The 144,179-nt window shown below is 33.7% G+C and overlaps 5 protein-coding genes across 7 annotated transcripts in view; 3 read left to right on the top strand and 2 right to left on the bottom strand.

Annotated features, from left to right (window-relative positions):
- Positions 1 to 860, top strand: part of LOC147078180 (uncharacterized) — a 1,466-nt gene extending 606 nt beyond the window's left edge. The window contains exon 1 of the mRNA XM_085961299.1: positions 1 to 860. This exon is cut by the window's left edge and continues 606 nt beyond it. Within this exon, the coding sequence (XP_085817425.1) occupies positions 1 to 480 (480 nt within the window). The 3' untranslated portion in view covers positions 481 to 860.
- A 37,635-nt stretch (positions 861 to 38,495) lies between these two features.
- Positions 38,496 to 82,539, bottom strand: LOC147078179 (calpain-D-like). Its single transcript, XM_085961300.1, has 19 exons — positions 82,163 to 82,539; positions 80,522 to 80,694; positions 78,837 to 80,274; positions 76,293 to 76,492; positions 72,545 to 72,671; positions 65,081 to 65,211; positions 60,975 to 61,107; positions 60,033 to 60,244; positions 58,447 to 58,556; positions 56,284 to 56,473; positions 54,933 to 55,138; positions 46,041 to 46,137; positions 44,933 to 45,096; positions 44,171 to 44,421; positions 43,508 to 43,672; positions 42,545 to 42,656; positions 41,965 to 42,231; positions 40,436 to 40,578; positions 38,496 to 40,184 (listed from the first exon to the last, which is right to left on the bottom strand). The coding sequence occupies exons 1-19, from the start codon at positions 82,414 to 82,416 to the stop codon at positions 39,863 to 39,865; spliced, it is 4,695 nt and encodes a 1,564-aa protein (XP_085817426.1). The 5' UTR covers positions 82,417 to 82,539; the 3' UTR covers positions 38,496 to 39,862.
- A 301-nt stretch (positions 82,540 to 82,840) lies between these two features.
- On the top strand, positions 82,841 to 100,448 carry LOC147078178 (pyruvate dehydrogenase E1 component subunit alpha, mitochondrial-like). 2 transcript variants are annotated; one of them, XM_085961295.1, is made up of 9 exons: positions 82,841 to 82,997; positions 83,089 to 83,157; positions 84,418 to 84,586; positions 88,046 to 88,269; positions 89,480 to 89,651; positions 90,293 to 90,442; positions 91,383 to 91,558; positions 93,034 to 93,251; positions 99,504 to 100,448. In XM_085961295.1, exons 1-8 carry the CDS (start codon positions 82,938 to 82,940, stop codon positions 93,217 to 93,219), a joined length of 1,206 nt encoding a protein of 401 aa, XP_085817421.1. In that variant the 5' UTR covers positions 82,841 to 82,937; the 3' UTR covers positions 93,220 to 93,251; positions 99,504 to 100,448. The 2 variants fall into 2 exon arrangements, with proteins under 2 accessions (XP_085817421.1, XP_085817420.1); XM_085961294.1 differs by lacking the exon at positions 93,034 to 93,251.
- Positions 100,449 to 100,788: 340 nt separating this feature from the next.
- LOC147078177 (multidrug resistance protein homolog 49-like) lies at positions 100,789 to 129,315 on the bottom strand. Of its 2 annotated transcripts, XM_085961292.1 has the most exons (23): positions 129,092 to 129,315; positions 128,152 to 128,209; positions 127,228 to 127,421; positions 126,737 to 126,881; positions 126,118 to 126,218; positions 125,857 to 126,028; positions 125,286 to 125,410; positions 124,991 to 125,180; positions 124,663 to 124,887; positions 124,323 to 124,564; positions 123,942 to 124,029; positions 122,123 to 122,331; positions 121,073 to 121,224; positions 119,141 to 119,439; positions 115,650 to 115,801; positions 114,152 to 114,266; positions 112,390 to 112,639; positions 111,278 to 111,473; positions 110,464 to 110,626; positions 110,144 to 110,338; positions 109,451 to 109,660; positions 102,123 to 102,269; positions 100,789 to 101,032 (listed from the first exon to the last, which is right to left on the bottom strand). In XM_085961292.1, the coding sequence occupies exons 1-23, from the start codon at positions 129,262 to 129,264 to the stop codon at positions 100,829 to 100,831; spliced, it is 4,005 nt and encodes a 1,334-aa protein (XP_085817418.1). In that variant the 5' UTR covers positions 129,265 to 129,315; the 3' UTR covers positions 100,789 to 100,828. The 2 variants fall into 2 exon arrangements, with proteins under 2 accessions (XP_085817418.1, XP_085817419.1); XM_085961293.1 differs by lacking the exons at positions 128,152 to 128,209; positions 129,092 to 129,315 and adding an exon at positions 127,605 to 127,710.
- A 4,415-nt stretch (positions 129,316 to 133,730) lies between these two features.
- The window catches only part of LOC147078176 (NEDD8 ultimate buster 1), a 25,640-nt gene continuing 15,191 nt past the window's right edge, over positions 133,731 to 144,179 (top strand). The window contains exons 1-5 of the mRNA XM_085961290.1: positions 133,731 to 133,991; positions 135,400 to 135,659; positions 136,942 to 137,042; positions 141,496 to 141,605; positions 143,063 to 143,220. Of these exons, the coding sequence (XP_085817416.1) occupies positions 133,845 to 133,991; positions 135,400 to 135,659; positions 136,942 to 137,042; positions 141,496 to 141,605; positions 143,063 to 143,220 (776 nt within the window). The 5' untranslated portion in view covers positions 133,731 to 133,844. The remainder of the gene's footprint in view (positions 133,992 to 135,399; positions 135,660 to 136,941; positions 137,043 to 141,495; positions 141,606 to 143,062; positions 143,221 to 144,179) is intronic.

The following is a 144,179-nucleotide window of genomic DNA, read 5'->3' as shown; positions in this document are numbered from 1 at the left end:
GAATTCGGGTTAGGAAAAAAAGCTTCTTATGAATTTGGCTTAGGTAAAAGATTGCCATCGTATGAATTTGGTCTGGGGAAAAGGGCGCCAGCGTACGAATTCGGTTTAGGCAAACGAGCTCCGGCGTACGAATTTGGCTTAGGCAAAAGATCACCAGCATATGAATTTGGATTGGGCAAAAGAACGCCATCTTACGGATTTGGACTTGGAAAAAAGGCGGGGTACAATTTTGGATTAGGAAAAAGGGCATCTTATGAGTTTGGACTTGGGAAAAAATCTTCGAAACCCGGATTAGGAAAACGATTACAGAACCAAAGGTCTTTACAGTTTTATGACTTCGCTCTCGGGAGAAGACAGCGTGACCTCAACCGTTTCAACTTCGGCTTAGGGAAGAGGTCCATCAAAGACGATGATGAGATCTCAAACGTAAACTTGCAGGCTCTTGATTCGAACGACCTTCCTGATGATGAAACGTCTTAAGCTAACTAATTTATATATTCCAAAACAAAACGGGGACTGTTGTCATCATTCTATATAACATTGTATAATATGTCCTTTGTAATATTATTATCACATCTGAACTAAAAAAAAACTACGAGCTGATTTATGAAAACATCCCCCAAAAGTATAATATTATTATTAAAATATTTATAACAAAAGATGATGTATGATAATGAGTTAATAAACCTAGTCAATTTATAAAAAAAACAATTACTCGCAAATACGATCAATTGTAATGACATTAATATATATGTTTTAATTAAAATATTCTAATTTTCTATACCTATTGATTACTGTTTAATGGCGACTTTTTAAGTTAAAATAGTGCTATATTACTGTTGTTCTTAATATTCTTTAGTATCTTGAATTGAAACCTAAAAACTGATTTTTAATCTTCTAATATTCTTTAAAATACTATGTAACAAAAAAAACATTAAAACATCTCATGAAGTATAATTATTTCTATGAACTATTATAATCTTACAACATTAATACGATATAAATTTACAGATCAATGACAAAGCCAACAAGTTATGAATATAATACCATAAATCACAATTAATATTGGTCCATTTAATTTAGGTAAATCTTCAAATTAAGCCCCCCCAATTTGCTTAGACTTATTTCGTATATTTTAAAAAAATATAGAAAACATTAAACCCCCTTTTTTATTTTTTCAAACATATATCTTAATTTATCATATCTGATGTAAACAGAACCACGTGTGACTGCAACAGGTCGCATACAAACTACGTAACCGCTTGCAGCTACAACAGTCCAATAATAAAATTATTATTGTTCACAGCTTCCGTTACAAGTGAATAGCGCGGTAGGTATGTGTACGGTTGACAGTCCCAACTCAAGGATTACCGCAGAAAATCTCGCATGTTCAATGCAGGAAAGTAACATGTGTAACGTCCCTTATAAACAGTATTAGAAATTCAGTCTGCAGCGTGTGGCTGCCACAAGTAGTTGTATCTACATGAGAAATTGACAATTTTATAATATACGTTATGTGGTTGCTCACATGATAAATCTCCATTAAGTACCTACTTACTATAATTTAAAATATAAAATTAATTTATTATTTCCTTTTGTTTGACAATAATTCCTAACCTAGTCAATTATTGAGTTTTTGAAACACCCACGTAAATTTTTTTTATCATTTTTACATAAGAATTATCTTTTACATTCTTTTGTAATTTATTCCAAGACCTAACCAATATTAAATTACTTATTTTGTGTAGCTACCTATAAATATTAGCGCAATCTGTGCCCTCAATATTAATTATTTTCTATATTAATCATTGTGTATGTATAGTATAAATATTTAACAAGTTTAAAATGATCAGACTGAAAGATTTATAAATTATTTTTGTATTATTGTTTCACTATAAAATTAATTATTCAAATCTGTATTTATTTTACATTAGAATGCTAAGTAGTGTAGACGCCGTCTTAATAGATTAAACAATACACTTTTGACAGTTCGCTGTATTTAGGGAGTGTAATAACGGCGCCATCTTGCGGGATTTTTTGTATGATAATATCAATTTATTTTCAATATGTGGCAACATTTTCGGCTATATTGTGTTCGATTCATAGATCGCCCGCGGTATACACAAATAAAAATGCTATCCTATCCCATATTTCAAGCCTCTCACAGTAACCGATATGAGATTTTGTCAAACTATTTATTAATAACCTTATCTCCCTGAGGATATTCTTATATTTTTAACGCCCGGATATTACGGTGAACTCAATAAAGTTTTTTAGGCATTGATAGCTTTTACTGTACTATCACACTTTTAATAGCCGATATATTCTGTTATTATTATTTTTTATATAAATTCTGTCACCGAAAAATATATCATTATTACATTTGAACTTCGGCATTGTGAAATTTCAATCACTTACAAAATTATCCAGTGGAATCCTGCCCTAGAACTTCATACGATTAGCAGACCAAACTGTTTAAACACGCTATTGACACTCGTCACTCCAATTATTATAACTTGTAAGTGCGATTTATTGGCGTTGAATTAATTAAGCGTCAAATATAATTTGATACAAATTTTTGCCGAAAGTGAAAAAAAACATTACCTATATAACAATTTTTAGATCTTTTAACCTGTTACATATTGATGTAAAACACTGGATAAGTAAAATATAACTAATTTTGCTATTCCAATTACCAAATAAAAATAATGAAAAATAGTTCGTTAAAATCAGCATTTTATGTCAGTAATCGGTGTATTTGATTCAATTGTATTTGTTTATAATTACAGCATACGTGAATATTCAAACGTTATTTATTTTAAATGTACGTATGTAATTTTATCCGAACGAACAACATACATGCGATATTAGTACAAACAACAAAGGTACAAAAATAGCTGATGGAAATAGTTCACAAAAAGTATTTCTTTTACAACCAGAGTTAGATGTACACGTTAAAAATAAAATATATTATTGTATAATGAATATAAAATATTCTTTTTTTGAAATATAAAAGTAATATCCTATTACTATATATCCAAGGCATGTTCTAATACTGTTTGAAAAAAAAGTTTGACAAATTCTACGTTCGTTCAAAAGTCTACCAACGCTAATAGGATAAAGTTCTATTTAATTCTTTATAATACATGTACCGTATCAAAAGGTATAGCCAATAGAAAACCGCTTTATTTTATCTTTACCAATATCCAAAATCAAATCTCTTAATCTATTTCATAAATGTATACCGTAAGTAAAGTATGTTTAGAATACGAATATGTTTAGAATACAAAATTACAGAATTTATTGTATTTCACATATCACACTACGCAATTAACCGATAATCCCGGACTAATTAGACCGGCATCCCGGGATTACACTCCCTAACAACACGCCTGTCAATATTTCCAATATGTCAATTCAAATTTGCGTCAATTCCGTTATACTGACGTTACATTTTTCCTCATCCCTTGCTTTATTTTACAAATGATAAAGGAGACTTATAGGTTTTTCGACTTTGATGTTTTAAATGTTCTGAATACTTAATGATTTTTTCTCGGTACCTTCGAAATGAAAATGAATTTCCACTGTTTGATCATCAGCCCAGTAATAATAATATAATGTCCCTAATTTGCATCTGAGCTCTCTTTTTTCGTCGATGGGTTTAAATAATAAAAAAAAAACTAATTTAGAGGTTCTACGTAAATGCTAAAAATAACAAAGGTGTCCACTAAAATATTATCATTCGTTTTATTTAATGTAAAAAAAGGTTCCACTTTAAATTTGACACGTGCCAAAATGAATAATTGTAAAAGTATATCTGTTCTCTTGTCAAACTCGTAGGTACTGAAATATACTTTTTCATATTCAAGTAAAATTTTAATAATTAATCTCTATATGCCCGTATTCTTACTTGCCTGTATAAAAAAGAAACTACTATAAATAAATAATTTCTCTTCTGATTGGGTAGATGTCTTTACAGGGTGGTAGATTGTGTACTTCATAATTATATTATTATATGACAGTAATATCAAATTCAAGTGTCTTGCTGTTTTCTTTTCAAATTACATAAAAAATATATCTTGTAATCCTTTAATACAAACTTTTTATATTAACTGTGATTACTGCCAACAGAACAACAATATCTCATCAATAATAAATAATACTTATAGTTTTGTATGCATTATATCTGCAATATCCAGATTATAATTTTACTTACTTACATACTATTGTTTTATACCCAAAATGGATACAAAATATATGTATAATTCTATGAACCATGTATGTAATGCAAAAATACAGAGATTATAGGATTTTTTATCAATCTTATAAACACATAATATATATTATGTTACATTTAATTTGACATAATGTAGATACAAGAAATAATGTGACGATAAAATATTTTCAACTGTTGCACACAAATAAAAAAATATATTTTAAAAACCATCGTATCGTTGCATATTATGATAAATGTAATACAGCTCGTTTAAACCCTCATTTGAAACGTAACAGGAAGATTTTCCGCGCGAATAATAAAATTGCGCGAGTTTCTCCGCAAATTTCAAAAAAGTATTGCTGAATCACTATTCTATGACATTACAAATAATACTTATATGTTGACCATTTATCTCGGTTGCTTTATGCTCCGATGTTGGAGCGTAATAGGGTTGAAAAGTAGTAGTATGACATTATAAATCAATAATAAATGCATATTTTACTACCCTGTTCCATCATTAATAACAATGTATAATATAATACATATTGTAGTGTCTCCTTTAGAATTTTATATAAGTCGAGATTACCATCAATTTTATTTTATGTAAGTATGATTGTTTTTTTGTTTGTATCAATGTTCTTGAATAAATCTTTAATGAACTAAGCAAATAAATGGTAAAAAAACTTGGAATTAAAATATAAAAATGATATGATTTTTGGCTGCGGTCAGTTGTCCGTAATGGTTAATTTTCAATTTAAAACATCTACGATGTATTTTTCTTTTTATATAATATGTATTTATAGACTTTATAATAATCTTCGAATTATGTAATGTTATTATTTGCCTGCGGTCAATTGATTGTGGCTGTCAATTTTCCTCAATCCCATTCGAAACATCTGCAATGTATTTTTATTTTATTTATTTTCTGAATAATTTTGTGAACTAAAAAAAATAATTGTTAAAAATCATGAAATTAAAAGTTTTTCGTTGGCGGCCAATTTTCCGCGAACCGCTCGTATGACTGCTATCTACTTATTGACTAAAGAACAAGATATCCTTTACACTACGGTGTGGATACAGAAAAAAATTAAATGTAGCTAATTTTTTAACAGATTGATTAATTTAAAGTACTTACCGAAATTGATTGTTAAAATTATTATTGTCATTCATTACGCGCAAATCTTAAACAGAATTAGATTAATGTATTTACTGTCAAAATAATTTGTAATTAATGTAATGTCCTTATTTGATTGTAATAATACATAAATATTATATTATATTATATATTAAAAATGTTATTGTAAATCTTACTGTGTACAAAAAGATATCACTAAATCTAAATAAAATTCAGCATGAGAAAAAAATTCAACCAAGGTTTTAGTTCTCATGCTTTTTTCTGTATTTAAAATGTATTTTTATTTTGAAAAAACTCCGCACACTTTCAGGACTTTCCCAGAGAACTAAATAATTCATTCATAATATTAACACTATCGACCGAAGGTACTTGATGGAGCTTTAATTTTACTTCTTATGGATTTAAGTTTTGTACTATTCTATTTGAGTCGTTTTTTGCGACCCAGGTTTCGCCATTCGGTATCTTCACGCACTGTGTACTCTCACCAAAAAGCAAGTATACACTGCCAATGGATACTATTAACTCATATAATAAATCAATGCAACGACTCAAATGGAATAGTACAAAACTTAAGTCCATTCGAATTTAAATTCATTCATATGTTTCTATATTTCGCAAAACCCACAGATCGTAAAGCATAAAAATAATATAACACTATTTAAAAAATTAATTCAATAGTAAATCAATTATTACTAAACCAACCGAGTCCGCAAAATCGATGAGATAACCAACTAAGACGTACGAGGCCACGTAAGACTAAGTAAGGACCGAGAAAAGAGTAGACTCAGCAAGGAGAGATCTTCATCTAGTAGGTACCTAGTGAATCAAGAGTGGCATAGATCATTATGATGAATATAAAATTAACAGAAATAACAACCAATCATCTGTCTAATTAATGCGAGTGAGTTTTTGTATTTTTCCAGATGAATCAGTTTTAGCGACTAGGGTTTCGCATTTTGGCATCATCGGGCTCTATTGCCTACGTTAAATTTGTTTTTTTTTTTTATTTGAAATTTGCTCCGTATAATTATGGTGATAAACAACTCAATCCGTGTCAGCATATTGATCGGCGATATTAAATATATTACCGAAAATACAAATTCAATATCCATTTCCCGGAGTGTCCAATTATTGTAAACTCAGTAAATAGCTTACTGCAGATTGTTTCCGCAATATCCATTTTTCCACATAGTCAGCTATATCCGATAACGCAAACTACATTATAGTAGCTGACTCAATTATTACAATAATTATTTCCTAAATATTCTTTTCAATATATTATTTTGATTGTGAGTACGTCAATAAATAGCGGATCATAATTCATTGGAAATGTCACTCGAATATAAGTTCCCGGTCTGTTAGTATCTCAGTCTCGGAATCGCTCAACATCTCATTCTACTGAGATCGGACCTAGGAACAGTATCATAAGTATTATAACATAACTACTGTAACATACTCTTGTACCGACTGGTTACGTTGCAAATAAAACTCGCTCCTCCATCCATCGGAGCATCCACCAAATCTCGACTTCTCATCTCTCTTCTGACGATTTCTTCATCCACATCACACCATCACACACAGCGGTGACACCACATAATATACTAAATAAATCTATAACACTAGATTATCTAAATTTTCGAGTTTTCTAAGTCAAAGGGGCAATTCGTAAATTAATTGTATTAGTTCCCTCGTATGTTTTTCTTTAACTAATCTGCCAAAAAAATAATTGTTCTTCGTCACGGAGTAATTCTTGCTGACGCAAGTTTGGGACTTTAAACAATCGAACCCCAAAATGACAATTTTTTGCTGAAAATGTGTAGCTTAGCAACTCGTGTTTACACTAGATACTCTCGTACCAAATAACATACATAGCATAGATAACAGACGTATATATATATATATATATATATATCAGTGGCGAAGACTCCATAAATAAAATAATAGTAAATTAAATAATAAATGCCGCGACTTCTCGACGTAAATAAATTTCCGATTATGTTTGGAATAATTCTGATTTTTTTTTGTATGGACTTTACGTCTCGTAACCTCAGCAAGTCTGCTGATTTGTACGAAATGAGGCAAGCTCCTTTCGCAGAGCCTAAAACATTCGCGCATAATATTGTTGTCACGACTGCGCACTTTGTCCAAAATCATTAATAATTAGATAATTAAAAAAATAATTTCAACGGCGTTTAATCGAATATTAATAAATAAGTAAGTATAGATTGTTTTTAAAAATAAAAATAAATTTTATCTAATGATTTTTGATGGGTATACATGTTTTGAAAAATACGTAATTTAAACACATCGCTCATTTTTATGTCGTCAATGAGTTTTTGAAGTTTCATTGAATTAGTGTGTCGTTATCATTTATTAGTGTGTGCCTATTCATTAGTAGTAAATATCGTACTATTCTCGTAAGTATACCTGACAAGTGTGCTCTTTTTATCATATCTCCACAGCCTACCTCTTTCCAAAAGTCATCCTTCGCCACTGATATATATATACGTCTGTATCAAGTTATCATACATAGGTAGGTGAACGTTACGTAACATTCGTGTGCAAATTGAAATAAATCGAATTCCTTATTTGTGTTGTGATATTAATCGTAAACCATATTTTAAATTATTTCTCATTATTATGACGAAACCGTAAATTCAACAAGCTTACCAATCAAAATTTAATATTTCCACATTTAATTAATTTATTATAACGCCTACAATGGCATCAAAGATTATTAATTCACAAATGTCAATTCACAATTCATGGCTTTGTTAAAATGGTGTCATGCTTTTCCCCCCTGGAAGTATTTGTTTTAATATTAACTAATTAAAAAATGTAATTAGCCACCTATTCAGGCAATATTGAAATCATCGCATTGTTAGGTACCACACATTGTTTCCTCATTAATGCGGCATTTTTCGCAATAAATGCGTGTTCATGACGTAGTGCACTCACTACGTCACGAATTTCCGGATAATTATTACATTACGTATCCAGTCCCCTCACGCCCATTACTAATAGGTGAGCATTCTCAGTTGCTCAGCTGTTTCTTCAATGTATATGGAAATATGCCGGGCAGAAATAAATTAGTACTGATCCTGTATCTACATTTTTGAGATGCCACATTACATCAATTTGACCGGCTCATCCACTTTTTCTCATTAGGGCGAGAACACACGCCACTGCAAACTCCCTCGTTCTCACTGCGATGACACGGATACTAGTTTGATTTAGTAGCTATCTGTCTGCGCTACGTTGACAGATAAACAGTTCAGACAGCTGGAAACGTGGCAGTTTGCAGCGCCGTGTATTTTAGCGTTTAGTTTTAACACAAGCTATTGTATCTAAATATTGTTACGATCAACTAATAGGACAAATCACAGAATTATATATTATTGATGAATATAAGTTACAAAATAAATTACGTCTGGGCGCAACCATAAATCGTTAGAAAGAGCAGTTTAGAATGGTTCAGCATGATTAAAAGAACTGCGAGCGGGCTGTGCGGCGCGGATTGCTGGTGTATGAATTATTCCCATTTCCCAACCGTCCCTTAAATGTTCGCCTAGACTGCTACTCTCGGTAATATCTGGTTGCGCCTATCCGTGGTAATGGGCGGCAGACCTAATTGGCGATCCTAATAATAGACAAAAACAAAAAGCATTATTAAATCTAACAGTAGTTAATACAGGTATTGAGAATCACATACAATGTAGAGAGACACGAGTACAAAAAACAGTTGGTATAAGAAAGTAGGTTGCCAGAGAATGATAAACCGTAAGGAAACCACACTTGGGTCTACAGTTTAGTGGCTAGAGCACTCATCCAACAAGCTAATGACGTTTTTGTCCGAATCCCAATCAGTCAGATTTTTCTAGCATGCATGTTTCTGATGTTTTTTTAATATTATATATTTTCAATAAAGAATACTATGCATTAAAAAAATAATTAAAATAATAAATCAAATTGAAGCAAATACAAATTACCATTTAATATTCACAACCCACGAGTAAAATGTACCAAAAACACAGTTAAATAATAACTATATTTTGTAAGTCTCAAATCTTTGAATATTATTATATAACCTTAAGTCGACTGGAATAGCAATATTATGTGGTATTCACATACGATATAGTGTTATTCATATATTTCCTTGAATACACCATAAAGCTTCAATTAATATAAATAACTTATGTATCAAGGAAAACATCATGTTTCGTGAATAATTTTCCATTGCGAAAATACGATAACAATATCTCAGTCTGATACTCGTACGGATAATATTGTAACTATCAATGGCGAAAACTTTACTAAGCGAGTATTTAGTGGTTACCATAAAATGCCAGTGACGATAACTGGACAGCAAACGATTGTTTAACATTCAAAGTTTACATTGGCTTGTAAATAAATTATTTAATTACAAGAACTTATTAGCCACTAAACAGGGGTGTTAAACCAGCGCCTCAAGCCTCAGAATCTCAGTTTTATCATTTAATTTTAAAATCGTACTTTATTGAAGTTATGCGTTTGGTACAGAGTCAAATTGAGAGCTGCGCGCGCCCACTGTTACGAAAGTGCGCGACAGTATGAAGCTAGCTGCGAATCAGTCAGCTATATACAAACGCAAGTTTGATAGTAGAATTGTTCCGTTGCCTAAGCAACGAATTTATTATTATCGGCCATTTGCAATTCCTTACGTAAACGATTAAGCGTCAGAGTGACAGTTGTTACTTTAAAAGTAAAAACAACGAGAAATAATATAATTTAGTAATATAAGTTAAAGTGTATATAAATAAACCAAAGGCGCTCCAATAAGCGCCTCTTTTTCTTGAGTGTGTAAGTTAACAAGATAATTAAGTGCTAGTCGAAGAATCTAGGTTATCACAAGTTTTGTTTTTGATTTGTTACGCCAAAGAAGTATAACTTCTAACGCGCGTACATAAGTACACGCACCGCTCCGATTTTTTCATTAAAAGGGCTTTCTAAAGCTGATTCTGTACGGATTATTATTTAAATATTGGCCAGAAAACTTGTTTGTATTGAAGATTGTATTAGTTTTGAAATAACAACTCAACTAGGATTCTAGACAGTCTTTTAAAATTTGGGCGTATTTTGTTTTTAGCATGAATGGTTAAAAATACACCGTTGACGTTTTGTGGATGGAGTTTTAAATTTTGGACTGGAAAAAAATGGCAGAAAACCTAAAAAAATAGCAAAACGTGAAGTCATCCTTAATTCTCAAAAGTATTAGCTATGCAGATGATCTGGTAATGCTCAGGGAAAATAAGCACATAAGTACTTAAGAATGACAAAAGATAATAGATACCCAGGAAACATTTAGGTGGGTAATTCAACATTCGAAAGTACCTCAGTTTTTAAATAGGTACTTGAGATCTAACATCACTGGGATGAACTTCAAGATCACCTGCAGTATGAATGGTGGGAGGATAGCGTTCTTCACGCTGACGACGAAGAGTATGTTCAGGTCCAAACTGCTGTACGAGAAGACGAAATTCCGGATATACCTATCTATAACTTAACCGTCAAACCCATTCTGAATGAGTGTGGAACTAGTAGCATAACAAAGGAATAAATAGGAGACTGTCCAAGGATTCGAAAATAAAATTCTACTTAGAATGTTTGGATTGATTAAAGAACTCATATAATATTATGGTGCATCTATACCAGCGATACTCAACCTGCGGCCCTTTAAGCTTTTATGTGCGGCCCGAAACACATTTATTATCAGGAATTTCGTATATCCTGAGATTCCTTTCCACTTATCTGGTATAAGAGTGTTGCTATTACACACGATTAATTTTAAAAACACGCATAATTTTTAAAATCTCAAAAATGTTTGGGGGGGTTTCATGATTTTTTTCGTCACACTAGTAGTGATGCAGCCCGCGTTACTTTACAAATATATGTATTTGGCCCGAAGAAAAAAAAAGGTTGAGTATCATTGATCTATACGAACGATGATTGTTCGAAGAACCTAAGCCCAGTATAATTAACATCTTGCGGATGCGAAAGCTCAAACGAGCCGGTCACGTTGTTAGTTGCGGTGGATCTAAAGCTCTTTATAAAGTTTATGAAGGAACCCCAGTAGACACTCGGCCCCTGGGTCGCCCCGGGAGAAGATGTATATATAAAGTCAAGATGGATGCGGAGAGGCTGAGTGTGATCAACTGAAGAAGGATCTCCGTATAGATATTTATGGAGTAAGATTTTGCAGTTGACGATGGGCCTAAATGATCAAATACAATATTTATTTAAAATTAAACTAATATTCGACAAATAAGGCATTCTTAGGAATATAACAATAATAATCTCATTTCATATTTACTATTGTAAAATAAAATTATGTATCTATAACATTGTGTGGATTTGAAGAAAGATTGTGTACAATATTATTCGCATACTTCCCATCCAACCAACAAAAACTTTCAAAAGTATTAATTATTGCCAATTCTCGTCCAATAAAACATTCCAGACAAGGTAAAAATGGAACACCTATTAAGGTTCGGCGGAACACTAGTGTTCCGCGAAACATAGTTTGGGAAACCCTACTTTAGGCAATACGACACAATTGTGCACACTTTTTCATTCATTATTATTTGTTTTCGTTGAATTAAGAATATGCAGGACATATTACAAATATTGTGGGATCATTTTTTTAAATTCATTAAGCCCTGTCTAAGCCAAACTATAATAGATAAAGATATTATTCTATCTATAAAATATCTTATGTATGTATGATTTAATTTAATAAATATGATTTAATTGCATAATTTTAGATATTTTATAGATAGATGAGTATTTTTCGACTATTATCTATTATGGCTTGGTTTTCGCAGGGTTTAATTAATTTTTAAAAACTAACTAATACCATCTGTAAACAAGTAGTATTATTTCAATGTAAACAAATACTGACAAAGTTTAGTGTGCACTATTTATAGTGGATCTTAACAGCCTACCTCCACCCTTCGCCACTGTAATATAGAGAATAGTACAATACATTTTATTTCAAGCAGTATCTACCATGATATTTATACTACGTTTTTTTCGATTCCGTATAGATAACCTATTTCTCTGATAACAAATTTAGACTGGGACTTGTTTTATTTTATTTTTTTGTTGGAAAAGGATCTCTTTTCTTGTGTATTCGTCTCAAAAGGTCACGATCTTTATGCGGTATGCATCAATATCGATAAAGTAAACGAAGATAAGTTAGAAGCGTATTTGTTTGAGGTCGCTGTAAATCAAAAAAAATCTCCATACATTCCGGACGATCACTTTTTACAGACCCTATAATAAATGATTCGAACGCGAATGGGTTTACCAGCGACGTAGAGAGTGTTTTCTTTGTATCAAGATACTATTTTCCAAAATAGATTGAACAGTTAATTTATAAATAGAAGTAAATTACCATTTTCGCTTCTATACACGACATGATATGTTAATATTCAATAATAATTTACTGAATATAACATTTTGCGATAACATAGAATATTCATATTCTACGATGCTTCAATATCGAAAGATTTAAACAGTTAAAAGGAGTCACCTCATGTTATGCAAATTCAAATGTTTTCACTAATAAGTGTGCGTATTATCAAAACCTCAAAACTACAGCTCCTCAGCCATATTATCATCATCATCAGGGGCGCGACAACCCAGTGTGGGTTTTGGCCTCCTCCAACAGCTCCCTCCACCTGTCCTTATCCAGTGTGGTCGCTTTCCAATTTGGTACCGGATTGGATTGGATTGCCGGACATCACTCTCTTTGCCGGTTCATTGCCATTCATACGGTGCACGTGACCTATCCATTGCAGTCTCCCAATCATAATTGATTGAACTGCGATGCAATCTTCGTATAGCCTGTAGAGCTCAACATTATATCTTCTCCTCCAATTGGTGCCGTCCCTAATCAGTCCATATAAACGGCGGAGAATTTTTCTTTCAAAAATGTTCAGGGGTCGTTCATTTCGCCAAGTTAATGTCCAGGTTTCCGATGCGTAGGTGAGCACTGGCTTTACGAGTGTCTTGTAAAGAGTGCTTTTAGTTCGGCACCATGTTTAATGTTTTATTGTAATGAATAAAAAAGAAAATGACATCCTGGTGTTTACTCTTTATTTTTGTTAAATACATCATTATAATGAAAGTATGCGAATGAGAAGAATGGCGTATTCGACATTACCTAAAACTCCACATGCTATTCCAAGGAGAATGTATCTCCGTATTCTTTAAACTTAATAGACTACGATGGGCGGCCATGTAGCAATAATGGACAGTGCTGAACTTTAGAGCGAAAAGCTGGATACCAGACCGGACGTTTGGAGGTCGAATGGAAGGTCTAGAGATTTGACGGTGGTGACTTTAGGACTTTAGGAGCAACGAGGAGATAAGAGAACGCACCAAGCAGCCTCTCATCACGCTGAAAGTGAAGAGGCGACGTTGGACCTGGCTCGGCCACGTGCTGCGGATGCCAGAAGAGAACTTCAACCTGGCGTGCCTGTTCTTCAAGCCGACCGGATTCCGGCATCCTGGAAGGCCGCTAAATACAATCTACAGAGTGTATACGGCGGAGCTACGGGATGCTGGTTTGACCTGGAACGAAGCAAGAAGACTGGCGAGCGACAGGGATTCTTGGAGGCGCCGCGTGGTGTCCATATGCTCCAGTTAAGGGGCGGATATGGCAAAAGAAGAAGAACAAAAATGCTAGAGCGATCGGCGCAGAGATGGAAGAAGTTCTTGAATGAGGCTAAGGGCCCACCTTGGGTTGCTGAGGCACTTATAATGGTGATGAGATAATTTTACTTAATCATTCACTTAATGATAAAGACATGTTTAAACTGATTCCATTCGTGTCGGTCATGTGCATTAAGTTACTACTTATTTAACTACTTATCGATTCAGTGGCCTCTAGGTCTAAGTACCTATTGAACGTTTTCGATATCTTAGGTACACAGAAAAGATATTTCTGAGTTCCCTGCTTAGGTACCACTATAGTTGGGTTTCGGGAATTTCCCGACGAGAATTCTCGAGAATTTTTCGAGATTTTCAATCCCGAATCTCGAGAATTGAAATTTTTAGCATTTCGGGAAATCCCGGATCTCGAGAATTTTTTCTCGGGAATCTGGATTTCTCTATTATCAAATATTAATTGAAAAACGATATTTCTATTTGAAAAAAATAGACAGAAAACATAAAACGTTCACAGACTGTTCGGGGCATTTAACACGATTAAGCCAACTTCGATTCAAAATGAGCGCAATTTTTCAACGTCGGGGAATTTTGTGCCTCAAAAACTGAAATTGAAATTGAAACTTGAAATTCTATTTTAAGTAATGTTTTGAATTATTTTTTTTCCTACTTCTATTTGTTTGTCTTCTTATATAAATAAAAAAAATCATATTTTTTTGAAATTTGTCTGTTTTTACACTGATTTTAGGATTTTTTACAGGTTTTTTTTAAGTTTCCCGATATCTCGAGAATTCTCAAGAATTCTTTTCTGGAAATCCTGAATCTCGAGATTGAGATTTTCTCGGGAAATACTCAACTCTAGGTACCACTGACTAAATTTTTTCAACTATTTTCCCTTTTGCAATCATTGTATTTTGCCCATATTTATTCAAGGTTTTTTAACAATTGCGCATACCCGCATAATAATAATATATATTATATTACAACATATTACATTTATGTATGTTCAATAATTAGAATGTTACATTCTTAAATCTTAGAATATTCATTGAATAAAAAAGAGTAATTAATTTAAAATTATTAACAAGTTCAAGGAAGGTACAACACTAAAATATCTTAAAGTGATCCGTGACGTCGGTTAGTAATTAAAGTAATACTTACCTACTTTGATTTAAAATACAACAGCCGATAGCCAATAGTAGCTCATTTTAGAAAGCGCTTTAGAGAGTACTACAAGAGCCATTGGTTAAAATTTGTCGTAATTAAGTATGGTACCTTTAGCATAGTGTTCTATGTGCGTGAGCGCGAAACCCGAGAGATGCAGGTTCGATTCCTGCGGTCTTACTTTTTTCTAAAAGATTTTTTCTATTAGTTATAATGTATTTTCTCAGAAGTGTTTTCAAAATTATGTATGTTCAATAATAATTGAAATGTTACATTCTTAAATCTTGTGAATTATTCGGTGAATAAAAAAAGTAACCAATTAAATATTATGTTCTAAATCTAATTATTTCAATGCCACCTCTACTTCCATAGACAATATTGCGAGTCCACGGTTTCAGACACATTAAAAAATACACCTGACAACTTTCAAAATTCGCGAGTGACTTGCAAAAATATTTGGATAAGTTAATTATGTAAGTATGTACCTACCTATAATTCTGAAATCTGCACGTGTCATTGCTGGCCATCAACGACATAACATCCAAGAACAACGGAAGTAAACTACACATCGCGAACCCGACAAAAACATTACAGTCCTTTTAAACCTTTTATGTTAATTAATACATTTTGTTTCAAACCAGTGAGCTGAATTTTTCAATGGAAAAATATTTCCGTTATTGTATTATTTTATATACGTACCTATATATAATATGTACCTATCTATTTCTGTATACATCCTAATGATTCTTATCGATTTGCCGCCCTTCGAGTAACTGCCGCCCCCAAGCGACGCTCAATCTGCCTACCCCTACGGGACGTCACTCTTTTTTCTATTCTACGCTGTTGTATCAACTCATCATTTACTTCGAGTCTATATTTCACATAATTTAAAATAATATGTCATTTTGGAGATAATATTCAGGCGACCAAAAGCACTACAGACCAGTTTAATAAATTTAATCTACTTATGAAAATATCCTTCCTGCATGTTATTACGATAACTTGGTTATATTGGATTTTACTGGATAAATAGTAGGTACGCCACTGAAAATATATGGTTTTCTCTCGCGACTAAAAGCTACAAATATATGGCCACTTTATATTTCAGGACACCACTGAACCGAAGAACACAAAATATAATGTTTTCCATATTATACACCAACATGTATGCTAGTATTCTATGACACCATTGACGTTCCTCATCAACTGCCATTGCTTATAGGAATTCTCCTTTCTTGAGGCTAATCCGGGCAGACCAAAGATGTTGAAGATATCCTTTTTATATAGAGAAAGCTCCTAAATATGTGAAAGTGATGGTCAAAAAGGAACACTGGGACCACAAATGTTTATACAAATTCTGATAAAATACTGACTTTTTTACATACAAATTGACGCTTACGTCTTATATAGATCCAGTGAACTGGCGCGCACACAGAAAAATATTGTAGGGGTAATCCATGTCGAAAATATATCCATAATAATTAATTATTGATTTTTAAGATGAGATTCACAAAATCTAGCATGTGCAACTACTACCTACAGTCACTCGCCGCTTCAGCCGCGGATTATTCCGCGTAAATTCCCCATACCCTAACACTCCGTACTTTGAGTATAGCAAAGAAACCCTAGTCTGCACCTTTATTTATGTGTGATCACCTACAAATTATTGCTACCTGTTGCATCCATAAGTGGCTGTCGTATGCACGTGGTAAAGTGATTGTAATTATTAGGACCCGTTTGTCGTGTCTAAAAAGGCATACCGCATGAGAATATTAAAGTTAACATTGGATGCCTCAGATGATTACACCAATTCATAAGTTCCACGGGTATTCCACTTATACAGGCCTTGCGTGCCGTAGAATGCCGATGTTGAGAAGACTATTCGATAATCCAATCATCCGGGTCACAAATGTCAACCATGAGGTCCTGACGAAGAAGAAGCATATTACTTCCACCTAAATGACACCCACGATGACCGCGTGGATTAAGCGCCGGTCTATAGTGTCGACGGTCCCAGGTTCGAATCATGGGTCTGGAAAGTTCACATATTGTTTTTCAATTTGTGCATGAGCCAGAGTATGGTCCTAATAGGTTGAGCAAGTGGCTGACATCCATTTCTCGTAAAAATAAAATCTATTAATACAAACCTCCACTCTGTGGGGGCCCATAGGATCCTATTAGGATCGGACATGGTCAAAAGAAAAAGAAAATAAATTATCCAGACCCGAATCCCCCTCTTTATTGCGCGCCTGGTATATTAGCAAAGTCCGTTTTACATGAAACCATCGTACCTACCTATTTTTGTTTTAAAATATAATGTTAATGTATACAATTTTACATATTGATTTTTTCTACATGTTTTATAATTATTTACCATAGGCCCAAATAAACTATAACTATTGTCCGGAGCGCCCTAACTTACAGGAGCTTCAGGGTCTGAATAATGCATTTATTTTATTACCGTGGGGAGTCTCTTTTTTTGGCAAATAAAATCAATTAGGGGTCAAATTGTACCAAATCTTCTATCGATATCAAAAATGATATTATAATCTAAAATCTATTATAAGAAAGGCTGCTGTTATACATAGTTACGCCACTGATAATGGTATTATGGTATGGCATAATCTTTTGTCAGCACAAAACAAAACAATAATAAATGCTCGATTCACATTTTTATATTCTGCCAAATGTTTTTGATCCCCCTTCGCCGTTTACGTTTTAAAAAGCTGCCAAGATTTTTATTACTATAATATACGCGTTTTTTTTATATTTATTGATGAGTTTGATAACAGTTTTGTAAATATGTCTGTATTAAAAATCATTATTAAATTGAATATATATAATTTGAAAACATACACACTAGAAAAAATCATCTTGTAGAAGAAGAAGAAAACGACACCAGACGGGACTTGTACCTGTATCTGCTGGATTCGCGCCAGTGTGCCATTCCAATTAAGCTACGGGCATCTTATTAAATTACGACGATTTAAACTAGTAGTTATTACAACATGAAATGCTTATCGAATCGCGTTATAATGTTGGCTATCAGTTTTAGTATATTAAATTAAGGTAGGTACGAGTATCAACCAATTCCTTAATAATTACTAACCGACGTCATGGATTATTCCATTATTTAGTTTTTATAACGTACTTAGACTTGCTAATGATTTTTATAAAACATTTCTTTTTTTTACTACTAAGGAAGCAGGCAAGGGTTTTCTATGTGATAGAGTTCGTTAAAAACCTCAACTGGAGATGGGCTGGGCACATAGCTCGAAGAAGGGACAATCATTGGACCAATTTAGTCATCCAGTGGTATCCAAGAGGTACAAAACGTCCGCAAGGTAGACCTAGAGGCCTCTGGATAGATGAAATGATAAAGTTCTGCGGAAGTACGCGGCAACGCAACGCACAGGACCGAAAGAAGTGGAATCAGCTTAGAGAGGCCTTCAACTAGCAGTGGATAGATCCAGGCTGATGATGATGACTCAACGAATAAGAAACAAGATTTTAGAATGTAACAATATTGAATATACATCATTTTCAAAATTTGTGTCTTATTCGTTGAATAAAAAAAGAAATAGTTTATTAACATTATGAAATTAACAATAAATTATCAACACTAAATGGATTTGGATAAAATTAATAAAACAATTATGTGAATAGTATAAAATTTACGATGTTAACAACATAACGGTGATGTCCGCCTACACAACTCTCTTTTCACTGCCTAATGAATGTTAGAAAATCCCCTAGGATCAACACATAATTTGTATGTACTCGTAGATCGAACTTGTTAAAATCCTGGACCATCGTTGTTAGACATGATTAAATTATTATTAAACAGTGATGAATTTTGAATAACAAACTATTAACAATTACTCCAGAATAATTAATAATAATAAAACTTGAAGCGCTTTTAGCAGTGGTCTATAATTTGATGGTGATGCTGGTTGGTGGATTCCAGATCTAGGGAGGGGGTTTAACATGATGCCAGACACTGACCTTTTATGATGTTGATGATGGCTTCGTGGTCTGGTTGTACTATCGCTCGCGCTGTAATGTTTATTGATGTAACCCAATACGCGGGTACGCGGCACTTGACGGTACACTGTTGATAGATGATATATTATACGCAACTGGTGCGTTGCCCATCAGGTGGCCATTAGATATAATTAGCATGTTATTTAAATGAGTTAATTAAATATTAATTAAAAGGTCCGCAGTGAATGGGACGATGTGAGGATGATAGGTCGTATGAATGATGAGAGCCGGTATCACGGCTTGCCAGGTATTCAGAAGTATCGCTTGGACGACGGTCACACTATATCAAGGGGACCCGGGCGTGGCCCACTAACAACTTCTGAATCAGTCTGTATAATAATTGAATTAATCAATAAACTGTGGTTTAGCGGTAACAGGCATACGCACCAGTTGTCTTGAGCTAACTGAATGTTTTTCGCAATCACGGTCGTCTTATGACACATAACTAGTCGCCCTAGTCTTGCGACAATAATAAATAAGGATTCGAGGGTAGGTGGGAAGAAAGGATGAATGCGACCACATTTGGCCTAACCATACATCCTCACGACGAAGCTATCCGAATTGATGTGTACCTATTAGAAATTAGTCTATATCAGAGGGGGTACAGGATGGACAGTTGTACCGAGTTTTACGTTTTTTAGGGCCTACTCTGTTAGAAAAAATCGAAAACAAGTTTGCAGTGCATAAAGCGAATCAAAACCGATTAAAACACATTATGATATTTTTTTAATCTTTAGGAATTGTAGAAGAGAGATCATTTAATATACTAAAAACTTTCGACTATCAAAAATGAGTTAAGATTAGGAACAATGAAATATACTACATATATAGGTACTTTCGATTATTTTGAAATAATCACTTATTTTATTGCTGACGGAAAATCGTGAAAAGCTTTTGTATCTAAATAAATAATATTAAATGCAACTAGAATCTCATATTTTCTTCTTCATAACTTTGTCTAGTCATAATACTGAATCTCAATTCGATATAAATATAAAGGAGTTGAATTTATAAACATTTGTTATTTTCTTTAGAAATATCGTAATTTTTTTAAATTAAGAAATATAAAAAAACTTCAGAAATCTTTTTGTCGACTTCAACAAATTTTATTAAACTTAATTTTAATGATAAAAAATAACCATTAAATAAAATATGTAATAATACAAGGATAATGCACAGTTTATATCTGTTAAGAAAAATGTATCCTTGAATTTGAAATAATATATTTTTTATTGTTTTAATTGTAATAAATCTCAACTTTCGCATTCTATATGTCTCAAGATAATCAAAAGTAGCCTTTAGGTTCAAACTAATTGTGAGGCCTACATTTAAAAAAAAAACACTAATACGTAAATGTAGTACAAAAGCTCTGCCGCGTTGGCTGTGTGTTAATATTAAAATATATATTATTGTTTAATAAAAAAATAATTAATAGTAGTGTGGGCTGCTTTGTCAGGACTAGGGAATCCAATCCTGGGCCAAATTTTTGATCCCGGGATTTCGGGATTACAATTTGACGATCCCGGGATTGGTCTCGTGATTGGCATTTTTCGATAGTTAATATAAAATTTTCCATATATACAAAAAACATTGATAAAATCGGTCAAAAATAAATCTAGTATAATTAAATTAAAAGACATTTATTGTTAATATTGTATTTAGTGTTTACATATACCTATTATATTAGATTGCTATTTTTAGGTTAGCGAGATTTAAAATAAGTAAATCATGGTTTATGACCTTTCCGCTCCATAAATCTAATTAGTCAGCCAAATATGAAACTGTCGTAAAACGTACGAGATCATGGTGGAATCACTTTGTTAAACGTGCGAAGCATTATTTTTTTTACAATCTTTCTCATTTTTATTAATTTATGTAAAAACATAAAAAGAATTGGCAACACACGGGTAATAAATCAAACTTCATTCAAACTCAGTTTATTTCTAATGTAGTTAACTATATGTTATTTTTTCCGCTATATTTTCTTTTTTTTCTTTTCCATAAAAATTGATTAAAAAATCAATCCCGAAAGTTTCGGAATTATGTTCACCAATCCCGAGATTCATAGGTATCGAAAATAGTTCGGGATCCCGGGATTGGAAACCCTAGTCACGACTATTTTACTTTGTTAAGGCTAATTTGTAGTGCAATCAAATGATTAGTTTTCTTTACAATATTTGTAAGTTGATGGTTTTCATTGTGCAACGGTCAGAATCTGACGGGTAGGCTTTCGTACATTAGAGCCCAGAAAAATATTAGACTCAAAAAGAGGCCACATGCCAAAAGGGGAGAAACATTGGTCTAGCTAGACCTTGCAGAGTGTCTAATTAGACGTCCTGGATTACTCATATTATATGAGTATGTCAAATTGAGTATGCTTATGGGCCCTTTTAATTAATTTTGTAATTAAAGTGTTATTTGCATTTGAAAATCAATTAGCAAAAACACAATTTTGCGCGCCCCGCCCCGTAAACACGTATAATACACTCAATATAAACTAGGACAAACTTTTTTTTTTCGACCATTTCCGATCCTGATAGAATCATATGGGCCTCCACGGAGTGGAGATTTGTATTGACAGATTTTGTTTTTTACGAAAAATGGATGTCAGCCACTTGTTCAACCTATTAGGTCCATACCCTGACACACACAAATTGAAAAACAATAATATGTGTATTTGCCAGACCCAGGATTCGAACCTGGGACCCACGACTTTATAGTCCAACGCTTATGCCGCGCGGCCACCGTGGGCGGAACAAACTTAAGCAGAATATTGTTATATACGATCGTTTTCAAGAGCACGTGAAAATGTTAGAACCCCAAAGATATTGTGTTTCGGGTTATCGTAATGCTTAAATAATTTGACTCCAAAATAATTAGGGTTCTCGGAGTTCCGGGGTTCAGTTCCGGTTCTATAACGTGTTAGGCTGTCGATACATAATATATTTTGTATGTTATGAAATAATCAAGGCGGGATATTGTATGTCTTCTGGCTGGTAAGATGGTATTCTTGTGAGTGTACATTTTAAACAAGTCGAGCATATTAATTTTAATTAAACTTTATAGGTATCCTTGGATAAATATAGGTAAACAATATACTAAAGACGTAACATTGAAAATTATTTTGTGACAGACAAAAATAATAATTGTCGTTTCAAAAATAACATTATTAATTAACAAATAGAGGTCATCCCATTTCGGCATTGTTGTAAAACCATTAATGTATATTCTTTAGTAATTGCGGTGACACCTCTGTTGCCCGACGTACACCTACATATTACGATGGTAAATAATTTTCTTTCAGCAATTGTTATTTATTTGTCTAAGCTGAATGAAAATCTCATTATATTTAAGTTTTCTATCAATTAAAAACAATAGAAATTAACTTGTTATAAATGTTATATAATATACATAATAAATTCTTTCCAACTTAATTTTAAATATCATCGAGCTTCAATATTGGGACCATACCTAAATAAGATTTCATATAAATAAATAAAAAGGATTTCAATTATACACATTTATATTTTTACAAAAATCGATGTTTTTTAAAAAAAATATTAAAAATATTAAAACTATGAACTAGTCAAAAATCTCTTAGGTACAACATACAAAACTTAATAAATTAAATTTTAATAATAGATACGACTCTAAAATAATGTAATAATAAGATGGGGTCCTTTGACATGTTCACATTTGATAACATTTTTTTATAATAATTGTAAGTTTATCTTTTTCAGATAGGTGCATCATTAATTTAGTTGAAATTGTAAATTATCAAAAAATGTCTCAAATTGCAAACTTTGTATTTTCCCGTTAGGTGCCTCTGGTAGGTTAATGCCAGCGCTCCATTGGCGAGCCAAAAGTCCGACGACAATAAGTCTTCAGATTTTTCTACGTTCTGCTACTGGCCAACAGACGTTCAACGAAACGAGTATATAATTAATTTGACGAGTAAAACAGTCGACTTTGACAGCATAGATAATATACGTATATCTGACAGTTAAATCGTGATGGCGTTAAATGATACCGACGTTTTATGTTTTTTGGGTTATTGGGTGGCAGATAATGTAATAACGAAGCAAAGGGTACACAAATACTGGGTGAAACATTGGATAAGGAAACGAACGACATTATCCCACACAAATTTAATACGAGAATTGCGTTTGCAACCGAGCGATTTCCGCAATTATTTGCGAATGTCGGAGGATGTATACACAGAACTGTATAATTTGGTCTCCCCATTTATTAAAAAAAAAAATACTATGATGAGGGAAGCTATTTCTCCTCATGATAGATTATGTGCAACCCTGCGATTTTTGGCTGCCGGCGGAACATTCACTGACTTGCATTATAGAACTGCGATTGGAAGACAAACTCTGGGCAAGATAATTCCCGAAACTTGCCAAGTCATCATTGACGTTTTGAAAGGAGAATATTTCAAGGTGTGTATTATATTATACGTCATCTAATAAAGTTGGGCAAATTTACAAATATATCATTAACAAGTAGACATTGGTTGGTCTTATAAAGTGAACGTTTAGTGGATTGTTTAACCTATATAAATCATAGACGGCAACATCATAAGAATGGCAGACAAGATGCATTTGAGATAGGTATATATATAGTCACAAATAAGGCCATCGTTGACATGCTAAATATTCAATAGACCATTAGAATGCTGTACCTAGCCAGGACTCTCCATATAGGCTGTAAGCAAGCTGCTTAATTATTCCTGTTGAATGTATTGTAATACTAGTCATATTCTTCGAAAAGCAAGCATGGAATTTGATTTCTAAATGAGGCCACATAATAATATAGGTTTGCTAACATAGCTCAAATACTTACCATTTGTTGTATCGCTTAAGCTAAGGTTTATAGGCATAAAAACAAACAAAAAAACAAATATTTTTACAAGATATTTATTCATACAAAAAACATTAATTTATTATACCGGCTTTTGTACATTTTTGCTTAATATACGATAAACTGGTTGAGTATGAACAGTAGTTGCTGGCATTATTTTGTCACTTTTTCCCATAAAGGCAACTTCATGCATCAGCTTCTCGGCCAGCAATCTTTGTCCCTGTGACATCGATCGTAGTTTCATGGCCATCATTTTGCCAAAAACATCAAATTCATCTTCAGTCTTGCTTAGTTTGTCGGTGATTAATTCTAACACTTTGTTGGCGCTATCATTCGATTTTTTTCGTTTGAACGATGGGGGTTCTGGTGCTCTATTGAGATTCGACCTTGGAGTAGTCGACAACGTGGATGTTGAAGGCGAATATTCTATCTGTAAATAAAATGTTGATTATTTTTTGTTGCAGTTCCCTGATACGCACGAAGAAATGGAGACGATTGCAGAAGAATTTAATAGTAAATGGCAATTTCCAAATTGCCTGGGTGCAGTTGATGGGAAACACATTGCAATCGTGCCACCTGCAGGCGCCGGCTCCCACTTTTATAATTACAAACATTTCCACAGCATTGTTTTGATGGCGATTGCAAATGCTAATTATGAATTTATTTATGTTGATGTTGGAACAAATGGACGTATTTCTGATGGAGGCGTACTGAGAAAATCTGATTTTTTCAAACGTTTAGACGAAGGCAGATTAAAAATACCTGCACCAAAAAAATATTTTAATACTATCGGGGCTGTCACATGGCAAGAAAGTATGATAAGCAATAGATAAATTAAACCAATGTAACAATTTAGTTAAAATGTTTTACCTCAATACAATCTTCGTTGTTTAACGAGTTGGAGTAACTCTCATCAGGAGACATGTTTTCCAAATCGTCCACCATGCTGGATATTGAGCTCGATTCTGTAAAACAAAATGTAAATTGTTAAAATACAACATAATACTCAAACTTGTTTTTTATTATCTCTCCCCTAAGTACCCATTCCTTCATACGGTTAATATTGATATTGGTATAATTGGTGTAATCCAGTATATCGGGTATTTTCAAAATGTGTTTTCCGCTGTATTCCTCATAACCAAACTGTACCATTAATTTTGATTGATGATTGACGATTTATTGATTGTCTCTGAAGGAACCTAACTCGAGCGATTTTTGATTTTATGATCATTTCTTTTCTTCTTCTTTCGACCATGTTCGATCATAATATGGACCTCCACGGAGTGGAGGTTTGTATTGACAGATTTTGTTTTTACGAGAAATGGATGTCAGCCACTTGCTCAACATATTAGGTCCATACTCTGACTCATACACAAATTGAAATTCAATGTGTACTTGTCAGACCCAGGATTTGAACCTGGGACCCGACCACGACTCAATAAGCCGCGCTTCCACCGCCATGATCGTACCTATATATTATTATTTCTTACCTACCTCAGCAAAGAATAAATAATTTTATTGTGACTAGAAATGATTCATAGCTGTATGTTTTAATTGCTTAATAGTAGCTAATCTAATGCGATGTCACTTTCAGAGATACGACAATGTCATAGTCTGCACGTGTATAATAAATAGCTTTAAAGCATTCCCTCGTACCTATATATTATTATTATTTATTACCTACCTCGGCAAAGAATAAGAAATTTTATTGTGACTAGAAATGATTCATAGCTGTATGTTTTAATTGCTTAATAGTAGCTAATCTAATGCGATGTCACTTTCAGAGCTAGGTACGACAATTTCAAAATCTGCACGTGTATAATAAATAGCTTTAAAGCATTCCTACGTACCTTCCATTTGGTCGTTCAAGAACTCCAAATTTTTATAGTACCACAGTTTGGGTAGATAAACTGCGTCTGTGCCGGCTCCGCTTCGATATGATGTCCTTACTTTATTTCTCTCCTTTCTGTAACCCGACCTCAATGTCTGTATTTTCTTTTTAACATCGTCGACCCTTGCCTGCGGCTCCACCTTGATTAAAATCTCCAAAAGTTCCGCACACGCCAAGGACTTGGCATCACGATTCTTGTATAGTGGGCTGGTCGTCTTCCACAACGATGGGTTGTCTTTAAAACAACTAATAAAATCTTCCAAGAAACTTTTCGAATGCACTCGTAGATCTACCATTGTTGTTATCGATGTGAGATGTCCGAACACTTTGAATGACAGTTGATGGCGCTGTCGTCCGTCGGCATAGATATAAATAATGTGACGGTAAAGCGTGGTGAACGTACGAATTTCAGCGGCTCGGCGAGTAAAATATCAAACATGTTTGAAATCCAACGAGCCTGGTCTGCGGATTAAAAAGTCCGCAGACCTGGGGTGCTCCACGCGAAAAAAAAGTCCGAAGACTGTAAATCGTCTGACTTGCGTGCCAATGGAGCGCCGGCATAAGACATTGCCTTAAGGGGGGACATGCTCAGCGTACGTCAAAATGAAGATTTTATGCTATTTTCAGAGCATAACCCTGGACATTCCTTAAATGTTGTAGATAATCTATTTATATAATTTTGAAGCATTATTATCCTTCATATATATTTTAAACATTTGATGACTGCATAAAGTATTTTTATTACATAAAATAGTATTCTTTTAAACCTCTCGCTCTAATGTTTTATAGTCATATTTCAGGACGTTCATGTGAAGTGGTGTTAAGATTTTTTATATTTATTAATTTTTAAAAGCATTTATAAAACCATTAGTAAAATTTATGTCGACATTATTACAGTGAAATATTTACGAAAAAAATTTATATTGATAATCTCTATGATCCCAAATTTGACAAGAATTAGGCATTTTATTATTCAAAAAATGGGCAAGATTTACACATTTGAAAATAATTCTAAAGATACTGATTATAAGCCATGTCTTTGAACTTTCAAATGTGATAAACATTCTACGAATAATGTTTGCTTTATAATAATTATTGACCTAAGAATAAAGTAGTACTTTTTGAAATACGCCATTTCTATTGGCATTCCCCAGTGGTTGAGCTACGACATACGGCCGTAGCACATAAATTGACAAACGATAAATGAAGTAGGGAGTAAGATAATGTTAACGCGCGTGTTTGAACATGTACCTAACCGAAAAAAAATATTTTTTTGAAAACGGTACATGTTCAAACACGCGCGTTAACATGATCTTATTCCCTACTTCTAAAAGGCATTAATAAAATTAATACTATCGACCGAGGGTGGGCCCTGGTGGAGTTTGAATTTGAATAAGATTTTTGCCTTCTTTTTTTGAATAAATGTATTATAAATACTTAAGCGACAATTAATTTTATTCATTGTCAGTGTGCATTCACCTTTAATGAATACGAACATTGCCTGAAGATACCGAAAGACGAAACCCGGGTCACAAACGACTGAAATGTAGTATAAAGCTTAAATCAATTTAAAGGATAATTTAAAAAAAATTGTAAATGTGCTTTCATTAAACCAATGTAGCTTCGCTCTCCAATTTTTTTAAAGATTTTTGAATAATTCATATTTGCATTTTTTTTAATTCAAAACACTATTTTCTATTCCCGAAATGGCCAATTTTGCACCAACGACTCATCCAAGACCACAGTTTTCTATAAAAGATAAGATACAATTGGCAAGTTTTTCTGTCACTAACTGGGCAATACTTTCTCTACAGGTACAGCATACCTTAATATAGGGGATTCTTATACCAACAGAGGCACCTAGCGGAAAAATACGAAGCTTGCAATTTGAGACATTTTTTTAATTATTTACAATTTCAACTGTATTGATTAATAAATATGTATCAGCAAACATTAAAAAGATTTTTTTTTAAGTCAAAGATAAACTTACAATTGTAAAAAATGTAATAAAATGTGAATTTGTTGCAGGGTCCCGTCTTATTATTACATTATATTTTATGGTCATATTTATTATTAAAATTTAGTTTATTAAGTTTTCAATTTTTTAACGTTTAGGTTTAGGACTAATTCATCATTTTAATATTTTTTATATTTATTTTAAAAAACATTGATTTTTATAAAAATATAAATGTGTATAACTTGAAATCCTTTTTATTTACTTAGGTATATCAAATTTTATTTTAGGTATGGTCCCAATATTGAAGCTTGATTTGATATAAATGTTTTCAAATACATATTTATAAATTAATACAGTTGAAATTGTAAATTATCAAAAAAATGTCTCAAATTGCATGCTTCGTATTTTTCCGCTAGGTGCCTCTGCTGGCATTAGAAATCAACAGACTATACAGTAAACTAAGACAAATAATGAATCAACTTCTCCAATATCAAATTCATTCAAAATATTGAAAATGGTGTTGTTTTATTTTTGTCAAAACAAAATTAAAATCAGTACATTTTTTTGTCATTATCATGGGTGCTGTTTTCAGGATTCTAAGGTAGAAAATCCTTGTTCCTTACCAAAAGAAAGTCGTTTTGCAAAAGGCAGTTTTTGGGACTTTTCTACTCACATTTACCCCAGTTCCATGATCCCTGAAAATGTAAAGAATACTAATAATATTTATTATTAATTTCGTTTCTCATACTACTTGGAATATTAATAGTCTAGTCGAGATTGAACTTGTGGTCGTTATCTGTGTTCCACTATTGATCAAAAAAAATCCTACCAACCAGGGGTGGTTCTATCCCATTCTTTGGTTTACACATTCTTGTCTAGTCTGTAGATTTCCTACACAAACAATCAACATGTTGTGGGCCACATTCCTGCCTAATTTCAGCTTCCTATCTCGGACGACTATTTTCAATTGAACACATTCAGTGCAACCTCAACTAGGTTATATCATAAGCAGATATCATGAAACTTCCTTTTCAGCGCAGTCCATCTATTGTCTAAATACGCAATTGTCAGAGTAAGATCTCAGTGACTGCGTTTTGTAGTGCGGAGCACGTAGCGTACAAATTGTGGGCACTTGTTCAACATGCATGCCGCAAAACGCTGCCACTGAGGCCTTACAGTAAGTGAACAGCAGACATTTCATTTCATGACCTAGTTTAAGTAAATGAAACAACAAGTCACGTTTTTATTCATTTATTTATCCACATAAATCAGTATTACTTAGGAGTACGATTTACATGTGATTACACTAGCCATTATATTCATATATTTTCAAACACAGATGGTCGCTCACAACACTTTCGAAGTTAAAAACTTCAAAACTGTCGATAATAATAATTAATACCACATGAAACATTTCCATTTTAAATTGGCTTACAACTATTTCCTTGATTGTGATTTAAAACTCAGGGATTCAGAAATGAATGTTAAACATTGATCAAATCAGCTGTTAAGTAACAGCCATTATTAAGCTGAGGTTGCCATACTAATGCTGAAATATTTCCTAACTTCTTTTAATAATTTGATAGGGAATATTTTTTTAACTAAAACTCTTCGCATAAATCATTAGTGCTCAAACTCGTTTTTTTTCATGTTTGCCTAAATTTTTTTATCAGAATCAGATTTGAAACCTGTTTTAATATCTCCATACTGCAAATCAAGTGTCCCTATTAGAATCAGACAAAAAAAATTCTTCATTGCAATATAAATTTTTCAGATATTTATTACTCATCCTTTTTCAAAAATAGCGAATATATTATATTATAACAAACTGATTTCGCAATAAAATACAATTGAGTGAAAAATTTATCTTAAAGGCAGAGCATTATAATCAAGGACTGTCCTCTAAAATAAAGGACGAATGAGCAGTTTATCACCTGAAGAAAACAACCGCCGAAGCATATAAATCTATCATTGTGATCATGCATCAGAACATTGAATTAAGATTGTCAGAAATAATCAACCTACTTTAAATAATATTACTACTTTTAATGGAATCATTACAAAACCACTTTACCAGTAATATGCACAGATAAAATTTCTTAATGTCATTATTGTTTATGGTTACTATTGTGGGATCTGTCAAGAGTAGCGGATGTTGAATGACCTTGGCGCCAAGCATTACTGGTTGTGGATCTTGTTATTTATAAATAAAGAAATGAATTGTTGGCTCACTTTTCTGTTGTAATTGAAGTGTGGAATATTGATTCTTTGGGATTATAATGACAATAATTTGATGTATTTCTGAATCCCTTTGTTATATCGTGAAATGGTGTCCGTGACGAAAGAAAGAAAATACAATTTACATTAATTTTTTTTCAGTAAAGCATTGAATTATAGGTACGAAATATCTATCAAATCTATATGAAGAAACTTAGTTCCAAGATGATGCTGAAAAATTGTATTCAACCGAATTAATAATAATAATATAGTATGTATGTATTACAACAACAAGATTATACAATATTAGTAATAATAATAATTATAATATCCTGATTTAATCCAAATAGATAATACATAATATTGTTACATCTTATATACATTTGATATCCAAATACACGAGTCATACCCGATCAATTTCAGTGTATTAATATTGTGCTGAATTTCTAGAAAATAATCTCAGATAATCCTTTTTACACTACGATACTGTAAAACTAAATAACATTTAGTATTCTACGAACCTTTCCTTTACACTTTCTATTATAAGACGTTCTCCTCAGCGAATAAACCGCATCTCGGTTCCGAGTAAACACATTCATTTATAGCCAAAGATAGAAAAATACTTAGGATTATAACTCCGTGACTCAGAGCGCTTAACTTTCGATTGAGCTTAGAGTACTGTTAAACTAGTGTTTAATAGATAAATCGCTTTACACATTCCACTCTGGTTATTTAGATAAGCCGTCGATTCACAACATTGTAAAAGTCCTCACTGTCGTCTGCTGCCAAATTATAATGAAAATAGTTACCGTTTTTATAAAACACTAATTGATTACAGATTATAAACTCTCACTCTAATATTATTATATCAAGTAAAAAATGTTTAATTAAATTATTATGATTGAATATTTGCATAGTAGAGATACAATAGAAAGTTAAAAACTTAAAATTTATTAAAATCAATATTATTTACGGAATTAATGCAATAACTCAAATTTAATGAAAAACTAACATATTCTTTGCATGTGAATACACAATATAATATGATACCTATAAAGCATTATTAAGAATAAAATGGGGTCTTTCCTTTAAATGGGTACAATTTGCACCAGTTTAGTTAACTTTGCACTAATCAAGTCAACTTTGCACCTTTCTGATAAAAAAAGATAAAAATTCGATACTATCGTTAAGATTTCACCAACTACTTTTTAAAATAATGTACTTAAATGATTTTTTTTCACAATTATTCAAACAATACACCATAATTATAATTGACTACAGATTAACAACAGTTCCAAAACTCAATAAAAAGCATTTTGATGACTTACTTTTTGAACACTATTTATTTATGCCTAATGTCTTGTTCAATCACATATTAAACAAAATACAATCGAAATAAAATATACTGTAATATTTAAAGCTCTTTGTTTAATACATACCTAAGTTTACTATCAAATAATTCATGTATTAAACTGGTGAATCACCTATATACAAACGTTGATAATAATTAATAATGGACCAAATACTGAATTTTTCAAGATCAAAATTAATAATGGACTAATGTAATCCTAAATCATAATGATTAAAAATATAATACAGGAAAACTTTAAAAAAAATTAAAATTTAAGATATTTCAAATATTTTTTATTATTGTTTTCTAATTGATATAAATTTTAATCAGGAATCGTGATGAAATAAAAAAATGATACTATAGAAAATAATTTCGAATTACGAATTATGAATTCTAAAATATAGTACAATCTTGTATGAAAATAAATTTTGTGGAGTTAATATTTAGAGGAAATATCGATTGATGGATACTTGAATTAATGACGTTTTAGTCAAATACACTATGAATAGTAATTAACCTTACAACAAATGCATAAGTTACTGTCAAAAATAGCTGCGTTATTCTATGCATATAGAGAGCTGTGTATAGAAATATTGATGTACAGGTTGCCACCTCAATACTACAACTAGATAACTTGATTTTCACTATTTTTGAGTTAGTTATGGAATATTATTCTACATTTCCTTCTCTACAATATGATAAAACTAGGGAAGTCAGAAGTTAATGGGAACTGTATTAATTTTGTGTTTGAAAATATTAGATAACTTTAAAACCATAAATGCATAAAATAAATAAAATAATAATATACCTAAAATATTTTTTCATACAATTGGAAATTATTTAATTGTTCCCAATTAGACGAGCACAATTTTCCATTTTTATTTTAAATAATAATTCTAGTCTAGATGTAAGTACCTAAATCAAATAAAGTTTATATTTCATTTTCCCAACAATGACCAAATTAGAGTTATCTAGTTGTAGTATTAAGGTGACGAGATGATTCAAGTTCACGTTTGTACGTTTTGATAAATCGAATTTGAAAGATTCAAATCAATAAAAAATCAAAAGTAAAATGAATATAATTATTATTATGAACCTATTCAAATACCATATTTAGGCGTACATACAATGTTTTAACAACGTAAAAATATAATTTTGATAAAAACTGGACATACAATATGTGTGACCTCACCCATCGATATAAAAAATTAATAAATAGTTAATATTATGAAATACACAAAGAAATATTTTCATAATAATATACAGACATCATAAAATTAAACAAAATAAAACTGACAACGTAATAATAATAGCTGTAAATAATTGTTTGCTCCAAAAACTAATAATATTACACTATTCAGTCCTTTGAATGAGTATTAAAATATATTTATAAAATTAAAATATATTAAAAACATGACAATGAAGATGACACAATAAATTATAATTAAAATATATTGCCAGTTAAAAAAAGTGTTTATGGGTATATAATACTACTTTTACTAATAAAATAAATTAATATAGTTCAGCTTAATCAACTATTTCATTATAGGCCATCAGAAAACATTTATTTTTATCAATTGGATATCGAGTAATGTATAGCATTCATCATCCTTCACAAGAAGGATGGGTTGGGCTTGGGTTCTAAGCTACTGGGTTCAAAATTAATTATAAGTATTATAAAATTGAGCAAAGAAAAATAATTAAGACGAAGCATGTCATTCTAAATTTTATACTCGGATAAGTCATGAATTTATTTTATGTTACTATGACACATAATGGAAAAACGCAGATATAGAATAAAAGTAAATATTATCAAAATGAAATTGGAAATCTATTACACTTATACCTCACTATACGGACGCTTGTTTCGGCTTTTCGCTATAATGGCCGTTTTTAATTATCGTGCGATTTCGATTTACGGCCCAATTTCTTTTCGATATACGGCCAATAAAAGCACTTTTCGATTTATATCTTTGATATCGGGAAAAACTAATGTGCCAGTAAAAATTAATAAAAAATTTAAGTCAAAGAAACAATTGGAGAAGGGAATATTTAGATCAGATGAAGAACATTAACATATAATAAACGTCTGCATCAATTACACTTAACAGGAAATGCACAGTTAAACCTCGAATGGTTTGTAAAAAGCGCTTTCTCATTTCGAACAAGGAATAAACGTCCTACATACTTCAAATTGATCCTGTTCAAGAACGTATTTTCTTAGAAAATGTGATTTTAAAATAAATAAAATTCAATTTCAATCAAAATCAATTGGAATATGGCATTTTGCTTTAGAGCTAATTTTCCAGGAACGTATCTCAATGGTAAAGTGATGTATTAGTGTAATTTTAAGTGTTACAGTTACATTTTGTGATGTAAAATACAATGATTGTTTCATTATTTCATTATGTACCATGCCAAAGTAAATTAACTGATGTACATAAGCGGTTTTTTTTAATGTTGGAGAGATCAGAATAATTAATTATCTTCTCATTTCACGAGTGGAGAACTACAAGGTTGTAAGTGTTTATTTGTGGAGAAACAAAAGTAACAATGAGGCAGCTTAAAATACTACTTAATTGTTAGGTGTGTTTTGTCAAATATAAACACTTAGAACCTTGTAGTATTAGACTCACGATTTATACAGGTTCCAAGTTTCCTATATAACAATAAGATGAAGAATGTATAGAACTCCATTTTAATTTTTAGCAGTAGATTGATGTAAAAGTTAATTACATGTAATTAAATACTCAAACACATTTTTTAATGAAAAATAAATAAATAATTTTCTTTCGACAAATTCATCATTTATTCATATGTTTAATGGCAACTTTGAAGTTATTTATAAACTGTATAATAACAATATTCAATAAGCCAGTCTATATTGTATATTTTATTTATTTTTAAACAATGGTCTAAAAGCAATTCATGCATAAGTCCATTTAAATTAAATTTTGCAATTGGGTATGCCAAAATTTAGTTCTTTATTAGAAAATAGAGAGCATAATTTGTTCAATGCTTTGAAAAAAAATACAATTTGTTCAGATTATGTTTTTTTGTAAATTCCTTTGAAAATAATAACAAAATACTTTTTTTTTGCTAAAAAAACCATCTTTCATTTGGTATATTAAAAAATCATGTATTCATTTGATAAAAATGATTATCAAGAAAATTGCAAATATCTCAAAACTATCACCCATGAACTTATTCATGTTGTACTGTTTAATAGTCAAACATAAAATACAATTAATTCGAATTGGCTATAATACATTTACTCACCACCCTCTCATTTGATAATCATTTATGTAAATATTAGCACTGATTAATAAAATATAGTTAGGTATGTACGATTAAATTTAAATATTTACATCTTGTAAAATACAAAAAAGATTTGGCAAGCAATTCAGTACATAAAAAATAAACTAAATAAAAATACATGGTACAAATAATAAATATAAAACTAGATAAATATGATGCATACATACCAAAGAATATGGACTAAAAATAGACATTTGAAGTTATTTAGCTAACACATGAACATAATATCCACAGATATTAACATCCCTTAGCTGCCATTCTGATTTTCTTATTAACGCAATAACTGCCATTTTTTATGTTCACTGTGATTACTTACTCGAGTGCAGTTATGAATGGTTTTATACAATTCAGGATTTTTCGACTAAATCATAATACCAAAGTGTAGTATTATTGGCTACGTACTCATCTTGACCGATTGTCTTTTCATATGCCCTGCAAATTGGCAAATAAATGTCAGGCAGTATGAAGTTCTATGCAAATGAACTTGCAGTCAGCGGCGGCTGGTCTAACATCATGCAAGTGCACTGCACTGCTTGCATTGCTATGAAACATCGTTCAACATCGTAAATCATATTTTTTCTTCATAGGTTTTTAATATTATCGCTCACTTATTGTAATGCAAACCATAAACCGATGTGCCCATATTGCCAATCGGCGATAATACAGGCACTATGCACCGTATACGTCATCTTCACTGAAATCGTTTGCGCCCCGGCAATATATTTTGTTTACTTAAAATGAACCCAAAGCTTAGTATTTACTAAAGCCATTATAAAACAACTTAAACCGTGCTAATCGTTTACGCCATGCGTAAGTTCCAGAACATCGTGCGCCGACCGGGTAAAATGACATCATATTGTTCTGAGTAGAGAGCAATTACAGATTTGAATTACGGTTTGTTATTATAGACGCTGCGACTTACTAATCACGCTCAAATTATGTTTAGTATGATATTTAGCAATCTCGTATGTATAATGCCTGTTAAACTAAAAACAAAGGAATTCATTATTTTCTAAATTTAAAATGGGTAAGAAATATAATATAATGTCAGTAAGATATTTTGATTTATGTGTACTGCAAATTAAATCAGTGAAGATAAAAATAATTTTGGTACCTACCGCAATTGATTTAATTTTTCAATAGGGTAAGTTTCCAGCGCATCCTCAAAAATTACAATCCAAAAAATCACCGGCCGCCACTGCTTGCAATGCAAAGTTACTTATAGCTATATAACTTTACTAAATCAGTGAATCTGAAGTCCTTATTTTGCTTCAATGTCATACATATTTTATGCTCCATCTCTATAGAAAAAAAAAAAAAATTTCAACATCTTTGGTACGTACCCATTTTTACTAAAATCAGAAAATAAATTAGTAATTTTATTATTAGATGGCACATAATATAAAATATAATATCATGTTTGAATTTAACTTATAATTCAGATTTAATATGCCAATAATTGAGCCTCTCTGGGAAAAGAGCATTACTGCAATAATGCAGTTATCAGTAAATCAGTTCAAATGATGCGCCATACATTCATCTATAACACTACTATTCCAGAGAGGAGCACAATAATTATGGTTGATATTAAAAAAAAATATGTAGCTCATCTTCTACGCATATATTTCAAAGCATTTTTAAAACATTACCAGAAACACAGTTTCAAAAACACTTTCAGACAATTTAATAAATGGCAAAGATGTAAAGGGTCATCCATATATTATGACATCACGCCCCTGGGGGTCTGATATGATGTGATGATTTAAGAGGGGTGGAGTTTAGTTATATAAAATGTGACTGTCCCAAAACCAATAAATAAGTACCTACTGAAATCGACCATTTTGACAAATGGAAGGATTTCAAAGACGTGACATATTTTAGAGAGGGAAAAAGATTTTGTGATGATGAGAGAAGGGGGGGATCAAAAACTACTAAAAATCATGTGACATCATTTATGGATACCTAACCTAAAAGTCTAAAAAATATATGAATAGATTTAAATTATAGAATTATCAAAAACTAAAAGAAATATAAAAGTTACACACGTGTAATAGAGCTGCATTTATAAGATTATCAGTGCACAATGGTACAAACATACAATATTGATAGAATAAATTTCTATTGATGAAAGGGACAAAACACAAATCTTTGGTACCTATATACTTATTATTTTTCTAGTCAAAAATTATTTTTTATTGCAAAAAAATAACTCGTTTCCCTAACATGCAAAATGCAAAACATGAATACATTCTCCGAGATCGTAATATACCTAAGTGTGATCTAAATATTGAACTAATATAGCCATTACAACATCAACAGAGTATCGGTGAGACATTGTTGAACAAACGCATTTGTCGCGTGCGTGAACATCAATGAACAACATGTGAAATTGCAAACACACCTGTGAACAATAGGGTTACCCATACCAATTAACTAACATGCAATATTAATACAATAAAATTACGTTTTTGGGAAATCATGCAAAGTTAAAGTATCGCTGACTTTTAGTGCTAATTTTGTTCCATTTCTAAAATAAAATAACACCGAAATGGATGTGTTTTTTTTTTTTTTTTGTTATGTGACATTTTCATAGGGAGGGTAACCCCACAATTTGAATGAAAAGTGGTGCTTATTTAAACAGATTAAGCCAGCGTTTCCTATTTTGTAGACCACAATGCTGTACAAATATGCAGTATTTTGCAAAAAGTTGCAATACATTTATGAAATTCAATATATTTTGCTGTTTGGATGTGTGATTAGAATATTGCAAATCCTCAATTATTGTTTTAGATATTTTTAAAAGGTGAGACAGCAACACTCTGTGTATTTGTGCGTAGTAACACCAAATGTATTTGCAGTATGGTTTCATCAGTATTAATTATTGATATGTTTTAATAATCAGTTACGTCAACGAAACCTTCGAAATTGAAGTATCATCTAGAGAGCAATCATACCGAATACTTAAATTCGTGGGGTTGCTGCCAAAACTTGGTAAATCGATAATTTAGGTATTTAGAGTTAATAACGGATTATAAATCTATATATAAATATGTAGGTATGCTAGAAAAAAAATTCATGGTCATCCGATATATATATATAGAACATGCACATAAAGCACGATTAAATTAGATATATATGCCTGATTTTAGAAAACATGTCAAACTTCAAATTTCAATTACCTACCCCATAACATGATTTCAAGACTTACCAACTTTTGGCAGTAAAAACATATTTTAATACCAGCAAAAGTAGGAATAATGTCATATGTTCGATATCTCTCATGGAAAGTTGAATAAATATAATATGTATCGTGAAAATAATTTATTTTAAATTATTCTAAGTCCCTACACACCGATCCGTGAAAAATTATACTGGATCGCGACGATGTAAAGTTTAGGAAACGCTGGATTAGACAATATGTTCATATTGAGCTCCGACACAATTATATTATAAATTAAATTAAATAGAATAAAAATATGTCATTTAATTATTGCTGTAAAAATAATGAATAAAATAGTGAATAGAAAACAAACTAGATGCTTGTCAACAACAAACAATTTACTAAAATAATAATTGTATGTTATACACAATTTAAATTAATAAAATAAAATGGCAGTAGATATTATTACTTATGTAATTATTATCGCCGAAAAAATTCAAACAATAACAATGAAGTCATGACAATCCTATTTACATGTTATTTTAATATGAATAATCAGTAGCCGCGTGTTTGAAAGAAAACTCACAAACGTCTAAAATATTACACATTATTGAGATCACATTATCATTTACAAAACCAGTGAAAACTACAATATGATTGCAGAATTCCAAATCGCCTAAGTAGTATATAATTAATTCGGAATCTTTAGCTGCGAATACATAATGACATCAAAAATAACGTCTACCATTTTCAAATACTGATGGCAAATAAATAATATGTACGTATTAGTTTAATTCCAATAATTACATTTGAAAAAAATATTCAACGGTGATCAGTTGATAAAGATAGCGATATGTCAAAAATACTTTACTAATGCCTCATCGAAACATGTAAAAATTACATCGTTGACTGTCTCATCCGGAGAGGACCAACTGTTCTAATAGGAAGCGAATTTAGCTTTTGAGGATCTTACCTCAGGTACCAATCATGAGTACTAAACAAAGAAAGCCTTCAACAGGCTGCAAACATGGTAAAATACACTCGAGACAAATGGTAAAATGGTGGATATCCAATGATCAAATCTGCTGTGAGTAAAACGATGTACGAAGCTTTGGAAAATGGTGTTTTTTGGATAACTTCCAGAGCAACAATGACTTGAATTTGAATTTGAACTTGAATTTGTAAATTGTCTGCTACCGTCGACGATGTTCACATCAGTTCTGTCATATTAGATCGTCTCAATTGGCCCACCACACACTCTTCCTTGTACCCAGATACCGACAACTACAGCTTCAGGCGCGTGGTGCTAGTGTTGCTATGTGAGTATTGCTAGTGTATTGTGAGCTATTAGCTCTCCAAACCGCTGCACCTCAAGTTATAGTTGTAGTTGTTCACTTTCTTTTTAATTCAATCGAAAGAATTCCATAATTCAAGATTAAAAATTTAACTTTGATACGACATTGTCGCTCTTTATCAAACCAGATCATTTGAAATAAATTAAATAAAATAATTTGCTAAATTTAAAACACATTCCAATGTATTGAGTATTAATTATTGTGCTATATAGAATGTACTCCAGATCCCCCACTACGATAAAATTGTTCCGCACATCGGTAACATTACATTTCGAGAATTCCACTATCAGTTGTGACGAATTGCCGGAGACGATGCACAATTGAGTCCAAGTGGTGAAGTGCGATAATTAATAATGAACAACGACGTAATCCTCCGACGGGAGGTTGCGGGTGCTGATTCAATTGGGTGAAGACAAAACTGGGACACGACCCGAAGCGAGCGATCAAAACCCTCCGTCCGCCGCGTCTCGTTCGTCCTCTCACGTGATGAGCCTCGGAGCGTGCAACCCGTGAACCTGGTGGTCCAGAGGAGGCTGGTGATGCCGGTATGTGTCCTCGGGGGACTCCTCGATATTGGGAGTGGCAGAGGAGGTGGAGGCGTTGGCGGGAGGCGGGATGGGTGGGTCGGTCACGCCGGCGGAGGCGGCCGAGGAGGCGGAATTGGCGGGGCCCCGTGTCGAACTGCCGGGCGGAGTTGCCCAGTCATGGAGTGTTCCTGCCGTCGCCAGGCGATGTGTGAGGCGATGGGCGATGGAGAAGCCTCCACTGCCTTCCAATTGCGTCAGGACTATTATCACTTGCCTGTAAACAAAATTTACAATTTGCTTATTTAACGAAACGTAAATGTCAACCGGCAATTTATGCAATTGACTCACCGAAATCAAATCAATCCACCTTGTCAAATAATTGCTTGTACTAACCGTTCTCCAAAGTTTTCAGATTTTTCATGGCCACAATGGTGCAATTGGTAGCGCACTTGACTATCAAAGGATTGGTGGTATAAAACCAACCGTTGGCATGTAGATGGGTAAACAATAAATTAATCAAATTACCTGTGCAGTGGAGGAACAGAGTCTATAGTTTTAAGTTCACCCCTCGTGGAGACGACATTGTAGCTTTCTTGACAGTCACACTTCACGTGGATCCATCTGTTGGCATGACGATTCTCCACCATCACGACTAACCCGGCCCAGCCCTATAAAATGTAAAACAGCTATTATATACCAAATTAAAGACAATAAAATTGTTTCTTAATATATTATAGTATCAGGGAACAGGAGAAAAGTAATGTACTCGAAATAGATGAGGAATATGTAGTAAATGGGAAGTGGAGTGTAAATGATGTGCATAAAAAAGAGAGGGATTTTTAGTTCCCTAGATAGTCATTATAACATGTCAGGCAAAATATAAAGTAAATAAAAAAGTAATAAATTATCATTTCTGTTCCTAATTGTAGCATATTAGCATATTGGCCTCTACCAAGTGAAGATTGTATTAACAGACTTTTTTGAAAGGAATAGTTATTAGTCATTTGCCCAAACCATTGGGTCGTTAAACTGGATCAAACACACATTGAAAGAACATACAATTTTTGGCAGCTTTGAAATTGAGCCCACAATTCATACTTTCAGAGATGACAGATCTAACAACTAGGTCGCTGTGAGTATATAAAAGTTACACTATATTCCAATGACGAAGGGTGGAGGTCGGTTGTGGAAATCCGACATAAATAGGCTCACTAAACTTTGTCAGACACTAAGAATGCTAGTTGCAGATGGCGTCGGTTAGTTTTTAAAAGTTAATTAAACCCTGCCTAAAGCAAGCTATAATAGATATTATAAAAAATATTCTTCTATCTATAAAATATGTCATTAAATCATTCATAACATTTTGGTTCTATTTTGTTCTTTAATCTATTTTGGTTTGGTTTAGGCAGGGTTTAATCGATTTTTAAAAACCATCTTCAATTTGTTTTCTTAGTTCAAGGAAAACAAATAAGTATGACTGAAAAAGGGTGGATTAACCGGATGGCTGCCAATGACGTCTTAAGACGCGAAATTTTCCGTGAACGGAACGCCGCTCATACAAAAATAAAGTCTTTGGACGTCCTGCTTTAAACGGGATTTTACTAACGTAAATCAATTATTTTAAACATACAAATATGTTTGAACACACGAGATATATTGGGAATATTGTCACATACTCAGAATTGAAACAGAATTCGTTTTTACCACTTGAAACGTAAATTGATTTTAATTTTTTATTTTTACCTACCGCCATACATACACCTACCGGCAGTAAAAAGGTTAAGGGAGTCTCCACAGCCTACCTCTACTATTATGATTTGGTCCAGGCAGGGTTTAATTGAATTTAAACTAATTCCATGTGCAATTCATAGTCTTGGTTCAATGAAAACAAATAAGTATGACTGACAAAGTGCAGGGTTCTTTATTTAGGCGAATCTCTACAGCCTACCTCCATCCTTCGCCACTGCTATATTATTCAAAACATGGTTCAATTATTGATATTCGTGTATTCCTGTCACTTATGCTGGTATATTGAAGATATGTCACAACAGTACCTTAGTGAGATAGTAAGCAGTCATTCCCTGCCTGCCCTCGTGCCTCTGCCCCCGAGCCAGTGTCAAACCGATGATGGCATCAGCCAGGACATGAGGAGGCGGAGTCACCCTCTGCAGCAAAAGTCTTTTGGAAGAGTGCACCGCCAGAACGTGTCTAGGGAAGGAGCTGGCCTCCTCCAGACCCGTGTGCCAGTGGTTGAAAGCCAAGCACACCACCACGTACAGATCCCGCTCCAACATCTTATGGCAGCCCACGAAACCTCGCACCTGTGTATCATTTCGCCAACGTCAAAATATGACCCAATGGAACTGGTCAACGCTATACACTAGTCGTGAAATCCATCGATGACACAAATAATTCATGACTGTAAAATGCACAAAGTTTTTGTCTACTGAATTCAAAATACTTAATCACATAAATCACAATAATTAAAAGAATCATATTTTATTTAATTCATTAGATGTTTGAAAAATAGTTCTTCAAAACCATACCATTTTTTTGTGTTTCAATTAATAAAATATTTCATATTGAATAGTTTTGAGAGTCACGAGGGAGATAGTGAAATACAATGTTTTTAACCTGTCTTTTACTGTGAGCAACCAGTTTTCCTGGATGAGGAGCAGCGCCAGCCCTAGCCCTGAACACCACCACGCACAAGTCCAGTTGTGATCTCTGCGCTTTTGCTGAACTTCTGCAAATTTACACATAGAATAATTAATCAGTACCGGCCAGGAAAATTATTGAAACTTAAAATAACAATAAAGATGGGATGCTGTACCTTGTTCGGACATATGCCGTGTATTTTGGAAGAGTGTTAACCTTGCCTGATTCATCTTCTTTTAACTACGTAGATTTTCACATCCTGTGTTAGTTAATCTTCTTAAGGTGCCATGACTCACTACCGTAAAACAGCACTGTGGATTGCAAACATTGAACCTGCAGCATTTGGTATTATCCATGATCAGCAGTCTCATACATTCCACATTAAGTTGAATGTTTCTCCAGCCATTCCCATTCAGATAGTGAGCTCTCTTTACGAAGTATCCTCTCATGTGATGTACACCCCCAGATAAAATGTAAAGCTGTCAACACTGCATGTCGACGTTGCATGTATTTAGCAGGGATGAATTCACCTTTTATGAGTTCTAACATGTATTGAGCAATTTATTCATTCATTGCATTCATTCATATGGCCATCAAAGCACTAAAACATAAACCACACATGGAAACATACCGGTCAAGCTAAATATGAGTTTTTTGTCGAATTGTCATTTTGTTTGTATATCACTTGTGTTTACACTCTGTCGAAACTAAAAAATTTAAATTTAATAAAGTATCTGAGAATTCGTCACTGTATTGATGAATAAATACTCAAGTTAATCATTACGATGTGTGCTATAGACATATTATTGAGGCCTACTTTCTCCAGCGCATATTTTTGTGGAGACATGGAGGAGTCGGTGCTAAAATGGCTTTACTTCTTTGACGTGTGTGATTTTGATCAGTGTAGGCTGTGGCATAAAATCAGAAAAATAAATGTACCTCTGTCCCTCTTGAAAAAGTGTGAAGTCGGCTTCGGTAGGCTGCAAAACAGTGAGGAGCAAACAGGAGAGGTGGCGCGTTGAGGCAAGAGGCGGCAGAGTGCCTGTGAGTCGCACTTCATGCCATCCCACGCGCACCTTGCAGATGTCTATGCAGTCAAAGTATCTGGGAAATAACAATGGACACGGTTAATTACTTGTATTGTTTACCTTAACGACATTACAGTCTTGCTATACAATATGCCACCGTGTTCACTACCTTTTCACCGCTGACGGCACAGCTGTTGTGCCCTCATTAGTTGGCCGTTCGATATAATTAGCATGTTATTTAAATGTGCTAATTAAATAGTAATTAAATGCTCCGTGGGTTCAAATCCTGCGACCGAGACAGAGGACAGTAACACGAGAGCTGTAGTATCATCTATTGTCTGTCTCTATTGCTGAATTCAAATGGCTAGCTTTATTATAACAAAAAAATACTGTCAACTTTAATGAATATACATATAAATTGTATGTATTAGTAAAATTAGCAAAAGGCATGATTGCTCAGTGGCGAGAGCAATTGCCAGAAAAGTGAAAGATGTGTATTCAAATCCCATTCAGTACAAAAAAAAGATTTTTAGAACCTTTTATAAGTAATGTAGAAATTATTTTAATAACTTACTTGAGGACATCATCGAAAGAGATCCAAAAGACACCCTGGTCATCGTCGGTATCTTTGGGAGCCTGCAATGCTCTCCGCAGGGGTTCAGTCCACAACGGACAGGCGTGGCTGTAGGAGCCCCGCCACGTATAGTGCCCCCACGGGTTACGCAGCCTCAACAGACGCAGGGCACCTGGAGCGTCCCGCACGTCAAGCACCGAGTAGGCATGTCTTGGACGAAGGCCTAACCGTTGATATTCGTCCTCGTCCACCTGAGATAACAACAACATTTATAAACAGCTGTTGAGCTTCCATTGTATTATGGACGAGAAGTTTGGACCATATCTAAAAGAAGTCATAGGGATACTTTGTATTACAATTCTGATAGCGATTCTTCAACATTTTTAGTGTGGGCGATTGGTAGCCATAGAAAAATTGATATTCTGTAGATTAGCACATTGATGTTTCGTTATTATGTTTGTATGACATGTAACTGTTCATCTAAATAATTCTATATAATGATGGTTCGGTATATTTTGGTGGCCATATATTATGTGCAATAATTGACACAGTCTATCCTATCACAGGCAGTTATGTATAGCTACCTTTGCAATATAATTTGAGATACTATCAATTTATTGCCAAAAAATATATATTTATTAGGTTTTATTTTTTCAAAGATAATCGCGGGCGTATGTCCGTGCACGGCCATACTAAAATCTCCTGGCATATAACCAGTTAAGTCAAATTAAGGAATTTCAAAAGATAACATTGTGTGTTCACCTTCATGTTCCCTCCACCACAAGATGCACCCATAAGAAACCTGGCCTGTCTCGAAGAAAGTAACTGCGCCCAGACTAAATCTCTGTCCAGTTCTTCTTCGCCGGCACCCGCTCCCGCTTGAAGAGGCACTGACTCGCAAGGGGCACCCGTCAACGTACACAATCCTGAAGAATCCAATTCATATTATTAATTATATCCTTCACTTTAATCTAGCATAATAATATCATAATAAAAAATAGAATGACTAGTTGTAAACCTCTTCTTATAACATTGACAGGGAATGTACAACAGCCAGGATACCAATCCCCGAATGAAGCACTATGACCGGTTGCGCTTCCGTTGCGCAAGCCTACTTCAACGAAGTATATTAAAACTCAACCGGTAGTGTCGACTGCAGTATGGAATTGAAGTACACATGCTTTGGCGGTAGAGGCGCTAGCAACTCTCCGTTTGACATATTATTAAACGTCAGAAATTCGTACGTAGTATTGAAGAGGGCTGTTAATCTATTTTTTTCTATCTTTTACATAACTATTACCGCTGAAAGTATTATTTTGTGTTTAAATTCTCATTTAAATATTTATTGTGATTTTGTAATACAGAAACACACATGTTTGTTTGCAAAATACAACGGAAATTCCGTGTTGTAATATTGTTATATTGGAGACGTAACTAGCTTGTCTAAAAATTAATTGGCTACGTACTTCAACAATGAATGGTTTAATAATGCAACGTTAACAATAAATACTAATTAAATATGAAGTCATTACCAAAATGGATAAAAATGTTATTTAATTTCCATGAAATTGACAAGAGTTCCGTCATGACATGTATACTTTTTATCTTACTCTAACGCATGGACATGAGGTATAAGCATGCTGAATGCTTTCTCACTCGCACTTATATTTCGGGTATCTATTCCATTCGAAGCTCTATACACACAATATCTCCTGTAAAACTAAAAATTTTACGTGCTTCAGTTGAAGCGGTTCGGTGACGTGTTTTGCAGTGCTTCATTCGGGGATTGGCCTCCAGGACTTGGCAGCAAAAATATCTTTATGGAAATTAATTCGAATTAATATAACATAGGGAAAATTATAAAACAAACCTTCTATCGCTCTCCCGGAGACTAAAGCCTCATAACAACCATGCAACTTTGCGACAGCTTTTTCAATCAAAGGCACCCATAGCTGTTTCCGCTTTGCCTATGGACACAAAAAATACATGTTACATACTACTATATTCCTTTGTCAAACACAATTAAAATGACGGAAACATAAAAACTTTGCACATTAAAATTTTAACACGGCAGCTTATTTATAGCTGCTGATTGTTTTGACTTACATGTTTGAAATGAGTCACTTAGTCGCTTAATCCGCTCTGGAGGTTTTTTGAGTTTCGAGTAAATCACAAAAAACTGTTTTGTGCATTTACGATGATGTTGATGCTAGTAGTAATGATTTTTGTATAGCGATTTAAACGTATGCTAAAAATCATGGTTTGAATTGCACTGCCTTATTCGTTGTTTATGTAGAGTGGATTTAGTAACATGTTATTTATCCTAGAGCGGATTTGGTGATTCAAAACAAAATTCATTTTGATTTTTTGACAAAACAGGGCGGAATTTAAAACTCGCACCTCGATAGGCTGGTAGACCTATTGATATAACACATATTACGGACATTCAAAACTAATTTTATTGAAAAATAGCCCAGAGCGGGTTTGGCGACTAAGCGACTCAAATTGTTCATCCAAATGTAATGGATAAATATAAATAAAATTAATGGAATAATTGATTTTTTTTTAAATGATTTAAAGAGCATTTTTGCTCCTTAGCGGAGCATATGGACCTCCACAGAGTTCATGTAATATAAACAGTTTTTTTTCATGAGGAATGGTTGTTAACCATTCGCCCTAATGAGGGTCTAGGACGATTTGGCACCGCGAACTGGCCTCCGCCGATTGGCCTCCGGTTATTGGCCGCCGGTACAATCGGACACCGACCCAATTGGCCTCCGGGACGATCGGACGCCGGTACAATCGGGCGCCGGCCTAATTTGACACCGGCCCAACTGGCCGCCGGGAGATTGGACGCCGCACCGCTGAATAAAATGCGCAAAGGAAAAGACCTACGTAACGACTTCGTAGAGAAAGTAGACACGACACTTTAATAAATGCTTCTATCTACTTAGTGGTTGTACCTAATACATTTTGCGCTTAATATATTTTTATTATGATAGATAATAATATTATTATTCATGCTTTATGCTGTTTATAAAAGAAAAGAATTCTTTTCTCGCCAGAAATTGAAGATGTGCATAATTAAGTAATTTTTGTGTAAACCTACCTATTCATATTAAAAACAACAAATATTAATAATGAATTGGTTAGTTAAAATATTGTCTTTCGGCGTTTTCTCGATTTCATGTCATTATAATTGAACTTTATATGTGTATATAACCCGTAAATAAGTATTTTGAAGATTATGAAATTACAAACAATATAAGTAGGTAAACTACTTGAAAGGTTTATATATATTACATTAGATATTATGTTGACAAAGCGAATTTGTAACTTTATTGGAAGTTTTAGTCATTTTTATTTAAGTATAGTATATATATGATGTTTATAAAAATAATGGAAAAATTTTAAAGATGTGCACAATTAAATTTACGTATTTTAATTTATATTTACGAATCTGTAGGTGTCCCTATAAAGGGGATAATTAAGTAAGTATATGTTATGCGAAACTCAACTTCACAGAAAGCGAGGAAAAACACCGAATAAAAACAGTAAGTAACCAAAATATATGTATTCGTATATGGTACATATTTTTTTAAAGTTTATTAAATGTATATGATTTAAAATACAACCATAAAACACTTAAGCTATTGTTATTTATTTCGTCGTGTGTTTTTTATTTTTTTGTCTGTTTCTAGTTTATTAGTTAAATTGAGCCAGTTTGAATGAAAATAATATTCTTTCAGACTTTTCTTAAATTAAAACAATACATTTTAAAGTGTGTTTTAGGGTAAATAAAAATATCTTTAAAAATTTAAGAAAATAATCTGCTGTAAATATTTCAGTAGGTTGATGGATAAATATGTAAAGTAACCTTATAGTAATTAATAATATTCACTATTTGCTAAGTCATATTTTTATAATAATACTTACATTTGAATTTCTTTAACGGTATTAATTCACAGTGAAGCCTTGATGAAAAGACAATACCAATATTAAATAATAAAATAAAACACAATATTATGCAGTGCTAAGCAAAATTGATAAATAAAACGACAATTATAATAATACATTTATTTTCAATGACAACCAATTTTAGACAATACATTTTAATAATATAAAAACAAAATGCAGTTCATAAATACACATCGTATGGGTATTTTATAATCCTGCTTATGATATTTAAATAACATAATATACGTACATATTCATCTCAAAAAACCTCATAACAAAATAACATACGAAAACTACACAAAATATTTATTACTATCCATAAAAATAAAGGAATAAATGGAGGAACCTAATAATACAATATTAGGTACCTTCCTACCTATCTACCTAAAACTTGTAATGTATATGCGTACATCTTTTCTGTAAATTTAATTCATTAAAGCACTGTTAGAAAAAAAAATTTAACGTTTAATTAAATTTAGAATATAACGTCACCGTTTTAGCAAAACCATCTATGTGTCACTTTTATCAAAAATGACTTTTAAATACCAAGTCATTCCTTATTTTTTTCTCTATAGGCCAGTAAAATGATCTATGTGTTGGGTAAACTCGCTCCGAAGATATTTCAAAAAATAAAAAACAGCTATGTGTAAGGTTCAAAAACCACGGTTCACAAAAACAACTATGTGTATATATAGTAACATATAGATGGTATTTTGATATCGAGAGTGTAATGTTTTTTTACAGTTTGGCTACACATTGTTTGTTTCTATGTTATATGCTATGCATTATGGTCTTGCACGACGGTTTGAAAGATGCTTTCTCAAAAAGAGAGACAGGAAATATTCAATAATTTCTGGAAGATGCCTACATGGTCAATAGGGTATAGGCGAGAATTAATTTAAAAGTTGGATAAACAACTACAAACGTCTCGATGACAGTGGTCAATTGAAAGCAACAATGACAAGTAATAAGAATCTGACTGAAGATAAATAATTGGTAGTGCAACCAAAAATCAAAACGGAGAGATTTGTGGAAAAATGTTACATTATGGTTGGATCTAATTCCAAAGTTCCCAGCCATTATTGCAGAGAAAATACCTCCAGGGTGTATGTGGAATTGTGTTTCCGATTCAAAATACAAATGCATGATGAATATAAAAAATGGTCTCTGGAAAATGGTCATAAAGCAGCAGATTATACTCCAGTATATTTACCACCAAAAAATCAGTATCCACCAACCACGTAAAGATCAGTGTGCCATCACTGCCATCTGCTGTAGTTATAAAATGAAGAATGTTTCAGAAATGGAATACAATAGCCACATTATTAAAAAAAAAAAAAAGATGCTAGAAGACCAAAAATGAAATGAAGGAGAGTACCAGAAGTATTACTGGACGGTTAGTAATCACAATGGATCTCCAAAGTGTGCTGCTATGTCCAAAACACAGGCACAAATGTATTATAAACAAAAGCTGCAACTACACAATTTCACCATATACATTCTTCATAATGTATCTTCTAATGAATTTGTCTCATCTCATCGAAAGCAGGACAATACAATGAAATAATTCTAATATCGGATGGGTGTGGATATCAAAACCGAAATAAATTATTCGCTACTGCTCTAAGTTATATCTTTAGAGAGAAAAAACATCGAGATTCAACAGCTTTTTCTGGAAAAAGGTCACACCATGATAGAGGCCGATAGTGCACATGCCACCTAAGAAAAGTATTTTAAGCCTCCAATATATTCACCGTCTGATTATATAGCACGTATGCGGCTAGCAAGAGCAAAACAACCTTATAAAATTAATGTCATTGATTTTTAATTTTTAAGAATTATGGATAAGATTAAATCTGGATTAAGTTCAATCAGACCAGGAAAACGAATCGGAGATCCTGTTGTATATGATATTAAAATGTTACAGTATCTACCAGATGGAACAATCTTTTACAAACTCAACTTTATCAGTGCAACCGACTGCCTTTGTAATATATAATATAATGAATCATTGCCAATATCACAGTCGAAATACATACATCTTCAGGAATTAAAAAGTGTAATAGAGAAAGATCACCACTATTTCTACGATAACCTAACATTTAAACCTGCTAATAGAAAGTAAACGAACTTATAAATATAATATCATCTCACTATTGCATTAATAATTAATAAAATGATATTGCAATTTATCACTAATGCACTATGTATATTTCAACTATTATTTATGTAACAGTTTTTCATGAATTTATTATTATTCACATTTTGATGAATAAATTAAACTATGTGTATTTACAAAACGGTCAAAACAACTTATGTGACATCACAAACTGTATTTTTATTATTTTTGTATTAAAAATAAAAGATTTTTGTTAACAAAATAATAATCTTAGACCATTTTCTGATTATAATAAAGCATTCTTCATAATTTTAATGTTTAAATGTAACATTATTTTTTTATTCAGTTTTATCCTTCTCCTGCACAATTTGAGAAAGTGCACATAGATGGTTTTGCTAAAACGGTGACGATAAACTAGATTATTATTAAAATAAGCAGTAAGGATTTGCATCATATTGCCACTTACAATGATCAAAGAAAATGTCTATGACGAGGATTATACATTTTTTTATTTTACCATATTTAGCTGTTATGAAAATTTGCCCCGAAAATATACTCCGAAATTATGGTCTATGTATACAAAGGTAAATAATCATTAGGTATTTTTTAAACATCTCAAAATACTAATACTAAGTAGATAATGCAAAAGTTAAAAGCATTAACCCTACAGCGGAATGAATCTAGATCAGTGATGGCGAACCTGTGACAGTGTCACGCGAGATGATTTTTCATGGCACGCGAATGTTTTATTTTGAAAAGAGAAAAAAACCTACAATAATTTAATAATATACAAGAAAGTTTTGCAAATAAATTAATGTTCTTATAAGTAAGTATATAATATTAAAAAATGATGACGACAGAGCAATGTTTTCTTCGGTTTTTAATATTATTTTTACCAATCAACGAAAGTCAGGCAAAAATGACAGATTAAAAATAAAAATATTCATCCAACAATGATGACAACTTGGTGAAATTTATCGGCAGTCATTCAAATATAAACAGCTGCTTATTATTGTACCTCAAATATAATCGCTAAAAACGGAAAACCGCTTAGTTAGTGATAGGGAATATAATAATATGAAAAAAACGTTGCTAAAATGCTTCCACGATCTCCTTGAAATTTTGAAAACAAGGAAAAAATTATTGAACGAATAAAAGATTAGCCTTCGGCTAGAAACACAGTGAAAATAGAATCTCAAGAACTCAATTATAATCTTTAAACTTTTTCAATAGCATTCTTAAAAACTGTTTTACATTTTTTTCTCATGAATCTCGGTATGTCAGACAGTCGAACAATTATAATAGGGAAATTTTGGCCCACGTACGTAAAAAGGTTCGCCAACCCTGATCGAAATAATACTATTAAACCTATTTTTTTCTCAAAAAAAGGGGTTTTCAAACTGTGTTCTATGTATATTATATTTCTTTTATTAATTATGTTAACTGTAAATTCATGGTGGAAATGAATCCTATTATTGATTTAATTTAATAAAACGCAATTTTTATCGTACTGCCTAGACTAGCCTCTGGGTGGACGAAACCGGTTGCAGTTAAAAAAGGTTCATGTGATTGGGTCATCGATATATTTAATAATATGTTTACTGTTCAATTCTACTTATTAAGTCATAATTTGTGTTATACTAATTATTTAATTTATAAAAACGTGCTGCAATATAATCAGTCAATGTCGATTTAATGATTTATTTTCTTCCAAACTCAATAATTACCCAGTATTATTTAACCTAACTAAAAAAATACGACATCCAACAGGATTCGCGCCCAGATGCGTGCTCTGGCCACTAAGCTATACGAGTCCTATCTACTTGTATCGAAGTGAGCTAATGCTTTTATAATTGTCTCTGAAGCACTTTCTAAATTGCGTTACTTATTGGCAATCGGCTTTTGTATTTTAAATCAAAGTAGGTATTGAATTATCGATTTCAGGATCACTCCAATGTTTTATTTTATATTTGGCTGATATTTTTGGACGAATACACTGGACAGCCGGCTCTTAGACTGTTAGCCGATGAGTTAGACATTTTTCGAAATTCTTGTCCTATTAAAAATATTTTTAATGCTATTAAAATATGTTGTATAATTCTCATGACAAAGGCCAATCATTTTTTAACCCCTGATCGAGCTAATGAGGTAGTTAGATCAGATTATTTTTAAATATCTGGGGCTTTCCCACGTACCCAGGTATTTCCACAGATAAATTAAAAATAATTCCCTTTTACAAACATCGGCTTCCTAGTGATTAATATAATAGGTATTATATATTTCGACGTAGTTACACAAAACAATACAACTCATAAAATATAAATCCATGCTTGGTGAAATGTTTCACCAGTCAATATAATTTTTTTCCCTAGATTATTTATTTTCTTATTATCTTCCCAAGTCATGTCACCATTCTGTATCCACCATATATATAATGTGTGGATGGTTTTTAGTAGCCTTGGTCAGGTGACAGGTGGTGGTATTGACTTTTGTTGTCAAAGAGGATATATAATTATTAAGTTTACACTGCTACTTATTACTATTTTGTTTTACTGTTTTTGTTATATTATACGTATTCATATTCCAACAGTGAATTTTCCATTTGTGAGATTTTCTTCAGAAATAAATATTTATCTTCTTCTTCTTCTTATTGTGCCATCTCCTAGCGGAGGTCGGACACCATCAAGGCAATATTAGCTTTGTCGTCTGCTACCTGGAATAGTTCAGTGGAGCTGCACTCGTACTAATCACGGAGGTTTTTAAGCCACGAAATGCGGCGCCGTCCTCTGCTACGCTTACCATTGATCTTTCCTTGAATAATAAGTTGGGGAATACTGTACTTTTGTCCTCTCATAATGTAGCCGAGGTACTGTAGTTTCCTGGTTTTAATACTACGTAGAACTTCTTGGTCCTTTCCCATTCGATTGAGAATTTCAACAATTGTCACCCTGTCAGTTCAAAAAATTTTGAGGATGCATCTATACAGCCACATCTCGAAAGCTTCAAGTCTCCGTAACATCTCTTGGTTTAGCGTCCATAATAATGTTTATAATAATGTATTGATGTTGGCCATACTATTTATCTTTCAACAAAAATATGTGTACACATTTTAAATTAAAGGTGAAATTTTTAACATATGAACATTTCGACTTAAATTAATATCTTGCACACTCTACTCCAGTTATTTTAAAAATAATGTAAAAAAATATACCACACTATGAAAAAATATTCATTTACCTATGCACCGTGCTGAATTTTTTGAGTCAACTTTTCTTGAAATTTTTCTAATGTGAGTTAGCGCGTTTTTTATAAAATACGTTTAGTAATAAAAATGTAATAAGCAATTTTAAGCCGAAGAAACCTAACACCTATTTCAAACGATAGTCTATTGATAATAATATGCACCTACATACAAATTCGCTTTGTCAACATAATATATAATAATGTAGGTACAGAATACATGTAGGTACTGAATACGGTATAGTTTGTCAATTATTATAGACTTATTTTATTTATTACGTAAACGCCTTGATTAATATAAATTGTACCTAATTATTAAAGATCGATTGACCAACACATTTCAAACAATAATATAATATATAATGTAATATGTAGGTACCTTTCAAGTATTTTACCTACTTATATTGTTTGTAATTTCATAAACTTCAAAATACTTATTTACGGATGATGAATAAATATAAAGTTCAATTATAATAACATGAAATCGAGAAAACGCCGAAAGATATTATTTTCACTAACCAATTCATTATTAATATATATTATATATTTTTAATATGAATAGAATACACAATAAATAACTTACTTAATTATGCACATCTTCAAGTTCTGACGAGGAAAGAATTCTTCTCTTTTTATAAACAGCACAAAGCATAAGTAACAATTATTATCAATCATAAGCGAAAAATGTATAAGGTACAACCACTAAGTAGATAGAAGCACATTAAAGTGTCGTGTCTACTTTCTCTACCAAGTCGTTACGTAGGTCTTTTCCTTTGCGCATTTAATTCAGCCGTGCGGCGTCCAATCTCCCGGCGGCCAGTTGGGCCGGTGTCCAATTGGGTCGGCGCCCGATTGTACCGGCGTCCGATCGTCCCGGAGGCCAATTGGGTCGGTGTCTGATTGTACCGGCGGCCAATAACCGGAGGCCAATCGGCGGAGGCCAGTTCGCGGTGTCAAATCGTCCCATTCCCCCCTAATGAGTCCCTGCACTGGATGAAATATGCATAGGAAAAAAACATCAAATTTTTGCCCAGCCACGGGATTGAATCGCATGATGGCCGAGCGAATCACGTGTCAGCTTATAATGTCGTGGGTCCCAGGTTCGAATCCTGGGCCTGGCAAATAAACATACTTATTGTTTTTCAATTTGTGTTTGTAACCTAATAGGTTGAGCAAGTGACTAACATCCATTTCCTGTAAAAACAAAAATCTATTAATGCAAACCTCCACTACGTGGAGGCCCATATAATCTTATTAGGATAAGACATGGTCAAAAACAAAAAAAAATGTGTTGAAAAAAGTGATTCCGTACCATGAAATGTAGTCTTTTTTTTAGATTCGCTTTCATAATATCTCGGTTCCATCTGGTAGAGAAGGTATTTTTCATTTGGCTATACCTAATTAACTTTGTTGTCAAATTAAAAATAACAAATTGCCATTATTCACCTGTGAGTAAACAAGATGTCCTCTTTTATCACAAGGCAATAGGTCATCGACCAGCACCGTTGTCCACCGCCCGTCCTTGCATAATCTCAGCTGATATGCTCCCTGTGGAGAGACGCCTTCGCCTCGGAGAACGATCCCTCGCACCAGAGAATCTCGCTCCGCCAACACGGCCAAAGCGCTCAAAAGCCAACAGTTACCTAAGACACCTGTAAGGAAATATCTCTGTTTGTATAAAAATAATATGGTTTGGATTGAAAAGCTAAAGACGCTTTTAAAAAAATACCATTTGGACTCAACCTGGTAATATTTAATTTTACATTAATTCAATCTACCGAACGATGTTCCAATTTTAAAAAACATTAGCTATAAGTAGTAAAATCTTGATGACAGATTTACAAAACATTCGCATTCAAAACTCATTACACATGCATTGCAAACTTAGTTTCACAAATATACTGGAATTGAAAAATTCATCTATCTGTTCCAATTGATATATTAATTAAGTTAATTAAGTATTTAGATTGTTCCCACACATCCTTGGATAGGCTTTCCAGTGAATTACTAATATTAAAACACTTTGTGGTGATTCAGTTATGTTTTTATTATGGTTAAATTGGTACTTAAATTAATACTCTGTATGTTAGCGCGGTGAAAAATGGTGACTATAAATGGTTCTGTATAGCTACTGTCTTCGGCAGCTAGCTTGATATTTCAGTATCACTGTGCGCCTTCCATATATTGACATCTACGTCATGGCGCTGTTTGCATGCTGGCGGTATTGCAACGGTTTTAGTTCCAGAAACGACCGCAGTGACATGTTTGTCTCGATATAGAAGCCGCAGTCTATGTACCCATGTCATGACAAAAAATGACAGAATTTCAAAGTGGTGACAATCGTCAGCCATGAGAGAACGCCCAAGAAGAGTCATATGCAATTTTCGTAATTATTCATCTACATATTCTAAATACAGTAGAAGCTCGGTAATTCGAACGCCGTTAAATCGAAATTCGCTCTAAAATGAATATTTTCCCAATTTTTACCCCCTAAAATTGTTTTATCATATAAAAAATTTGTTATAAATCGAAATATTCGTTATTTAGTAATTCGAAATGAATTTTGGTCTGCACGAGCAATTATTATTCGTATAAATTGACATTTATTTTTGTTTACTCAAAATATTTTGAAATTCATACATATTCCCGCCAGCTGTTGGCGAATCAGTGTTTAAAACATTTATGCCCCGTCCAGCGTCGGCGCGTTCGACGGAGCGTTGAGTGGCACGCATCGCGCTCGATGAAATAGGAAACCTGACTTCTTTCATGAATGACAGGTAATATTATGATAACAAACCTTGTGAGATATCACTTGGTCTAGGATGCCTAAAAACAGCCCAAGGTAGGTGACCCTGGTCGGCGTCCACGTGGATCTTCTGTGGTCGAAGCCAGCGAGCTGCAGGCTGTTCTGCCCCTCCGCCGCCTCCAGAGTAGTAGAGCGACCGTGGCCCCGCCACAAAACTTTCGTCTACAAACTGACTCCCCCTCTACAATTGTTATAAAAAATGATTTTTATTACTCTCAGTTATTGAAGGATACACTAGTGGTTGCTAGCTGTTCTGCTGATTATATTCTAGTGGCCATTTCTTACATTTTTTATCACTACAACTGGGGCACCAGTTATAGTAGTAAAACACATCCTCCAGGCTTAACGAAATTCCATAAATGCATTGAGTCCTGACTTAAAACAGAGCCCGGACACCCTGGTATGAGAAATCAGTGCCTTGCGCATTAGAGTACAAGGACTGCCATCTTATGTCTTAAAAATTAATTTGTTTAAGACATTTGATTTGTCCATGCATAAAGACACCAAACCACTGACCTTTTGGTTATATTCCAAAAAGTTTTTCTGTATCACAATTTGAGCTTGTGGGTATGATTCAATTTTATGTCTACACTTAAAAATTGTGACGTATTTCACGTTGATTTTTACAAATCATACTTCTCCAAACATTTTTTGATTCCGAGGATTCATTCTTTTTCTAATAGTTTGCCCAATGACAGGTTCAATACCTCTGTTCAGACACTTGAGCAATACAGAAGATGAACTTTTTGTATTGAGTAATCAATTTGTCCTTTTTTATGATAAATTTTGATTATTCATTTTATTTTACATTCACTTTTTCAACAACTGACAAGTACTATTTTATTTATAATATAGGGCAGAGCGGGGTCATTTGAGCCACGGGGTCACTTGCGCCACCCTTAGTATCACTCTTACGCTGCATTATAGATGCAAGCGGTAGATTCCGAACAAAGCGGGAGGGGTAGGCAGCCAATCCGCAAATGCATCTGTCACCGTCCGGTGTTCGATGTGACTGTGAACGTGCGATGTTACTATTTTCACGCCAAAAGTAAAGAAAGCAGTTCCTCATACTTTTTGGTCTCAAGGCTCTCAAGCACATGTCTGTAGTGTTACGGCAATCAAGCAAATGTATGTTGATTTAAAAATAGTGTGTTTATGCGATAACAGTATCAAAAATAATCTATTTTCAATAGTCTTTGGGTGGCTCAATCCAATTAGTAATAATTTGGGGAAGGGGTCATTTGAGCCATAACAAACGTACACCTGAGAGTAACAGATACACCTGAGAAGGACCAGCTTGCTGCAGAACAGAGTAATCGGAAAGGTGAGGGTAGCGAGAAGATAGTAAAGTCGAAGAAACTGACAGTGAAGAAAGCTATTTTGAAGAGTCCTCTGAATCTGATGAAGAGACACGACCTGTTAAGAAAACTAAAAATCTCCAAAAGAAGAAAAAAGTACAGACAAGTATAACTATATGTTCCTATTGTTTTCTAATAACCTGGATAAAGATTTAAGAAAGATTTTGTTTGTATTTTATATTGCTCTGATAAAAAAAACCTTTCTACGCCCACTGGCTCAACTAACCCCATTGGGTGGCTCAGTTGACCCCACCTAGTGGGGTCAACTGAGCCATCTGGCATTTGTGACATTAATGTAAATTTAGTCTTGTAAACATCGTCTTTGTTACAGTTTTTTGATGGAGTTACATGACCAAATAAACAACTTAACTGTTTTAAAAGATATCATTTCTTATTTCTTCATTAATTAGGAGCTATACCGCTTTGAGCAAAATCATGATCAAGTGACCCCGCTCTGCCCTACCTCTGTTATATAAGATATCAAAGTACATAATGAATTGTAATATTTTATTACTTTTTTATTATGATTATGAAGGCATCACACACACAAGTTGACAACATAATAAAAAGGGAACTTAGCTCACCCAATAAATCCCACAAAATAGTAATAAACGAACAATCCAATCCGTTAAAATAATTCATGGTAACATAAATTATGATAATTAAACTATAATGCATCAACTTTTTATCTCCATGCACATGGCTTTAGATGCATGCACAATTTGTTAAAAAATAACTGTCGCAAATCACCACCTTTTAAAAAACAGTCGGATAGGAATCAAGCAGTCTTACATACCTGCATGCATTGAGTTAGGATTTCTTGCCACTGTGCCCAAGCCAAAGTTTCTTCTTTTAACCTCAGAGTCTCCATTTGTGTGCTCTCTTGGCGGCCAGGATCACCGAAAGCTAAAAATTGAAAAATAAATGTTAATATACATATACTTAACGGGACACAATAGTGAAGGTTATCTTAACATATTTTTTTATGAAAAATGGTTGTTAAAGAAAACCAAAGGTAGATCTATATAGCTCTTCATAATACATATTTATGAAGGAAACCTAGCAGGCACTCGGCCCCTGTACCGCCCCTAAAATAGATGAGCAAACAATGACAAAGAGGGATACAGAGATGCTGCGGAAATTCGCGAATTTTTTGTAATTTAAGTTTTACGTGGCCTATTTTTAAACTAGAGTATTTTTAAATTATTCTCGATTAACATCAAATGTAACATTAAACCTCCTACCTAGCGAGAATTATAGTTAGGAAAGAAAATTTTGTGGCAACAATGGATGAAGAAATAAAATTTGAGGAATTGAAAAGTCGGTAATGAGTGTCGAAAAGTATTAGTTAATTGAGGAGCAAACATTCAAAAAGTGATTTGTCACACATTTTGAAAAATGCCATTTATTGTCAATTCTGATAGTCCATATTTAAATCTATGAAAGGAAACCAGAATCAGTGTTCAAAGAACCTTTTATCCTATAAAAAAATATAATGCCTTGATTTTCATTCAAATAGTGTTTTGCCCACAAGTTTCATGCAAATCGTGTTTTGTCCAAATTTCAAATCAAAAAATGAACCACTTTTGGATTATACAAAATACCAGGTTTAAAATTCTTTCCTTAAACAGTTTTATAATAAAAAAACCATTTTGAGTACAATGTTTTTCTTGATTATCTCAGCTCAACATCTGTGTGACAAATCACGTTTTGAATGTTTGCTCCTCAATTATGATTATGTCGCACTCTCGCAACTAAACCGCCACAAGTCCAAATTTACGTGTTTTGAGTTAATTACTACGTTTCATTGTCTATCGTTCATAGTATATGTACCAAAAATTTCATATCTCAAGTCATCAAATTCAAGTCAAAACTTCATTCAATATCTAAACATATTTCAAAAACACAGTACAAAAATGCGAAAGGTAAAAACTTCAAAGCTGATTTTCTCTGTTTGATGTTTTTTGGATTGTGGCAGTTTAGTTGCGATGTTGCGATGTATGGACTATTACCAAAGGCGTCCAAGGCAGGTAGGTAGTTAATGCTTTGTTTAAGGCTTGAACATTATAAGAAGGTGACAAAATGAAGAAGGAATATGAATGATACAGCTGTTGAGAGTAGATTCCGAGGAGATTTTTTTAATTTTCGCCGGCTATTTAAATGAATTATGACATAGTTTATTTGTATCCATTTAAGATATCCATACATAAATAATAAAATGCAGAAGGTAATAAAATTTGAAGCTGCGGGTAGTAACGGGCGACAATTTGAGTCTGCTTGTGGCCGACACTTTACTTATATCAATGCTTACTGATTTATACATCTCAGTTGTGATTTACATTTTTATTTTATTTATTTTTATATAACTATTGGTTAACTTACTCCCATCAATGATCTGTATCATATCAGTGGTAGCAGTAATACTGGCATTTGCCAAGTTGCCAGCGAGTAAGCCGGCCTGAGCCCTGGTGGACTGACACATCTCGCACTGCAGCGCGAGGGGGGCGTTTGTGAAGGTGCATGCCGCACAGTGCCACTCGGGCTGCGTCGAATGCTCGACCAAGATGCTGGATGAAGAGGATATTGAAGACACGCTCGGGCTGGCCGTATGGCGGCTGCTGCAACATACAGACAGTTCGATATAAAATTCATTTATGTACCAAGGCATACAGTATCAACACGAGAGTATCAATTTAAATTTCCAGTATAATTATTTATTTGATATAAAGGTTGTGAAAACCTTATGAGCGGGACTAGAATGCATCCATGGCATTCCAGGCAATGTATGTATTTCACAACTTTACTATAGATCTACCATCATAAATTGGCATTTCAGCGAGGGCGCTAGTATGACATTGAGAATATTACCATAACTAACAAAAAAATGGTTATTTATAATTTTTTATTGGTAGTAGATTTCTGTACAAATATTATGCAATCCATAATTCGAGAAACATGTTGTAAAATTAAATGGCATTTGTAACAAATTTATCCTCGATAGACAATTTTAGTTTCAAATTCGACCGGCTGCCAACTTACGATGGTAGATCTTTATGTGTCGAAGTCTCAAATTCTGTCAATATTGACAACCATCTTTCACTACATTACATTTAGATGAAAAATCACAAAAAATTGCAGGAAGTAGCAGTATATAAGTATATAATATTTATAATCCATTCAAGCTCATTTGAGCTGATTTACCAAAAACAAGCATTATCAAGATATGTAACACTCTTTTTCACAAGAACTGAATTTTAGATTGATGTTATTGTAAACATTAAATCGTTAAAAATATAATAAAATAGGTAAATATGTAACACAAACCTTCTATGTTCACTCGGTTGATGAGATCTAGGAACGGCTCCGGCGGATCTCCTGGGGACAGGAGGAGCGGGCGAAGGACTTCTTCTTCCTTCCGGTATTCTACTCACTCGAGTCTCAGCCACCTGACTGGGGGCTTAAATATAAACAACACCACATCATTTTTTTTGCTAATATAAAATAATTAATACAAAGGGGGTAGAAATCAATATTACAGATTGACCTGATTCTCTTGTAGTGCAATGTATATAAGTCTCATGATTTTTTAAATCATAATATGCCCTTCTAAGACCGACGCTGTCATATGGAGCTCAGACGTATAACTGTGCTCTATTAATATTGAATCTTATTCAAGGTGGATTCGTGTGTGGTTTCCCTATAAAAATTGCTCAAGCAAGTTCCAGTTTAACATAAGTACCATTCTTATGTGAAAAAAAAAGTAATGCACATTTTGAGGGTACCTAAGCGGAGAGAAAGATCATTGTCCACAAAAATCACAAAATGAGTTAATGATGCCATCTTGTGAAGAATTTTGTAAGCTATTAGATGACATACTTGGGAAAAAAATAATAAAAATCATTGTCCAAACACTGACATCAGAAAGAAAACATTGAAATTCAAAAGAAAGATCATTATCACAAACATTTGACAAAGAATATTTGAGGCGCCGAGTGCCAAAGGAGCTCAAGCGCCAACTTTACGATTTTTGACATTTGAATGTAGGTTTTTTCTATAAATCGATATGTATCATGCCACAAAGTCTTATCGCTCAAATAATTATAGATATTTTACAAAAGAGATTTATTTTCTGTGGCATAATTGTTTTGGTCGTTATGTCGGCACGCCACATAAGCTTATCCGCCATTATACTATGGAGAGCGCGAGACCAAAACAGCTGTCAGATTTGTCTTATTGAATATACGTTCTCAACAGTGAAAAAAACTAAAAATGAGGTCAAGAAGAATTAGAAAAATTGTTTCGATGTGTGTTAAACCTATAAACGAGGAAAATCGCGGTAACTTTAACAAGTTTTATCCGTTTTACTTTCACATACGTTGTTGTTTAAAATATTTTAGATTACTTTTGAAATATGGTTATTAACGTCATTTTAGTAATTTTGTCCACTAAAATTTTACTTCCATGAAGGAAAATAACTCTTATTTCTAATTTCATCTTGTTTTATATCCAATTACAATTGATATACACTAAAAAAGTATTTAAAAATCACCCGAATCCTTGAGAAAAAATGATGGTGTTAAATTTGAATAATGATTTTCTTATTTTGGCCAGTTTGGAGTAACGATTTGATTTAGTATTATTAATAATATTGGGTATATAGACGGTTATTACAAAAAAAAACAATCCAAAGGCTTTGTAATCATTGCTGTAATGGCAAAAACGTATTTAATATTATAAGGCAAATTTTATGCCAAACAAACTCATGTAACAATCATAACAAATTTGACCATTTTTTTCAGTGTTTATTTGGCAAAAAAAAATTTTTTTTATATCAAAATGTTTTTTTATTGCTATCCAAACCCTTACATTATAACATTTTTTTAAATGATTTATTTTTTAAATTAATGCCATTATTTGAGTTTGAAAATTTTAATGCCACAGAACCTTATGCAACAAAAAAAAGTATCAAGTGCCACCTTTTTTCATTTTTCTATATGCCAAAAAGGCTCAAACACCATTTTTTTTGGAATCCAATAGATATTTTTCATTAAATATTATTGCAAATAAAACTTTGATTTTTTTAAATTTGCTTTGCTTAGAAAATAATTGTCCATTTTAACATTCAAGTTTAAAATTAAAAAAATAAATTCACTGAAAACTTGTCGGCCATTTTGTAGCACTTTTGTTAAATGGTGCTTGAGCTCCTTTGGCGCTCGGCGCCTCATTTATATTTAGGTATTTGTTTTTCTTCATAAAACTATATATTTATAATTGAATTGTAATTGTAATTAATATTAAATTTAAGTGTAAGATAACTTTTAATTTAAGTTTAATAAATAATATAACAAGAAAGTTATTAAGTTTTTTCATTTTATCTCATAACTGAGTTAATGTGACAATGATCTTTCTTTCCGCTTACCCTTCATTTCAGAGTTTCTTTGAAAATTAGTTATTGTAGAAGTATTTTTTGCTTCATTTTTATGTTTATTAGAAATGTTGGTACAGGTATTCGAAAATTCTTAGTCCAATATGTGAAAATGTCTATGATGACCTGGATATTGTGAATAAGTTAATAAAGACTCAAAGATCTTATTTTGTAGGAGACAATGCATCATTGTCGACGAGACAACGGCACAGGATTACAACGACTACAGTGAAAAAATACTTCCGGATTCTTGGCGTGTTTAATTGGTAAACCAGGGCAAAGGACATTAGATAATGGAAAACAATGTTGGAAACGACTATAGTGTTATTAATAATGATAATAATATCATCATAGTAAGTGCAGTTACACAAATGAACCATTTTTTTAAATGCTCAAATTCAAAAAAATTTGTTACTTTATGGTCCAACTTCGTATTATTATAGTTCTTCCGCTGTACAGTTCATATCGTGGGGCTGCTGCCAAAAGTTGGTAAATTGATAAATTAGGTATTTAGAGCAGTGGCGCACCCAGGATTTAATATTGGGGGGGGCCAAGGAGGAGAATCTAAATTAGTCCTATAGGCTCTTTTCTTCTTCACAGCCTAATTTCTCGTTTATCGGTCTTTTGTCTATTGCACACGGTGTACCTACACCATGGTCCCCACATCCTGAAACGGGCCCTCGGGCTAGGATATTTGGGGGGCCCCCTACCTACCGCTAAGATTAAAGTCAGTGTGAAACACTACATTAACGTTTTTCAAATTATGTTTTAGTTCAAATTAAGAGTACTTATACAGTGAATTATTGGCGATTTTTAATACATCTACTTTAATAATGGAGCTGTCGAGTATCAACACATAATAATAAAATAATATATTGTACAATTATATAAGTAATTGAAAATGTTCATAGCCATGAAGTATAATAGCGCCGCAGGCGACTTTTTTTACTATTAAAGTTAATTTATGATGTGTGTTTATCTCATTCATCTGGTCAACCCGACACGCCGGGCCCCCCACAGCCCAGGCCCCCAGGATAGAGCCCTGTCAGCCCTCCCCAGCCATGACCTACACCACTCCGGAAATCGGGTGGCACCGAGAATTTTTTGACAGTTCCATTAGGGATTGGGTTTCTAAAAAAACTTGACATTATTGTTTCGAAATTTTTGTGTTAGAAATTAAAATCTAAGAAATTTTTCTAAAAAGGGTTATTACAAATCATTTTTTTGCCGTGTTTTTATTTGTCTAAGCAGAAAAGTATAGTTTATTGGCTTTCAATTTCAGTGTTTAAAATCAGTCTGATAATTCTCATTTTTGGGGGGTGCCAGGGCCCCTTGCCCACCCCTGGGTGCGCCACTGATTTAGAGTTAACAACGGATTATGTGTCTATATAATATAAATACGTTGGTATGCTAGAAAAAAATTTAAGGTCATTCGATATATTATAGAACATGCATGTAAAGTACAAAGAAATTAGTATTATGCCTAATTTTAGAAGGCATGTCTTCAAATTGCAATTCCTCCATAACATTATTTCGAGCAAATTATGCTGTTTGTTTATGGCAAATAGTAGGTACATATTATGAATGATTAAAGCCAATATAAAGAAAATTATAAGTCAATTCACCCTCGATAGCCGCGCGGATTAAGCGTCGGCCTATAGCGTCGTGGGTCCCAGGTTCGAATCCTGGGTCTGGCAAGTACACATATTGTTTATCAATTTGTGTATGAGTATGGACTTAATAGGTTGAGCAAGTGGCTGACATCTATTTCTTGTAAAAACAAAATCTGTTAATATAAACCTCCACCCTGTGGAGGCCCATATGATCTTATAAGGATTGGACATGGGTCGAAAATAAATAAGTCAATCTGAAATTTTAATACATAGAGCAGAATGCGGCAAGAAAACATATTTTTTTAAATTTGGCTTGGTAAGCACATATTATATATTATATTAAGACTGAACAATGAAAAATAATGAAGTACAATGAGGTATTCAATTCTTACCGGTGTCTTCATTGGTGATACTTAAGGCTGGCAGGAGAGAGTTAGGCGCATGCCTAGGAACAGGCGGGGTCTTGCACGCGAGGCAAAAGTTCGCCGAAAGCGGATTACGCAGCGTGCACGAACTGCATGACCTAAAATATTACGCACGCGTTAAACCCACCCTTCTACAAAACGGCATGCATGATCCCTGTGAAATATAACTCACTTATCAAAAGGTTCTGGTACTATAAAACATTAGTATCGATGCTTCTAATTAGGCAACTATTTCTATATTGTTGTACAACATGTCATTAGGCACTTAGCTAGATATTAAGGGAAAATTTGATTTCACTCATTTAATATTCAATTGCACACCGATTAGAAACACTACATAAATTATTATGTAATACTAAAGCAGGAGTCCTATTAATTATGGCAGGCATCTTTGCAATAATCGCCAGTATCAGTTGCAATGGCGAATTCATCTGAAAAGGAAATAGTTATAGTGTGTACAAATTGTATTGAGAAGGAAGAGCAGGAACAAATATAGATTTTGCTACAAGAAATGAATTTGGTTACGTTTATCACCTTTAACCAGTTAAAATATGAACAAAATAATCTTGTCCAAATGGATTTTACTCTCAGCAAAGCATTCAGTCCATCATTCGTTCCTCCACCGGCCTGATTGAGCCAAGCCAAGCGCTCTACATGAATTATGTTCCACGTAATACATGCAAAGGAACATGGCTGATGCCGTACTGTACAGTGCGGTTTGTTCATAATGGGTTTTCTGCTTAATATGTATATTAAAAATTTGTTAATTCAAACACTCACTAACATCACCAATTTATTTTCATAATATACTATAAAACTAAAATCCAATAAAACCGGTGAAAACTGTATCAGATTTTCGGCATTTACTGTGTTTTCTATCACTATTATATGATTAAATTTTCATTTTAAATCCGAAATAAAGTTTTGAAAAAAAAAATGTTTTTAACTATTGTACGACAACATCTTTTTGGCTACGTGTTAAGACTATGAACTAACATGCTCCGCCCATTTTTACCTGGAATTCCATTATAAACTAACAAGCTCCTCCCATTTAGTAGACAGCAGCGCCTAGAAGCGTAGCCAAGAAGATGTTGTCGTACAATAATGGCAATATTCAATCTCTGTATATAAATGAGGAATGATGTAAGTGAGCTTGTAAATTAATCACAAGTCATCAATCAAATTGGGATTGAGTTTTACAAAAAAGAAAACAATTCTAATTTACTATAATATTATGAATCCAGCGAAGCTATTCTATACACAATGCTTTTATCAACCAAAAATTTATCATATTTATGTATTGAGGCAGTTAATTGTTACAAGTGTTAAGTTAACCGTCTAAAATGTCAAAAAGTGCTATGTTTTAACAACCCCTCTCTTGCCTGTGTTAACTTTTAGAGCGAGATAGACAGTTTTGACAGTTTAGACGGTTAACTTATTGTAACAAGTAACCACCTCAATACATAAATATGATAAACTACCGTTGATAGCCACCTTGTGTATAGAATAGGCTCACAGATATAAATGCATATAATTATTAATTATTAAATCAGTATCAATCAGTAGGTAGTTGTAGATATTTTTATCATTGTATCAGTGTTGATTGTGCTGTTACGTACTTATTTCAATCAATATGTACTAGTTTAATATAATTCTATTTGTAACTGTGACAGAGAATTAGAATAAATAAATTTATAAAATCGGTTGTCATAAAAGCACCGAAAACCCGGCGCTATTGTCAAACAAGAACTTTGTGTCTACCTGTTAAAACTGTGAACTAACAATCCCCTCCAGTATAGCTAATCGCACTTCCGTTTTCAAATGAGTAACGCCCCCAAATTTACTTTACACTCCTGTGGTATACGGATTTATCAATGTACGTAATTTTAAGCTTTTTATAATAAAAATATTTCTAAAACTATCAGGAGTGATGTAAGAATTATTATTAGTAAACTTTTGGTTTATTGCAAAGAAAAAGAGTTGCATCTAAAATGATAGCCGATACATTATTTAAATACGCATCTAGGACGCGTTGCCACCAGGTACGTCACTGAGAAGTCTACTATGTGCGACTACAGCGACTTCCTGTTAGCGTTGATTTCTTGTCGTCGGATAGTAATTGCAAATTGAAAATTGTGTTTTCTATGAGCAAACACTAGAAAAAATATTTCATTTAAAATAGATGTAAACAACCGTATTGCAGGACCTGCTAATAAACATATTCTAGGTTTAAAAACAACTCAGAAAACCATGCTCTCAACTCTTAAGGCCATGCATTAGTTGAGGCACGGTCTAAAAAGATCGTCGCTAGGCGATGCGCGGATTGCGGGTGGCGGGTGAAAATGACGCCTGTCAAACGAAATATTAATTGTCATATAAATCCAACATACGTCCATTTGATGTTCTGTTTATTGTTCTATTAGTAACAATAATAATATATTCATTGACATATTTTCTTTTTAAAGTAAATGGGTAACGTTTTTAGTCATCTTTACACGATTTTAGAATTAATTGACCCGTCGCCATCACGCAGCAAAGTGACGTGTTCCTGGGTCAACATTCTCTCAGTGAATGGCAGCGAGTCCAAAATTTCGTCGCGCGTACAGTTGAAAATTATTTGGCATTTCACTGATGCGTCACCTTAACCTGGCACTCGCGGCCTATTGTAGTATGACGAATTCACTCTCCGCGGTGACGGTTTTTGTTTAATTTAACTTCTGTGTTTCATAATAAAAATGGCAATAAAAAATGAGTTTTATGGCTCTTTAGGCGCCTAGACATGTTCAGATTATTTTACAACATTAAAAAACCGTAATAAATCAGTCATAATGTCAAAAAAGTCATAATGTCAAGAAATTAATTCTATACAAAGACTCACCATTTATAAGATTTCCGCCATTTTGTTTTATGTATATGGAGCACTGCAAGGCTTGCATTTTGTTACTCGTCACGCTCGTGCTTGACGCGAGTATAGAAACACTTCACAAATGGTAATAAAATCACACATAATGTTTTTTCCCTGAGTAGGGTCGTAAAAATAGCACAATAATTTTAGACTAAACAAACTTTTAGGCAGACACTTAAACAGCTATTAAATATTATTACTGAGTTACATATTTATTTTTACTTTACACATTTAAAATTGTTTTGAAGAGTGGTAGATTTTATAACACGGACTGAGACATAAAGCCACATTGCAAATACAACACATATATCTAGATAGAGATGTTTTTTTTTTATTAATTTTTGAATTTCCGCACACATGACAGCGTCTTCTGGGCTTTTTATTATTTGCCGTGGGCGGAATGTGTTGCGGCAAATGATCTGTTAAAGTTCTAGGCAACAACCTCAATGGATTTTCACTAGTCGATGGTCTGGGTTGTGGAGTTTTCGTGATTTTCACAGCGTATTTAGCAACTAATTGTTTTATCACGACTAACTGAAATTCTCCTAAAGTTTTTTTACTACCAGTAACAGATTTATACATATAGAACGCATTTAATAAATAGAGGTCAATCATGTGAAATGCTACTTTTTTGTACCATTTCACAGATTTCCTCATGCACGACAAGCTGCTGAGCATCATGTCGGCCTTGTCGACAGTCCCCATATTTTTATTATAATCTAAGATGCACTTTGGCTTCATAATGGGTTCTCCGGTTCTAAAATTAGTTTTACCGGTTGGACCGAAGGAGTCATCGTGCATGGTTGTAAGCATGTGGACATCTCTTCTGTCACACCATTTGAGAGCCAACAATGGGCTGTTTGACTTTACCTCTGTCTCCCCCTTTTTCAGCTTTTTGAAGCATGGCATTTCTTTGCGATTCTTACGTACAGTCCCACAAGCATTGGTTTTATTTTCATGGAGGTGTTTGAATAACTGTGGACCGGTGTACCAGTTATCGCACCACAACGAATGCCCTTTGCCCAGATACTCGGTCAGCAGCGTTGTCACAACAGCTCCGGAAATTCCAAAGTTTTGGCTATCCACTATGTCTGTCCCGTCACCACAATAAATAATAAAATCTAAAATATAACCCGTCATAACGTCACACAGCACGAACATTTTGATACCGAAACGATGACGCTTCGATGGAATGAATTGTTTAAAAATAAGTCTCCCTTTAAAAACAATAATGCTCTCATTGATACAGAGATTTTGATGCGGAATCATCGTGTCTTTGAAAATTTTGCGTGTATGCTCTAAAAGTAACCTAATTTTATTTAGTCTATCTGAGGTAACACTTGTTGGATCGGAAAAATGGAGCATTTGGAGCAATAACTCATATCGGTCTCTAGGCATCGTCTGACCGAAAATGGGTGCACTTAAAAAACAATCCGTACTCCAGTGTTCTTCTAGTGACAAATGTTTGTTTCGTGTCATGAGCATTGACACCGCAAAAAATGCATATAATTCTGATACAGTTGTATCGATCCAATTATGAGAACGTGATTTTGGTCCAAGTTCTTGAGTGTTATACTGGTAGTGGAAAAAAATGTTTGTTTGTTGGACTACCTTCAACATTATATCACGGTTTAAAAAATGTTCAAAAAAAAGACACTCAGGCGAAGTCTCAGTCAAATCGCTGTTTGCTATGCCGGATTGAAAATCATCAAACTCATATACGATCGGAACATGGGGTCCGGATGTCCATGTTCTCAAGTGTTCAATTGGCTCTTCTGATATATCTACATCACTGAGGTCAGATGGTTCCAATTCTTCTTCAGACATTTCGTAATCGGAGTCCAATTCCTCACTTAAACCAGCCATATTGAAGTTTGAAAAAAGTTCTCAACCAAACACTCACACGATAACAAAGGTAAAATAGTCCAAAAAAATATAGTCAAAAAGTTTAATACAGTTTAATACACATGAATGGTATAGTTAAAAACACATAAACAATAACACAGACAAAATATTATAATAAAATTCACACAATACAATAGATCGCGTAAAATACGTAATATTTTGTACGGAAAAATGACAAGAGCGATTCCTTGCACAGTCCTCTCACAACAGTGATATTACGCATACTGCGCAAACGCAGTAAAGTGGCACGATGTTTCAAACCAAAATTAAATGAGCGTAGATTGACGGCCTGTCGAAGGCATGTCAAACATCTTAGTTTTAGTATTGTAACACAATTTATTTGACAATGTTACATATATGTCACCGTTGGTAATGAAATAAGGCAAATTATGGTAGAGATTTCAAAATCATGCGTCATGTATATTCTACATAATCGACCGGCGCATTTTTGCGTACAACATTGGCGACAGAAGCGCTGTAGCCCCGTAGTTTTGCGAAATTTCGCGTACTACTCACGTGACAGAAGCGGGCGCCGGGTTAAGGGAAAATTAAAGAAGACTACTAGCATACATATTTGAAGTTTAAGAATCACTGATATACATAAACAATAAATTTATATGGTTGAAAATGTTTGATTATCTACAGTAGATTGAGTGACATTATTTATATGGTAGGCAGATTAGATTGATATGCTGATTGTAAAATGTTAATTATGTTTAGTTGATTATGTTGTGTTTTTTTTTATCTTACTTATTCGGTATTATTATGTTTTGATCCCGACATGACATAATATATGTCAAAACATGACATAATGAAAACAGAGTGTCTTTATAATATTATGTTATATTGTTTCCGTTTTGTTTATTTAAATTTTTAATACCTACACTAAGGACTCAAATATGCTTGCGACTAGACACACGCGGCTGGCACTCGCACGCTAACCGAATAGAGCGTCTTTCGATTTTACCATAGCAAAGGAATAAGAAGTCGCTTGACCGCCGGCCATGCCTGATGCAGTCACAAATGCAATTGAAGTGATCTAACAAAAGACTATTGCCAAAGATATTGCAGAAAACCTTTTCTACTAGATGAAACATAAATATATGACAGCAAAGCTGAAGAAAGGACTCCCGGTCTATTAGTTGCAATTCATTACGCACTGCAAATCATTTGTAGCAAACTTCACACTATTATGTAATCAGCCACATCTGTCAAAAACCACAAGCGTTTCAACCAATGAAATTTAATTTTCACACAATTTTAGATTCACAGAAACAGAATTCCATAAATAATTATTATTATTGTTAAGCTGAAATTACATTGGCAGATTACGTCTGGCCCGATCGTCTGCCACGACTGTCAAAATCTATTCTCTATGGTTTTCAAGGATCGGGAGCGATCGTGAGTAAAGTGGGATAAATTCTATTTTCCGTCGTCCCGATCCAAGTGAAGTTTGCCGAGAACGTACGGAGATATCCGAACACCGCCCACTAGGTTTGACAGCTCAGCTTTGACGTTAATTTGCGCGGGAATACTGTTCAGTGTTGCCACTAATCTAACGAAGAAATAGTTTTCGGTCGACCTATATTTTTAATAAAAGCAACACTATGTTTATTTTAAACCAATCAAAAACAAGGACCAACGCGATTGAATCTTTGCGTGTAATAGTGGTCGGCGTGGATCATTGGATCGGGTTGGAACTGGGCCTCTGCCAATGTAATGAAGCCTTTATATGTACTCAATTAATGGAGTTGTTGAATCTGTGTAATAAATATGCGACATAACGTCTGGGACACCACCCCGCAGGTCCTCACATGAAGTCGCCATATCCTAACCTATCCTGCGACTACCCAAACTTGTCGCAATCACTAACGATATGCCGCGATGAGTCACAATGAGACACTGACTATCCTGAAATGCTTGGGTAAAAGATGAATTATTGGCAAATAGTTACGTAATGAAAAATTGAATCTTAATTATTCACATATTAAGCAGAACATGTGCAAACAAATTGGAAAGTGAAAACAAATATGACGACTATGGACAAGCCTCCATGTTCCAATTCCAATTCGCCAAATTTCAAAATATTAATCTTGATCTGTCTACCAAATCGAAAACACTAATAACCTTCCTGAAATCCCATCACTTGTCATCGGTAAATTAAATAGGATACGCTTTTCGCTAATTCTGAATTAATTTAATGAGTAGGTAGAAACATAGTTTTCAGCATTTCATTTGAAATTCAGTTGAAGGCAATCGGAACCGTCCATTGGTATGAAGCGGTATGAAGTCAATGAGGTTTTATATTGGTGTTGTGCAGCTAACTTCATGGTAGTCTAAACTGACAGTGGGTTCTGTACGTTATTTGCAAATATGGGTACCTCCTCAAATATCCTTGGTTTTTATAATAAAATTTCATAAGGTTTCATAATCAAACTCTTTGTTTCCCGCTTATTATTCACTCCATGGATAATGTATTAGTAAAAATGAATCTTTACTTTCAACAGCCTCGTATCATCTCATATCGATATATACATTTTTTTGTGTGTAAATGTGGTGTTGATTTATGATTACGTATTGCGGTGCTGGCATTAGAGATGCAAATGAAAAGCAGCATTTACCAAAACTCTCCCTTCCTCAGAGTGGGATCTTGCCTGTTTTGTGTGGAGCGCAGGCGCGAACCGCCGCACGCCACGCACACCGCCACCCCACTCGAATTCAGCAGCGTGCACTTCTTACATGTCCAGCCTTCTGCAAATCATTAATGATTCTTTACATACATACAAAACATCACTGCAAAACAAACATGTCGGAAAAATACCTTCTTCTGAGAAGATGGAGCCCTTATCTTTGAAGGTGAAACTGATAATAAGATTACTAAGTTGAATGAAATAACAACACAATTTTATTATTTGGCATCTACTTTTATCCTCATAATTTGTGGTGTTTCGCGCAATATGTATATGCTGTTGCCAAGTACTTATTGCACCATGAATTTTGGAGTGATGGTACAAATAACAACACAATTTTATTATTTGGCATCTACTTTTATCCTCATAATTTGTGGTGTTTCGCGCAATATGTACATGCTGTTGCCAAGTACTTATTGCACCATGAATTTTGGAGTGATGGTACAAATAACAACACAATTTTATTATTTGGCATCTACTTTTATCCTCATAATTTGTGGTGTTTCGCGCAATATGTACATGCTGTTGCCAAGTACTTATTGCACCATGAATTTTGGAGTGATGGTACAAATAACAACACAATTTTATTATTTGGCATCTACTTTTATCCTCATAATTTGTGGTGTTTCGCGCAATATGTACATGCTGTTGCCAAGTACTTATTGCACCATGAATTTTGGAGTGATGGTACAAATAACAACACAATTTTATTATTTGGCATCTTCTTTTATCCTCATAATTTGTGGTGTTTCGCGCAATATGTACATGCTGTTGCCAAGTACTTATTGCACCATGAATTTTGGAGTGATGGTACAAATAACAACACAATTTTATTATTTGGCATCTACTTTTATCCTCATAATTTGTGGTGTTTCGCGCAATATGTACATGCTGTTGCCAAGTACTTATTGCACCATGAATTTTGGAGTGATGGTACAAATAACAACACAATTTTATTATTTGGCATCTACTTTTATCCTCATAATTTGTGGTGTTTCGCGCAATATGTACATGCTGTTGCCAAGTACTTATTGCACCATGAATTTTGGAGTGATGGTACAAATAACAACACAATTTTATTATTTGGCATCTACTTTTATCCTCATAATTTGTGGTGTTTCGCGCAATATGTACATGCTGTTGCCAAGTACTTATTGCACCATGAATTTTGGAGTGATGGTACAAATAACAACACAATTTTATTATTTGGCATCTACTTTTATCCTCATAATTTGTGGTGTTTCGCGCAATATGTACATGCTGTTGCCAAGTACTTATTGCACCATGAATTTTGGAGTGATGGTACAAATAACAACACAATTTTATTATTTGGCATCTACTTTTATCCTCATAATTTGTGGTGTTTCGCGCAATATGTACATGCTGTTGCCAAGTACTTATTGCACCATGAATTTTGGAGTGATGGTACAAATAACAACACAATTTTATTATTTGGCATCTACTTTTATCCTCATAATTTGTGGTGTTTCGCGCAATATGTACATGCTGTTGCCAAGTACTTATTGCACCATGAATTTTGGAGTGATGGTACAAATAACAACACAATTTTATTATTTGGCATCTACTTTTATCCTCATAATTTGTGGTGTTTCGCGCAATATGTACATGCTGTTGCCAAGTACTTATTGCACCATGAATTTTGGAGTGATGGTACAAATAACAACACAATTTTATTATTTGGCATCTACTTTTATCCTCATAATTTGTGGTGTTTCGCGCAATATGTACATGCTGTTGCCAAGTACTTATTGCACCATGAATTTTGGAGTGATGGTACAAATAACAACACAATTTTATTATTTGGCATCTACTTTTATCCTCATAATTTGTGGTGTTTCGCGCAATATGTACATGCTGTTGCCAAGTACTTATTGCACCATGAATTTTGGAGTGATGGTACAAATAACAACACAATTTTATTATTTGGCATCTACTTTTATCCTCATAATTTGTGGTGTTTCGCGCAATATGTACATGCTGTTGCCAAGTACTTATTGCACCATGAATTTTGGAGTGATGGTACAAATAACAACACAATTTTATTATTTGGCATCTACTTTTATCCTCATAATTTGTGGTATTTCGCGCAATATGTACATGCTGTTGCCAAGTACTTATTGCACCATGAATTTTGGAGTGATGGTACAAATAACAACACAATTTTATTATTTGGCATCTACTTTTATCCTCATAATTTGTGGTGTTTCGCGCAATATGTACATGCTGTTGCCAAGTACTTATTGCACCATGTTTTTTGGAGTGATGATACATGTATCCATGACTTTGCTTTTTGAATTCCTCCCAAGAGATGAGTAATCCTCACCTTCTCCAGTAGTTTTTCCAATATACGTGTCACTATGCATCGGCGAAAATCACCAATGGTCAAATATTTAACCTTTTTCAGGTGCCACAGTTTTCCCATTTCACCGGCTAGCCCTACATATTTATTTGGCCACCTTCAACATTGCCATCAAATGCCGACTGGACGGAGAATTTTGAGGTGCATTTTTTTTTCTTTTATGGTGTATAACCGTCAATTCATGGTGGAAAGGTATTGTATAATTAATTTAAATAAAACACAACTGATTCCACTTTCCTTAAATATTAAACTGGACCGGTTTTGTCCACCTCAGAGAGACATATTGACTCACTAGTTGACAATGACCCTATGACGTGGAAGAGATCGGTCCAGTTTAATATTTAATAAAAATGGAATTAGTGCCTAATATAAATTTTTGATTTTTAATAAATTAAGAATTATCTAAAATGTGTAAAGCTACTAAAAACAAAAATATTAGGCTAAAATAATTCATTTAACTATCATGTCTTTTCACCAAAAAACCAAAGTAAATAAACTGAATAATAGTATCGACTTATCAGTGGCGAAGGGTGGAGGTAGGCTGTTAAGATCCGCCATAAATAGTGCACACTAAACTTTGTCAGACATACGTATTTGTTTTCTTTGAAAAAAGACCACAATTTACAGATGGTGTTGGTTAGTTTTTAAAAATCAATGAAACCCTGCGAAAACCAAGCCATAATAGATAATAGTCAAAAAATACTAGTTTATCTATAAAATATCTAAAATTATGCAATTAAATCAAACATAACTTTGGATATTTTATAGATAGAATAATATTTTTTATCTATTATAGTTTGGATAGGCAGGGCTTAATGAAATTTAAAAAATGAACCAATAATATGTGTAATATGTATTCTTAATCCAACGAAAACAAATAAGTATTAATGAAAAGGTATGCACAATTTTGTCATCTCGCCCAAAATTTAACAATACTATTATGGTTTGGTTTAGGCAGGGTTTAATTGATTTATAAGAGCTAACCAACATCATCTGTAAATTGTAGTCTTAGCTCAATAAAAACAAATATGTATGACTGACAAAGTTTAATGTGCACTATTTATGGCGGATCTTAACAGCCCACCTCCACCCTTCGCTACTGCGAGTTATAGTAATAAGTAGCCAAAGGCGTCCACGACAGGCCACTATTTAAATTTTATTTACAATGTATTCAGTGTTACCAATACTTAAAATGATACGTTTTCTATATATTATAATTACCAAATCAACCACACTAAAAACATGCTATCGAGTGTTTATTTCTTTTCTTCAAAAACAAAGTTACGAAAATGCAATTACCAGTCCCCGCTGCAAAGATCATCTCATCATTGCAGAGATCCTGGTCTAGTGAGGCGATAGGAACCAACATCCTGCCAGGATGCGGGCTCTGACCGGAAACGACGGCGCCGATTGTTACCCCACTGGCCGTCGCTGCCATGCCTGATGCCGAGTCGCCAATTCGCAATGTGCAATCCGAACCTTCAACACCTGTTTCCAATCTAAAATGCAAAAACGTACACATTTAACACTAAACTCATAATCGATATCAATCAATTACAAATACCAGTTTTTGATGTTTGAAATTTCTCTACATAGAAGCTCAATATCTTTTAGCACAATAAGTCATTACACTTACAGCATACAAATGAATACAATCACAGCTATGCCATAATTACTTTTTCTGAATAAATAATCATACTACAAATAATTATAACATCAAAAAACAAAATGAAAGTTTGCACCAGGAATAACATTTAAAAAATATGCCAGGCAACTGCAATACCACATGTCATATTCTGAGCACCACTGGCCAAGGATTTTCTTCTTTAGCGGGTGAACAAGCCTGTCGCGTATGGAATCTCTCTTGACACACAAGAAAGGTAGATACAGCCGGAGGACAAGAGTCAATGAGCAATCAGAATCAAAGATAATACTAATCCCACAAAGGTACTGAGCATCCGGCCTTTCATCCGGAAGCTCTGGGTTCGATTCCGGTGAGGTCACAAGATATTTATGTGATTTTTCTCATAGCCTGGGTGTTTGTGATTGTTTCACTTCTTTAACAAAATACACTATTGTTTCACTACACTACTATCATTGGGCCTCTTGGCCTGTTGTAATGTTATAAAGAATATATGTTATATATATTTTTTTCAATGAAAAATTTTAAATTAAATAATAAAATTAATGTGGGAAACCATTAATAACTGACCAAATAACATAACACTGGCGAGAATAAATATGATCGCAAATTAATACATAAATAATATGAAAAACCATTTCCACTCCAAGACAAAATCTTCCACAGGGTTATGGTTAAACACACATCAAATAATGTGGGAATGTTTTCAATTGAGATGTAATGAAATCGAGCACTTGGTAGTATGGCATAACATAATATCTTCATAAAGATAATTACTGTCCAACAAGAAAAATTTAGGCATAAGCCGGAAGGCGCTGTTGTCGACTAAATGGGAGGAGATTGTTAGTTTATAATGGAAGTGCGGTTAAAAATGGGAGCATGTTAGTTCACAGTTTTAACACGTAGCCAAGTAGGCAAGGTGACTCCCTGGCTTGGCTGCTTTTTAATAATGCCCTGGAAAACGTGATACAGGATGCAGATGTTGATGGCTGCATCATGTCGATACTCGGCACCAGAATAACATTTACTAAAACTGTGTAGCTCTTCGTATATGCGTACGATATCAATGTCACTGCCATATTAAAATCGGCATTGAAAAGTTCTGGAAGAATACTTAGGGTACTGAATTGGGTAGCAGTAATATCATAACGAAATATGTATACAAAAAGAGTGGCATTTTGTTAAATCAATAAAATCATAATTAAATCATTATAGGAAGCAAAAATGAATAGTATGTATATGCATTATTACGGCACGTAACATTACAGCAATCTAAAAAAGGAGTAAATGATAAAACAAAATCTGAGGAAGCGGGGAGAGATCACATGCTGCATTGTGTTATAACCTGGTGTCCCTATGAGTGAGGGTGGTTAGCGCAGGGCGGGTGAGGCTGGGCGCCCTCATCCGCGCCCCGCACACGTCACAGCGCGATGCCCACGCGCGGTTGTATGCATACGAGCATGACGGGCATGACCACATGCGGCCGCCGACACTGCAAATTATTTACAAAACACGTCAAACTTACTCCCATCTACCTTATCAACAGAGTGCACAATTTTACTCAACTATTGATGTGTATTATTTCTACAAATTACCACTTAAATAATTTATTATTTTATTAATTACCATTTAATTTCCAATAGGTTTAAAGTGTGGTTATTTCAATAAATAATAAGTAAAAAAATATCTATATCAAGCAGTGTTATTAATTAATTGATTGATTGATTAATTTAAAAGAAAGTTATTGATACAATATGTCATCGATGACGTACAAGACGAAACCTTAAAATCAATTTATAAAATTTATAAAAGCCAAAAATCTGCACCAAAAAAATTTGAATGACTTTTAACTGCGTTAGCAGTATTGAATGCATTGTATGTAAATACCAATTAAATGACAGGCTACTAGCCGCGACGCGACTACTAGTATATGCAATGTAATTTGTAACTTGATATGGACCAATTCATTTATTCTGTAAAGTCAGAATAAATCTTACATGATGTAACTTTTATGCAATACTCAATTACAAAGTAAAATATTATATTACATTTCATTTACGAGAGAGAGAGAGCTAAGAATTTTTCAGGTTCGGTTACATTAATTATGATAATACTCAAATGCAGCCAAGATTGAGTTAGTAATGCAGGCCAAGTTATTATCGTTATTCAAAATAATACTATAAATATATGAATGTTCTTACTTGTTAGTTTGCTCGTGGTCCGTATCGTTCCCTCTGAGAGGCGCCGATTTAGCACTCCTCAGAAGCAACGATTCATCGATACCATCACCGATTCCTCCGGCGTCTCTCCTCACGCCGATGTGCGAAGTTCGCATATTGCTGTTGTCGGCGACAGACGTCACCTGCGAGACGCTGGCCGTGTCTGAGAGCCTCTCACTGACAGGCAAGACACCGTTGATCCTGGCGTAATCGCTCTCAAAGCCCGCCATCGGTGAATCTTTACTCATGTCTGCGTTCAGCAATCTAATGTCATCGGAGGTTGTAATGTAACTATAATTGGAGTCGTTCACTTGCAACTGCAAATTTAAATCTTTGTATTTTCCTTTGTTTGGTAAAGCATAGATGACTCCTTCGCACTCATCCCATACTTCATCTTTATCGGAAGCGTTAGGATCGCCTGTTCTGTCATAGATTAATTTTGATGATGAATCGCCGTCCGCCACGCTGCGTCGGTTTACGTTTGTGTAGCTGCCGGGCCTGTCGAGTTTTCCGTCAGCACGAGAGGTCAGTTTCAGAGGATCAGTGTTCGATAGATCAAAACACTCGTGCAAACTTCTCCTACTGGAGACCACTTTTCCTGAAGATAACGGACCTGATCCGGTAGGGTTCGACTGTTCGGAAAGAGATCTTTGGTAAGCAGGTCGATCGGCATGGGGATAATCTCCAAAACCGGTGTCCTCGTAGGGAGACAATCCCGAAAGTCCACTCTCGGGCCAGTCTGGAACGGTGACGACCACACCTCCATTGGAGGGAGCCGGCAATGTGCCATTTTTTCTTCTCACACTCTCACTCCTGCCAAGGGTAGTGACAGACCAGCCGCCCGTTTTTAAAATACGGGCAGGGGTGGAATGGCGTGGAGCAAGACACACTTCGCAGCTACCCCTGGCGTCAGGATTATCCAGGGTGCACTTGGCACAGGTCCACTTCTTGCCCGTCCGCCTCACAGAGACTCGATCCCCGGAGCCGTTAGACTCCCAGTCGGAACCGGATTCAGTCTTCTTTCGGCAGCGCTGGCCTCCAGGAGAGTAGGGATCAGCAGGTTGGCGGCCCCGGGGGTGACTTTTGAATCCGTTGTCGTAGTACAGGGCTGAGGAGGGATCCGAAACGGACAGGCTGCCGGGCCTGACGAGCCGGCGGTCGTCCCGGACGTCCTCGGTTGCATTCCGCATCCGGGCAGCTCGAGCATGCGCTAGGGCGCGATCATGGGTAACAGAGCCGTGAGAGTGGGAGCGGGTCACTCCAGTGGGCGTCCTGCGGTCGGATTGGCGGGGGGTAGGGTCTCCATCCAGGGCGGGCATCCGGGGAGCCTCCTGGCAGCTGTTCTCTTTGCGGCTCATCACCGTTATCGTGTTGCATCGCGGGACCGTCAGGCCGTCAGGACGGCAGCCTCGGGACCCGTCTGGAAAGCCGAACGATATTTATTAGCAACGACACTGTTAGGTAATTACATTGGTATTAATTGGTGGTAGGTAATCAAATGAAATACATAAATTAGATTCATAATATCATCCACATTCAGACGACTACCCAAACTAGACGGCATCGTACGTCAAACGCACAGATGAGACCAAAATAGATGTACAGCGAATCAGGTCGAGATCAGTTTCATCAGCCGCCTCATCAGATAGAAGAAGTTTGTGTCTCACCTGCGTGGAGCAGCGAGCGCTCTACGGGCGTCATGCGTTTAGTTTGGTAAACGGGGGCGTGGGGAGCGAGGGTGTCGCACGCAGGGCAGCGCCACCCCGCCGACGCGCAGCGCAGCACGCACGCACGGCACCACCACACGCGACACAATACCGGCTCCGAACCGAATAGGCATCTGGAACACAAAAACATTGCACTTACAATATATTATCATCTCTTGTCATGTGAATCAGGGGAAAAGTTTATATAGACAAAATATTACTGGGCATCTACCACTAGTCTGATAAGCCTAGCTATAAATCATAAATAAAGATAGAAAACTATATGTAACTTTTTCAAGTAAGTCATTTTCATCTACTAAATTCAAACTAATCGGAGTTTCCTATCATTATTTTGTGCTGGGACTCATTGAAACGCTTTAATTTATGAATGCACGAATAGTTTTTTAGTCATGTTCTTGTACTTAACTACGTTATTATAATTACAATCAGATACATGAAAAATGTGATAAAGAGTTAACATTTTGTCTTTGAGCTAGACACAACAGGGGGAGGACTACTTTTCGTGTAAGTCCAGGCAAATTGCAAAAAATTATGTATTAGTAATCTAAAAATCTGATCTGAATCTAAAAAAAAATAGTCCTAAGTTTGATAAAATTACGGTATAGTAAGTAGGTATAAAAAAATACACCTACAATAAATAATATATTTTCAATATTCCGATGTGATCCCTTGATAATAAATGAAAAATGAAACAGAAACATAATATAGGTAGGTATTCTTTCAAAAGAAACATAACACTTTGTTTTTAAGTATTCGTTGAGTTTGCAACTTGATAAGATGTCTTCAAACTCCGCAACATGTGATTCAGTGATGTTTCCTTTTAATTATTAGTAGATTATTTATTTTTTTTGTAGATTTGAAAAAAGTTTAAAATTTATTTTTCTCAAATGACAGTTAACACTTTTTTATCCCAGGCCCTTCAATTCGAATACTCATTTTCTAAGTGAAACATTTTTACGCTAAAATTCCAATGTAGATGATTTCAAAATAAGAATGTTGAATACTTACATCATTGGGTAGATATCTATGTGTGGCCATAACATAAACTAAATAAAACAAATATACACAATAGCTTATGACATTGGCAAGCACCATTAATACCAATAAGTAAGGTCAATATTAAGACCTGAGCTCAAGACAATATCCATTGTGACAGTTGACCTCTGTTATGAAAATCTGCCAACAATATGTTTCACAAATATTTGTGGAATTTGTACAATATTACATGAACTAGCACTGATATAGTTGTCAGAATTAGTCTAAAACACAATATTGAAGTGAAATATTTTATATTTATGTCACATTTTAAAAATTGCAGCTAAATTTGTCATTTGCGACACTAAATTATTCAATTCATAAAAATACGAAATGTTGAATGAAAACACGCACTAATTGTTTTTTTCAACAGTAATCGTTTAGCAAATAATTCGAGGGTTCGGTCGATTGTATTGTTCGATTTTTTGTTGACATTTCTTAACCTAAATAGTAAAATCGAGAAAAATCAATAGACCTAGCATCGTTTAGAACTGTCAGATAGTCGAACAATGAAAATAGCGGTTTCCGTCAACTCCGTAATCCCACCTATTTTTGTCGGCCCCCAGAAGCCGCGGGGGAGCTTCGGGCGAATCCTCCGGATCTCCGTTCGCAGAGCGGGGTGTCTCGACCCCTTTAAAGCCGGGAATATCCTCGCTTTCTCTAGTTGACGTTTGATTGTTGTCATGACTTCCTACAGGCAACCTTTTGACTCCGCATTTTATACATTTTACACTCTCTGTGGGGTTTATCTGGCCGCATGAATCACAATGCCATTGCAGCACTGAAGCAATAGAACCCATTTTAACACACACATGGCTAATTTACCACGATACCACTTTTATTTTAAAATATTATTATCCTCGGATTCTTTACAAGAAAAATTGAAAACAGCTGATCCACCATATTTGTGTATTACGACTATTGCCAGTTAAAATTATAAATACAGTGTGTAAGATTACAATAATACAATATAGAAATAACCTCTATCAATATTTCGACGGATTATGATAAAAGATTAGCTAAGACTCATTTACGTAATTTCCATTGACTATTTCACGTAGGAACATACTACAAAATATTAAACAAAAATAAAGCTTCTAGTTAGCCATCTAATGAAAGATTATTATTTACTAGAACTAGTAATAAATTATTATCTATGATTATCATTGACAAATTAGAAGACGAAGACGACGTCTCGGTCTTCGCAAATCGACGACCTTCCTTGCCCTAGAAAGATTTGTCAATTGGCTGCTGTCAGTTCTTCCGTTCTTCGTATCGATCAGTTAGTTTTTAATTCACGATTAGTAAATTAATTGAAGCGATGAGTAGGCTTATTCAAAAATGTGCTAAGCTTGTCTCGGGCAAAGCCACTGGCGGTACCGTAAGTATCAGTTTCATTCAAAAAACTTTGTTATTTTTGTAAATCTAATAAATATATATCTTTCTCACTGGTGTCATTTCTCTTATTTCAGAATTTATATCCATCAATTAGTGTTACATCCAAAAATAATTATGCGACTGAAGCTACTTTCGAAACTAAGGTAAGATTGATTGCAATCAAACATAATAAAATGTTACGATGATATTATTTTCAACGACATATGGTTTTTCGTAAACAATCCTTCGAGCACTCGGCAGGATAATTAAATTAGTTTTCTCATTTCACCTACATAATTGTAATACATAATAACTAAGTAATTGTCTAATAACTTTTGAAATATAGTGTCAATAACTATCACATGATTCCCACCAAAAGTAATTTTGACTGTTACATAAGTAATGTATTTAAAGGAAAACACATGACAGTTTATTAAAAAAAGCTATTGTAACTATAAATATACTTATAAAATATATCAATTATAAAATCATTAGTGTGGTAGTCTGTCATATATTCCTATGTCATTTTAATGTTATCGAATAAGTAAAAATGTTTCATAATGATTAAACAAATATGTATGTATTATTAAATTTGACATTTTGTATTCAAATTACCCTGTGTTTCTGTTTAACCAACAGAAAATAGCCTATATACTGGATTATTTATACAGACTTGTACCCGCATTTTCATTACCCCATTTTATTGTAACTTTTATAATTAAAATCATAATAAACCATATTAATAAAGCCGAATATATTGCCTTCCGTAGAGTGAAGGTTATATTAACAGGCCCTTTTTTCAAGGCTTCAGAGACAAGCTCTCTGTCACTACTACACTTCTTTTTAACAATGGGAGTTTTAAAACCTGCTCATTCTGGGGTCTTTAAATGCTATTAGCATGATAATTAAATGTGGTCATTAACTAGTAATTAACTGGTCAGCATTGAATGTGGCATTTAATACTCGTGAAAAAATGATCACAATTTAAAAAGCAACAGATTAGCACCATTAGAATTAGTTAATTAGTTAACAGTAAATAATAATATGTATTTGGAAGTCACGAATCACCGATGCCGCTGAGCCACTGGCTGGAATTCCTTACCTGATTTTTCACATGTTAATTTTCATTATGTTTAAATTCAGAGCATGGATCCAATGAGTTGACCGGGTGGCTGATATCAATCTACTGTTAATTTTTCGGGTCAATTGTGTGCTAATTTATCGAAGAGATTAAAGTTACCAGTGACCATCTATAGAATCATTTATACAGTAGTCGAGGAAAGAAGGAAGAAGTACACGCGGTGGAAACCCAAAAATCTATTACAATAAAAAGAAACTGTGAAAGTCTCAAACATTATATTTACACAATAATTATATATAATATTTATATTGATTTTATATCAAATGATTTTTAACTTCTGCAGCCATTCCGCTTGCACAAATTGGACTCTGGTCCATCCACATCGGTAACGGTAACAAAAGATGAAGCCCTCACCATGTACAAGCAGATGGTCACCATCAGAAGAATCGAGACGGCAGCCGGAAACCTTTACCAAGAGAAAATCATCAGGGGTTTCTGCCATCTTTACTCTGGTAACTAACATTGTGCATTTTAAAGTAAATTCTGCTTATGTAGTCTTAAATTAGCACAAGATTGAAGACACAGCTTAGTAATCCAGCTATACTGTTGATGACTTGTTTAAAAGGACATGGGTGGTCACGGCATGATTGGGAAGTGTATAAGCGCATTCAAAACCATTCAATATTCCAAATAAAATAAGCATAATGTATCTAAAGATTTTGACCATGTACTTATCAAGAATAATTATGAATGATTTTGATTCTCATCTTTTTCTCAAGAATATTTTATTAGTAATTTTGTTATCTAGATGAAATCTACAAATATGGTGGCGAGTGGTGGAGGTAGGCTGTTAAGATTCAACATAAATAGTGCACCCTAAACTTTGCCAGTGATACTTATTTGTTTTCATTGAACTAAGAATAGAATTTGAAGATGTTGCGGGCTAGTTTTTTAAATTCAAATAAACCCTGCCTAAACCAAACCATAATAGTTTAAATTTAATACATATGCTATGGGCAATCTGAAAAATAGTGCATACTTTTTCAGTCATACATTTAATGAAGAATACATACTACAGATGGTGTTGGTTAGTTTTTAAAATTCATTAAAACCCTGCCTAACCAAACCACAATCGATAAAAAATATTCTTCAAGCTATTAAATATCTAAAATTTTGTATGATTTAATGGCATAATTTTAGATATTTCATAGATAAACAAATATTTTTTGACTATTATCTACTATGGCTTGGATTAGGCAAAACTTTTGGGAAAACAAAACTATTTAACAAAAAATCAATACAAACCTATGATGATATTATCAGACGTTTTCTGCTTCACTTTCCTCGTTGAATCGTTTTCCTTTTACAATATCGATGTATTTCAAACCAATACAAAGTGTTGTGAATTATGTTTCGAAAGTTATTAATAATTTTATTGAATTTATGTACTTATATATTCGTTATCACAGAAAGCCAAACGTACAAATAGCTACCCTGAGAATTAATGTTTTTAAACTTATCAACATATCTATACACGGATATTATTATTCATATGAAAAAATATAAACATATTATTTATATTGCCAGTATTCACAACAATCACTAATTGTTTACTTATAAGATTAGCAACAAAATGAATGTCAAATATTATGTAATACGTAGTTTAGCGAATAAAACGCACTGCTTATTGAGTATTACGCTAATGATTTTATATATTTGACTATTTTTCTTTGCAATATGAAGCAAATATAGATTGCTATACATTTTTTCAAAGAATTGATAATTATAATATATCCAGCATGTTTTACCAATAATAAAAATAAGGTACTAAAACCTTAACAAGTACAAGTGGCATTGTAATGAATTAGGAGTATGTAGCTTACTCAAATTGATCGCCAGTGCACTTGTATTCGTTCGTTCGCTAAAGCACCTGCTAGACACCCATGCTTTACCACAAGCTTATCTGCGCAAACCGGTTTGTATCAGGAAGCCCGTGTATATGGACGGGAAAGCTGTAGCTCGCGCAAACTGAAAAGCTGTAAAAGTGTTCCGTATTTTTTGAACAAACTATACCGCGCGGGCCAGTCGCTAACGTCTAGCCGGCGCATTAGACATCAAATAATAAATTTAACCATATCAAATATGCAGTGGCGAAGGGTGGAGGTAGGCTGTTAAGATCTAACATAAATAGTGCACACTAAACTTTGTCATGGGTATTTGTTTTCATTGAACTACAAATTGCAGATAGTATTTGTTAGTTTTTAAAATTCGATTAAACCTTGCGTAAACCAACTTACCTCCACTTTTTGCCACTGCAAATCTGTGTCTATGTATAGTATATGGTCACCATGTAGCAAATGTAGCCATGTCGAATACATTCTGTGAGAAGCTGTCGCTCGGCATAATTAATATTATATAATCTATAAATTTAATTCACAGAAGTGTGAATTGTTACATACCATTATCTATGATAGCAAAAGACAAAACCCAACTAGCGAACAATAATCATTATTATGTAAAAGTAAAAATACGGAGCATATTTTGTACCTCCACAGAATGGGAGTTTTTCCAAAAATTATAGAAAAAAATTTAAAAATTAGAAACGATACCTCAAATGCATAGTTATTTGGAAATTTCTGCTTTTTTAGCAATTATATCGGTGGCTTAATCAGCAAAATTCAATGCCCGGATTGCAATGCTAATTGGGTTCAAGTCTAATACCCTGTTCATGCAATATTTTCGAATGCGATTTTACGCCAGATGGCGTGCAAAACGTATAATTGCGTTCATCCAGATTTTGTATATAAGCATCTCGCCGAATCCGTACACAGAATGCCCCTCTACCATAAGTTTAGCGAACCGATTGCTAAATATGGCAGAGTTGATGTTTGACAGATTGCAACTGACAGCCCGCGTTTGTTGATAATAATTGTTATACGTACTTGTTTTCTTCCGTATTTCATTATGATTCATTGAATTATTTTGATTATTGTCTAATGGTATTATCTATTTTACAATTGATCCTATAATTGGTGCTTCATTTTATTCAATCATGATTGCTTTCTTTATTACTAAACTTTGCTTTCGTGGATGAAACTAATCTACAACGCCGTAAATTTCGTAAAAGCGATAATGCTTTCGGATTCAAAAGTTTCGTTAGTAAATACATATCAGACGCAGATGAATGAAAATCTATTTAATGTATATTTTAATAACTCAATTCATATTATAATTGTGCTGGAAATAATTTATGCATAATACATGGTATACTATCACCATCAGCATTTACTTTTATTTGTTTAGATAGGTATCTACCTTCCGCGATAGTAATCATGTACTTACTTCTCAAGAGTATTATATTTGATTACGATGATGATAATATAATGATTATATTTATTCAATAACATTTATTCGGCACTCGGATTATCCGGCCATAATGTAATATAAATCAATAAATATAAGAAATAATGAGTATGTAAATGACGTAGCGATTTTAACACCTTTCATTTTCAATATTGGCATTGAATTACTACTAGAGGTATCTCGCGGCAAAATGAAAAAATTACGTCCTGTGTCGTTTTTGTTTGACGTTTAAGCGTCCATAGACAGCAAACTTGTTAAAAAGTGACCATAGAGAAAGATATTCTTCTGATTTTGGTAGAATGCATACTTGATCCAAATATCCGAGCATACCCGAACACTATGATTTGAGTGAAGCATAACGGAACACGAAGCGATGTCTGTATACAGTTTCGCAAGCACTTCCATGAACACTCGACTAGTTAGTAAATGGTTGTAAACGGAAACAGTGTAATTTTGGAGGGTAATAAACGATTCGGTTTGGATTATTAGATACCTATAATAGATAGATTGTTCCAAATTATGTAAAAATAAACCTTGTGTACCTATTAGTCATTGAGTATAAAAAATAATTCGAAAATATTACTAAGTACAGTTAATTTTTATTACAGGCCAAGAAGCCGTAGCGGTAGGTATGCGCGCCGCGATGAGGCCACCAGATTCCGTGATCTCTGCGTACCGTGTGCATGGGTGGACCTACTTGATGGGAGTGTCACCTCTCGGAGTGCTGGCGGAGCTCACTGGCAGAAAGTCCGGCTGCGCTAGAGGAAAGGGAGGTTCCATGCACATGTACGCGCCCAATTTCTACGGCGGAAATGGCATTGTCGGTGCACAGGTACTAATATTTTGTATTACGATAAATTCTTCATAACCGTATTCCTTCTGGAAGTTTACTTTCTTTATATCGTTAGTGGTACAATAAATTTTTTCACCACATAAATGATTCCCAAAAACTATCAGTGTTTTATACAACATTCATTTGATACTATGGTGGTTTACAAAGTGTAGCGGTAGCAAAATCTGCTTGAAAAAAATAATTCCAGACAATCTTAATTCAACGTGCTGATTCACATTACATCTGCTTCCATGGTTGTTTTCTTTTGGCGATAACACCATGTAAACCATTGGTATTCAAACTACGCAAAGGTGTTGTTACATGGTCATAGTCAGTATTTTGACTATTCTGTGTGGGATTTTTTTGGCATAAAGAGCTAAGAATGCTGTCACACTTTCAATCCAAGTGACACAGGATAGAATCACGACATCGATTCTGAACAGAGTATTCATTTTGGACGGAAAATCTGACATCATCAAGATGCTGGCTCTCTGAAAGATATACATACTACTTAATGTGGCCCTGTTAAAATCACAGTAAATTTAGAAAACCACTGGTTATTGAAACTATTCTAACATTATCGCTAATCATTCGTTCTTTACTTGGAAGACTGGACCTTATTTTACCGTTGTCTTTTAGATTTATCTCTTTCAAAAACCCAAAATTTTTTTATTTAGAAATCCATACTTTAATTTCGTTGAAATTTTAAAAAAACGGAAAACAAATACCCTAGCAAAATACTATTGCTGCTAGTAAATCCATGCACGTGTATACAGGCGCTATAACATAAACTATGACAATAAATAATGCACAAAAAAACAATAGATGCCACGATCCAAATCTGTCAGTAAAGCACATACTGGGAACGTCTTGTCATTTCTTCCTCTTTTATTAATACGATCCATCATAAATAGCCACAGTTTAACTCTATTTTAAATTACCCACGATTTTAAACTGTATTTCAAATCAAAAAGAAACACGTAATAAATAACAGGTCATAAAATACATTTTGCAAGTGGTGACCCCGAAGAAAAAATGAATCTTGATATTATAAAAAAGTCACTCCCATTATTTAAACATCACACTCGCAGTCTTCAACATAATATAATGGTAACGGTGAATATATAACCGTGAAAACCGCCACCACCGTTTCACCCATCCAGGGCTTATGGTTTTATATTGTTCTTTAATATGATTGATTGATCCACAGGTGCCACTTGGAGTTGGTGTGGCTTTTGCTGCCCATTACAATAATACGGGTGGAGTGTGCATGGCGCTGTACGGAGATGGAGCGGCCAACCAGGGACAGATCTTCGAGGTGTACAACATGGCCAAACTTTGGAAACTACCGTGCATCTTCGTCTGCGAGAATAATGGATATGGTAAGTCTTTTTTTTTATCGTTACATCTCAAGGTGGGATTGGGCCGCCTCCACAGGTCATTGTCGATCGCCAAACTTCTTTCAAACAGTTTCTTGATATTTCCATCCTGCTTCAGTTCTCCTCCATACAGTCGACCTACCGCTTTTGGGGTCTGCCTCTAGGTTGCTTCTCCTGGGTACAGTGATGCCAACCGTACTATAATTATAGTACAATACTATAATTTTAATTCAGCGACAAATATAAAATACTGTAATTTTACGCCAAATATACCAAAATAATATAATTTTAAAGGAATCAAGACGAAAAATGTTCCTGTACTATATATTTTTCAGAAATACTAAAAATTTTACGCCTTTGTACTATAATCAGCATAGAAAAATATGGCAACACTGCCTGGGTACCTACCTAGTAAGGATCTTTGGTGTCATTTTATCTCACATTCTCTCAATGTGATGGTCTGGCCATCATAGTTTTTGCTACTTACAGCATCTACTAATGGTTTGTTATAAAACTGTCCAGTTAATTATTATTCTTCAAGTCCAATACTTTAGTGTGAGTCTAAAGAAATGTAATATTTATCTCTCAAAGACTGCTAATTTCTTTTTTTCTGACTCAATTAATGTCTGAAATACCATCTCTAGGTATGGGCACAAGTGCGGAACGTGCCTCAGCCAGTACGAGTTATTACACCCGAGGAGACTACGTCCCCGGCATCTGGGTCGATGGAATGGATGTCCTGGCTTCCAGAGAAGCCACCCGTTTCGCCATCGATCACTGCACAAGTGGAAAAGGTAACAATACTACATTACACATGGAAGTGCCGAAAAATGTCTGTTTAATGAAGGTAAATGATTATAGCAAATGAAAAAAGTAACAAAGCACAATGAAACATTGATCAATCAATGTGTTGTAATAATATGTATATCTGCAGTGTATATTATATTAACACCACGTAACATGTGGCAACTGTCATATTTTAGAATAAACTGAATACATTCATAATATTATTATTATTCAGTATTCTAAAGTTTCTCCTACTTTCACAGACCCAATAATTTTATATTATTTTTAAAGGTGTCACCAGTTTTTCATGCTAAAATTTCATTAGTTTCATATGGAAAATAAATTAATTGTCACCATTGTCATAGAAAATTCTGTCATATTGAAATTATCCAGTATCAAGGTTATGCCACTTATAAGGGGGGTAATATCACAGATCTATTTCAGCGCATTTATTCTATACACAAGACTGCTTTCGGCTGCTACGGCAACTATCTAGGGTAGGTTTTAAAAGTATTAGCACTTATTATAACAATTACAATAAGTTAGTTGTAATTGTTGCAATAAATGCTATGTTTTAACAGCACCTCTCTAGGCTATGCTAAATTTTAGAGCGAGATGGACAGTTTTGACTGTTTAGACGGCTAACTTATCTTAACTGTTACAATAAGTGTTAATACTTTGATACAAACCTACCCTGGATAGCTGTCGTAGCGGCTGAAAGCAGTTTTGTGTATAGAATAGATTCGCTGGGGTCTAAATATACAGGTTCGTTGAAAAATCAGTTTGGAAATCAAACTCATTCTATTATCAATGATTGGTGATGATATTAATGTATTGCATACAAAACATTTAATAAATTTTCAGAGATAAATAACCTTATAATAGAATGAAATAGTCCACGAAATCAGCCATCTGTATTTCAATAAGTAACAACCATCTTTTCTTCAGGACCCATGGTAATGGAAATGGTGACATACCGCTACTCTGGACACTCCATGTCAGATCCCGGCACTAGCTACAGAACCCGAGACGAGATCCAAGAAGTACGTCAAACTAGAGACCCCATCACCTCTTTCAAGGAGAAGATGGTGTCTTCTGGACTTGCCACGGCTGAAGAAATCAAGGTTAGTCCTTTCCGCTTATCATCCCTTATCCAAAAAAAACCTTTTTTTGTGGGACAACACTATCAAAATTATATTATATCCAGAAATTTTCTACATATTATGTATCTTATTTAATGTATGCAATTTTCTTTTTTCTATGAAAGTGTTATTGGATATTTTATATTATGTATCAAAGTGATTACTGAAATTTAGTATGTATTGATAGGAAATAATATAACATTTATTTTATTGTCAATATGTTATACCGATCTGTACATTGAGGTGCTGAGGATTAAACGAGTACATGTAATATAGAATTAAAAAATAAGTTGGATCAGTTTTCACATCACCGCATAATATATATTTATGTCTCAAACAGTTTTCAAACATGTAACTGTTTTGTGAAAAGATATAAGCGTTTTATTACCAACATTGGAGCATATCCCATCTACATGATGTATAAAATGTCATTATTATTTTCAAACATTAAAAATATTAATTGTCATAATAAATATCAATATTTTTTCATGCAATAAAAATAAAAAATGATTTGAGAATTAGACCTCATTGACAGAATGCATTTATCCTCAGCAGATCAATTATTATTTTCTAGTTTTTAACGAAAATAGTGAAGTAACATTCAATTCTAATGGATGGTAAGGCATAGCTTATAATGCTTAAAAAGATGAAAATTGATTTTTTAAGTTACAAAATAATTGGTTATACTGTACCTATGCGGAAAAAAAAGGATGATTGAAAGGGAAATTGAAAAATATGTTGAATTAGCCAAATACAATATACATAAATAAGAAAAGTATGAGTCGAGTCCAATGCCTCTGAAGTATGTACTAAATTCCACACAAAAGCATAGGAGTTACCATACATAAGTATGTACATACTTGGAGAAAGAGAATCAAGAAAATTATGAAAAATAATAAAAATGAAGGCAACTTTCAAACTAATATCACCAAATATTCAAAGATTCAACTTACTAAACAGTGATGGGTGACCTTGCCAATACATACTACTTTTATATTTTGTACCTATTGTTTGTTGTCCAAAATTATTATCTTGTATATTTTTTTTTCGTAAATCCAAGAGATACTTTTTGCCTTTATCTAACTTTTTACATGTTACATGCAATAAATTATTGGGAGATAAGATAAGGTAAACCCATTTACAGCAACACCTTGTTAATTGAAACGCCCACAATCCGAAATTTGCTAAAAGACAAATTGTCAATTTTGAATTACATAATGATGGGGTTTTACTGTACCATTTTTCGAAATAATTTTATTTGTACAACCGTGATGGAATTTACTAGTGTTCTAATTTTTCTTTCAGCAGCCTTCATATTTCTAATATGTTATTATTCCAAAATCGCATTTGAACTAATATTCATTTAGATGCAGCGATCGCTACGGTGCGCCGACTAAGATCACATAACAAAACGTGGCATTTCAACGGTTGTGAATTTAATTATTTTTATTTTGCAGAAAATCGAAAATGACGCCAAAGCGCTCATTGACGAGAACATGAAGGCTGCTAGAGCCGACTCTGAAATCAGTCTAGCCGAACTCTCTACCGATGTCTATTCCAATTGCCTCGAACCTCTCATCAGGCACATCATGCCCGATAAACCACTCACGCACGTCAATCTATCTAAACCAAAGAATATGTAATCGTTTTAAAAACAAATCTTCACCAATCAAAGGTATCCCCATAATATGATTATAATATTATAATACATAAATTATAATACGTTGCGAATTGGCGAGTTTTACGTATGCAATACTTTTAAGACTTAAACATTATAATATTGTGAATAATGTTCTTTTCTATCTAGTCATCATTGTTATAAATTATTAATTTATTATATATATAATATAGCTTTAAAAAAATTATTCATGTCAAGTGAATGAATTCGATAGAAAAATTCAGAGATTACTTTCTGTCAGTTGGATCATATTATGATTTGTTCCAGACTGCGACAACTATAACTTAAAAACCACCAGTTTGAAGAACTTATAGTTCTCAATACTTACGTCGCAACATGAGCACTGCGCGCTTCTTGTTAAATTTGTTGCAATCTATCATGGTACGAGGGTGGGTCAATAATTCCTTAGAAAAAAGCATTAAAACAGTTTTTATTTTTGTATTTTTTTTTTATTTCTCAACATAATCTCCTTGGAGCTCAATACACTTGGTTAGACGTTTCTCAATTTTTTTTAAACCGTCAGAAAAATAAGTTTTCGGAAGGTCCTCAAAATAAGCATTTGTCCGATCGATGACTTCTTCATTTGAAAAAAAACGTTGTCCACTTAGCCATTTTTTTAAGTTTGGGAAAAGGAAAAAGTCACTGGGGGCTAAATCTGGCGAATACGGTGGGTGGTCGACCAATTCGAACTTCAATTCTTCAATTTTAGCCATTGATCGTAAACATGTGTGAACACGGGCATTGTCCTGATGAAAGAGGATTTTTTTCCTGTTTAAATGAGGCCGTTTTTCTTCAATTTTGTTTTTTAGCTGGTCCAATAAAGATGCATAATAATCCCCTGTTATTGTTTTTCCTTTTTCCAAATAGTCAACGAAAATAATTCCACGTGCATCCCAAAATACAGTAGCCATAACCTTACCAGCTGATTTTACGGTTTTCGCCTTCTTTGGACATGGTTCGCCTTTCGCAATCCACTACTTTGACTGTTCTTTCGTCTCGGGAGTATAGTGGTGTATCCATGTTTCATGTACAGTCACAAAGCGACGAAAAAATTCATCCGGATTGCGTTGCATGAGCGACAACAGGGCTTTAGAGGCCACCACCCTATTGCGTTTATTGTCGACTGTGAGCAAACGCGGCACCCATCTTGCAGCAATTTTTTTCATGCCCAATTTGTCATGTAAAATAGAAATGACGCTACCTTTTGAGATTCCTGTAACCTCAATTATCTCACTCAACTTTAATCTTCGGTCACTTAACACCATATCGTGGATTTTATTGATCATTTCTGGTGTAGTCACCTCTACAGGACGTCCTGAGCGTGGTTCATCCTTTGTTGATGTACGACCACGTTTAAATTCATTTAACCAGTTATAAATAGTTGCAAGTGAAGGAGCAGATATGCCGTGAACTAAATCCAACTCATTTTTTATTTCCTTTGCTGTTAACCTTAACCCTTTTATATTAAAATGTTTAATAACAGCTCTAAACTCAATTTTCTCCATTTTCCATTTTTCCATTTTCCACAAGCAATTTTTTTTTTTAAATGTACGAGAAACACACAACAACCCGACCAATCTGATTGAAACTTCGCAGCATACTGAATCGGTAGTGCCGCTGCATGAAAACAAACCGCTTACAGTACTAGTCGCGCCACCTGTCGGCTTTTCTAAGGACTTATTGACCCACCCTCGTAAATCTTTTTAAAAAACTTTGTAAAAATATTGAATTACGATTCATTTGTAGGTATATTTTTTACTGATTTCTTGGAGTACACAATGAATATTTCTGATATGTGTGTGTAAATCGTTTCATATTACTTGATTGTCTTTGATTGGTGTATCAAAAAGGCAGATATTTATATGACAGTAATATATAAGATTTTATCTGATTAAACATGCAGTTTTCTATGGGATTTCTTTTATTACTGATCTTATCATTGATTAATATTTTATTTGAAACTTATAATTTAGGCAATGGGAATTTATTTGAAAATATGTATATTATATATATATTATATGTACACTTTTCTGTGTTGACTTTATTTAATTTGTTTGTAATGTGTTTTTTTTTTTTTTTTTAAATAATATTAACTTTGCAATAATCAAATATATTAGAAATCGAAATGTTTTCTTTGGTTGAAGTGTTGTGTGAAGAAAAAAATGAAGAATTTGTGGTATATTTGCAAGCTTATCCTAAATAGTCTGTAGGTTTTATAGGAAATTAATCAATTAACATTGAAATATATTAATAACATAAAAGAGTATTATTTTAAATGTCATAGTGTTAAAACTGAGAATAAAGTCACAGTTGGTAGAGGTAAATTTTATATTTAAGACGGTCACCAACACCAACATAATATTTGTTATCCAATAGAATTTGCTTGATATGGATATGTGCAGTCAAGCTCCCTCATTGGCTGACGTCAAAATTGTTATTAATATAACAGTGTGGCCTAAAACAAAGCGCTTGAATATACATGTTATTCAGACATTTTCTTTTTTAATTCTCAACTACCTACGTTTATTTTTATTATTACCAGTAATATCTTTATCCGCATATTTCTATAACGTTATCAAAAATTGGACATGGTATTCCTTTGAATCGACAGAGTAAGGAAATTATTATTAATGTAATAGATTTTTTAAAGAATTTTCACACAAAAGTGAAAAGAAAAGATACGGAATTATAACAATAATAGATCTTTCCTACAAAGTCTACAGAATATTACAGCATAGCTCGCAAAGATATCCCAAAATCATAATTTTCAACCTTCGCACAGCACCCGTGTCCTTAATCAACAAAGTTAATAAATTTTCTTTGATAAATGAACATTGTCTAAGTAATCATGTTTCGCTTAAAATAACAAATTGTCGTTTTCAAAATTGTCCTCTAACATTGGGTATTTAGTTACGAACAAAGATTTATGATGGATAACAAACAAAAATTTGTCTACTCTACCGCATCAATGAAAAGTTTGAAGGTAAATCACCATCGATTTGACTAATGATTTTGACATAACCACTCACTGTTATATATTATAAATAACACACAAAAGAATAATGCTTCCACATTGCTTTAAATTTGCACAATATCTCCTTTGTCCTAACTTTTTAATTAATCCATATAATACATTATTATAAATAGTATATTGAATTATTAAAATATTGGATATACTTTTTTATATATGTCCTCATATATTAATGCACTTCTTTAGAAACTGAATGCGTTGAAAGTATTTTTTTCAACTATCGAATAAACATTTTCATATTATATATTTGATTGTGTTTCGAATTATTTAAAATATCCAGGCACTTTTGTATGATTCAATTTCTATTAACTACATTTATGAATATTCATCATCGATACACTAATCCGCTAGTGTTTGATTTAGCTGCAAATCATTTCACATTGCAGTTTCATTTGTAGCATAATTCACACTCGTACTCTGAGATTCATTTGCTAAGTTTCCAAGACTACACGGAGATATAAAAATACATTTAATGCATATGCGAAGTATGTGTATGTAACACCCTGATAGAAGGTTTTTATACAGTGAACAATCACAAAAAATTGCAAATGATTATTTGTAAGTCATACCGTAATCGAAGCAAAATGTCAACAGCCGGTCGCCATTTTAATTTTATTTACAATTTATCAGTTATGAACCATGCTAAAATCGGTTCAAAATTACTATAAAATTTTGTACCTACCACAAAATTTTCAGCTGAATCCTTTGTAGTTCACAGCCTACCTGTCAATTTTGAGAATATTTCGTCTTCTACCTGGACTTCCACTTTTCACCCTCATTATGGCATATCAGCATTAGGTGTATCTTGTAAAACTTATAAATCTGATTTTGGTCAAAATATTACATCTATGTAAGGTATAGGTAAATCGTTTTACAGAGGCACCATGGGTACGGCAAATGCGGCTTGCAGTTGTAGTGGTATTGTTTGCTAGCATTGAAACAGGCATTGTCGCAAGCAATTCAATACACGTGCGAATCGCCTATGGTGTCACTGTAGAATGATTTACCTATACTTGCATTCATAATACGTTTAATCATTACAAAAAACCTCATAATTCATGCCTATACTACATAAATATTGGCAAACCTCATAAAGACCCGGAATGGTTGTTGTCATTTTTTTTTAAAATTTCGGAATTCTATTTAATGTTTATTCCAATAGAAATAAACATTAAATAGTTTTTACTATCTGTTGCATGAAAGTTGTTTTGGATATACAGGGTTTACAAGGTAGACTGACAATATTCGACCTCACAAGCCATAATTTTTAGAGATATTTTTCATCATCCTCGTGTACATGAAGGGCAAGTTTCTGCATAGTATCAACTTTGTCTCAAATCGAGAACATTGTAAAATTCTTCAAATCAATTCGGCAACTGAACCCAGTTCTTAATGATTGCTCCTTCTTCGGCTTTCAGTAATATGATTTGCCTTCCCTATCGACAGGCAATACCTGTTTTTTTTTAATAATTTGACAACAATGCATTTCATATCAAACAATATTTCAGTGGAACTGAGAAATTGACTGCAAGGGCAGGATAATTCGAAAAAGTGCTATAACCATGAATATCTCATGTGGAACAGAGACAAATGCTATTTTATGGTATAAATATATTTAATACAATCATTAAATGTTCACTGATTGTTCAGACTTTGACCCCTAGCATGCCTGAAATTCTTAAAATTCAACCTGCCTGTCAAGTTTTTATTTTGGATAATTATTAAGCCATAAGGTGGCACAGATGCGGTTGCGGGCTCCATCCTGCATCCAGCAAAAAACTGCGTATTTTTCAATCTGTGTTTTAATCCCAAGCTAGGACCACAAGGACTCGTAATAATATTTGATAAATAACATCCAATCATCTGTAATTTATTTTTATAATAAATACTGGATTCAGTAAAATGCTGAGATAATTCAAGACTCTCAAAAGGAACGCGGACCTATATTTTACCCTATTTTAATTTTCTAGCAAATCTTTTTATCTTACATTTTGTTTGATGAATTAATGCATAACTTATTTTAATTGAAGTCTCGAAAGCTTTCAACACAAATAGTTTATACAATTACTATAATATAATCAACAAGTATGGAATGATTCTATTTATTTTTACTAATTGCTACTTGCTGTATATTGTGCTAACAAAATGTATTAATACTTTATAATATACAATGTTTGCTAATTAAATACATATTTATTTCCACCGTAAAAAAATATTGGCCACCTATTTCTCATAAATTTTTTTCCAGAAATATTTATGCAGCTCAACATGAAAAAATAATTACAGCTCCAAATTAGTGCAAGAATATTGTTATGTTTTTTATCCTCTCCTATATAATTTTATTAGTATTTTAATTAGTATGTGAACATCAGAGAGAATGTTAGCATGCAGTCAAACATATTACATATTTATATTCTTTTACATATAGATATATTATATTATATTATTGTGTCGCTTTTATAAAAAAAATGTATGTTTTTACATTTTATGCGTGGAAACAAAATATTCTTCATTAATTTATATATAAATAAAGATAGTGTAAACATTACTTGAAGATTACTTATGTTTCCATAACATAATATAGTAACTCCATTTCTAACTTATTTCAAGGGAAAAATTGCTTTCTTGAATAATTGCATGAATGATAAGTTTTCGTCTGTCTTCAGTAGGATACTGCTATATTTTATCAAATGGTTATCCAAAATTTTACTCTGCGGTATATAAATAAATCACACTTAGAACAAGTTATAAATGGGGTACCTATCTATATTACTATGTATATCAAATTGTTTGATGATTTTCAGGATTTGATGGTTTATATAATATTTAATTTTTCCACCTGCAAATGATAACAATTGACTAAATTAAAATGCATCTTTTAAAGATTTATCAATAATATTCAATTTAAAAAAATTCCAAACATCTTAATTAATTCGCATGACACAAACGGCTCGATAAATTAAGGTTAATAGCACTCACCTGGAATGAAAGATGTGAGTTTGAATCCCACTCGGTCCAACTTTTTTCTAGTGGTTTTTTTGTAAAATGTATCCATGTTTTTTTTCCAAATAATGTATTTTCATTAATAAGAATCTTAACATTCTTCAATCTTATTATTCATCATTTATTAAAAAAAAAATGATATTCAATTAATCTAATGTATTTCTCAGTATGATAATAATATGCTATAAATATAAATCAATTTTAATGTTTTTCAGGAAGTGGAAAAGAACGTAAAGACTGAAGTGGATGAAGCGACCAAGAGATCGAAGTCGGATCCCGAAATTCCCATCTCCGAGCTGTCGGCCGATATTTATTCCAAGTCGTACGAGCCCAACATTCGCAGCACGCTTCCCATCAATCCGTTCAAGCATGTAAATCTCTCCACCCCGCAAAATCTTTAATCGCGGCAATACCCCAATAGAAAATTATTACAATTCATGGTAATCGCATATTGTTGTATTTATTTATCCAATGTGTGGGATACCAATACTGATAATTATTTATTGCCGGCACACAGATGTATTATGTATATTATATAGCTTTTGTTTATGATAATCAATTTTATTATATTAACTCGACGCAGATGGATAGTTTTCAGGTACTGCGTCAATATTTACTCTTCATTACGAATAGTGTGTTGCGGAACATACCTCATTCTATAAAATATAATTGATGTGCTACGGATTGTGTGACTCACAGAACTGCTTTCAAGCAGTGCAATAAATAGCTTGTACCTATATGCGACATTAATTTGTAGGAACTCTTGAGATTTGTATTGGTGACGTAATTAAATATTAGACTGCTAGTAAGTATATGATACTTGTTTTTAGTAATTTGTTATCAGATCCAAATGAAGCCGAGCTTATAAAGGGAAAGTATGTAAATATAACATTGCACGATCTGAGATTAGGCAAAAAATATGAATAATATTATTTATTTGTTGTTAAGGGCGTATATTGTATGCGACTCAGTTTTTAGTTAAATTTGTTACAGCAAATGCTCTAGAGGAGTCACTTTTGTGATTTAGAATGTTTATGCATTTTATACTGTAAGCGAGGCAAAAATATATGAACATTTTATATGGAAAGTCTCAAGGTGCACTTGTAATTTTGTATGAAAAAAGAATAGAACAATAAACCTTTGTATGTATATATCATAAATATTTATTTTTTATTTCATTTTCTGAGACAAATAACCTCTTGTTAATTTATAAAGATATTTTTTCAAATGCTTTCAATTCATTGCATTGAATATAAGGTAATAAGAAATTAAATAATTAATTTCTTCCTTTATTTACAAATAAATATTACATTTTTTTACCATAAGATTTTCTTTCGGAAAAGTAGCGTCGTAGACATAGTTTTCTAATTAACATCAATTAAGTTAAATCAAAAAGTTTTTTAAAAAATATAGCGATATGGATAATATTTCTGACCGCACGTAGTATAGTACGTACAATCCAATTACACTAATAAAATTAAAATATCATTAAACCATTCCATAAGATAAAAATTAAAAACAAAATAATACAGAGTGCCTTTCAAGCTGCCATACGCTGCATGGCATACAGTTTGGCGTAAAGTCCATCATCCTTCTTGACGAGCTCATCATGTGTGCCGCTTTCTGCAATCTTTCCTTTCTCCACGACGCAAATCATGTCAGCGTTCCTGATGGTACTCAGGCGGTGAGCGATCACTATGCAAGTGCGTCCTGCACCCGCTTTGTCCAGTGCCTCTTGGACCATCTAACCACATCAGAACAAGAACTATGTTTAAACAATTACGTGAATAACCGACGGATTGGGGGATTAAAGTTGTATATATTATATCGTCACCGTTCAGGCAAAAGTCACCAACCCTGAAAATGGCAGTTTTGAGTTGAGTATGTCACCCGAAGCGTAAAATTATGTTCTTTAAGATGAAAAACTCACCACAGTACATTAGTTAGTAAAATTTTGTTTAAATCCGAATTATTTGTTTTTCACTAAATGACTTTCGATAAAATCTTAACAAGCAAAAGTCATTATAGGTGAATAGACATTATTGACCATATAAAAAAAATAAATCCTTCGTTATAAATATACAAGCAAAAGTCACTATACTATGGATGGTGAGTTTTACTGATCCTTCTTTTGGCTAACATTGTTCAGATTATTAACAAGCTAAAGTCACCAAACCATAATTGAGCTACCTTGCCTCCTTCAAAACCTTCCAGATGTTTCAATTAGCATCAAAAAGTAAAATTACCTTAAAGAAATTATTAAGAAGACATGAAAAAATAATTTAATGTAGATAAAACCTTAAAAACATTAAAATCTGATTTTTCCTGCATTTTCAAACTTTCAAATTGCGATATCTCAAAACTATGTTTTTAGGGTTGGTGACTTTTGCCTGAACGGTGACGATATACTGTTCGGCTTCTATATATTGACATCTACGTCATGGTGCTGTTCGCGATTCAAGTTTTTTGCATGCTGGCGGTTTTAGTTCCAGAAACGGCCGCAGTGACATGTACATCTCGATATAGAAGTCGAAGTCCAAGTAAAAATTAATTAGGAGCCATTTTGGCATTAAATAACCGATGAGTTAGGAATCTATCGCTTAAGGAAGCAGGTTTCTACTTGGCTTCCAGAGAGTCGAAGTTATCTTTTTTTACTAGAAATAGTTATTAGACATTCACTCAACACAATAATGCTTTATAATAATTCATACTTTGATTTCACACACGTTGAAAAAACAAGATACCTATTATGAATTTGATCTGGGTACGGAATTTCCCAGTTATCTTATCAAATAATACTTGTGATTATATTTGAAACCTGTTAAAAGGCTAACCTTTTCACTTTGGGTATCGAGTGCTGATGTGGCCTCGTCTAATAATAATACGCGAGGATTACGAACGAGCGCCCTTGCAATGGCGATTCTCTGCTTTTGTCCTCCAGATAGTTGCGTGCCTTTCGATCCCAAGCGGGTTTCATAACCCTGTAATATATATAATATAGAAAAATTAGATGGTTTATTCTGTCTCCCGAAAAATAAGTTGTTTTAGATGTGTACAAGATTCACAAGATAGATATTGTGTATACAGTGGATATGATGCATCCATACACTGACACGCCTTCCTGCCTTCACACGCCACTTAAACCACACCCCCATACTAACGAACCGAAGGTTGTTAACCCTTAGACTGCGTATGGCATGTAAACATGCCATAGACTTTATCTCGTATTTTTGACCAAACTAGAAGAGACACTTGTGGATAATATGCTTTAAAAATTAGTTCAAACCTTTAGGTAGACATATCAGGCAACAGATCATAAAAATGTCAAGTAAAACACAAGGAAATATATTTTTGAAAAGAACACTCGTTATTCAGTCGTTTGAATCGCGCGCCATTGCGAAGACGGGTGTACTAGTTGCGTCACCAGGGTTATCAAAACAAAACATTGGTCATGCATCGAAAAGTGTGCATCGATAATATTTTTATTTACCTTTTAATTAATTATTATGATTACGTTAGTGTTATGTATTTTTTCTTAGTGATTTGTGATCTCGATAGAAACATTTTGAAGATTTGTTTTTAGTATTTTTTGTCATTATAAATATAAGTGAAATAATTATTTCACCCACCAAAATGTCACTACCACATAATATTATCGAAGAAATAATGCTGGAAAATATTTTATCGATGCACAGCTCTCCAGTAAATTTGTTTGGCTTTGTTCATTGTTCTATATTTGATATTTACATTATTATAATGGGTAATAATTTTTATTTTTATGTGCCACGAAACTGTGTTAGCTCTGTTCACATGCTCATATTATGCCTGGCGATTATTCGACAGGCCCTTTGTACAATGAAAAAGCCGACGGCGCCTCATAAATTATATTATATTAATATTTTAGCAGTGCGGTAATTATTTTTAGTGTTTTATTCTCCAAAACATCCTAATGAATAAGTGGATGACAATATTTTATGGCGACGAAAATAAATATAGGTTCAGAATTTCAAATGGTAATAAAATTTGAGTTTACGACTTACTAAATGCGATAAGCGATAACCCACTGATTATTCCACAAGTGATTTAGTAATATATCTGTCATAGACCGTAACCAACTACGGCAGCATGTACTCAGCACAGCCCTGTGTATGACAAATACAAACGCGGCGAATTGCTCGGTGGTATGTGTTGAAACCGTCTATGTGAAGAGTGGACGGCCGCCATTTTGAACGCGCGGTCAAAGCTTGGATATTTTTTAGCGTCTTCACTTTCTTCGATTTATTTTAGTGAGAATGTAACGAATATAGTTTATTTCTTGGTGCATTTGGAATAACTGATATATAGTTCATCTAGTAATCTATTTTTTAATTTTGGAATCGATCTGTTTTAGCTGTAGTGACCGTTTTAACAGATCACTTGACTGAAAATAAATTCCCGCGAAAATGGCTCGCAGCGAAAGGGTTAAACTTATCTAATGTGCCTCAGCTAAACGATTCCGCTCTAGCCACTGACAAGATTTAGTATGAGGCCATCTGACTGAACGTCTTGTTTTAGTCATTTCGATTAACGATACGGCACTGTTGTTGTTACTCACCAGAGATATTAATGGAAGCTATATCATGGTTAGATACAAGAAAAAAATGAAAGGGCACCCTCTGAATTGCTGATTAGAAAGGGTTTTGTTTAACGCATTCATGGAATAAATATATCTTCAAGAAACACTTCATTTTTCATTTCGGTTTTATTAACAAATAGAAATCAATTTGTGTAATAGTTATTTCAGTACATACCTACATAGTGCTTAAAAGTGTACCTGATGATATCCACATTTCATTTTTCCTCAATTCTTGACAATTTATACATATTTTTGAAGTATTATCTAAACCAGTATTTCTCAACCGGAAATCCTTCCACAGAAAATTTCTGGTTAATCATGGTAATACGGTAATATTTATGGTTTATGGTAAATACACACTGACAAAGAATACAGTCAATTCTATCTTATATAATAAATTAATACAATAAAGTAGGTAAAAACCTTATTACCTACCGATTAAGTCCGAAACCGGATCGCAAAAAACGACTCAAATGGAATATTACAACACATAAATCCATTAGAATTTAAATATAATAAGTCAACATTTAAGGGCGTTAGTTCAATACTTTAGTCGCTATTATCCTGAAAATGAGAGTACTTGTAAAGGCAATCTATGGATTAATAATCAATTCAAGGAAGACATCAATTCATAACCACTTATTACTAGGAAACCTGCCCACTCCAGTGTCAGATATAAAAAAACAAACACGGTCTCAGTTTTTGATATAACTGGAAGAAGTTACAAACCCATTAAATTATTGTCAACATTTTTGATTACATATTCATGTGAAACGACTTTGTCGGCCATATTAGAATAAAAACAAAACAGAGAAACCGAGTGAATATCAATGCAGCGCTTTGAGAGCATACTTCAGTGAAACGGCAAATAATTTTCAACAATAGGTGGAACAAATGTTCCAAAAAATATCAACGGAAAACATGTCAACGAATATATTATTATTATTACTAATATAACAATAAACGTAACATTAAATGGACGCATGTTGAATTTTTATGACAAATTATGTTTTGTTCATCACGCGTCGTTTGCACAATATGCGCGTCGCGTAGTCACGATCTTTTTAGACCATGCCTCAGCTGAAGTATAGTGATACACCCCTGTTACAGGCGGGCTTCTCCCGGTGTAAAATAATCATTTAGTAGCTTAAGTCGAAACGTAACCCTGACCTCTAGAAACGGCTTCATAAAACATCTAATCTGATTCCTTGCTCAACCACGTAAGTATTTCTTTTTAATTTAAAAAGTAAAAATGATGATGGATGAAAGAGATAATTTTAAGACTAAATATAAGGATTTAAATATAATAAATTTTGCCGCGCATTGTGCGCGAAATCCTCGCGCGCCGGCGCCAGGGTCAGGCTCGTGATTCGCCGAATCAAAGATCACGCGATAAAATTTGGCCAATCACGAGAGTCCTTTTTTTTGCTGGATGGCGTCGGTACGAGGAATTTAAAAAGAAAGAAAAAAGGATGTTAGTAAGCGTCCCCTTTCCGATAGGTACGGACCTGACGACTACAACTGTAAAAATCCCAAATATAATTTGTAAAACTAAAAATTAAGAAAATGTAAAATATAAACAATATCACGTTACGAGCACGAAGGACTGTGTTTTATTTACACTCCAACCGTTTGAATTTCTTTTTTTTTGTGAATCCGGGGTTCGATGGACACCTGAGCTAGCCGCTGGAACCCCGGGTATCTCAATGGCGCCCTTGGCAACGTGAAGCTCGAAGAATCGCATGGATTCTTCCGAACCCGCGAAAAAAAATTTACGCCCGCGAACGCTAAATAAAAGTTTATGATCCAGGAGCCGGAACAACCAAAAAATGGTTAACTAAGAAGTGGACTCCGACGTAACCCTTATCGAAGAAGAAGTGCTGTCTCCAACATCAAACCGGGAGAGCCCTCTGGTGTTCGAAGACAGTCCACATACGGAGCTGACCGCGCCTAGCGTCGTGCTGGAGACCGTAGCACCGGCGCGTCTCCAGTACGACGAATGGCTGCACAAATCCCACCTATGGAGACCAGACGCATCATCGACGGTATCCAGCGAGGAGGGCTCGTAGAGGCCACGGCCCACTCACGACGAAAAACGGCGAGCAAAATGCCGATTTTCCTAGGGTATCACTAACATGTCGTGTACCCTAGTCGACCACGGGATGTTCGGTGAGGAGAGAAAAAGGAAACGCGAGGCTAGGGAGCCTCACAAGAGGGCTGAGAAGGCGCGCAAGCTGAGATGAATCGAAGAAGCTGTACGGGCGCAGGCTCGACCACGAGGAGATGAAGCAGGACCAGTCGCCAACCCTCTAGTCAAGGGTGAACGCCGAGTTGCTGTTGGAAGTTTCAGTGTAAACAGTGTAGTTAAAAGTGAAGATAATAATCGTAAATATCCGGAAATTCTTCTAATTACGGATAAAAAGTTAATTAAGGACCCACTTTCTGAGCCCTATAATCTTAAGTTCGTTAGTAAGAAAAATGTACATTCTAGTTCTAAAAATAACGCTTCGCAAAGTGACGCCAATTCTTTCCGTTCAAATAAAGTAAATATGAATGAATTCGAAAACATTAACATTGAAAATCGCAAACAATTTTATAAACGGGAAAGAGGATATTCTACAGTAGCGCGAAACCTGTTTCAAAGTTACGCCGTGTTAATAATTTGAATCCAAAGAGAAACGAAGAAAATAGTATACGACCGTCACTATTATTTCTTTACAAATTACCAATCGTAAATTTAACACAGCGAAAACGGAACGGGAATAATAAGGCATCACTCGACGAAAGTTGTTATGTTAAATTTTAATAAGTTAAAATTAGGTATAAGAGGATGAAAGTAGAGATTGTATGCCTGCGATAAAAAAAAAAAAAGATGAGTCAATAAGCCGTAAATTTCTCAACGGGGTTTCAATAATAATAACAAAACGTGAGAGGCACCGCAAATCGGCGCGGCGCGCCTTGGAATAGGATGTCGGGCGCGTAAAACGAAACAACAATTTTTTTTTAAATAAAATGGGTTTCACTAAAAATAAAGTTAACTACACAGTTTTAAGTGTACTGATTCAGAAATAAATATAATGAGAGGGTGGAATATTTAAATTTTTAATATCAATGTGATTTATACAGTCAATACAATGTTGCAAAATAATTATGGGTATTAGGGTAAAATATTAAATGTGATAGTAAGTACCATAAGTACAATGGGAAGATTTTATATAAAATTAGTAGCTATTTAATGTATGGGGTAGGAGCAATTAATAAAGTAAACTCGAATAAATTTAAAGTACAGGAAGTCTAATGAACGAATAAATTACTAAAGAAAGAGAAAGAATAAATACAGATGAAGACAATTTGGAAGCACAAAGGGAGCCACCTCTCGAAGTAAGCGCATCCAAAGGCAGCGTAGCCGAAAATTCATGATACCAAAGCTTGATGGTGTGGAGAGTGCGCACTCTCCTTTCTCGCGCAGGTTCATGGAGAGACTAGGGACGTGACGCCTGAAAGATATCGTGAAACAACAAGAGGTACTTCCGAAGTGTAACCATCTATAAAAAAAAAAGAAAGGGAAAAGGATACTTATTGTAAACATCCATCCTATTACCTGCGGGAGAGCCGTGCCGCCGTCAACGAGCCTGGCCGTTGTACCGCTATACGATGCCTTGCCCGCAGTAATAGGAACAGATGGAGACACAGTACCTGTCCATCTATGAGGTGATACTCCAGAGACCAGCAGATCAGTGGAAAACTTTCCACAGGAAGATATCCGCTGCTCGGAACGAGCCTGGCTCAATAGTAACGCCACTACCACGCCCTGGTTGCAAAGGCAGACGACGCCAAACGAGGTACGCTCCTATTGCACCAGAAGAAGAAAAACATAACACGAAATAATAATTCCGAACGAGGGCCAAACGTCTACAAATGTAGCCCCTAGGAATACAAAAGAAAGATTGGAAAGCGCGAGAGTCAAAGACTGCAGCTTCGCGACCCCTCCGCTGACTAATAAAAACGAATAAAATAACAAGAAAACCTAATTAAAACAAAGTAACACAAAATAAATGTACTACACTGAAATTAAATCAAACTCTGACCTATTCAAAAGTATCGCGAAAGCATTGCTTTGAGCTGAAAATAATAATCCAAAATAAATATAGAAAATAATAAAAATAGAGCTAAAGTATAGAGTTTTATGTTAGAATAGTTAGATTGTAGTTGAATTCTTTTATAAACTGTTTATCATGCCATGTACTTAACGGATGAACAAGGAATTGGATGGGTGGCCGATGAGATCAGGGCGTACCTTTCGACTTTAATCCAGATGGGGCGAATGATACACCCCTGTTACAGGCGGGCTTCTCCCGGTGTAAAATAATCATTTAGTAGCTTAAGTCGAAACGTAACCCTGACCTCTAGAAACGGCTTCATAAAACATCTAATCTGATTCCTTGCTCAACCACGTAAGTATTTCTTTTTAATTTAAAAAGTAAAAATGATGATGGATGAAAGAGATAATTTTAAGACTAAATATAAGGATTTAAATATAATAAATTTTGCCGCGCATTGTGCGCGAAATCCTCGCGCGCCGGCGCCAGGGTCAGGCTCGTGATTCGCCGAATCAAAGATCACGCGATAAAATTTGGCCAATCACGAGAGTCCTTTTTTTTGCTGGATGGCGTCGGTACGAGGAATTTAAAAAGAAAGAAAAAAGGATGTTAGTAAGCGTCCCCTTTCCGATAGGTACGGACCTGACGACTACAACTGTAAAAATCCCAAATATAATTTGTAAAACTAAAAATTAAGAAAATGTAAAATATAAACAATATCACGTTACGAGCACGAAGGACTGTGTTTTATTTACACTCCAACCGTTTGAATTTCTTTTTTTTTGTGAATCCGGGGTTCGATGGACACCTGAGCTAGCCGCTGGAACCCCGGGTATCTCAATAGCCTTAAGTAAATATTGCATAGAAGTTGGTCAAACCTCTACTCTGTGGAGGCCCATATAATCCTATCAGGATGGGACACAAAGAAAAAGAAATATTGCGTTTTCAAAATTCCAGAAATAATAGAATTATTATTTAAATAATTTTATTTAATTAATATTCTGATCGGTTTCTGATTCATTATCATCAGCCTGAATCTATCCACTGCCGGATGAAGGTTACTCCGAGCTGATTCCACCTCTCTCGGTCCTGTGTGTTACGTTGCCACTTACTTCCACAGAACTAAATCATTTCATCGATCCAGTGGCCTCAAGGTCTACCTTGTGTACGTTTTGTACCCCTTATTTCTGATTATTTCATATAATATCATATTACTGAATTCCATAAGGTGGATTGATTGATCGATGATAATATAATTGTTAAAAATAATTTGAACATAAAAATTTAATACAGCATTTTTATACTATAAAGTATTTTTTTGATGAAAATGTATAGAAAAACTATTAAATATTTTTTAAATTATTTTTCCCGTAATCATTGGAGCATATATTTTTTATTAAAAAGTAGAGAACACAATCACAGAATACAAAATTTAAAATATACTGACCAATGGCAAAGCTAGTACAAAGTTATGGATATTGGCTTGCTTAGCGGCACTGACAATCTCGTCCATGGAGACCTCTCGCAAATTATCTCCATACGCAATGTTTTCCGCGATGCTCTTATCAAAGAGGACGGGCTCTTGGGATACCAGACCCAACTGGCAACGTAGGCGATCCAAAGGAATTTTCTCAACTATGTCCATGTTGTCTAGGGTCTGAAATAAACATTAATTTCTGTTAATTATTATTATTTTCAAAAATACTAATATCATCTTTATAGCACAACACATTATTGATACATGCAAATATATGCAATTCAAGACAGCTTAACACAAACAATTTTGAAGATATAGTGATTTAGAGATATGAGAAGTAAGCAAAAATATATAGCATATTCATCAATAAATTAATAGAGATGATAATATTCATGTGCAATGTATTTATTATCACATCAGTATATTATCTCAACCTCGGAAGTAAAAGATGTTACATATAATACAATCATTTGATATTATCGTTTTGTCTTTTGACAGAGGGTAATGGCGACGATGCTTACTCGTCGCTTCCAAATTAGCTTAGAGTGGCAACTGTAACTGGTTAATAATTAACCGAGATACATTATCAAGAGCATCATTTTAAGAGTAAACACATGCAAGCGAGTACTTTGCCAAATACTCGGTCAATACAGAGTGACATACCACAGTTCCCCAGGTAGCATCGTAGAGTCGTTGAATGAGCTGAACACAAGTTGATTTTCCGCATCCCGAGTGTCCCACCAAAGCGACCGTCTTGCCCTTTTCAATCTTCAGATCCAGCCCGCGCAGGATTTCAATACCCGGACGGGTCGGGTAAGAGAACTCTACTTTCTTGTAGTTTATATCTCCTTCTGCTTTCTGTGACAAAGCGCAAGCTTTAGTTTTGAATAGTTTTCCACTTATTTTTCATTACGTATTGGATTTCATTCAACCGTGAGTACAGAATTTCAACAAACAACAAAATGTAACGTGATATTCATTACCCAATCCGTGAGTGGCTCACAAGTAGGGGATGAAGCAATTTTGGGTCTTCTATCAAAGAGCATAAAAAGTCTTGCAGCGGAGAGTTTAGCAGAGTTAAAATTTGGAGCAAACGCCAGCGCTTGACCCAACATCCATGAGCCGAAAATTAAAGCTTCCGAAACTCTAAAAGCAAAATGATAACATAAATAAAATATTGCCAATAGATAATACCCAATGGTATATAATTCCAGTACCATTCCTAGAGGCTATACTAATTTCTAGACGGACATGTAAAATCACGCCAAACACTCGTCTATATACCTAATTATAACATTGCTCAGCGTATCACTCAGACATCACAAATTATTTAATAATATTTTATCATAGTGAATTTGATAGAGAAAATCACAAAATTTTGCAATTTCTAAAAAAAACATGAGTGAATAATTCACTTATTCAATTATTGAAACTCAAAATAATAGAAACTGGATATATTATACAATAATTATCGCTAAGTGAACAGTAAAACATTAAATTAAATGCACAATGCGGGTGTGGGTATTGGCAAAAAATATTTTAAAAATGTGTTTATAACGAGAAATATTTTTTGAAACAAAATATTATTTATTACCTATGGTTTTATTATCAATTTTATATTGAGGACGTTTAAAATAATACTGTTAAGTGATCATTATGATAAGGGAGGTTTGGCATCATAATGACATTAATATCCTTCTTAGGAAGTGGATAGACTGTTCGTGTTTAGATCCTTACTTACCTGATTTTCTTAATTTTTTACCTATACACATGGCACTGCTGACGAAGACGACTCACTTTATAACATTTTTGTATTCCATTTCTTTTTCGGCAACGAGATGTCCGCCGTACGACAGAGAGATGGCATATCCGAAGAAGGGCACACATTGCCCTAGAGAGAAAACAAAGCCTCGAAGACGAGTTTTGGTGCGAGCCATCTGTGCCGCCTCATTAATTTCCGTCATATAGCGGTTCAAGAAGGCTTCTTCTTGGCCTGAAATCAATATAACCGGTTTTATCTTAGGGTTCATTATAATGATATTGTGTGTAACCGTCTAGTTTTAGGTTTCATGCGTAAAATCATCAGATAACAGTTCAGAATTTCGAAATAAAACATGTTCTTTACTGCGGTGATCAATCCAAATAGTTCGACTATTATTTTAATGTGTATAAAGTTATAATATAAATATAATATTATAATATACTAGCTGAAGTACCCGGCTTCACACAGGGTCGCTTCGTGGTTATATTTATCTTAGATATTTAAAAAATAATAAGAGGTAATTATTTTTTTAATATTAAAATATCTGTGTAAAACAATATGGCAATATGAAAATAATTCTAATAGGAGTAAAGGTCAAACAATAGAACACTAAATTAAAGTCGAATCCAAAATATGCAAACGTTATTAATGTTATTAATATGCAGTAAAAAACCAAAATTGGATGGAACAAACAAACAACAAACTTTGTATTTTATATAATACTAATTTAGAAACCTTTGCAGGTGTGTGCACAACTTCTGACAAAAGTTTCATCACAATCGGATGAATGGTATAGGAACTCATACGAATAGAAGAAGATGATGATTTTCTAATTCAGAAATCTTCGTGGGCATGCGACATGCGATGACATACGCTTTTGACATACTTCTGATTGTGATAATACTGAAATTTGTTACAAATGAATCTACAACGCAACATGACTCGCAGCTGATTTAAACAATAGTCTGTTTTCATCTTCACTTGCATATATTTAGACTCCATCTGTTCATCAATCTCTTTGGATTAATCACATCATTTTACAAATAAATACAAGTGGCAGGTGATGACTAACGATTTTTGGAAGTACAGAATAACTTCTGCTTGTAACAAATCATCATAATAAAAGTAAAGAAGGTTAGGTACTAACACAAACTAGCGACAGTCCTAATATTGGAGATAGCTTCGGTGGCTATCTTGGTGGCATTCTCCATAGCCACCTTCTCTCGCATGCCCTCGCCGGCCATGATGGAAGCCTCCAAAAACACGGCTCCCAGGATGATCGGAATGGTGGTGGCGGACACCAGAGTCATCTTCCACGAGAACACCAGAGCCATGACAATGCCGATCGCCAGACACGAGCCCGCCTGCAGCAACGATGCTATTCTTGTGCCTGTCGCCTGTTCCCAAGATTCACCAATATTTTACACGCACACAAATATTTACAAACTCTTTGAAATAGTTAACAGCGGGCAGCGCAGTGCAGTGATGTTATGCAATATGTTATGTAATTCGTAATACCTACTCCTAGTACCCTTCCTAAAATTCTCATTTCAACTTTTTAATACCTATTGAATATTTACTGTTATCAGATGCAAATTTGTACAAAAAGAGATGCTTAATTGAAAATAAGACTTATTTTGTCTCAAATTCAAAGAAGTCAATCAAAAGTTATCCATGAGAGTAATGAATCAATGCAAAAAGGATATCAATGATCAGACTCGGTAAAGCGCTTAAAAGAAAACAACTATGAATTACCCAAATATAACTTTTATCATATGGCTTGCTAACCGTTTCCCCTCAAGTTTTTACAAGAAAAAAAAATATTTAGGGTTCACTAGATTCATAATTGTGTGGAATGTGAATGATGTTTGGGTCGCATACTCATGCTCTGCCTCCAATACACCAGTGACAGTAAGCAACCTATCAAATACCTAAGTTGGTTAGTGATTATTTGGGATTACCAAACCACCCAGATCGATTACTAATTATTAAAATAATAATCAAATAAGTAGATACTTTGATCAAAACTTAATCTCATTTTAAATAACTTGTGACTGACTGTACCCATCGTGTAACAGAAGTTGGAATGCTGGCCACCCAATTCGCGGGTCACAGATTCGAATCCTGCACTTGTGTCAAATTCACATATTTTTAATATTATGTATTTGGATTTAATGAATTTAGAAAATAGCACACCAATCCGCATTGCTGTCTTGGAGCAAAAACAAAGCTTATTATCACCTCCGAAAGGACGGGGTTGCGCTGGACCCCCCCCCCCGTGATGAAGTAAGGTCAGGGTTATCGTCTGCTGGCTTCACTCTTGGGGATATGCGTGCTTAATTGACAACGCGGATTTGCGGGAATAACGGAATATTTTATTTTCCAGAATACATTGATTACTGCATGTTACAGCGTATATGTACATTTAACAGAAATATTTATTAAATAAATAAATTCAAATTGGCGGAGACGCCGGCGCCGACGGCCGCCGTCTCGAGAGCCCAAAAACCGAATAATGAATGAATTTTGTCACTGGCCATATCCCTCGGTCAACTCTCAAAACAACAAAAAATACCATCTGCAAAATTCTGTCACTGGAATTGACAAAAAGGCATAATCTGTGGCATTTCTGAGAATTTTCATCTTTTACGGGCTAGAAATTTCTGTCTCATAGTCGATCTGCTCATGTCTGCATGAATCCGTCCAATGATGGTTCAGGCCTCATGGCCTTTGATCCTCTGAGGATGCCATGCTTTAGGTGGTATCAATATAGATATTTCAGTACCTGTAGCCTTTACTGAATACTGTTTCATTTCCTTTTGAACATCAATGAGGAAGTAATACCAATGTTAAAATACTATAGAATCATATAATTATGCATCGATCAATCAATATAAGCTATAAGTTACCCCCTGAACAGCTCCGCAATCTCCGGCGAGGCGAGCACTCAGAGCCCCAACGGAATTTGTGGTGTCATCGTACCACCCCATCTCCTGACGCAGCATCGCTTCAAATGTATCCCCTCTGCAATAAACGTAGACATGTTTGCTCAGATTAATTATTCAAGATCACTTGTTCTTTTTACGACTGTTCACTCTCTAGATGAGCATATGGATACCGCACGGTGCCTCTAAGAATCTCCGTCCATAGCAGCGGCGGCTCCTCTAATACCATGCAAGTGCAACGCACTGCCTGCATTTTTGAAGACATCGCTCAACTTTTCATTGTTATTCATACGTGTATCGCTCACTTCGCGAAGTAGAACATGTAGCAGTATTATTAACAATTCTCCGTTCATGAGCGCAAAGCGATTGCGTCCAAATAGATTTTCAGTTTGCACAGGATTACAATGAGGTCATTGTATACTGCTTAAACGGTGGCCGAATGTTCCTGAAATGGCGTTTTGTGTAGAATTTTTTACACACTTTTAGATCGGCACACGAAACGAAGGACTCTAGAAACAAAAACTCCCGTTTATGTTTTATAACAATGTTGGGGAGTTAATTTTTAATATTTTTACACGAAAATACAAACCTGCCGCGTTTATTTCTGAACCATTCAAAATAATAAAAAAACACATCAGCGGTTATTTATTTGGCTAACGCGCTTAAACATTGTTCACTCAGAGTGTAAGCCATAAACTGTGACATTTATATTTCTTTATTGATATTAAATCATTCTTGCTATTCAAATCTTTTTTGAGAAATAGTATAAATAAACAAAGACATATTTAATTTACCTTCTGAGAAGTCAGTAAGAGGACACGGTAGCCTTCGGTGATTGACGTAATCATGAAAAGACGCTTTACGACCTTACGTGGCTAGGACACGTGCTCCGGATGCCGCCAAAAAGTGTGACACGTCGTACCCTTATGGCACAGCCTCAAGGGTTCCGACGCCATGGCCGGCCCTCACTCACCCTGCAGTGGCGCCACAAAAGCGACCTACGTGATGCAGGTCTGACATGGCGGGAGGCGCTAGAGTTGCCGATGGACGAAATGGGTGAAAGAAGAAGATCTTCTCTTTATAGAAGGTAAACCATTGCGCATTACCAGAAAATGCTATTCTGACGACCACCGGCCGCCACTGGTCCATAGTACACGGTTGACATGTATTCTATATCACATTTTCACCTTTAATGGAAAGGGAGATTTTTATCTCTTCATTAGCGACATCAATCTAGCACCATACCCTAGTTTACCATGATTTATCAAATTAACTACATCAGAATGCAAAGATTAAACAGGCAACATTTGTATCTATCCAGTACAGCAGAAAACTATACATATTTCGCATGGAGTCAAATGTTGCACTGGATATATCTAGTCTAGTAGCGAGTTCTCTCTCACCGTGTCCTGTGAAGTACACTGTCAGAAAATTTAAAATACAAATATGGTCAATCAATTACCTGAGTCGCGCCGTAAGCCTCGATCCAGATACGCTGAAGACGAACATTTGAATAAACGTGGAGAGACCTGTGACTATCCCGATGCCCAGAAACCACATGCTGTATATCAGAGTTTTGCCTAATACTGTATCTCGGTCATCCAGCGACAACACCTAACATGAAATAAAAATTTTACTTAAAGGCCCATATGCCCAACAATGGTCAAAATGGAGGTTTTATGGTATTTTAAAAGCATTAGCCTGAACATTCCTTAAACGTTGTTGATAATCTATTTATATTATTTTGAAGCCTTATTATCCTTTATATTCATTTTAAACATTTGATGACTGCATAAAGTATTTTTATTACATAAAAGAGTATTCTTTAAAACCTCTCGATCTAATGTTTTAGAATATAGTCATATTTCAGTACATCCATGTGCAGTGGTTTTTAGATTTATTAATTTAGAAACGCATTTATAAAATTTATGTTGACATTATTATAGTGAAATATTTACGATACAAAATTATATTTATAATCTCTGTGACCCCAAATTTGACAAGAATTAGGCATTTTATTATTCAAAAAGTGGGTAAGATTACCACATTTGAAGATAATTCTAAAGATACTGATTAAAAGCTATGTCTTTGACCATTCAAATGTGACAAAACATCCTATGAATGTTTCAAATGTTTAAAATAAATATAAAGGATAATAAGGCTTCAAAATTATATAAATAGATTATCCACAACGTTTAAGGAATGTTCAGGCTAATGCTTTGAAAATACCATAAAATTTCCATTTTGACCTACGTTGGGCATGTGGGCCGTTAAAGACATACACATTAAATGTTATAAATTAACTTGGTCATCATGGGGAATCAATCCTCTCATCTGACTATCGAATATCTGAATACATTTTTTTTTGTATTCCATATGAGCAAGTTTAAGCGACCTAGGTTTCACCTTTCGGCATCTTCAGGCTCTATATTCTATTATTAGGCTTACATTAGTTAGATATATACGGTGTTCAAAGATGTTGAATCTTCTTCCAAGTGGAGCTTTCCATGATTTCCCTATAAAGCCTATAAAGAATACATTATATAAGAATAAAGAGAATATTTTCTTCAACATCTTTGATAGTGCCTGAAAAAATTAAAATTCTAATGGATTCAAGCTCTGTACTATTCCATTTAAGTCGTTTTTTGCGACCCGGGTTTCGCCTTTCGGCATCTTCAGGCGTCGTGTACACTCACCAAAGGCAAACACACACTGACACACACACAAACACACAAAAATTAGATATGCAAAGTGCATGAGCGGCAAAACCCAGTTTACTAAAACTAATTTATATAAAATAGTACAAAGCTTCCATTAATTTTAATTCAAATGCCATCAAATACCCTCAGTTGATAGTATTAATCATTAATAAATGTATTTCTTTTTATACGGTAACAACTCTTATTCAAAATCTTTGCTTAACAGTTATTTGCTATTTTAGGAATCTCTTTTTTCAGTGTCATCTTGTGTTGAAAGTTGGCGACCAAATTGCACCTTATCCTCTACAGTCAAATTAATTCTCCAACATTTTTATTCTTATATCAATATTTTTAAGCTCTCCCAGTGGAATATATCAATATTCGAAGGGATTCGGTTGAAAATAGTTATTGCCCTCCCAATTAGCATTACCAATAGCATGTTAGTTCTCTGCACCTTGGGACAAGTCAATACTCCCAAAAATGGCAGCGTTTTCATTTATATATAATTTATTTATAATTTCACGTATAAGTTATGCATTTATATAAAATACCAAAGAGAAAGTCAGTCAGACAAAGCTATGATATACAACCTCAAATGAGAGAGTCTCAAAAAATTTTTTTGAACGCTCCACCATAAGGCCATATTTCAACTGATGCTGGGTCTGAAAAATAGACCTACGACGAAGCACGGAAGATGAAACTGAACATTTGTAGTTCCTTGTCACAAAAGAATGGTAACCATATGGCTACTAAAGGTCAGTTTACTGTCAAAACATATTTCCGTGATCTATCACAGATGATATAACACAGGGGTTCTTAACCAAGCGCCCGCGGAGCCATTTTCGTGCGCCCTCTGCAGAGTTGAGAAACGGAAAATTGATCAACTAAAATCAGGACTATCTACACAGATAACGTTTTTTACTAACCGTGTAAATAAAAATCCAAATGCCACCTTTACTTCCTTTAAAATTGCTATTTTTAGACAGCGAATTAAATAAGAAAGCATTTCTCATTGGCATTTTCGTTATCTTAAAATCGAACGGACTGACTGAAAACATTTGGAACTTAGCTGACCATAAAAAGTACCCTCTTTTGAAAAAAGGAGCTTACAAAATTAAATTCTTTTTTTTCCCACCCTATTTGTGTGAATCTTTATTTTCCACCATGAACATAATAAAATCAAAAACAAGATCTCGACTTACCAATACCAACCTTGATAATTATTTATGATTGGGATTATCATCTTACACTCCTGACTTTGAAAAGTTACTAAGTGAAATGGAATGTTAAAGATCGCACTAATAGCCTGTGTATTTTGAATATTTTTTTACTCTTTATTGCATGTTATCTCTTTTTATTTTCGATATGTAACTGTATGGGTGTTTAATGCTTCTTTTTTAAATGCTCTCAGAGGCGTTTAAATGTAAATAAATGTACAATCTACCGATATAATAAATGTAACACATAATACTTGAACCATGTTTTTTTAGAAATCCGATCTGCGCCGCCACTATTATCTCAAATGCGCCTGCTACCGCCAAAAGGTTAAGAACCCCTAATATAAGACAAGTGAAATAACTCTGTCGTGCATTGAATATTGAATTTTGAGGCTGAGTATATAATAAAAGATTGTATTAATCCATATTGAAATCCAGTTTGTTACTCCTCCCCCAATCAATACCGAGTAGGAACTGACAACAATCGTCCAAGATAAGTTTCAAGTCATCAGTGAACAACAAAAACATAACATTTTCAATGGTCCCAAGTTTGAACCCTCAATGACTTGAAAATGGTTCAAATGTATGTGACTTGATGAATCCCATACCATACAAAATAACCCTCGAATTACTTCAGAAATCAATCCAATGAGCTTTTGCATAAGAATGTCATTTCAAATTTATTTATTTTACGTATAATGAACATGACAAATTATAAATTCAAAGCGTTCACGACATGACATAAAGTAAGTGTTATTAATTTTCAAATAAAAATACAGGTTAATAATATGAGTAAATAATAAAAATAAAAGTAAGTACATGGAAGCACACAGAACTAGGTTGATAGGCCCTAGATCCACTCTCTTCTCAAATGCTTTCGAGAGAAGTCATTGTAGGATCAGTCAACAAAGTAGCCTTTGTGTAGTGCTGACAACACATAATTGGTAAATCCCATATGGATAGTTCTCCTTAATTGCCTAACTCAAATATGCATTATTTAACAGATTAATATAACAATGTCAGTTAACCATACATACCCCATAAATATCTCCGAAGACGAAAGCGAAAGCGGGCAGAGTGGCACCTAGGGCAACAGAAGCGATGCATCCAAAAATAATGAGATACCATTCGGGGCTGTTGAGCGCCATGATTCGGGAAAAGTTGGCCGACTTGACGAGGGTCTCATCATCGAACGACTCGATGGAAGAGGTTATGCTGCTGCGTGATTTGTCCAGGCCCAACGCGAAGGAGGCTCGCATGGAAGCACGTGAAGCGCGTGCATACACACTTTTACGGGACATCACCACGCGCTCTTCCTCGGGACGAGGCTTGTCAACTGCAGACGATTTTTTTATAAATTAAGTTATATGAAGTAAAAGGCATGTCAAGGATTCTATATTGGAATCGCTCACACATCAGCCTGACATCTGGCTTGTCACTTTTTTATGAAGGCTTTACGGTTAAAAGTGAAGAGTTTGGACTGTACCTACCTACAAGAACTCGTATAAACATTTTTATACCCTTGATAGTAATTTCATTGAACCTAATAGGTTGAGCAAGTGGCTGACATCCATTTCTCGTAAAAAACAAAATCTGTCAATACAAACCTCCACTCTGTGGAGGACCATATGATCATATCAGGATCGGACATGGTCGGGAAAAAAAAAGTAATTTCATACAGTTTTTGGGTGGTTGAATTTACCATAGGAAAATAAATATTCTTTGCCTAAGCGACATTAAAATGCGGTATTAAATGAACGAAGTGTGTGAGTAATGAAATGACACCACGCTGCATACATTGAAGTCTGCCCGAGTCATCTCATAGATACCGACTATAACTTGAGCTGCTGCAGCTCGAGGAACTAACAGCTTACAATGCATCGGCAATACTCACATTGCGACACTAGCGCCGAGACCACACCTGAAGTTATAGTTATCTGCGTATACAAATTTTATTCTTTCGTTTTTATTGTTGTTCTGTTTTACCCAACCTGTCTGCAGTTATAAAGCCAGATGTACCAATACTTTTGGTAAGTACCTAGAACTCTATCTGTGATGGAATAAGGGTGATGCTTACATATTTTTGTTAGATGACTTTAAACTTTTCTCGATAAATGTCCACTTTAGCATAACCAATATTGTATATCCAATGACTGTACGTATTATTATTTGCTGTTATTTATGATTGAATATTATTAATAATGAAAATTCACCGTACAACACAATCGTATAGCGATTTATTTCAGTGCAGCATTGGCAAATAAATCTCACAGCGCAATAGTTTCACTTAAAATTTAGATTCACTTTCATATAAAATATTTAGGCTCCGTCTCAACATACGAAGGATTCTTTAATATTACATGACCCGTTCATCCACTAGACTACTCTAGACTATCACTGTTTTATTTACATTTCGTCATTGAAACTAGAAAATTGTGTAACTCCAAAAACACTACTTTACAGGAGAGACAAAAAACATTATGGTTTCCTATACAATTATATGGTTTTGGAGTTAAATCATACATCATTTAATGATGTTACAATTTTCTTTGGAATTACATCGTTTGCAAGACGGGTAGATATTAAAAACGGCCACTAGATGGCATTCAAAGTCAATTTTCGATTAAAACGCAGTTACACATTTTTCTAGTTTCAATGACGATTTATCAGTCTAACAATAGTTCCATGAAATATTTGAAAGTATAAATAGTCAATGTTTGTAAAATTTTCTTCATTTGATTTCTAGGTATAGGTAAATCATTGTACGGTGACACTGTAGGCGAATTGAGAGTGTATTAAAATTGTTTGCTGCAATGCCTGTTTCAATGCCACCAAAAAATACCAACTACAATATGCAACTGCGAGCCACTTGAACCGTGCCCGTGGTGCCACTGTATACTGATTTACCTGTACCTCCATAAGACATAAAAGATATTGATCCTTGAAATTGTTAATATTGCTTTGCAAACCTTTATCGCCAGGAACTTCATCAGGAATATCAGCCTTTACAAGTTTGTAATAATTGGCTTTGAGCGCCATCAACTGCTTATGAGTTCCCATCTCCGCAACCACTCCTTTGTCGATGAAAACAATCAGGTCTGCATTTGTAATCGTCGATAATCTAAAAAGAATAGAATAAATAGATTACAACCATTTTAACTTCATGACAAAGTAATTACATTAAACTTCCTATTATCCTTGTGCAGATTATCCGTGCATAAATTTAATTTTTTTTTAAATCGGTGTAATCGGTTCCAGAAGTGAGAGATTTTTTGAAAAGTAAGGGGTTGCCACAGAAAGCAGTGCTGTTATTAGATAATACTCCTTCTCATCCAAATGAAAGCATATTGAAAACGGACAACGGCCTTATGGTTGCAAAATTTTTACCACCTAATGTTGCATCTTTAATTCAACCCATGGATCAAGGGGTTTGGGATGATGGGGGGATAAAGGATAATGGCCTTCTTAAAAGTTTTTATAACGAAGATGACAATTTGATTAAATTCTGGAAAAAATTACAATACTGGATGCGATACATGTAGTAACTCAATCTTGATTCAAAATAAAGCCAATAACACTCGTTCGATCTACCAAATGTAGATAGTGATTTTTTCGATTCTATCGAACCTGAGACAGGTGAAATAGTATCTGAAATATGGGCGCTAATGGCAAATCTACATGTTATTTCCAATCTCATTCAACCAAAAGAGAATGAGGCTGAAAGTGGACTTCTGTTGACACTATATTGGAGTACATTGACCAAAGGGAATTTTAATAATATAACGATGTAATAAATAGCTCTTAGGAAAATTCGAACTGTTATTAGAAAATCATTAAAAGATTCCTGCAAACCAAAATCACAAATTTTCTCATATATAATGAGTATTAAACATATTAAAATAATTTATTGTATTATTTGCTATACTATGTATTTCGTTTATCCGTGCCGCCTCTCCCTACCATTAACCCGGATAATCGGGAGTCTACTGTATATAACATTTTTGTTCAAATTTTTTGACCTATGAGAGATGACAAGCGTAGTTCTTCCCACGATAGCGGCATCCAAAGCTTCTTGCACCTTGGCCTGGGAGTGCAAATCCAGTGCCGATGTGGCTTCGTCCAACAATAAGAGCGGAGGTTTACTAAGAAGGGCTCGGGCGATCGCGATCCTCTGCTTCTGTCCTCCTGACAATTGTGCTCCCCGCTCACCGACCAACGTGTCATACCCCTGATGAAACAAATTATAATAAGTAATCGAGGGGCTGAAAATTTTAATGAACCGAGTTGATTAAATCAAAATATCGGATTGTAAATTTTACCTACCTGACCGTTTTTAACATTCTGTAAATGAGTCCTTATTTCAAATGACCCATTATTATTATTTCAGAAAAAAAATGATATTTTTTTATTTTAAGTATTTTAAGAAGTACAAATCACATGAAAACATTACAATTAAATACATTGATATCAACATTTAAGTAGGTATACACCAGTGGCGAAAACTCCATACTAGGCGATTATTTAAAGTTAAAGCCTACCTTCTCAAGAAAAATATTTTTTAATTGCATATAGACATATTTATATTGATTATTTATTTATTATGATTATTTTGTATTCTATTAAAACAATTTAATTTGCCAACGACAGCTGATGTCGTATTATGTAAAATATATACCACAACGTTTGTCTTGGCGTAAATAAATGTTGATTCTCTCTCAAAGAATTGTGATTTTTTTTCGTATGGACGTCGTATGGAATTGTATGAAATATGGTAGGCTCCTATCGCAGAGCCTAAAACCATCACGCATTGTTGTAATGACCGCACTTTGTCCAAAATAATTAATAATCAGATACTTTAAAAAAATAATTTCTATTGCATTTAATCGCATATTAATAAATACCTATAGATTGTTTTTAAAAATAAAAAGAAATTTTATGTAATGATTTTTGATGTGTATAAAAATACGTTATTAAATTTAAACTCTTCACTCAATTTTATCTCGTCAGTGAGTTTTTGAAATTTCATCATATTAATGTGTCGTTATCATAGGTTCATCAGTAGTATTCCTTTACCTGACAAGTGTGTTCTTTTTCTCGGATCTCCACAGCCTACCTCTTTCCAAAAGTCATCCTTCGCCACTGGTATACACAGCAGTTTATGGAGTGTAAACCAATTTTAGGAAATAACACACTATTTTCCTATGGAACCGTTACATCAGTGATGAAGCATGTGCCCCCACATGTATTTTTTTATAATAATATGTCGAAGAATCCATAAGATTTTATTGTTTTGTAAAATATTTGGGTAGGATAGTTATGTAAAAAATATATGTTTTAAAAGCGGCCTCCAAAAACGGTTTTGATATTTAATTTGACCTTTATGAAAAGGTTTCCCATTAATAAGTTACATGATTGAATCATTTTTTACATACTAGTAGGTATGTGAAACCTGCTACTGATTCATTTTTTACCAATATGTCACTTGTAACTTAATTTTTTTTTACCACATTATTCAATCCTAATAAAATCATATGGGCTTCCACATGTTGGAGTGAATGCAGATATTTGTTTTTCCAGACACATTGAAAAATAACACATGAATTTTCCAGACTCGGGACCCACGATATTATAAGTCCTTTCTTTGTTTCAATTTCATATTATTCCATCTCCAGTTTCCATCTCTGTAGAAATAAGTTTTCTTCAACAGTTTTGGAAAAAACAGAATGAAATGATGGCTAATAAACAGTGGCATAAAATAATTTAATATTGTCTCTTATCTATGTGTGATTGATAAGTCAATAATATCAAGTTTTATTTGTTTATTAATAGTTTTTATACCTCAGGCAATTTCGAAATAAAGTCGTGGCAATTTGCAGACCTGGCCGCCATGATTATGTCTCGCTGGCTACAGTCAGGACTTCCATATCTGAAAATAATTATAATGTCGTCATTTTCAAAAGTCCCTCAATGTATTCAGTTCAATGATTCAAATCGGCAAGTGCAAATAGGACAAAAACCGCGAATGCGCGATGCAAAAAATTAATTCAGATTTAATTTATGAACAAAGCGAACATGCTATTTTCAGATGATTGCATCTTCTGACATCTTTGTTATCACCCAATCGGTGCCACTTCATCCGTCGATCCAGATTTGTAGGTCATCTGACTGGGAAGTAATTTTTTCACCTTTCTCCAAGTTGAAAAAATAAAATTATCCAACCTTATGTTCTCCATGATGGAAGTGGCAAACAGGATGGGCTCCTGGGACACGACTCCGACATGCTGTCGCAGCCACCTGACATTAATTTGTTTAATGTCGGTACCGTCCAGCGTGACTTTTCCCACCACAGGGTTATACATGCGCTGCAGTAGCTGAAGGGCGGTTGACTTGCCGCAGCCCGAGGGACCCACCAGGGCCACGGTCTTCCCTGCCGGAATTCGCAAGTTTAAACCGCGGAGGATCTGCAGGAAAAAGTATCATAATTCATATGATTCAATATTACGAAGTGAGCGTGACGCGTTATTATATCAGAAAACTTTTGTAAAATAAAAATTTCAACCTTAATGTCTGGTCTGGCAGGATATTGGAAGTGGACGTTTTCAAAGACAATTTCGCCGGTAAAAGAGTCGGGAGAGACCCCCTCCTCGGAGAGACTGTCGATCTCTGACCTGTGATCCAAGATATTGAAAATTGTGGCCGCCGAACCGCGGGCCGAATTGAAAGCATCCATATGCGGAGATGTCAAACCGAGGTTTTGAGCTCCAGCCAGCACGCCGAAGAATACCTGATGAATATTATTGAAATTTATAAATTTGCATTTCCAAAATAATATTTTGTCTCTTGCTCAATTACTAAATCTAGGAAAAACTGCCTAAGAATTATCTTACAATAATGAGAACCGCAGGTGTGTAGTCTTTCACTTCTTTGTGCTTGTCATTGAAAATGAGGGTGACTCCATAATAGAATGCGATGGCATAGCTCAAGTAAATGATGAACCACATGATGCCTGATCCGATCCCGGAGTACAATCCTTTGCGACTTCCCATCTGCGTGGCGGGAGCCAATTTTTCTTTGTACCTGAAATGAGCATCAACAAGTAAACACAGATAGTGCTAGTGGTTGTAGTTGTAACATCGGGCGCCTTCTATTGTTCAGTTGAAAATTAAAGTGAAAATATCTCACCGATTGATCTCTTTCTGCTGGCCTCCAAATGCGATGACGGTTCTCACCGCACCGAGGACCTCTTCAGCCACCGTTCCGGCGCCACTGTACGATTGCAATTCTTTAACAGTCAGAGAACTTTGGACCTACATTCGATACATTTACATTACATCACATTCATACACACAAATTAACATTGAAACTATAGAAATATTGAAATAATTGAGAAGCTGAGGATTGACAAGTGACCGAGTTGTGTGAATCGACTTCAAGTTCAAAGTTAAATATGATTGTAAATATTTCTATATTACTATTTTCAACATTCAATAGAATGAAGTCTCGTTGTCAAATGATCCATATTTAGAAGAAAAAAATCTTAAACTATGAAATTAATCATGACATTTTTTTTATACACTAAAGTTATAATCCGACGCTAGAAATAAAATACTTTTAACTCATATTATTATAACACGTTTAAATCCTTTTTCACACATGAACTTGAGTGATGTGATAACTGCACTGCGTCTAAGTCATTTTTTAATTTTATGTCACTTGTACTCGTTTAATCTTCAGCATCCCATTTGTAATTTACCCTAGCAACGATAGCAGTGGCGATAATGATAACTGGAGTGCTGCTCATAACGACGAGTGTCAACTTCCAACCGTAGATGAAAGAGATGATGACAGCGTAAACAAATGAAGAGACCAAGTAAGTGAACATTCCAATCTTTTCACCCATTCCGTCTTTCATTTTCTCCATGTCGCTGAAATTTACAATACGCATTACGCTTCAGTCATTTCAGTAGTGAATGGAAAAATTACTTATTTGTCTTCATTTAAAAAAAGCGCTTACTCTGTCACCTTGGACGCAAAGTTCATTGATGTATTAGTGTCATACCAGGTCATGTCTTTTCTCAGTACAGCTTTTAAAAGCATCTCACGAACTCTTACTATCTGAAACAGGTTACCCACTGTGTGAAATATTATTACCCTACCGCGATTAAGTTATTTCACCATCTCTAAAGATAACCTACCCTTATGTACCAAAATCAAACATTGACGATTGGTTGTTAGAAGATAGAAATTACGAAATAAAACCTCATGCATCCGTCTCATAAAAATAGGCAGGCCCACCCCCAGTTGCAATTTAAATGTTAAAAATATCAGAAACCTAAAATCATTAATACAATACATAGATTTTACGTGTTCATAGTTTTTGATTTTGGTGCCGTTCATTGATCGATGAAAGAGATTTTTATATCTGAGTTGCGTCAAAACTGGCTCTGTAGAATTTCTGCGAATATAGACTTTTCATAAACGGCATTGACAGAATTTCAAACCTTCTCTTCAAGCCAAACATAAAAAATTATAATAGGTAACTGAAGTTCAGCGAGTTAGACCGACACTATATTATTACGTAATCTTTTACAAGCAAAATAGATTATACGGTTAGAAAATTGCTGTGGATTTACCTGTCTGAGAGCAGCATAATTGAGCAAGTCAATGGAACTGATACCTACGACGAGCATAAAGATGGTCAAACAAATTGAACCGGCCGCATACGCAATCGAGTCACTTATTATGGCATCGTAATTCTCTTGATCTGTGCCATTTGTTCTACAAAATAATAGTAATAATAGAAATGTATTTACAACTTACAACATAAGTAACAGAAAAAAATACAATCAATATTATTAAAAGTTCATGTGAAAAAAGGAAATTATCGAATTGTCTTGGCATTTAAGAAACTCAGTGTTAACCATAGGAAAATTTTTACATCAAAATATTTACTGTTTATCCCTTTATACACATATTTTAAAAAAGTAATAAAAATAACATCCTTTCATCAGCAATTTCATCATTTTAAATATTAGAATTATTAAATTGATGTTTCTATAAACTCTCATTTTCCTAAATTTACAGTACTACTACCTATAGAAAACAATATGTAAAGAAGCCTCACAATATCTTGCCTCCGCCGAATAATTTCAAAAGAGACGTGGGTGTTGATTGGCCGATGGCGACAGTGCGGTCAACCAACAGCGTGGTGTATTCGCCGTATAGGATGACGCTGATAGGGGTGGCGAAACCCATTATAGCCGACAAGATTATGCCTGTCCATAACGCACACCGGTCCATGCTGGTTGCAAAACGAAACTAGAAATGATCACATATATATTATGAATAAATTAATTGTCTGAATTTAAGAAAACTGTAAGAAACGGTAAACAATATATGAGACTTCAAAATGGAATGAGAATTGATGGCTAGCCATTCGATCAACCCCTTGGAATTATGAAAATACATAATATATTCATCAAAAAAACATAAAATTTTTACCATGCCACCGTAACTTAAAAATATATTATTCACATAACATCCCATATCACGTTGCTTTACAAAAATGCTCGATTTAAATAACATCAAAAAAGACAGCTGTCCTTCCTGTCTCTTTCATGGGTAATTATATTCATGAAATATTCAAGCAGCTGTAAAGCAATAATATCACAACCAAAGCAAAAGACAGTGCGACATGAACCAATTACCTCACTGTGTATAAATAGACTAAACTAATATAAGTAGAGGTGAATTTAATATTTAAGACGGTCAATAACACCAACATAATATTTGTTATCCGATAGAATTTGCTTTATATAGCTACCCATTGGCCAATATAAATAATCAATATTATCAGTTATTTTTATTAAATTTTATTGTAAGTATATAATCTTTTGGTTTAAACTATTATTTTTGAGCACAAAAAGCTACGCAAAACCGTCTTATAAATTTGTACTGAGTCTACCTAATTATAGTTATGTATAAAATTTTACAAAAGATGATGCGGATATAGCATAAATTCAATGAAAGTTATATTACATGTATTTACCAGTTTAAAAAATCCAATTGACTCTGTGTTCTCATCAACTTCTTCCACGAGTATATCGCTGAAATTTTTTCATAAATCCTTTATCATCGCAAATAAATTGTACAAATGATTTCAATTTCAGTGTGCGGCCAAAACAAACAATAAAACTTTAAAGGGATGATACAATACTATTTTTATTTATAAGTAAGTAGATATATAAAAATAATTAATCAAAATTGAGATGAAGCATGGAGTGGTTGATGTTATTTGAATCTTTAAAACTATAATAAATGGATTTGACAAGAGTATGACAGGTAAATGAATTCATAATTTAATTAGCAGTAAAATTACATGTATTTTAGAGGCATCTCCTCAGTAGGCATTTATTTGAAGTTAAAGTTTTTAAAATTTTCCTAATTTCATTCTATCTAAAATTATCTCAAAAATTGCAATCAACAGTATTTCATCTGTACATTATAAGATAACATCATAATTAGTCACCAAAGATGACAATTATTATAAACAAGAGTTTATAGTCACCATCTTTTAATGTGACAATGTTCAGAACATTAATTTTTCTGTGGCTTAGTGATTTGCCTACACTAAAAATGTAAAACATGCCGTGGTGTCTAGTTGTCTAGTTATGGTCCAAACTAATTGATTTGATTATAAAATATGATTTTTATCCTTCAAAATGCCATGAAAGTTTTATAATTTTAAAAGTGTACCATAGTGAAAAATTCTGAAAATCAGTTTCCTCGATACACATTTCAATATTCTTTTAACAATAATAAGTCATTATGATATAATATTATTCTTTTGAACATGCAAATTTAATATTTTTCTGTGCATCATCACTCCAGTCATCGTTTATCTATATAATATTATAATGAACATTTAATTACTGAGTATTTATGAAGTTTTGTGTTCAAAATTTAATATGCTAAAATTCATTACTGACTATGAGCTGACTGGAAAATTAGCAACACTAGCTCGGAAGGCAGATCCGGTAACAACCGTTGCTCGGCGCTTTAATGAAGTAGAGTGCTCTTTCTCGGGTTCCTTGTATGGAACATACGGCTCTTCTGGACTCATACTCATGGGCTCGTCTTTAACTGGCTCTTGTGCCTCCATTTTTTTAGTTTCTGAAATGTTTTCATCTTTAGCTTTTTTCCGATCCGCTTTCATATTCTCTTTTTTTGTTAGACCATCATCTTTATCCATGGTTGTATCTACTTACTGAATAACAGCAAATTAAAAAAAAATTAATTGTAATACAAATAGTTAACAGTGACGTCCCGTGGGAGTAAGCATGTCATGTGTTGCTTAATACATTGGAACGATTAGGTGACCATTCAATATAATTAGCATGCTATTTAAATGTGGTAATTAAAAAGTAATTATCTAGTCAGAAGTCAATGTGTTAACATATTATAAATGGCGACAAATGATGGAACGAATATTACTATTATTATGAACTTTTGAGAGCTATGGGAATTTTTCATGCAGCTGATGATGGTCACTTCATTACAAAGTGCTGACATCTTAATTTACAAAATAATGATAAAAAATGCTAGCAATTTATACCATTTTATAGGTGTTGTAATACCCAATAGCGGTTTATTGCACAGCCAATTTTGTTCACAAGGGAGTCTCCAAACCTATTACAGCTTCAGACCTCCATGTAACACTGCTGTTTGAGAGTATGTTTCGTGGAAATTCTTTAATCCTCAGTATACGTGTATGTATTTTTTTAAAGAATTTTGTTCCTTGCGTATGTTTATGATAGCCAAACATAAATAATAAAACATGTAGGTATGTAGGTTGATACAATTTTGCATACAATTTGTAGTTATAATTTTTTTTATATTAAAGCATTGTTAGTTAGCATCGGCACTTTGCCTAGGGACGGCATCGGTAATTATAGTCAGCGCCTTTCAAAGAAAATGTGAGCCCTCGGAAAACCAGTATTTTTTAAACCCACCATCAAAATTATGTAGAAGAAAAGGTAAATGTGCCGCAGAGGTGAACATGAGATTTTACAACTTTCTTTTTAGACCAAACCAAACCTAACCTAAACTAACCTAACCTAACCTAATCTAATCTAACCTACTCCAACCTAATATTACCTCATATAATCTTAGTTTGTGATAGTGGTGTATCAAAATGTATGAAAATTTCAAATTTTCGATAAACGATTATTGGATCGAAAAGCCGATGCGCCGACAGAAAAGGTATTTATTATAATTGTCTACATGGAATAAACTTTTTTCGTAAAAAACCAATTATAAAAGCTCGTGTTCACCTCTGCGGCACAATTACCGAAGAAAATAGAATGTGCTATCACTTCTTTATAATATACTATGTTATTTGAAAGCACCTATAATAATTTTACTATTTATAGATAACGAGAGATAGAACATTCGTTTCCGCGAGTGACATGCAATAAAAATTTAACTATGTTGTTATACATGGTATTTAATATTATTTATTTAGATAGGTACAAAAGAGCGTTGATTAATTATAATATTTTAGGCATCCCTCCTCTCATCTTAAAATGTTGTGATTTAAAAATTTTACAGTCAGTCAGAAATTACCCATGTGGACAGTATATCAACGATTGGTGTGAATTATCAAATCTGGGTAAAGCACTTGAAGGAGCAAACACTACAATTTTTCCAATAATCACTTCATAATAGGACTGTTCAATCGCTTTTTTCGAATTTCTTGCCCACTTTATATGGTTCAAAAAATTCAAAGCATAATAATTAACACGCGTTAATCAACGTTGAAACAGGAGGTTTGTAATGATTGCGTTTCCTATTTCTTTTTTCCACCTAATAAATATGAAGAAAAGAAATTGTATTAGGTATTTTAAAATACCTGGCGATTTACTTAGAAAAGAATGCTTACCACGTTTAACGTATGATTTTTATGTTTGCACAATAGTAATGTTAATTTTCTGCATGTATGATATTTAAGAGTTTTTTCATGATTTATTCAATGCATAAATCAAATATCAAAATCACAGTTTTCATAACTTTTGACACACCGAAAACAAAAGCTAGGTAATAGATAGTTTTAAAAACAAAGAAAATGTTCCTAAATCAAAATTTAAAAAAATAAAACCTATAAATACATAGATAATAGATATACATTATTATAGATACAACACATTGAAGACTGAAATCAAGAGGGAAAATATAAATTTTTCTGTGACAACCAATTCACCACATTGACAATGTTATAGAATTGCTATTGAGTGCCGTAAAACTAAAAGTTTATAAGGCTCACTTCCGTTATTGTCCAATTTGGATGGGTACCTATATAAAAATTTATACGACTCGGTTCACAGTAATATTATAAAATATTTAGTTTATTATCTAGGTACCTACCTATTACTTCCAAACAATAATATCTTTACTTATAGCTAGAGTGGAACAATTTAACATTGAACTTGTGCAGATTGCAATTCAAATTACACAGGATAAATTGAATTATTGCTACTGATACTAGTTTCGAATGCTCTTAAATACATGAAACCTATTCGACATTTTAATGCAGTTCAATTTCTTTTATCGAACTCTACCGAAATTATTTATAAAAACAATATATTTTTATCTAGGAACAGAGATATTTTTTTAAAAAACCCGAATACGCCATGTTAAGTTACAATTACATCGTGGTGTCCTCCCGAATGTCCAACTATTCGTACCTGAATATCCAAGTTAATTTCGGTCGAAATAGATCTCTGGCTGAGTTTTTATTTCCCGAATATGACTTTAGCCAATCAAACCGCGCTGACGCCGTGCATCTCGCTCCCACATTAACGCTGTCTAGCTCTAAAACAATCACGCCCACTTTCATATTTTTCGGCCGTCCGGAGTCCTCTTTCAAATTTCGTCTTATTGATATTGTTTTTAAAGTTACTATTGTTTTAATAGTGAATTCATCAAATTTGAAGAGATCATTCATAGCTGATACATCACCAGTTCGCCCTGAACTTACAGTAGAGTTATGGAAGTGAGTATTTTAACCTAAATAACTGCATTTTGTTTTGATAAATGACACAAAATCCCAACGGTTATATGAATTCTACAGTGTGACCCGGCAACTACTATGACGTAAAAAATAATAATTATTTCAAATTATTATTAACCAAACATTGTTTGTCTTTATTTTACTTTTAATCTAGTTATTTATCTGAAAATAAATGCGATGCTATTATTTATTTTTGAATGTGCTGATAGTTAATTTAATTTAATATGTATGTTAGTAACTATGTATTTATTTGGAGAATATTATATACTTAGGATATTGGTACCTACCTAATATTAGCAGCCAATGGTAATTAATTTATACATGCTATTATTTTGTGTTGCTATTCCTTACAATAGTAAATATATAATATTTATTTGGTGGTTTGTAATAAGTTTGATTGTTAATTATAGAAATATATAGATATAATAATATACAGATATATAAACATAGATTTTTTTTTGGGAAAAGTATTAATATAAAATTGTTAGCAAGTACGAGTAAGTATCATCATAAAATATTGGAGAAATCCGTGACCTCGGTTAGTAATTGAAGTAGTAGATACCTAATTTTATTTAATAAACAAAAACCAAAAGCCAATAGTTAAATTTTGTCTTTATAAATATGTCACCTCGTAGCATAGTGAATAATCCGTGGACTGGGGCGTAAACCCAGAAGATGCAAGGTCGATTCCTGCCAAAAAGATTTTTTCTATTACTTATAATATATTTTCTCAGAAGTGATTTTAAAAATTATGTATGTTCAATTATTAGAATGGTACATTCTGAAATCTTGTGAATTATTCGTTCAATAAAAAAATAGTTAATTACTTAAAAACTATTTTATTACTTAAACCGAAAAAGCGATTGCCGCATGTTATTATTACATACAAAAATAGGTAATTACGATCATAAGTATTTAAATAGTAGAAGTAATTATTAACAATTATCGTGTAAATAAATATAACATTTGAGGCGCGTACTTTTTGACCACTCAGTAATCCGTGGGCCGTGCAGCAATATGCTACGGTCTTAAATCCCGAACGTCCTTATTTGTCCTGAATATCCATTATTCTGAGAGAGCGCAAAAATTTCCCGAATATCCACAGTGAGTACTTGTAAATAAAACGCATTTTCTGTGTATTTAATGATTTATACCAGTATATTATTCTTGGAATCTATTCTTAGATAATGTTGCAATCATACAGTGTAGAAAGAATGATTGATACATCTACTGATATTTAAATATACGACAATGAAATTTGTTTTTCGTCTCCTGTAAAATTGTCATTTTTTGGTCTATTCGGGAAACAAATTTATAGCGACGTTGTATCTCGCTCAGTGTCACTTCAACTACTTCATAATTTCTGTGAAAAACTATAGAACTTCACTTTTATATCGTGGCGGTCAATTTATCTCGAAATATCATAATTTCCCGGACCGTGTGCTATATTTTTAGGACAATATTTTTTTTAAATTTTCAATAGACAACCAGAACTCTACGTATATTATCTATGACTCTTCTTGTTTATGATGGCAGAGTAGTTTTATATTGTCTATGGTAGTTTTATTGTAAACAGCTGACGTGAGCGCGCGTCTCATTGTCATTTGTCATGAAATTTGTAATAATTTTGCAGTATTGAACAATTTGGCATATCATTGTGTATTTTTGTAACAATGCAATCAACTACCGAAGTTCATTCCGAATTAGTAAATGAAGATTTACTTTTGCGAGTACGCTGTAAACTGAATAGCGATCATATAAAGTTATGGCAAGAACCATATTACACCGAGAATAACGAGAGATGTGACAAAGAAATTGAGGTTAGAGTACTTTGTTATGATTCTTTAAAATATCATCTTATAAACATTATTGACGATTACAGTGCAACATCTGTTTTGAAGGGGCAAATAACGATATTAATCAAAATTAAATGCCTCTTTGTCGAAATATATTTAAAAAAAAGAATATGTTTTTTAATATTTATTCACTCACAGTGTAGCTACATACCTAAATTAAACCGCGGTGTGCATGACAAAAACTTCTCAGTAATTTAATTATCGTGAAAACAAATTACTGTTTTATCGATTGACTGATGAATTCAATACCAACCAAATACCAACTCATTTTTCATTCTGTCCGCAACAATAATATATTTTCTAAATAAGTATGAATGGATGATCATTACAATGTAAATATTACCTTTAAAACAGTTCCCGTAATAAATATATTTTTAGACAATTACTCAAATTTTCCTCATTATTATTGGTACACATTATGTCTTAATTTATTAAACAATGGTTTCATTTTTTAAATCAGTGGCTTAATGTTGTTACACAAAATGTCTTCATGTCATGCTAACCAACCCGAAACAGCAACCGAAACCAAGTCAAGTTTCATCCAAATCTTGAATTCATGAGTAAAGGATACCGTCTTATCCAGAATTTGATTTACCTCAAGAAACTTAATTTGTGTGTGTATCAGAACCTGTTTCATCCCTCGCTTTCTCAATGTAGCTACCGCAAGTCGAAATAACTTTTATTTAAATTATTGTTTATCCTCAGAAACATACTTAAGCTAAGCGTGTGCTGAGGTGCAGACGGCGCAGTGCAAGGCATTGCAGAATTTGTAATGCATAAAGAAGTACAGACCTATATATGCTCTGACGCAGGCACATGCGTCATATACATATTGTGTCCTGCGCTGTGGCTCATGATAATGCCGGCAGAAATTGCTGCGTGCACGTTTGAATGTACTCTTTTAAATTTCGCCGCGAAAATGACGGAAAAGTTAGTTTCTAATTGAAAAAATTCTATTATGTTGTGAATATATTCATATTGTAGTCTGTCTAATCGAAAGTAATTTTAAAATTTTTCATCTGGTAACTCACGCGACAATAAAAATTCCCCACGCGTAGTAAGTTTTTTCAGGTAATCACTATGCCAAATAGAAATTTTACGCCTTGGTGGATTGTATGAACTCATTTTGCTGATTACTCACGTCGATCCGTGCGAAGACTGGCGCGACTGTCTGTATAATTATTCTGTGTCATTCAGCTATGTCGCAGGACACGCTTGTCACCTATGTCTGCGTCACATGCCCTGCCTTGCCAATTCTATAGTATGCTGTTTTGCGTTGTCTGTGTTTCAGCATACGCTTACCGTTATTAGTGGAAATGTTGAACGGGGTGGTTCTTGAACACTTCATTAACTTTACTAATGTTTATTTCAGACATTAGCAAGGAAGTATGCTGTAGACTTGGTATTACAATACGAGCCGGTGCTGTCTGCATTGAAAGAATTGCAAAGCCACGCCTTGCAAAGAGTGAAGGCAAACGATGAATTCAAAGAGACCGGAATTGCTCTACTTAGAATCAAAGTGCCGCCTCAACCCGATGGAAGTAAAATACTTAACCTGCAAATAAAACTCGAAGTCATTGGAGATGATTTAATAAAAGAGGTCTCCAACAAAATATTTGTTGACCCAGTCAGGTTTGTCATATTGTTAATAAGTGAAGTGCACGAGCAGACTCGACGACTCATACTAATCCTGTGGCCCAATCAAAAAATGTCATTTTGATTCTTTTCATAAAGTCATGAGTGAAATAGAAACATTTCTAATTTTGCCTGTTCTGTTGCCATTTTGACAGATTGACTCGCAGACTCCTTGTCAATACTGTCAGGTTGACATTTGCTTTTACAATGATAGTCACCAGACTTGATTCATTATTTTAATAGACGATAATGGTAATACGAATCTCAGATAATATCGTCACCGTTCAGGCAAAAGTCACCAACCCTGAAAATGGCAGTTTTGAGTTGAGTATGTCACCCGAAGCGTAAACTTTAAGATGCAAAACTCACCACGGTACATTAGTTAGTAAAATTTTGCTTAAATCCGAATTATTTGTTTTTCACTAAATGACTTTCGATAAAATCTTAACAAGCAAAAGTCGTCATAGGGGAATAGACATTATTGACTATATAAAAAAAAAAAATCCTTCATTATAAATATACAAGCAAAAGTCACTATACTATGGATGGTGAGTTTTACTGATGCTTCTTTTGGCTAACATTGTTCAGATTATTAACAAGCAAAAGTCACCAAACCATAATTGAGCTACCTTGTCTCCTTCAAAACCTTCCAGATGTTTTAATTAGCATCAAAAAGTAAAATTACCTTAAAGAAATAATTAAGAAGACATGAAAAAATAATTAATTAAAGATAAAACCTTAAAAACATTAAAATCTGATTTTTCCTGCATTTTCAAACTTTCAAATTGCGATATCTCTAAACTATGTTTTTAGGGTTGGTGACTTTTGCCTGAACGGTGACGATATGTTATTACCATGAACCCCACAAGGGGGGGGGCTGACAGGGTTCTTTAGGGCACCTAAGAAACATACCTTCATATTATAAGAAAATGGGTGTGCTTTACTAATTAACTTGTCGACGCAATCATTAATCACGCCGATATTTCCTAACGATGATAGAAATTAATTATAATCCTTATTTAACTATTTTTTTTATTCAACGAATAATTCACAAGATTTAAAAATGTAATATTCTAAGTATTGAACATAATTTTGGGTTCTGCGCCCGTGCACATTAAACTTTAAATCAAAGTAGGTATTACTTTGATTACTAACCAATGTCACGGATTACTCCAAGATGTTTTGAGTTGTTATGTGTGTGTGTTGGTTATAATACATTTTCTCAGAAGTGTTTTCAAAATTATGTGTATAAAACTCACGTTAATTAATTTTTCTTCAGAGTAAAATTGATCCATCAAGGGCGGGTAGTGAAACGTGACGAAAGGCTAACCTCTCAACAAATTAAAAATGGAGCACAGATTCTCACAGTTCTGTTAGCAGGTGAGATATATTGGAATATTTTTCTATATCTTGTACATATTTATCAAAATAATTTAACTCGGTTTCTATCAGTGGCGAAGGGTGACTTTTGGAAAGAGGTAAACTGTGGAGATCTGATAAAAAGAGCACACTTGTCAGGTATACTTACGAGAATAGTACGATATTTACTACTAATGAATAGGTACACACTAATAAATGACGACACACTAATTCAATGAAACTTCAAAAACTCGTCAAAATGAGCAATGTGTTTAAATTACGTATTTTTCAAAACATGTATACCCATCAAAAATCATTAGATAAAATTTATTTTTATTCTTAAAAACAATCTATACTTACTTATTTATTAATATTTGATTAAACGCCGTTGAAATTATTTTTTTAATTATCTAATTATTAATGATTTTGGACAAAGTGCGCAGTTGTGACAACAATATTATGCGCGAATGATTTAGGCTCTGCGATAGGAGCTTACCTTATTTCGTACAAATCAGCAGACTTGCTGAGGTTACGAGACGTAAAGTCCATACGAAAAAAATTCAGAATTATTTCACACATAATCGGAAATTTATTTACATCGAGACGTCGCGGCGTTTATTATTTAATTTACGGCGCGCTGTGGTATATTTTTTAATACCTTTGCAGATTGTTTTGTAAACTGTGTAATACTGTAATACATTCCTACATATACGACATCTCTCGTTGGCAAAATAAATTATTTTTATATAACATAAAATGGACGGTGTTATGCAGTAACCAGTTATCCACCAAAATGGAGTTTTGAGTTATAAGCATTTGAAGTAAAAATGTACACCATTTAGTCAAGATAATGAATAGAGTTATATTTTTTTTTGTAAATTATTACTTGAAAACGTACCTTGTGATTGTATACAGACTTGTTTAATAATATGGTCCGTGGTTTATAATATATTAGGTAAACGGTTATTGAAAAATTGTAATTGTTGCAAAAAAAAAATATTTTAGTTTTGCAGTATTCCACTATGCACCAAAAGTGTGACTTATCGGCCCACGTGCTCGTCGTAGGTAAAAATTGAGTTTTTATTGTATTTTCAAACCATGATCCTGGACACTCCTTAAACGTTGTAGATAATCTATTTATATAATTTTGAAGCCTTATTATCCTTTATAGTTATTTTAAACATTTGATGACTGCATAAAGTATTTTTGTTACATAAAATAGTATTCTTTTAAACCTCTCGCTCTAATGTTTTAGAATATAGTCATATTTCGGTACATAACTGTGCAGTGGTGTTAAGATTTGTTACATTTATTAATTTTTAAACGCATTTATGAAACCATTAGTATAATTTATTACGAGATAATTTTTGTAAAATATTCACGATAAAAAATTATATTGATAATCTCTGTGATCCCAAATTTGACAAGAATTAGGCATTTTATTATTCAAAAAATCGGCAAGATTAACACATTTGAAGATGATTCTAAAGATATTTATTATAAACTATGTCTTTAAAAATTCAAGTGTGATAAATATCTTATGACTAATGATTGCTTTGTAATAATTATTGACCTAAGAATAAGGTAGTGTTTTTTTGAAATACGCCATTTCTTTTGTCATTCCCCAGTGGTTAAGCTACAACATACGGCCGTAGCCATAAATTGACAATATTTTTATTGTTAAAGCAATATTTATGTATCAACCAAATATTTCAATAAATCATTTTGCAACTACCAGTTAAGCACCAAATAAAATGAAAAACGTGAATCACATTACGCAATAATCAGTTAAGCAACTGATTATGCACCATAAAAGTGGGAACATAATTTTTGCAATAATCAGTTTAGTGAAGGCTGAAAGTGACACATCCTAAAAACCCTTTTTTATTATTCAATTCAGTTTATCTTTGTATCCACTGTAACTTATAAAACAATAATTATAATGAGTTTAAGTAAGGGGGCGATGATAACTAGGCAGATATTGTAAGAAAATGCAAAAAACGACACGTTTGACATCTCAGTTTTACAACAGCGGCCATGTTGTTTGGTGGATGACTGTTTACTGCAAAATGGATTTGTTTATATTGTATACACACATTTTTTTAAAAGTCTCATAGATGGCAATATAGACCGAATTTGACCACGATCTTTTTTGCAAAACGTAGAAAACATATTCATATTGTCGTTAAAGCGAAAAACGCAAAAACACAAAAGTGTCGCTTAACCGGTTACTGCATAACACCGTCCAAATAATGAAGTGATTAAGTATATAAATATGTCAATATGCAATTAAAAAATATTTTTCTTAAGAAGGTAGGCTTTAAATAATCGCCTAGTATGGAGTCTTCGCCACTGGTTTCTATTATAGTCATCACCACAGTAAGTACTATACCTCAATTATCTGGGTATAGACGTAGACTATCCATGCATAAAATAAACATGGCTTCGTACCTACATTAGAAAATCGTTAAAAGATTCTCAAAAACAGAACACAGATTTTCGTAATAGATCATCATCATGGTCACTGCCAAATGAAGGCCTCTCTGGCTCGTTCCATTTTTATCGGTCTTTAGTTTTTTGCTGCCACGTACGTCCGCTATGAGCATTATTACTTTTTCAATTAAACATGCTTTAGGGCGGCCCTGTGGAGAAAATTCTGCTGACCCACGAAAGAATTGAACAGACATCGCATTTTGATTTTCACCAGTATGTGCTATTAAGTGGTCAAATTTTATGCTTATATAATATAAATAAACATCTCATTTTAAAGAGATTTTCATATATTGTGTTAGGGCTAGGGCAGGGTTGGTGGAACTTTTTACATACGCGTGCCAAAATTTTCCAAATATTATTTTTTGACTGACGTGCCGAGCAGTTTTTCATGCAGAAAAAATATTTTTTAAGAGTCCCATTAAAAGTGATGATGTTCTAGCACACACATAGCTTTATCATTTTTTTTCAATTACGCCGTACATTTCGGTCCACCAATTTTATAACTGTCTGCCTGAATTACTACTACTAGCTCTACCAAGTTTTTGTTTCTTATTTGGTACAGCCATTTGTAGGTAGAAATGGAATTGTTTATTACTTAGTTTGGTTCTTTACGCAAACATTGACAGCATAATTGCTCCGATCAGATGAGACATTCTCTCGCTATAGTGGTCTCACGCATCGTAAATCTATCAAAATCAGAGGTTCGCAGCGCGGCTTCCCCCGTTTTAGTGCGACAATTATATGTGACCCATAAAGCCTAAAGACCGACCTATGTAATTATATATTTACATTAAACGTAATGCTTATTATTGAAGAGTATTTTCCTGTTATTTTTTAAACTATGCGATCTGTCATTTATTATTATTGGTATTTTTTCTCTTCAAAATAAAACATTCGCGTGCCATGCAAAATCATCTCGCGTGTCATAGCTTCACACCACTGGGCTAGGGGGTAACGAATCCAATAAACAAACAACAGCTTGGATTAGATGGAGTATATGTTCATATTTTACAGATCAGAACAGATAGTGACATTTTATAATAATGATTTTATAAATTAGAGAATTAAAATCACCTGGCCTACCCGGCGAGGAGCTAGATCCCAATTTGGGTTCATGGCGTTACCTGAACCTTGATTTCTTGGAATTCAGGATCAAGTAAAATGTTTATTGCACATGTTACAACTAATTTTGGACACTTACATCCTTTTCTATGCCTCACAATATTACTATGGCAGCATCTCGTCGCTATAGGATTGGTTTGTCGAATATCCGTTTTTGTCGAAATCGACCTTTAAATGCAGAATGATTTTTTGTATCTAAATGGACCAGAACCATCCTTTTCTTTAAATTGCTTTGTAATGAAAACAACATTCATATGCTGTAAAAACAACAATTTGATGCAACGCAATGAACAACCTTCATGTATTTAAATATAGGATAATCAAATTTGTTTTTCGTCTCCTGAACATTTGACATTTGGTCTATTCGACAAACCAATCCTACAGCGACGATCTGACCACAGGCCACAGATTTTTAACGACTCGAAATGTGTCGAGGCTCACTAAAATCACTGTAATACCGATAATTTGTGGCTTAGTATTTCATAATTATTCAAACAGATGTCACTGCGTTTAATTTTTTCAATTTCGCAAATCAATCGACAGTGGCTAGTAATTTAAGTTTAAAGTCAGACGAGATAACTCGCGAAATTTGTATGTGCGGCCTGTCGATCACGGCCTTATAGAGCGAGAAAACTCACTGAAGGCATGGAACCGGTTAAATAAAACATAATATTTGTCTGTATTGCATCCACCTCCCTGTTATAAGATCGTCAGAAACTGGTTTGAAGTTTTGTTTGGCAGTTTAATGGAAATTAAGGTGTATATGTTTTAAGTAGTGAAAATTTGCTTTGGTATATAAACAATTGTATCACTTGGTCCGAAATAGAATTAATTGCTATGTATTATGTTGTCTTTCCAGATAGTCCAACCGGACTTCGAAAAGTGGATGATATATATTCTGAAATGCAACTGGCGAGGCATGATGCAGAACTATTGTCGGACAGTGCTGATAATGATCACTATATGCAGGTATAAAATATCCTACTCTGATACCTGTTTATGATTTGATTTGATTTTAAATTTTCCTTCAAATTGAAAGTTAATCTAAGACGTTGAAGGAAACCTTATCTAGAAGACAGATCATACCTACATCTAAATGAAAGTGAAGCTGATAAAAGATTAATCACTAATGATTAAATTAACTGCAGGCGGCTGCAAGTCAATTCGCATTCACTTCATTATTATTGCCTGCACCTGTTTTAAGCATTTCAGTACAATTTTAGATTCTCTCAAAATAGTGAATTCCTTGAATTGTTAAATGTGGAGTTTTTGCCAATATGAAAGTTAAATTCGCTATAAATGAATGGTATTTGTTATACTGATAACATTTTTAACATGAAAACATTGATTACATGTAAATTGTACGTATTACATTTTACCGTAGCACAGTTCGCCGTGAGCTTTCTTATCAGAAAGAGATGAAAAAATTACGAGTTCATGAAGCATTGCAGACAATAATGTTTCAATTTTGTTAGATCCTAACGTTACCTAACAAGTTATCCAGTATATCGGCTATGTTCGAAACTTGTTTGCCGCTGGCTTACTGTAAACCGACAACCGTGTTTTATTTAGACATGATTTTATCTCAGTCGTATACTACCCAAAGAGGTTTGACAGTCTTTAATATACGACCATATATTATATTTCCGATATGACATTTCACGGTGATGTGTGATACGGCACAAACTACATACTTACAAATTTCCGGACACGGAAAACATTGCCATTATAATACAAAATACATGTACACAGTAAAACCTCGTTAATACGAATTCCATGGGACCGAAAATCGAAAAAAAAATGAATTACAAAATATGAAATGTATGGGGGAAAAATATAAAAATTTTGAAATTTTTTTTTTTCATTAATTTTGTTTACGATCATAGATGTGCCTACGAAATTTCCGATTCCGTGTGTGTTAATGGGTCATAAAATGTCAGGATTATTTATATTACCTTCTTAAAATAAGTCATTTATGATATTCTATGATAAATCTGTCACATTTTTCAATTACTCGCTCATGAAATAGTGTACTTTATTACGATTAATTGAATATTTTTGTATGCCAGGACAATCATTTCGAATTATGAAATTCGAATTAAAGGTATGGTTTTATACAAAAATAATGTTTAAGGGACTTGTTTTTGCGAAAATTTCAAATTACGGCGAATTTCGAATTATCCGTGTTCTTATTAACGAGGTTTTACTGTAGTTATAATTGACTGACAGAACAGATCATGTCAGTTTATAGTAACCGTTTCTAAACTTCATTTTCATATATCTAAACTTTGTCTATAGAGAAGATAATCTTCAATATCTTAGATTTGTATTCTATCCTTGTGTTATTTAATCCTCTGATATAATTGCCACAGCAAGTGTTCATTTATTCACGATAGCTTATTGTTGTTTAAAATAAAATTTGGCAGCTTGAAGACCAGCATGGCAACACCATAAAGCTACCACCTCGCGAAAAAAAAGCATTGATGATAGCCATGACACTGCACGAACGAGGACGAAATGAATTAAAACTGAAAAATTATCCGCTGGCTCTTGTTCTACTATCTGAAGCCGATAACCATTTCAGGTATTTATTATACCGTCACTATTGGCGTAACCCTCAAATATTAAATTGTTCAGGAAGTGAAAAAAACTGTGAAGATTTACTTATTATTTTATATATATTATTTTGTTACAAATTGAGATTTTTTTTTTTTTGACACACCAGTGGCTTGCGTTTAGAACATGCGGCCCACTGGGTGTCAACTTGTGGCTCGTGGAGCAGTGAGAAAATAAAAATCATAATAAATCAAATGTTACCGCTAGATGTGCTTATTTCGCAAATTGGGAACAAATATTGGCTCAAGATTTTAAAAAGCACTGTGTGCTTTTTGCTGCATTTGCAACGCCATTCTCCGTAGACGTGAATTTATTACCGGGTAATTTACAAATGGAACATTGTGAAATATGTTGCGATGAACAGTTAAAGGAGAAATTCCATTAGGTTGGTTTGGAAGAGTTTTACAAAACATATTTGGACAATGAGAAATATCCTGCATTTTACAAACATGCTCTAATAATGACTTCTCTATTTGGAAACACTTACACGTGTGAATAGCTTTTTAGTCGGATGAAGCATATCAAATCCCGAGTGAGAACACGGATCACTGATGTGCATTTGGAAAACTGTTTGCATGTAGGAACAACCTCAATCGATATCGATATTGATGCACTTAGTTCTGCCACACAAAATCAAACTTCTCACTAAAATTTCTTATTTTTATAGTATTTTGTTTATTTTTTATTATTTGATTCTCATTTATGTTTTATTTTATTAACACTATACGGTCCGCGAATTTTCGCGACGTACCTACACCAATATCCGGTATTTTTAAATGAAAATCAACAGATTTCGATCGCGAAGTTAAAAATGATATAACTTTTGAACCTATTGATATATTTTAATAAAATTTTCAGAAAATACTTAAAATATATCAATGCATCAAATTGTGTCATTTATTCAACATTTGTCAACCTCTGGCCCGC

The sequence above is a fragment of the Rhyacophila brunnea genome, unplaced genomic scaffold (assembly GCF_057557595.1).
Source record: "Rhyacophila brunnea isolate RB1 unplaced genomic scaffold, BYU_Rbru_1.0 scaffold_12, whole genome shotgun sequence".
Taxonomy (NCBI): Eukaryota; Metazoa; Arthropoda; class Insecta; order Trichoptera; family Rhyacophilidae; genus Rhyacophila; species Rhyacophila brunnea.
Note: the sequence above shows the minus strand (reverse complement) of the source record. Positions and strands in the feature narration are given on the sequence as shown.

Excerpts from the sequence above, each read along its gene's own strand:
- LOC147078179 (XM_085961300.1), bottom strand. The coding sequence starts at position 82,416 with ATGGGTTCTATTGCTTCAGTGCTGCAATGGCATTGTGATTCATGCGGC. Across the intron at positions 60,245-60,974 it reads CAACCGAGTGAACATAGAAG|CGTGTCTTCAATATCCTCTT; the intron begins GTTTGTGTTACA and ends GGCCAGCCCGAG. Across the intron at positions 56,474-58,446 it reads TCCTAACTCAATGCATGCAG|AGGGGGAGTCAGTTTGTAGA; the intron begins GTATGTAAGACT and ends TAACAATTGTAG.
- LOC147078177 (XM_085961292.1), bottom strand. The coding sequence starts at position 129,264 with ATGGAGGCACAAGAGCCAGTTAAAGACGAGCCCATGAGTATGAGTCCA. Across the intron at positions 128,210-129,091 it reads AATTTTCCAGTCAGCTCATA|CGATATACTCGTGGAAGAAG; the intron begins GTCAGTAATGAA and ends AAAAAATTTCAG. Across the intron at positions 126,882-127,227 it reads TTCGGCGGAGGCAAGATATT|AACAAATGGCACAGATCAAG; the intron begins GTGAGGCTTCTT and ends ATTATTTTGTAG.
- LOC147078178 (XM_085961294.1), top strand. The coding sequence starts at position 82,938 with ATGAGTAGGCTTATTCAAAAATGTGCTAAGCTTGTCTCGGGCAAAGCC. Across the intron at positions 88,270-89,479 it reads ATGGCATTGTCGGTGCACAG|GTGCCACTTGGAGTTGGTGT; the intron begins GTACTAATATTT and ends ATTGATCCACAG. Across the intron at positions 90,443-91,382 it reads TCACTGCACAAGTGGAAAAG|GACCCATGGTAATGGAAATG; the intron begins GTAACAATACTA and ends TCTTTTCTTCAG.